The 144,179-nt window shown below is 35.4% G+C and overlaps 9 protein-coding genes and 1 long non-coding RNA gene across 11 annotated transcripts; 5 read left to right on the top strand and 5 right to left on the bottom strand.

The window, feature by feature from the left end:
- Positions 1–4,329: 4,329 nt before the first annotated feature.
- On the bottom strand, positions 4,330–5,543 carry LOC110857791. Its single transcript, XM_022106402.2, has 2 exons — positions 5,223–5,543; positions 4,330–5,152 (listed from the first exon to the last, which is right to left on the bottom strand). The coding sequence occupies exons 1-2, from the start codon at positions 5,349–5,351 to the stop codon at positions 4,742–4,744; spliced, it is 540 nt and encodes a 179-aa protein (XP_021962094.1). The 5' UTR covers positions 5,352–5,543; the 3' UTR covers positions 4,330–4,741.
- A 4,873-nt stretch (positions 5,544–10,416) lies between these two features.
- Positions 10,417–13,009, top strand: LOC110857723. Its single transcript, XM_022106335.2, has 4 exons — positions 10,417–10,563; positions 10,887–11,184; positions 11,622–11,961; positions 12,212–13,009. Exons 2-4 carry the CDS (start codon positions 10,893–10,895, stop codon positions 12,726–12,728), a joined length of 1,149 nt encoding a protein of 382 aa, XP_021962027.1. The 5' UTR covers positions 10,417–10,563; positions 10,887–10,892; the 3' UTR covers positions 12,729–13,009.
- A 4,106-nt stretch (positions 13,010–17,115) lies between these two features.
- On the bottom strand, positions 17,116–19,301 carry LOC118438239. The gene is made up of 3 exons (XM_035858145.1): positions 18,369–19,301; positions 17,724–18,117; positions 17,116–17,668 (listed from the first exon to the last, which is right to left on the bottom strand). Exons 1-3 carry the CDS (start codon positions 18,836–18,838, stop codon positions 17,600–17,602), a joined length of 933 nt encoding a protein of 310 aa, XP_035714038.1. The 5' UTR covers positions 18,839–19,301; the 3' UTR covers positions 17,116–17,599.
- Positions 19,302–28,589: 9,288 nt separating this feature from the next.
- LOC118438348 lies at positions 28,590–32,044 on the top strand. 2 transcript variants are annotated; one of them, XM_035858336.1, is made up of 5 exons: positions 28,590–28,838; positions 29,426–29,806; positions 30,272–30,451; positions 30,540–30,777; positions 31,177–32,044. In XM_035858336.1, exons 2-5 carry the CDS (start codon positions 29,689–29,691, stop codon positions 31,448–31,450), a joined length of 810 nt encoding a protein of 269 aa, XP_035714229.1. In that variant the 5' UTR covers positions 28,590–28,838; positions 29,426–29,688; the 3' UTR covers positions 31,451–32,044. The 2 variants fall into 2 exon arrangements, with proteins under 2 accessions (XP_035714229.1, XP_035714228.1); XM_035858335.1 differs by having other exon boundaries at positions 28,595–28,838; positions 30,537–30,777.
- Positions 32,045–39,106: 7,062 nt separating this feature from the next.
- LOC118438271 lies at positions 39,107–40,507 on the top strand. Its single transcript, XM_035858204.1, has 2 exons — positions 39,107–39,168; positions 39,245–40,507. Exons 1-2 carry the CDS (start codon positions 39,142–39,144, stop codon positions 39,581–39,583), a joined length of 366 nt encoding a protein of 121 aa, XP_035714097.1. The 5' UTR covers positions 39,107–39,141; the 3' UTR covers positions 39,584–40,507.
- Positions 40,508–44,266: 3,759 nt separating this feature from the next.
- Positions 44,267–45,332, bottom strand: LOC118438263. Its single transcript, XR_004836680.1, has 4 exons — positions 45,243–45,332; positions 45,106–45,162; positions 44,844–45,020; positions 44,267–44,773 (listed from the first exon to the last, which is right to left on the bottom strand). It is a non-coding gene; the product is annotated as an uncharacterized LOC118438263 (long non-coding RNA).
- A 2,602-nt stretch (positions 45,333–47,934) lies between these two features.
- Positions 47,935–58,112, top strand: LOC110857941. Its single transcript, XM_035858269.1, has 6 exons — positions 47,935–48,058; positions 48,187–48,245; positions 48,336–48,406; positions 48,484–49,281; positions 56,959–57,403; positions 57,476–58,112. The coding sequence occupies exons 2-6, from the start codon at positions 48,188–48,190 to the stop codon at positions 57,592–57,594; spliced, it is 1,491 nt and encodes a 496-aa protein (XP_035714162.1). The 5' UTR covers positions 47,935–48,058; position 48,187; the 3' UTR covers positions 57,595–58,112.
- Positions 58,113–58,788: 676 nt separating this feature from the next.
- Positions 58,789–61,576, top strand: LOC118438225 (tyrosine-protein kinase receptor Tie-2-like). The gene is made up of 9 exons (XM_035858124.1): positions 58,789–58,998; positions 59,073–59,181; positions 59,242–59,327; positions 59,397–59,886; positions 60,080–60,209; positions 60,281–60,386; positions 60,447–60,569; positions 60,748–60,962; positions 61,230–61,576. The coding sequence occupies exons 1-9, from the start codon at positions 58,930–58,932 to the stop codon at positions 61,312–61,314; spliced, it is 1,413 nt and encodes a 470-aa protein (XP_035714017.1). The 5' UTR covers positions 58,789–58,929; the 3' UTR covers positions 61,315–61,576.
- A 6,344-nt stretch (positions 61,577–67,920) lies between these two features.
- On the bottom strand, positions 67,921–70,795 carry LOC118438214. The gene is made up of 3 exons (XM_035858096.1): positions 70,607–70,795; positions 69,430–70,155; positions 67,921–68,609 (listed from the first exon to the last, which is right to left on the bottom strand). Exons 1-3 carry the CDS (start codon positions 70,695–70,697, stop codon positions 68,152–68,154), a joined length of 1,275 nt encoding a protein of 424 aa, XP_035713989.1. The 5' UTR covers positions 70,698–70,795; the 3' UTR covers positions 67,921–68,151.
- A 1,710-nt stretch (positions 70,796–72,505) lies between these two features.
- On the bottom strand, positions 72,506–74,911 carry LOC110857758. Its single transcript, XM_022106370.2, has 5 exons — positions 74,880–74,911; positions 74,622–74,676; positions 74,283–74,557; positions 73,759–73,979; positions 72,506–73,112 (listed from the first exon to the last, which is right to left on the bottom strand). Exons 2-5 carry the CDS (start codon positions 74,641–74,643, stop codon positions 72,947–72,949), a joined length of 684 nt encoding a protein of 227 aa, XP_021962062.1. The 5' UTR covers positions 74,644–74,676; positions 74,880–74,911; the 3' UTR covers positions 72,506–72,946.
- Positions 74,912–144,179: the final 69,268 nt, after the last annotated feature.

The following is a 144,179-nucleotide window of genomic DNA, read 5'->3' on the forward strand; positions in this document are numbered from 1 at the left end:
AGGTAAGTTTGTTTCAAAATTTGGGGGGATTTCTCTCATTAAATTTAATCATGTTATGTAAATATATAAGTATGTGGAATATTATAACATTTACACGGGAATCTTTCGAGGTGTGCATTAAAGTAAAGTGAAGGAATTTCCGGGTAACAATCTGTTTCCGTAAAATTGTGGTAAATATCCTGATATTTACATATGTGGCATAATTTAATGTAGGATGGACAGGTGTCAATGTACTATTTTATAAATATGTACATACTTATCAGGATCAACCTTTTGTTCCTTGGCTCCCACTCATTGACTCATCCACATCTCTCTCGGTGTTCTAAATACGCTTGTAAAAAAAATATCATCGAAATTTGATGAAAAGCTTCGAAGAAATGACGATTTTGAATTACGTAACTTATGGAAGGTCCCTTGCAAATTTGGACCAGAAATTCCTACTCCCTAACTTCCCTAAAACTTCCCTAAAAACGATTTTCTTACGTATGTATGCATGCTTCTGAACGAATATATAGGTGACAAACCTGAATTAATGTGGCACCTCGGGAGATTCCCTTGTATCAAGATCCTAGTATACAATTTATGTATCTAATTCTACAGGAAATACACTACATCACACTGGCTTCGGTTACCCGGCAATCTTCAAATCGCTTACCGATCTCTGGAGCTTCTCAACAAAAATATGAACGCGGTACTCGCCCCCGTATTGATTCCCGCACAAGCGATCGTGACCCAGTTTTCGCTCTCGTGTAACTACCTGCTAATTCGGGACTGGGCTTATCTTGATGCGACTTCCACGTCTCTTTTGGTTCTCTGGAGCGGAGGAGTACTTTTTCTTTGGACGGTTGTTCTCTCGTCTGGAGGGTATATTCAATCCCAAGGAAGGCGAACTATCGTGTCCTGGAAGTACTTCAACTGGCCGAGGGCCAAGAAAGCGGAGTTGTCCAGATTTAGGAGGAGCTGTAAACCTTTGGCGATTCGGGCGGGAGGGTATTTTTGCATAGGGAAATTAACACTGCTGAAATTCTTTAGGGGGATTGTGAGAGGCACGTTTCGAGCGTTGCTGGCATTAAAATAGTAGATATTTAAGGCGTTCAGAATTTTGGAAATTCTTGTATGATTTAAATAATGTTGGTGAATCTAAATTATATGACAATGCAATTTGTACATACATATGTATATATTCAAATGGTTTTAATCTGATCTTACGAGCACTCTGATTTTATTGTTAATTTTTATTTTTTATAACAGTTTGTGACTGAAGTAAAATTCGGGCGCAAATTACACGGTGAAACCTCCACGACTCATACAGTCGGGGTGTATGGTAATATCTCACCGAGATTATCTCACGGAGTCCCAGGGTGAGACCAGATGAAGCGAGATGAGACTTGATGAGGCGAGATAACTATATGAGGCGAGATGAGACTAGATGAGGCGAGATGAGACTAGATGAGGCGAGATGAGACTAGATAAGACGAGATGAAACTAGCTGAGGCGAGATGAGACTAGATGAGACGAGATGAAACTAGCTGAGGCGAGATGAGACTAGATGAGACGAGATGAAACTAGCTGAGGCGAGATGAGACTAGATGAGGCGAGATGAAACTAGATGAGGGGAGATGTGACTATATGGGACGAGTTGAAACTAGATGATGCGAGACGAGACTAGATGAGGCGAGATGAGGCTAGATGAGACTAGATGAGGCGAGATGAGGCTAGATGAGGCGAGATGAGACTAGATGAGGCGAGATGAGACTAGATGAGGCGAGATGAGACTAGATGAGACGGGATGAAACTAGATGAGGCGAGATGAGACTAGATGAGACGGGATGAAACTAGATGAGGCGAGATGAGACTAGATGAGACGGGATGAAACTAGATGAGGCGAGATGAGACTAGATAAGATTATATTAGACGAGATGAAACTAGCTGAGGCGAGATGAGATTAGCTGAGGCGAGATGAGACTAGATGAGACAAGATGAGACCGTACGAGATACGACGAGATGAAGGAACAAGATGACTTATCATCTCACGTTTCGTATCAGTTGTTACCATGACGGAATAAACGCCTCATCTTGCCACAAATCCTATGAATCTCATCTCGCCTCAAATCATTGCTCGTCTCATATGAGAGAGATGTGTGTATATTCAAATATATCATCGCATCTCGAGTTTCATAAGAAACCCGACTACAGATTCTGAAGAAACAAACAATCACTCAGTTTGAGAAAAATTGTCTTACAATGCGGCACGTGAATAAAGATAATAAAGACATTGATTAAATCGAACCAAATAAATCAATTTACAATTTATTTACATATGTATTTATGACAACATAATCGCGTTGTTTACAAATTCCAACAAAAATTCCCAAAGTATATATTTATATGCATGGGTTTTTTAAGCACATGGGCCGCACCGCTGATAAGTCTATGGTATTTATTTACATCATAAAATTGCCTACATACTCTTCACAATGTCAAAGGATGTATATAAATATGTACCTAAACAAACTTTATTGTTTTGGGCGGTCTGATCCGGTATGCAAATCTGGGGAGAAGTTTTACAATGCAGGGTTGTACAATTCATGATTCCAAATAACTATTAAGATGATGAATAGCTTGTCCGAAAGTAGATATCGATATAATCTTATATCTAGTACCTAAGATACTGATGGATTTTGAATTTTTGAGAATTTTGGGATTTTCGGTGGAAATTATTTTCAAAATTATTTACCAAAATCTACTTATTTAAAAAAGACATTGGCATCGCCCGATGAATGTGATGCTCAACCCTAAATATTTTTGAATTGAGTAAACGGAATGAATCATTTCGATAATACTTAATCAGTTTGCGCGCATTTCGCAGAAATTAGGATACAATTTAATCTTTCTAAATTGAGATTTAATGATACATTTAGCTGGATTAAAGTATTACAATAAATATTTATACAAATGGCAACGTACTTAAATCTTGAGTATAAAAACAGACCGAGAGCAGTGTAAAAATTAGAAGCATCTCTCAAACCGAAAGTTGAGAACCAATTAAAAGAAGAAAAAATTAAAATTTCTGATTCAGACATAAATTTCCTTCAGCTATACTGCCTATACTAAACATGAAGTACAATTTTATCGTTTCCATGGTCTTGTGCTATTTCGTCATGGCACACCCAAGTAAGTAAAATAGTCATTCTAAACAGAGTATGCAAAAAGGCGCCTTTTTGGGAAAAAATTCATGCCTTTTTGCCGTTTTGCCCGTTTCAATGCCGAATTGCCTTTTTGCGTGCCTTTTTGCCCGTTTGATGCCTTTTTGCCCTTTTCCGATGTTTACATTGGGCATTGCCTGGACCATTTTACAAACTTCACTATGCACGAGAAAGTACCAATAACAGTATAATTGGGTTTATATTTCGGTTTTCTGTATGTAAATCGTTACCAACCTTACACTTCTAAACAACTAGCCCACAACATTATTTCCGACGCATTCATGATAATTACGAGTATTTGTGAATATTTGTACACCTGTCCAAATCCTGCGAACTGTGAAAGATTACAACTAATGACTCACAAATCCTGGGAGCGTATTATCACAGTGCCCCGATTTTACCAAAAAGGCAAAAAGGCATTTCGGGCAATCGGGCATGGCCAAAATTCACGTGCCTAATAGGCAAAAAGGCATTTCAGGCACGGCATGCCTTTCTGCCCTTGCACACTCTGATTCTAAAAGGTAGGCGACGTCAATAAATTTTGTCACGGGTGATGTGGGAGGGTAAACGTTTTGTGATTTTTGCAATATGTCAAAAGGGGGTGCAACGCGTGATAAAAGGGAGAAGGAGGAAAGATCGACAGTTATGCGTGACATAATTTATGAATGTTCCCTTATTTATAAAAGTGAAGATTTTTCAAAAATCGAAATTATTATGAATATTTCCAGGTTCCCATGTTGCTGCTCAGGGGCTCCTCCCTTGCGACGTTCTTACCATTATGGGGCAAGACATCCTTTACGGGCATTGCAGCACCGCAGCAAACTGCGTTCTTCCAGGCGTTCCAGTTTTGCATACCGTTTGTCCTAACGCGAGGCCATATTGTTGCGCGACAATGTTGGGTATGTAATTACCTTCAAAATGAGACGATCAAAAGTCCTGGCCCAAAAGCCACCCTTAATGCACTTTTTCCTTCTGAAGATGTTACGACAATTTACATTTTATCAATTATTAATATGTGTTAGTAAAGCATTGCACAAAATTATTGCCAAACAGGCAATATGTACAAAATAATTGCGTAATAAAATCCTTGTTCAGCAGGTTGACCAGTAGTGGCGTACTTTTATTCTAAAATTCTACATCAGCAGGTCAAATTATCATTATATGTAATAACCTAGTGCAGAATTGCAGATTTCATTTAGCCCGATTAAAGGACAGAGTTCGCTGGTTAACTTTTATTCGATTCACCGTATTGCATTCCACTTGGTCGAATGTTTTATAAAAAAAAACGAAAAATTTCATTTACACCAAATATTTAGAATAAACTAATTTTATTAAAAGCTGTTCAAATATTCAATTTATCCAGAGGACTATATTCTTAAAAAAAGTATTACCAATTTATTGTAATGTAAAATTTACCAGAGTGCATCAAGTAAAAAAAAGACAAATTTATAATTCTTGATATATAAACAAGATGCCACGAATATGCGGAACACAAAATCATTTACCTACTTAATTACTTAACTATGTAACTTACTTCACCTCTTAGAACATTTCGCTTCAACATAATTAATCACGTCTTTGACGAATTTAAATTCATCGGAGTCTTCAATAGGGCCATCACATTCGAATTTTTCCCGAAGCGCAAACAAGATTTTATGCACGGCGAGAGAGTCCGCGCCCAAATCGTCGACAAGGGACGCATTGGCTCTAATAATCGCAAGGGGGGCTCCTAATATTTGACCAATGATAGTAGCAATAAGGTGAATTATCCGAGCAGCATTTTTGGGATGTGCTGTGATTTCGCGGGCGTGGGGCGCGATGTGAAACACTGTTAATTTGGTTTCCTCTTTCCTTATCGAATCCCCTAAATTTTTAAAGGTTCGTCCATTTCGGAACACAATTTTTCCAAGTCCAGAGATCTGTTGTTCAATGCGCCACTGAGGTATCTGAAAAATGTATCAATGTATTACGTGAAAACTTAAATTATTAAAAGTTTTGAAAAGGTAAATGATTTACCTTTTCTTTTCCAACGTGCTTCTTTCGTACCAGCTTTCCGCTACTCAGGGTGCCCACCAACAGTAAAATTGTGAGAAAATTTACCCTGTAATTTCTAAGCTGCATTGTGGCAAATATTTGTGGTGACATTTATGTAACCTATATAAATCTCCGGAACGGTTACAACAATTGGTCGTGCTAGTAGTGAAGCCACTAATGCAACATTGAGTATTTTACGGAATTATTAATGGGGCATATTCCCTTACAAAATCGTAACCTCGTGGTTGGGTTACTGTAGCATCCAGTTAAATGTTTCATGACGATGCCAAATTAAATTATTTTTACCACAGCTTAGATAGGCTTGTAAATGCTTCACATTAAGTTCAACAGCTTACGTTTGTATGCAAGACACATACATATGCGTGAACTTAAAAAAACGATGCGACTATTTAAAAATCAACACGTCGCATGCATTCCCTTTAACAGGAATGCTATGAGCACTTGGTCAGCTTATTTATTTATAACCGACTACCTGAAAAGATTAAATAAGTATTGAAGGGGAGCCAAGCATGGGTTAATAGGCAGAAAAATATTCGTGCATTTACATAATTACTTATACATCCACCTTTGTATATGTACATATGTATATTCATCGCTAAATATTCCTCTTTTAAATATGTGCCTCCTCAGTACGTATGTAAGTATATGTACATGTGTGCATTGGGCAGCAATATTGGAATTAAAATATGTATAAACACATATACATGCAGATTTAGGCATAGTAAATACATATATACACCTTAACAATCTTTCGCCAACTGGGATCATTTACATATAAAGGGTGTTAATAAAGTCCGATCCCATGAATTTTTTGGAGCGCGGTTGTTACAAATTCAGCTGGAACTTTTGAACCAGTGAAGTTATTTATTTCAAATTTTTACCATGGGAGGAACAACTAAACGTGTAAGTCATGAGCATCTTAGAGTTAAGATACAAACATTGCATCAGCAGGGGTTTAAACCTGCAGAAATTGTGCAAAAATTGGGCTGCAGCCGCAGAACTGTTTGGAAATGGAAGAACAAAAATTTTGTCCACGACAAAAAGCGACTCGGGCGACCCAGAAAGGTGTCACCTACCACAAAGAGAATGATTAAAAACAGACTTTACAAGAAAACCGGTAGTTCATTACGTAATTGTGCAAGGGAGTTAAATGACTCAAAACGCTATAAAGAGAAGAAGAAGCAAATTAACTATGTGACCGTGCAAAAATTTGTGAAATCTACGAGGTGGGGTCACACAGCTTACAAACTAACCAAAAAACCTCTCATGTCACAAAAAAATATCGATGACCGTCTGAAATTTGGAGAACTCCTTCAGAAAAGTGGCCATTTGAGTGAAAAAAGACTTGGTGAAGAATTGCGCAGTCACATCCTTTGGACTGACGAATCTATTATTGAGCTATATCCAAAATTGAACCAACAAAATGTTCGTTACAGGACAGAAAACAAATCGGATGTACCATCAAGAGTAGTCCCAAAATTCGGGCTTAAAGTTATGGTAGCGGGTGGATTTTGTGCACGTGGCGTGACTCCTCTACATATCATACCAAAAGGCCAAACAGTCAATGCAAAGTATTATATGGAAAAAATATTACCTATCTATTTCGATAGCATGGGGAACAAGGAAATATTTCCGAATGAAAGAAAAATAGTTTTCATGCAGGATGGTGCTACAGCCCATACAGCAAAAGCGAGTTTGAGTCTCATCAAGACGCAAGTTTCAACGGTCTGGAGCAAGGGGGTGTGGCCCGGAAACAGCCCAGATTTGAATCCCCTGGAGAACCTGTGGTCCATACTTAAGGAAAATGTATACAAAGAACCACAACCCCGGACGAGGGAAGAGCTAGTAAAAAAAGTTCAAGATGTATGGAATTCGATTCCCACAGACACATTGGAAAAATTAGCACAGAGCCTTAAACAAAGAGTTGAGGGCATGGTTAAAGTAAATGGTAACAAGACCAAATACTAAGGTAAATATGTCGAACATTTTTTGTAAGTATCACGGGTAGTTTTTTTTATACTAGCCTTCACTTTTTTATAGGAAAAATGGGATCGGACTTTATCAACACCCTTTATAATATGTATATTAAAATAATATTTTAGTTTGATCGCAAAATTGGCACCCAAATTGTGTTAAAAAATCAGTACGAAAGGGTTAACTTATTTCATGCTACTGATTTTTGCTACGTTACTAGTTTATTTATACAAATGATTAAACAAATTAATATATAATATTGTCTGTCCAGTATGAAAGAAATTACTCAAATACATATTTGGCAATTAGCACATCACTCAAATAATCAATCATTATTTCGATCGACGTAGACTTTTTAGGTAACTACAGTGTCGGACAGATGTCTACGTCCACATAGTCGCGTCAATTTCATTTTCAAATTGTCACTGAACTACTGAACCAATTTTCATCATTGATATATCAAATTCTCACAAATTTAACGTAATTTCATAAAACATATGAGTTATTTCTGAAAATTCTGGGAAAACTGAGAATCATAGTGCAGAGCGAGAGAGGATGAAATTTGAGCGGACAAAAGTCTACGTCCACTTCACTTTAATTGTTAACAACAAAAATCTCTCCAATTTATAAAATCAGGTAACTTAATAAATCTATCAATAACATATGCCGCATTAATTTTTAAATAATTTTCTTCCAGAAAAATATGATGGCGTCGACACGCAAGGAAATTCCTATCGCTATTCGAGATCTTGTCATTCAGGACTGGAAGGGTGGACAAAAAGGGGGCTGTCGCAGAGACAAATATGGACCAAGTATAAATTAGCAAGGACAACCATCCAGACAATCATTAAGAACTTTAAAGCTAATGGTTCAGTCCAAAACAAGGTCAGAAGTGGTCGAAAACCCATTTTGGCTCACCGAGAAGTACGCCACGTGCTCAACAAAGTCAACGTTACACCCTCACTTAGTGCTCCAAAGCTATCTACCGAGATCAAGGAGATGTTCGGCAAACAGGTTAGTCCTATGACCATCCAAAGAACACTGAATAAGGGAAATTTGAAATCCCACAGAGCAGTCCGGAAGCCTCTTATTGTACCGAGGAATGCAACCAAACGAGTGAAGTTTGCCAGAGACCACATTTCCAAGCCACAAACATTCTGGGAAATATTTTATGGACTGACGAGTCAAAGTTCAATGTCTTTGGGTCAGATGGGCGTCGTAGAGTGTGGAGATATCCAAAAGAAGCTTTGAATCCAAAAAATCTCAACCCCACAGTTAAGCACGGCGGCGGGTCGGTAATGGTGTGGGGATGCATGGCTTCAAGTGGGGCAGGAAAAATGGAATTTATTGACGGAATTATGGACCAATACAAGTACCAGGGAATACTTGACCGTAATATCCAGGAATCTGTTCGAAAACTTGGACTTGGACGACGATTTGCCTTCCAACAAGACAACGATCCGAAACACTCTGCCAAGTCCACCATGGAATACTTCAAGAAAAAAAAATTCCGAAGCTAGAATGGCCTCCCCAATCTCCAGACTTGAATCCCATTGAGCATCTGTGCGACCACATTGAAAGAGAAATAAGAAAACAATCTTTTTCAGGAATTCCGGGCCTTAAATCCAGAATTCGTGAAGTTTGGGAAACCATTTCTGAAGATGTGACCAAGAATTTGGTAAACTCAATGACTCGACGCCTTGAAGCCGTCCTTAAAGCGAACGGAGGCCCAACCAAATATTAAAAATTAATTGTTATAACATTCCTTATAAATTACAGTTTTTTTTGTATGTTTTCTCTGACTGGACGTTGACTTTTGTCCATCCAATTGTTTTCATTTTGAATTAAAATACATCTCTGGCCTAAAATAAATTTTTTAGCGGAAAACTAATAATGTGCTATGAAATTACGTTAAATTTGTGAGAATTTGATATATCAATGATGAAAATTGGTTCAGTAGTTCAGTGACAATTTGAAAATGAAATTGACGCGACTATGTGGACGTAGACATCTGTCCGACACTGTATGGGTGTATGCCCTTCCTATGCTTCTGATTTGTTCATATATAACTACTGTAAGTATTAAGTTAATATGTATTCATGACGAGATATTTAGGGAGGAGTCCATAAATTATGGCACGGATGAGGGTCAGGGGGGGAGGAGGGTAAAAGGTTTGTGTAACATACAGATTTGGGGCCATATGTGAAAATGGGGTGTAACACGTGAAAATGGGAGAGAAAGGCACATAATTTGACGTGACGTAATTACGCGACATAATTTCTGACCGTTCCTTAACTGACATTGTTATCGCAAGAAATATTTAAACAAAGTAGTACATAAACATATTTGCATTACTCCTCTTGAGAAAAATTTCTTTTAAATACTTGAAAATCTTGGTTATAAGAAGTAATACGAAGGGGATAGAAAATCTCATCAGCGAGGTTATGATTAAACTCATATCACACGAGATTTTCTGTGACTTCTGTGTGATTCATGGGCAAAATGGAAAGAATTTCGTTCATGCGTCTATGCGTTTTACATTTCAACTAAATATTTAGGTTGACCTTCGGATTCAGTATAAAATTCATCAACTGAACATTTTCATAAACTACTTGATCTATGTTTCCACCAACTTTCATATTTAACATGCAAATCAAATGCAAAATTGGACTTTGTCCTAATCGGCTATCCTAATATGTAGAAAAATGCTCAGAATTTCATGCAGAATGTCCCAATATCAAGTTGGTTTTGTCTTAAAATGTGTTTTTAAAAAGTTGTTTCACTTTCCCCAAGTACATACATACATACATCATCGTATTGATGAAAAAATCACAGGATGTGATTATCATTGCCCACCCCCTCGACCAAAATGTCAAAAGATAAATGCATCTCAAAAACAACACAGAACTTCATACTCCAGTAATTGTGCATGGCATGTATTTATATTCATGCATGATCCACAAAATAAAATTTCAGAATTCAATTGCATAAATAAAGCGAATAAACCAATTATGTATGACTATGTAGCATGATGACACTTCTTATAAATTTAGTATTATCATGTACATTACTTTATTAATTGATAAAATGTATATATTACTTTCCATTCATAAGTATAAATACATCAAAATTAATAACTCATCCGATCCGATCTCAAATTGGGAAAAGTGAAACGTGAGACGGATGGATGGCACTAAACCCACCACTCAAAAGAAAATAAATACAAATAACATGTGATTTCTTTCATCTTGCCAAGAAATTCGATTTTGACACAATTTCGACCACAATTTAAGTAACCAATTGGTACAATTTAATTTAGTATCCGGTGGTAAGTGAATTTTGCCTTACAATTTGTTATGCATTCGTGTATAATGCAATGCAACAATAATTAATTTAAAATTAATATCAAAGAAAAATATTTACTTATTCTTTTCATCAATATTAAACCTTTTAATTATCAGGCACTACTTTATAGTATATATTTTGACCAATCTGTTCTAAATTGTTGGAATAAACATTCCAAAATGTTTAATTACACTTCTTTTTTCGATTGCAAAATAATTAATTACAAATTACATTGGCACAACTGCAATTAAATTTGGTATGATATTCACGAATTGCATTTAAATATTTGTTCCTTATTTAACACAGAAAACCATGTCTGCTTGCGTCTTCTGCACCGAGGCGAGTGTCGCCACGACCGCGACGTCCACCACGATGGAGGCGTTTCCATTTCTCTGCGCCCAGGTCGGCGTGCCACCGACGGCGACGACGGGGCGGCAAGCTCCGGCCGCGCTGTGTTCGACCTGTCACAATTTGTGGGAGGAGGCGACCCTGCTCTACTCCAATATGCAAGGACTCCTCAACCTCATGGGAAGAAGGGTGACCTCAATTAAACAGCGGGTCAGGGATGCAAATATGAAGAATAATCATCAAACGCGACGTCAAGGTAAATATGTACACACATTAAAATCTGGATATTAGTGTGAAATTTATAATGGGCGTACTCACCACAACGTCTTATTCTGCATATGCAAAATAAGACGTTGTCGTTTGCTATGTAGCAAACTTATGAAGTTCAAAAAATTTGTGTCGTGAAGGAATTCGCAAAATAAATATGACTTTGTAAATCTCTCAAATCTACTTGTAAAATATCTTTTGACCCATATCTTGACGTTGTTTTCATGAATTTCTATAATTTCTCTCGCTCATGAAGGTGAAAATGAGTTTACGAAATAAAAACATGACCAGTTGTGGGATAAATTTGCGAAATAATTTATCCCGAGATGCTTAATTTTGTATTTGCGAGATAAATAAATATATGCAGATTGGCGTGAGTACTCTAAATATATGTTTAATTATTAAACTTTAATATTTTGCTTTTAGGAAAGCAAGATCGAACTAGGGCCGCTTCCCCATCTAGACCAGAGGCAATGATGAATTGGTGGTATCCACAGCAGCTCCCTGTTACTAATAATACACAAATTGACAACAGCACCATCGCCAACACAAACGTCGAGTCAAATACAGACATAAAAGTAGAATCTATCGACGATATTGAAGATTGTCTCGATCTCGGAGAGGACATGGATTTGGAGGACGTCGAAATTATGCCGGATCCAGGTCATGAGAATGAAGATAATGATGGTGATGACGATGGTGGTGACGATGACCTGAACGACCCAAATTATGACCCGAACGAGGATGAAGCCACGACATCGAAGAGGTACATAATTAAGATAAATGATGGAACGTTCATAAAATATGGAATGCAGGCGCCCTCAGATCGTAATTCTTATTTTAAAATGTTCGGCTTATTTTGTTTATAAAATCGAAATATTAACAAAAATTAAAATATGTAGCGAAAAAACGGTATCGAAACAATATGTCCCCTATTTTTGCGTGACACATTTTATGACCGTTCCTTAACTAAATTCCTGATGTCCAAATTTTTAATGCCTCAATTATTTTTTTAGCGACGGAGGAAAACCGAAACCGACCCCACGTCAAGCACAACCCGGGCAAGATTATCCCCCCGTCGGAACTCTCGTCTCGGCCAGGGGCAGACCTATGATTTCGGTGAATAACTTCCTCTACAACTTTCGAAGTACTTCGACCACGCTGGGAAAATCGCTGTGGACTTGCGACCAGGCCCACGGGAAAACGAACAGGGCGAGATGCATGGTCCGCGTCCATACCACGGATGACCCCATAAATCCAAAATATATTACCGAAATGAACACCCATAATCACCCTCCCTGTGCTGAGGGCGTCATTTTGATAAAGAAAGTGATGAATAAAATACGCACGGCCGCGCTAACAACGACCGACACGCCGCCGCAAATTACAAAAATGTTTAAACAAGAGTTGGAATTCGCGCATAGAAAAAATGGGAGGAAAGTATCATTGGAAAATATCAAAAGAAGTATTCGTGGCATGAGAAGTGACGCGGCCGCGGAGGCTACGATGTCAAGTGAAGAGGTGTATATTTAGTGGAGATAAATAAGTACTGGCAGTGGCCGCGGAAGCTGTGGGGACATTAATTTAATATTGTAGGGTAGGGGAGGGGTTTATATAACATCGGCAGATGATAGGGACGTCGAATAACTGTGGGGACATTGTCCTCATGCTTCCGCGGCCACTGGCGAACGAAATATTCCGTGGTGTAATTTATTGTAATAATTAATTAATAATAATTGTGGATATTTTTGGCTAATTACTTTGTAAGCAAAGTATATACTAAATAAATTGAATTATTTAAATTTTGCACCGAATTTTTGAAGTTTCGAACTAAATATTTATTTATGATTCATGATTTGATTATGGAAGTCCGGAGAAAGTTGGTGGAAAGGTTATAGCAGGGTCCTTTGATTGTATCCTTGGAGAATTTCTGAGTCATGTCAGTTAAAATTCCTGATATCTTTTATGGATTTTAAAGTATGAGAATATGGACGATTTATGCGAGAGTTTGGCTGTCAAGAAAAATAAAATACTTCATAAAACATCATAAAAACCATCTGACAAGTTGTCATTCAAACTTTCAAGTACGCGTGTGCATGTCATGAGTATCTAAATATGTGGGTTACAACTTTTAACCTAAAAACCTACCAAATATTACAAGTACATTTGTACACATGTTAAAATTGTGACCTTGGTCATAATCTAGAATAACCTATATTTTTCAGCTTACATAAATCTAATCAATCAACATTACCCTTTTCAATATGCATATGTACATACATACCTACATAAGTATATGCAAAGGTTATATCATCGCATTTAATAAATTCGTTGTAATTATTACCCTTATCAGGAGTCCTAATCAATTGATTATACTTCACCGTATCCACAAATGCATCTTGAAACAAGTTCGAAAAATTTAATCCATACAAACACATTCCTAAATCCATTACATATTCACGCCCAAGATGGTAAAGTTTCCGCTACTCTTAATTTGATCTGATACATATTTACATAACATTGATACTCTCTAGCCCAAGCTATTTTCGGTAACACTTACAGATAAATACTGCTCTCAGTCTCATATCTGGTCACAAAATCTATACTTATACGTATACATACATATCTTGCGAAATACACTTTCTCTGCATGCACAGTATGCAAACATATTACAAAACACTCCTGTGAATGTTTTTAGTCAGTTCAAAATTGCATTTCCCAATTCCTAGTCGAGTTCAAGGATCTCGCTAAATATTTGCAAACATTAAATGGAAGCTGATTTCAAAATCTTATCCTTACTTCGTTATTAATAATGTCGTCAAAGTGTGAAAATAATTCGCCATTCGGCACATTTTTACAACCCAATCTCCACAAAATCGCATCCTCATCAAACTGCGTGATCCACTTCCTATACCACAATTTGAACTTTGATTCTCACAATTTGCACAAGTTTTCTTTGCTTCCACCTCATCCATTCACGGTCACACAGATTCCACAAAAGTTAACTTGGCCCGACGACTACACGTCGCTCCTTCTCGCGACAAAAAGACCGCGCCGCTTCCAGAATTATAGCCGCCACGCTAAATTCTGCCATTTCATGATTTTCTATTCAAATCCGGTCCCATCTAGAGATACTCTCGGCCTCTGGCTGAGATTATTAGTACTCCAATATTTCGACAATGTCGAAAAAAGGGGAACACCAGGCTATCATAGACAGGGAATCTGCGAAGCCGACAATTTCTACGCGCTTCATATAACTCGATGGGGCGAAAATAAGGCTAAAAATGGGAGAATCTATACTGATTGCTGTCTGGGGGTTGACCATCGTTCTTATCTTGTCCCAAATTTCGGTCAACTAGTTCTTAACGATAATAGGGAAGGAAGCGTTACTTTGTGTCTTCACTCGCCTCGAATGATGTTACCAATCGCCCAAAATTGGAAATGCTATACAAATTTTGAAAATAATACATTTTCTAGTTTTTTGCTTATTCAGGCCCAAACTCATTTCCGGTTCGATATCAACCTTCCGGAAACAAGTATTCGTGAAATAGCTAACGGTATTGCAAGACTTAGCTTGATTTCGAACGTGGAGAAATACATCGTCCTGCACCTCTTGGCTCGGGCCGTTGGAGTGAATATAAGCACAACCTGTTTACAAAAAGATGATCTCGGATGCAACTTTTCGACCATTTCGTTTAACGAATTTCCCTCAAACTGGGCGATATATGTCTGGAAATCAACTCCGGTGGTCGTAGAGACTCGAAATCTGCACTTTTTGACGTGTTACTCCCACAGTAAAGTTTCTTTCTTAACGTACACGACGCCATTTGATGGATACGTCTGGATTGCTATGGCAGTATCGATTTTGTCCGTTTCTGTAACCGCGAAGTGTTTTGTTTCACTTGGGAAATATGTCAAAAGAGATGAAGGGAAGATGAAGAAGAGCAAAATGTGGACGACATTGGGAGATGTAACGTTTCGGGTTACGGGCATGCTGTTCGACCAAATCGACGCTTTTTCAGGGAAAATAGCGAATTATTCGGAACTAAGAATCCTACTCGCATGCTGGGCGATGGTGACGACAGTGCTGATATCTTCGTACAAGGGACTGGTCATTCTGGGTTTGAATGCACCGCCACCCGTGCAATATTTGGAGGAATTTAAGGTAATTAAGGTGGCATAAATCCAAAATAAATAGACTTTCAATCAGCCCGTATGCAATGTCTTTTAACGCAAATTTCTGAAATTTTAGAATTCAATTTGAGGAAATTAATTTCGAAAAATGAGAAATTATCCATTTTTTAATCCATAATTGTGTATTACCAAAAATTATGTTTATATTAAAGTATCCATAAGTTGCCTTATAGCTCATGAAACGGATGTCATTTCAGAAACTTTATATATTTAAAGCATTATGTAAGCCTATTGAATAGGGGTTGAGTCAGACTAAAGAACTATCCTATATTGAATCGTCATTCCATGTAATCTTAAGCATATTACAACAAAATTTCTTCAATTTTTCCAGGAAATTTCATGCAAAACTGGCAAAAATTCGATTGCATTCAACGATTCTAACTACATATATCAAGGACGTTTCTTTTATCCGATGAACTTTTACTTCACAATCGGGCTTGACCAATCCGCATATTTTAGTTCCCTTAGAGGTTAAGAGATTTCGCAGTCGTCCTGTTTCTCCATACTATCTGCTCCGATACAAAGACCATTCGCCGACTATTTAAACATCCAAAGCTACTCGTTCTACGAATCTCTTAATTTGGGAAGAATGATAGACTTTTATGGTCAAAGTACACTTCCGCTCGTGGCTGAACTGATTGACCCAAGCCAACGCCCCTTCCCGGCAAGGTTAAAGCCATATTTGGACAACAAAATTGGTACTTCTATCATCTCGATGAACGAAATTTACTCTGGGATTGAGGAGGAGTTGCTGTCCTGTGGAAAATCCGTGTTTGCCGGATCTAAAGAAGACGGAAAGCGTATCACGCCCACTTAAGGAAGGTCTATCCGTGGGCGCGACCTTTCCACGTGAGCAAGACCTTCATCCCCTTGGGAATGGTGGGATGGCGATTTGAAACGTTTCATACTCACAAAATTGTTAAAGCATTTAAGAATTTGATAGAATTCGGAATCTTTGCCGAACTAATGGAATTTGAACGATTGAGTGGTCACAGGTTGGGGGGTGGCGAGACGGAAAGTATTTCAGAGAGGGCGCTGAACGTGACATGGTGGGAAAATGAGGCGAAAATTATTGATCTGTATGGCAGTATTCAGACCCTGTTTTATTTATGGGGGATTGCCATAGTAGTTGCGGGGGTAGTTGCGCTCATAGAATTTGCCTTTGTCCAATTTTGTCGAAAATGCGTTTATAAGCAAATTTCGACAAATTTAACTAATGAAAAAGATCAAACAGCGATGGGATGGGACGTCCAGGCTCCTAAAATAACGATATTTACGAATAATTTCCTAGAATAGGCAACATCAATGCATAAATACAAAGTGGTCAAAAAAGGGCACTGATGTGTGGAAAATTAGAAGGAAGAATTGATGAAATTTCACAAGGTAACCATCTATTATAGGTTAGTTACGAGTTTCCTTTTAAACCTTTATGTCCAAATTAGAAATTATGTATAATTGCTCAAAACTCTGATTAATACATATGCATGGACATTCATGCCTGATCAGAATAAATGTTATATATGAACACATTTCTTGAATGGGAGTTTGTGCATAAACACATATTTATTTATTTCTAATATGAACTGTTTGTTACACCATCACCAGAATACATTACTACGTTTCGTGGATAAATACGGTGAAGTATAATCATGATTATGACAGTTGATAACGGTAATTGCAACCAATTTATTTAATATGATGATATACCTTTACATCTTTTTAATTATTACATAATATAAGTTTCTTGAAAAGGCAATGTTGATAGATTAGATTTATGTACATATGTATGTATATGCAAGTGTATATGGCGTTTTAAGCTAAGAAAATGTAGGTTACTGTAGATTCTGACCAAGATAACCATTTTATTCGGTCTGTTTAAAAGTTAAACGTTTTAACCTTATTTATATTATAAGTCTGGTATGCATGGTTAAAAGAGATATTCGTATATAGGTATACATACATATGTACTTGAAAGTTTGAATGACTACATGGCCATGCTTGTCAGAATACCATTATCAAATTCAAATTGATTTGACACAAGTTGGCCAAGTTGGTAATGGTACGCCACCTTTATATATATGTACATATGGGAAACCGTAGTCACGAAGTACATACATAAATAGAATTTATAAGACCATGAAAATTCGTAATCTACGAAAAGGAGAAAACGTCACATATATTTATGTAAATCCCAACATATCTAAATCGTTCTACTGGAACGCTACGTTCTTGATGTCGTGAGTTGTCATAAGCGTCTTGATTTCAGGCTTCATTTGAAACTACAAAAAACTTACATGTGAATCAGGTCTAAAATAATTATATATCGAAAATTACCTGGAAATTAAGAAACCTGAACAGAATGTGTTCATATGGCTGGACAAGTTTAAAAACTACCAAGGCAAAATGTTCATCTTCGTCCAAAGTTTCCTTGTTCAATTCCTCATCCGTACCACCAGCCTTGCCTGAGTAACGATCCGTGTCCCTTGATACTAATCTGACTTTGTTTGGCAAAACATTAGCCACGATCACGAATAAAGTCAAATTTGGGAATGTAGAACACATAGTGCAAATAGATTTTCTTAACGACTCAATCGATATTTTTTTCGTTTCAGAGAATGTTAATTGGAGGGTTGAAATGTGTAAAATTGTATTCATCTTTGGAATCCCTTCCGCACGAGTGGTTCCATCATTAGTTTTAAGGTTGATGTCAATGTCAAATCTATTTAAGCTAGAAATATTTGAAAGACAAATAAAAATAAAATAAAATAATTTAATAATAATAATAATAATACTCGAGTCAGGTAACGTATCCCTGACCACAGAACATTTTTACGGGGTTTCTCGTTAGTTCGCATAAGAGTTAGCAGTGAGGCGTTGGAGTCCAACGCCTCACTGTTAACCCTGGGATACGTTACCTGACTCGAGTAATAATAAAATAATAATCCTAAAATATCCTGTCCATATCAAATCTAAACTTACTTCGGAAACGACTTCCGCAATAGGTTCATATCCAATTTTTGAAAGACATCCCACTGGAACCAAATTGACTCGACTTTTGTCCATTCACCAGTTGCTGACGATGCAAGAATTCTTCTCCATAGTATTTGGAGTGATTCACTGTCGCCTCTAGTACCCAACCAGATTAACCCTTTGCATGCAGATATCATTTTTGAAAAAAAGTTAATACATATTCTACTAGAAGGGGCAAGATTTAACATCATTCTTTCAACTTTTGGCGTCTTGATTAATCCATGCGTTTTTGGGGGTTGAAAATACTTGAATTCTGCACATTGTTCGTGAAGCATCGGCTCTGCAGCGATAACTAACTCCAGGTTTGGACACCATTGAAGGAGAATTGGTAAAATTTCAGTTGCAGATTTTATCGATTGTGTAAATCGTGATTCATGCGGATTCACAGCCTCACAGATGCTTCTTAAAGTTGACATCATGTCATAATCCGCAGATTGGCCTTTTTCTTCCTTGCGGCCGATATCTTCCGACTTCTCTAAATATGGCAACGTTATTTGTATTGTCAAGTAACGGCTCCACCATATTTCGCTAGTAATTCTCGAAAGTCTGGAACAGTATCATCCATTAGGACGACTAAATTAATTGGGATAGATTTAAGGATATAATTTGCGGAAGTAATTTAATGTCTCTCCAAAACAATGGGAATTACCCTCCGAATATTTAAGAAGTTACCTAAATGGAAAGCAACCTCTTAATGCTCTAAATTTTCCCTCCCGTTAAATGGAAGTAGCCTCTAATTTTGCATATCATAAATCTGTTTAAATTTCTTATCAGTGATGGGTCTTACTACCAGAGTCCGATTAATCCTTTAAACTGTAACGACGACAATAGTCGTTTTATAAGAAATGGTTTAATTCGGGAGTACGACAAAAGTCGTCCTGAAAAATCGTGGTCATGGCGCGGAAGGACGACAATTGTCGTTTCTAGGAGGTCATTGATTTTCACCATTTTCTCTCCGCGACCTAAAATTTGTTGCAATTTTGAGGGATTTCTCCTATGCCAACACAATGCTAAATTTGAAGATTTTCTCCCCGAAAATTTGGATATTTCCCTATACAACTCAATGTTAAATTTTTGATTTTTCAGTTTTTCGAGTTTTATTAAAAACTTCAGAATTTCTCCTCCCGCGCCATGACCACAAAATACTTATAGTGTCCCCGATTTAATGCATTTTCTTGTCATTAATCATACACGTTAAAGGGTTAAATATGTTCTTAAAAACCCTAAATCTTTATGTAAAATGTTTAATCAGATCCCTAAAACATCTATGATCTATGATTTATGAAAAACTTTTTTTTTCGTTTCGTTTAATTCGTTTTAAATTGCTTAAGAATTAGTTTGATTGACTGAAAAAATGTCAAAAATAGCTTTAATATTTCACACTGACAAATAATAAGCTTTCCACATGCTTTGGTTTCATATTAGGTACATTAATGATCGGAATTATTTATGTATTGCGAAGTTCTGAGATTTTTCTAAAAGAATATAATTTTTTGGAAAAATCGCTGAAATATGTAAAAAGAAAAACTATTTAAGTGTATAAAAAACACATTTTTGATTAAATTCCAAAGCTGTATGTGCTATCCATGAGTGGTTTTTACCCTCCATGCTAAATTTAAGATGAAAATAATAACTTTTAAAAACGGTATAGGTCACCCTACAGGGTCACTGTTTGCACTTTGCTCACTTGTAACTTCATATTCTTTCATCGGAAGCGATTAAGTATTAATCGCTTTTTTCACTGCGCCGAATTTCACATTTTTAAGACAATTTCTGGAAATCGCAGCCCTATAGTTCGAGTTTACTGTGCTGATGAGAAAAATCGACATGTACGTGTACCAGTTTTTTTAAGAACTGGTACTGAATATTTGTATTTACAAAGATGAACTTCGTCTGGCAATTAAATAAAAAAGCATTTTTCGATTTTGTCCTGAACCCAAAACCTGTACCAAGCGGAAACGTGGAGGACCTGTTAAGTCCACAACAGCTTTGATTAACATGTGGTTTTTAAAAATACATGCTTTTATGGAAGCCTTAACTTTAATTGTATATAAATGATACACTTTTTATATAAAATGTTAAAATTATGGCTTGTAGATATGTACATTATGCCACCAAAATCCTAATTCAAAAATAACTTTAAGAGGCAGGTATCCATGAAGGGTACTTTTGAAATATTTGGAGGGTACCTCCCATTTAATTGGAGAGGCTTTAAATGCATGCCATAATTTGCCATCCATGGTGAAGTGGCGAATTCGAGTAAATCGAGAATTTTCCGAATTGTTGGAACGTCATCGTAACTCATGACAGTCTTAAACTTATTGTCGTTAGGACCGATTTGCTGTCGCTGTGTTAGATACTGGAGGACGACATCGTTCCAATGCTTGTTTACTTGGCGTAAAGATAAGAGAGACGTGATGTCAAGATATTTCAGTATAAATAACCCTATTTGGTCAAGGGGCTGAAATACAATGGCATGTTTGTAATGAGACATGTTCAATTCAGGAATAACCATACTAACGATGGAGGTCTCCCAACTTATGCTCGCAGATTTAGACCAAACTAGTGTCAATCGATCTCAAAATTAATTAGTATAAAATTTGCAAATGGCACTATCGAAGAAGAGAAAATGTGCAGTAAATTTGGAAAGAGTAAAATTTGTCAACCTTGGGACCTGTTTTATCCTCCTTTTTTGCAAATATCTCCGCATGAACATGAACATTGCAGATAATGCCATTTGAAAATTTCATCCTAATTAAATTTTTGATCGATTGACAATAATTTGTCCAAAATCTGAGAGCATACGCTGGGAGACCTCCATTCCAAGTTACTTGTATGCTGAAAACTTTGTAATTATACCGGAGAACTAGTTAAAAGTTCCATAATTTATGGCGTGTCTTTATCCCTGGCTAAGTTTCTGCAATATAAGTATTTTTTTAGCCATATGGACATTTTTGTTGAATTGGGACGCGATTCGATTATGTAGTAAAACTGCTTGTGATAACGGACACAATCGGTAGACACTCTCAGGACTCATGCATACGTATTTATCAGTACAGTTTATCATATTCAACAAATCAATTAATGATCGATTGAAATTTATACCATATGGACTGCAAGCAAGTATGCTACTTTACTCGGTATTAAGAATTTGCTTCAAATATTTACATATGCATATCCTCTAACAGAAAGAGGAATTATACACACAAAGTGATGACCCAATTCATAGATACAGTGTCGGACAGATGTCTACGTCCACATAGTCGCGTCAATTTCATTTTCAAATTGTCACTGAACTACTGAACCAATTTTCATCATTGATATATCAAATTCTCACAAATTTAACGTAATTTCATAGCACATTATTAGTTTTCCGCTAAAAAATTTATTTTAGGCCAGAGATGTATTTTAATTCAAAATGAAAACAATTGGATGGACAAAAGTCAACGTCCAGTCAGAGAAAACATACAAAAAAAACTGTAATTTATAAGGAATGTTATAACAATTAATTTTTAATATTTGGTTGGGCCTCCGTTCGCTTTAAGGACGGCTTGAAGGCGTCGAGTCATTGAGTTTACCAAATTCTTGGTCACATCTTCAGAAATGGTTTCCCAAACTTCACGAATTCTGGATTTAAGGCCCGGAATTCCTGAAAAAGATTGTTTTCTTATTTCTCTTTCAATGTGGTCGCACAGATGCTCAATGGGATTCAAGTCTGGAGATTGGGGAGGCCATTCTAGCTTCGGAATTTTTTTTTCTTGAAGTATTCCATGGTGGACTTGGCAGAGTGTTTCGGATCGTTGTCTTGTTGGAAGGCAAATCGTCGTCCAAGTCCAAGTTTTCGAACAGATTCCTGGATATTACGGTCAAGTATTCCCTGGTACTTGTATTGGTCCATAATTCCGTCAATAAATTCCATTTTTCCTGCCCCACTTGAAGCCATGCATCCCCACACCATTACCGACCCGCCGCCGTGCTTAACTGTGGGGTTGAGATTTTTTGGATTCAAAGCTTCTTTTGGATATCTCCACACTCTACGACGCCCATCTGACCCAAAGACATTGAACTTTGACTCGTCAGTCCATAAAATATTTCCCAGAATGTTTGTGGCTTGGAAATGTGGTCTCTGGCAAACTTCACTCGTTTGGTTGCATTCCTCGGTACAATAAGAGGCTTCCGGACTGCTCTGTGGGATTTCAAATTTCCCTTATTCAGTGTTCTTTGGATGGTCATAGGACTAACCTGTTTGCCGAACATCTCCTTGATCTCGGTAGATAGCTTTGGAGCACTAAGTGAGGGTGTAACGTTGACTTTGTTGAGCACGTGGCGTACTTCTCGGTGAGCCAAAATGGGTTTTCGACCACTTCTGACCTTGTTTTGGACTGAACCATTAGCTTTAAAGTTCTTAATGATTGTCTGGATGGTTGTCCTTGCTAATTTATACTTGGTCCATATTTGTCTCTGCGACAGCCCCCTTTTTGTCCACCCTTCCAGTCCTGAATGACAAGATCTCGAATAGCGATAGGAATTTCCTTGCGTGTCGACGCCATCATATTTTTCTGGAAGAAAATTATTTAAAAATTAATGCGGCATATGTTATTGATAGATTTATTAAGTTACCTGATTTTATAAATTGGAGAGATTTTTGTTGTTAACAATTAAAGTGAAGTGGACGTAGACTTTTGTCCGCTCAAATTTCATCCTCTCTCGCTCTGCACTATGATTCTCAGTTTTCCCAGAATTTTCAGAAATAACTCATATGTTTTATGAAATTACGTTAAATTTGTGAGAATTTGATATATCAATGATGAAAATTGGTTCAGTAGTTCAGTGACAATTTGAAAATGAAATTGACGCGACTATGTGGACGTAGACATCTGTCCGACACTGTACTTACTTACATTCAAATGCTATATTTCCGAACCTGTAAATAAATGTAACCGACAATTTCACAATGATTTTGGGCTATACCCCAGGAAGAACAGATTATGGGATATCTCAGTTTTATCTTGGGGTTATTTTCAGTAAAACATGCATGGTTTTGGCCGCCCAACCCCGAGTTTTGTCCCGTGCTTACCCCACTCGTTTCCCATAAGTTTTACAAAATTTATACCCAGTAGGGCATGTAATCTCGAGATTTCGAGATCTCGAAATATCGATATTTCGATATTCCAATATCGAATTTTCGGTATCGAAATATCGAAATTTCGATATTGTAATATCGAATTTTTACTTAGTAAATAAAATACACCCCAAAGTTCCAATAATTGAATTTTTACCTCGTAACACCCCACAAGTTCTCAAAATTTACTTTTGCCTTGGTTACACCCTACCCCCCAAGTTTCCAAAAAATAATTTTGAGTTGGTAACACCCCAAAATTTTCGAAAATTGAATTTTGACTTGATTCAACACCCCAAATTTTTGCAAAATTGAAATTTGTCATGGTTAAACCCCTTAAGTTTCTAACATTGAAATTTGAATTGGTTACACCCCCAAAGTTCCCAAAATTGAAATTTAGCTTGGTTCCACCCCCAAAGTTCCCAAAATTGAAATTTGACTTTGTTACACTCCCAAAGTTCCCAAAATTGAAATTTAGCTTGGTTACACCCCGTAAGTTCCCAAAATTGAAATTTGACTTGGTTATCCCCCCAAAGTTCCCAAATTGAATTTTGAATTGGTTACACCCCCAAAGTTTCGAAAATTGAATTTTGAATTGGTTACACCCCCAAAGTTTCGAAAATTGAATTTTGAATAGGTTACACCCCCAAAGTTCCCAAATTGAATTTTGAATTGGTTACACCCCCAAAGTTCCCAAATTGAATTTTGAATTGGTTACACCCCCAAAGTTCCTAAATTCCCAAATTGAATTCTTGGCACTCGCGAAAAGATAAAATTAATTAAAGTAATTCATAAATTGCAAGATTCGTATTTCGATATTTCGATAGCGAAATATCGATATTTCGATATTCAAATATCGAAATATCGAAATATCGAAATATCGATGTCGATATCGATATTACATGCCCTAATACCCAGATATTTCCCCACCATTTTATGACAATATTACCGAGGGGTTGTCCCTGTGCATTTACGGAGATTTCCCATGCTTTTCCCAGTACTTTTATTCCAATAAAATGTCTTTTTCCCAGTATCTTGTACTCCACATTTCAATTAACATTTTATTTATTTGCCAAAAAAGTTACAAAATTAGATGTTATTAATTATTAAAGCCTAGATTAATTAACAATAAATTGTAAATTAAGGGGTCCTGCTTAACATAGGGACACAGGAGAGATATATTAGACACATTTTGGAAGGGGTTTTTTCTTTTAAGTTTTTAGTTTTCCTTGGTTTACTTTTTTTTACTTCCCTCAGTATCTGTCGAATTTAGCACGAGTCGTCAACTGCACTTTGCTCCAATTTCCTCGGACGGAATATGTAATAAACAAAATTTCATGAAATATTATTATTTTATTCAGTAAATTAGTTAAAATTGGAAACACAAAAAATGAACAAGGAAATATACTTACCACGTGTTTGTGGACAAATTCTTTCCACTCCAAAAGTGCTAGCTTCCTCTCTTTAAATTGCTTATCTTTGTAGAAGACCCAGTTGGCCACTTGCAACTTTTTTTATTCGGGTTTATCCAACACAGAGAAGAAATTGCACACACTTTTCACCAGGAAATTTTATTACAGAAAACATTTAACACTGTGGACAGGACTGAATGTATGTCGAACGGCACCAAATATGATACTGACGATAGTGACGATGAATTGAGGCAAAAAGAATTTGCGCTGAAAAGTGTCCACCTCGGATTAAACTCCGGGATATGCAAGCGTTTCCCAGTAATAACCCCACATAAAAATATGAATGGACGCTTGGGCAAGCCCGGACTAAACCCACCGAATTTATAGCAAAGCAAACCAGGGAGTGGGTCTACCCAGAAGTATTATTGAGCTTTTCCTTTGTTCTGTAAAACTGAGTGATTTTCCCAAAAATAATAAGGGCGTAATATATGACGTAAAATGTTAGGGAAATCTTATTGGTTTATCTCAGTAAAATGTCATCTAAATCCCATCACGCGGTTCCCCAAAATTATATCGGGATTTTATCTTGTAGCTAACCCACTAAAATAAATTCCCAGCCTATTTACAGGCCTCCCATAGAAAACCCAGAGTTAATACGATATCTGTTCTTCCTGGGACACGACATATATATGTACGTAGCTGCAGGCCCGTACCGACGATGCTTCTAGGTGGAGCGCTGGCTCCAGGCCGTACGGCCCGACAGGCCGTACCGGCACGCCCTATACACTAGATATAATTGCCTATCACACGCCACAAGATAAATGCATATTAAGTGTGGAAAAGTGTATGGTAGACGTGCTTCATTTACGAGGCCGGATGTTCCTAGTCAACAATTTAACAATTTTAAACCCGAATCTGCACTTACTGGGATAGACCTTTAGCTAATGACAACCTTGTTATGCGTCATGCAAAATATAGGATTACAATTTCAGAAGTACCTCCACTAGTTCATAATCTTATGTAACATTTGATTTTAAGAAATGAGATAGAAGATTGAACTCCGTTAGTAGCAAATGAGTCTCGAGGGGTTTATAAGTAGGGCATCCAAAATTGGTTTTTCCAATTTCCTAGAAGATGTTAAACATCGGATTTCAATTTAATGGAAAACTAGTTTTATAATTTTCCAAAAGCCGGTTTTGGGAAAAATCGGTTTCAGAATTTCCCGAGAAACAGGTTTTAAAAAACCCCAATTTTCCAATTTTCGGTTTTTAGTAAAGTAAATTTTTTTAGAACTAATGATTTCTTTTTCGAATTGTTGAGATAAGAATTAGTTGTGCTGTAATCCCTTATGAAGGGCCTGGGGGAAGTTGCTTAGAAATCACGTCAACTTTGACGATAAAATTCAGCAATGCACAAGAGGACAGATTTTTTAAATTATATTTAATGTGTTAATCATATCTTTGAATTTTACCCAAGTTTTTTTGACGATCTGCCCTCTTGTGCAGTGGAGATATTTGGTCATAAAGTCAGCACAAATTGGCTTAGAATTGCAAAATTGATGGCATGAATTGTATTTTGAGTATCCATGGAACAAAAGGAAAAAACGTTTTTCAAAAACTTAAAGACAAAGTGACTAAACCAAAGTTTCTGAACGTGAACGTGCCAATTAATCGTGGTCGTAACCTTATGGAGTGATAAATAATCTTGGATCCCTGGAAATTATTGTTGCTAACATAAAATCAATTTTCAAAAAGCAAATCTTCCCCCGAGCCCTTAACTTTTCATTTAATTTTAATTTTAATTTTGCATTCTTTGATAATGGATCGTCCTGTGAAAGAAAGTGCTAAGGTTCCCCTTATTTTTGCAACCACTGAGAAAATAATTTTGGATATGTAAAAAGGCATCAAAAGTCGTAAATTTGATAAGCTTTCTAAAACTGAACACAGAATTTGATTATCTCGTTTTGTTAAAAAATGACAGCACAAAAATTAGAGGAAGTGGGAGAATTAGTTTGCTACTCGGTCAAAAAAGTGTTTTTCCCGAATCGGAAAAGGGCTCGTGACCACTTCATTTGTCCGGCTTGCCCCGGACAAAATTAGTCGTACACAAAGCATATCTTAGGATCGTAAAAATTCAAAATATAAAATTTCTCCTGGTCAACCTGCCCGCCGGAAGACCAATACACGACGAGACGACGTATACACGATGTATACACGACGAGACAGACGAGAAACGTGAAAAAATCTTTTATAAGCAACCCCAACATATCCGTTTAGGGCTGAACGTTAAACTATGGATCTCCCTCGGTACCGTTTTTAAGGTTCCAGTACTGATCCTAAGGGGCCCAGACAGCGGAATTATCACAACAAATTCTGACTTAATGAGCTGCGTTACAAAGTGTAATTACAATCATTGCTAAGGAAATTCAAATTTGCCAAAATTCAAATTTTCAAACATTTTTGTCATGTCAAATTTACTGCGCGGTTTGAAATATGGATATCTAAGGATGGCTAGATGGCACTTAATTTTACGACACACTTTGAAGCAAGACACATACAATGTCTTAATGACTAGATATTTTACACCATTTTTGAAAAGGCCGGACTCAATATGTGCTCCAGGCCGTCCCAATCCAAGGAACGCCTCTGTGTAGCTGTGTGACCAGTTTGAAGAGGAGAATCCGATATAAGTACAGTAAGGCTCCAAACTGTTAATTAAATATAACATTCCAAGTACATACTTGTACTCAAATACGGATTAACTTTAGAATGGACTTGTTAGTCCTAAGAGTAGAAAATATAAATATTTAAGTCAAGTTCTCAGGGTTTAAAAAGGGTTAAAAAAGGATAAAAAGGTTATTGGTAAAAATACACCTCTTAAAAGTCTACTGGACCCTTAATAAATATGCATACGTGATCCAAGACTGGACCTTGTTTCCAGGAATCAGAGTGGGGAGAAGTGTATGGGAACGTACATATTTACATACGTCGGATATGAATGAAAAATGACTTTTTCCATTTATTGACCTACAGTCGCCAAACTTTCTGAGAATGTTTATGGTCACTAGTAGGTCACGTAGGTCAAAGCATATTTTCTCATATTAGTCATATTTTCGGGTTTTGGGACATATTCATATTCCCGATCATATTTCGGGGTTTTTTCGTTCATTTTATCATCTTTGGCCAAATTCTAAGATTTGGCAACCAAATCGACAGAAAATAACAAAAAATTCAGTTTTCTCAAAATGAGTCATTGTGAGAAACTTCAGAAATTTACGTTCACTTTCGCATAAGGTGATTTAATTCATTGCGAATGAATTAAATCACCCCAGAACTTGTTTAATTGATCAAAATTGAGCATTACAAGAAAATATATCAACAAATTAAGCCAAAAATTTAAAAAATAAAGTCATTTTTATAGTCATATTTGGCGGATTTTTACGGTCATTTTTCATTCATATTTTGAGGTTTTATCGGTCATTCATATCCGACGTCTGCATATTTATATCGGGTTATCAAAAATAGCCGATTTTTAGACCATCTACCCATCCCTCACGTCGTGAGGCTCACGTACCCATCCACTCATGTTAAGCTCAACAGGAGTGAGATGGGCTACCAAAACCTAGCCACCCACCTTTTTGACACCGTAATATATGACATTCCCTACATAAAAATAGGTATCGTGTCACATTTTGTGTAAACCTTCAGCGTCAGTTTGTTGTCACGTGCATATCATCCAAGTCGCTCATGGGAAGTAGTCGCAGTGTAACCTGGGGAAACCTGTCTCAATTAAAGTCACGTATTTACTAAATTCCAAGTGCCTGGTTGGGAATTATTATTCGAAATAAATTTAGCATATTTTGTAACTTCACGACAAAACCGAAATCAGGTAAGTTTATCCTCAAAACTATTTAATTTATAACCTTATGTCGTCGTATCAAAATTGATGCGATAACCAAAATTATCAAACTGACAACACTAGCAAATATCTATGTACATATATGCTAAATATGTAAATACATGGATTGTATCGCCCTTAATAATTGAACAGGTGCACTGTTAGAAATCTGGTATGGGGGACCGTTCATAAATTTGCAAAAACCATCGCGATTTTCTAGGTCACTTACTCCGTTTAGCATGTGTATGTCACATAAATATCATTGGAGCCATGTGTAGACTTCCCTCTCTTACGTTGCATAATTTATGAACGACCCCTAGTCGTGTAGGTAAATATGTATTCATTTCTTGGTATTAAAGTTGCTGCCGCTTGCTAGTAAAATTATACCGGTCGATAAAAATATGCTACTGATATGGTAAAAATTTAATACCGACCTATTCCCAGTAGTAATTTACTACACTATATTACCAATGTTTACCACTTTGGTAGAGTCGTATATGCATGAGTACTGCTTGGTATTATTTTAATACTGGATTTATAAGAGTGTATTTAGGAATTTAACTTTAATTCCTTTGCAGCATGGCATCCCTTTATCCTGTCGTCCGACTCATCATTGACCCCAAAATTGAAGAATTGTTACCCATCTACTCTGAAAAACCCGTATTGAAAAACTGCTTTGTGTGCGAAACACCGAAAACCGAAAAATCCACAGAAAAAGCAAGAGTTACGAAAGGAGCAGGCCGAACTTCTAAAACTGTTGGTGGTCAACTCGGACAACAGTTTCACTTTGAATAAGTACAACGTCGAGAGTGACACGACTTGTGGCACGTGCAACGATGCGATGGACGAAGTCTGGCATCTGCATAAGGAAATGATATCGGTTATTCGACAGATTAATGAAATTGTTAAAAAAGTGACGGATTCCATGGGAGGAGGCGAAGATGGGACAAGTGATCGAGGTATTTACATATTTAATTAATTATACGATGTTTGATCCAACCAAATTTTAGTACTTTAATTAACTTGAAGTGGCATTACTCCATAACTTTTTAATCTCACTCTACCCCTGTTTAATGAATTTCTAAGCGTTTCATGTCTTTTGAGATAAACGCAAATTTTGATACAGTTATGCAAAGTAAAATTTAGGTACTAAAAAAGCTTAAATTTTAGAAAATTATTTTATTTAGTTGCCATTTTTCACGTTATTTCGAAAATTTCAAAAGTTCAAGGTTTTGCAGTACAAAAAATGAACTAGATATTAAATCATCAGAAGTTGCATGAAAGTTAGTGACTCATAAAATTGATATAATTCTAGAAATTTGCATTTAAAGAAATAGCTTAGGGGTAGATTGAGATTCAAAATCTATCCCTTAGATTTAACTTGTCATTCTAAATATGAGACCTTAACGTCACTTTTTTAAAAGGTCACCCATCATCCGTCCAAATGGCTTCAATAGTCGACGTATCCTCGTCACTGGAACACTTCAAGAAATTAAAAGTGCATCAGGTCGGCGACGATGGCTTGAACTCTGAAAAAAATGTCGCCTCAAGTGGTGATATTTCTGCAAGCTCGCTCAACACTGAGAAACACGAAGTACAAACTGGTAATAAACCAAAAATAAATCAGTAAAAATCCACTAATTCATAAGAAAAACATGCATATGAATTTTTACTCGACTCCTGATTTAGCAGGTAATACCGAGCCGGTACGCCAATCTAGAAGGTTACGCTCCGAAAATAAAACGCCTCAACGCTTCTCCCACGATGTGTACCAGCAAAGACCAAAATCCGCTAAAAGACCGCAAACCAAATCACCTCCGCTTGGCTGCCTTACCAACAAAAAGTTCAAAATTGTCGGACAAATTAAAAAACCTCCTCGTCCATGTACCCGTTGCAATGAAATGTTCAGGTCACAAGCGTTTCTTCAACGGTAAGGATTTTCCATACAAAAAATTACATGATCCTTTACGGCTGTTCATAAATTATAAATTATGTAATGCGAAACGGAGGGGAGGGGGTTCAGGGGCTATGTCATACATGTTAAAGGGGAGATGGGGGTCTAAATATCGCGATTTTCTAGGTATATAATTTTTGAACGGCCCCTTTTACAACAGTAACAGCAATCTGAACTCGATATTAAGTTAACTATACTAAATCCAGGGTAATTTGAGTAAAAATAAGGTTTGCGTTGGATTAAGTATAGTTTACTCCACATCAAATTCAGAATGCCTTTACTTTTCAAAAGGGTGGCATCATTTTTAAGAGTGTGATATGCGCCATTTCCAGTTACAATTTTTTAAATTTTACCAAATGTTTAATTCCCCCACAGTCATATTCGCTCAAATATCTGCGAGATTAGAAAGAAGTACCGGAAGAACACGTACAAACCCAAGAACCAGGACTCCACCGGCTTCACCATTACCGCCAAGGATTTTCCGCATAAATGTCCAAATTCGTTCTGTCAACAATCTTTCATGCAAGAAGAACATTTAGCGGAACATTATGTCCAGTGTGAGAAGCGGGTTTGTCTAATTTGTTATGAATCGGTAGCACGTGTGGAGTTCGAGGGACACGTGGCTTCCTGTAAAAAGTCTGCGAAGTAATGGTAAAGTATTTACATACGGGAGCGAATTTGCAAATATTAATTCTACAAAGTTTTCAGAAATATTTTAGACGTGTACAATTTTTTAAATGATGAACTGTTCAGATTTTGCATCTTTGCAGATTTGCATATGCATGTACTAAGGATTGATTTAATTAAATTACTGGAAAATGCGTCTCATTCAAGTTTTCTTGTCTCAGGATCAGATCATCAATACGTAGTGTTATAAATGTAACTAATTACGGTAGATACATTTGAATTTTGCACTATATTTACCATATTTACTATTAACAAATTATAGAGTATGGAATTCTTGGATCCTGTTATTAATAAAATAATCATGACTAATTAAACTTATAAAAATAAGATAAAATATTTAGCTTGATGTCGCATTAGTAACCATTTATGTAAAATGATAACAAAGCATTCTGTGAAGAAACTCTGTACTCCAACAAATTCGGGAGGTCCATATGTGCATGTAAGCACATATAAATATGCACAATTATACATATTCATATATCTAAATATGTATGTACATGTAACGGTAAATACACATTTACTCTCATTCTTCCCATAAATTATGTATGACTATGACTTAAAGTAAATTTAAATTAGAAATTAGATCTAAATTAAATTCTAATCCTAATTATGGCGCAAGTTAAGCATGGAAACCTTGAGTAAGGTACTTTACCAGAGAATACCCATATCTTTTGGGAACACTTCCGTAAAAGTTAAATTTACTCGCTAATAAATTTGTTACCATTGCTGTGGAATCACATCTAGTTTAACTTTGTGACGGGAGCACCCGCACCATCTTCGAGTAGATTATAGAGTTACGAGCAGAGCCCCGCATCCCATGGACACGGAGTGCTCGCCACATAAATTGTAATGTATTTGGCATATTCGAGTCAGTGTGTGAATAAACGCTCCTGGACAAACATATCTGGCTCTCCTCCTCCGGATTTACTTCAAATCCACTCCCTTGGTTTCATATTGGCATCCAGTCATCCATCACGGTCACCATCATCATCACGATCACCATCATCATCACGGTCATCATCATCTTCAGGGGAAAGTGGTTGTGAGTCGCGGAAGAGGACGGAGAACACGTCGACACAGGGGTCGTAAGTTGGGTAACAAGGGTCAGATAGTGTTTCAACTTGTTGCTCTCTACTCTTTAGCATAAATTTAAAAATGTTCCATGATTTTGCATGCGATGCTGTGGAAGTGAAATAACCCACAAACTGTGACGAATTAAGCCTTCCCGACCTTAATTACGACACAATTTGCATATCCAATGCAATTCCCAGGTTCTTACTGCTAAATTATGATGAGATAATCACCCACAACTCTTTACACTATAATAAATATGACACCACGACATAGATTTACAATTGACAAAAGCCCCACAATTTATTCCCACCAGACTTCAATAACTTGGAGGGAGAGAGAAAAATAACTAACTTGACCAAATACATACAATTGTCACTTCTCGTGACCAAATAAGAAACTTTGAGGTGCTGGAGAGATGCCTCTATCAGCACATTACCTGCAAAGATGCCTCTGCAGTGCCCTAAAACATACCCTTTGACCTTTTCTTCCTAATAATTTCTGCTGCTGTTGTCGCTGGAATCTCTTCTTCAGCACGGCAGCAGCTCGAATCCGCAGGTCCTCTCTCGACCGAATCCAACCACGAACTGGCTGATTTTTGCTCGAGCTCGCAGTTTTACGCTGCGAGCCAAGAGCATTCTCATGGCAACTCACTTTACCCCAAAAACAACTTTTCCATAAAATAAAATAATAATAATACTCTCTCCCTTACAAAACTTAAGTCTTAATTTTACCAAAGAGTTGATAATTGCCTGTCGATTAAAAAAAAGAATTGTGACAATTTGCACCAATTGCACCACAAACGTTAGGGCAAGCCTACCACAAAATATTATGATTTCTTTAGGCAAGTAAATGAATTTACATGTAATTCGATATTCACATTCATTCATTATTCATATACATATGCCCAGTGAGAACAATGGAGACCGGAGCGAAGTTTAAATAACGTGTGACCTGCGGATTTGCAATTTGTCTTCTTTTCGTTCCTTCCATATTTTTGATCTCCATTTGCAAATCTTTGACTTATCTACTTCGAACTAAAAAGGTAGGTAAATACTTTAAACGAAAAAATCGCTTATTTCTTTACTTTTTGAACTTAATTTAGAGTAGAAGAAGTCAATCAGCATAATGAGGTAAACATAATTAATAAGGGGTAGACCTACACCGAAAGGAAAAAACTCGACTGCGTCATGTGACTAACGATAAATAGTTAAACCGAGAATGTTCTCTTGCCGAGTACCGAATGAAACTCGGCCTCCGAGTAATTCATAATAATATGGCAAAATATCCTTGCAGGCTGGTTCCTTTGAGATTTTTAATTCAAAACTCGGGTAGTTGTCAATTTTTGTAAATGATGTGTTACAAAATACAATAAAAAAAATGAGAAAACATTCGACCGAAGAGTATTAATGAAAACACACGCCGAGTACTAGGTGTACCTTTAAAGAACAATTAAGTCTTTAAATAATTGGGCTGATTGGTGATGATCATTTCGTTATTACAGATGCTTGACCTTCCCGTCATGCCAAATGTGGTGACCCTCTTTGCCGCAGATATTTATCAAATTCAAAATTGCTTGGACGAAACCCACCTCCCAAACCTCAAACATCTCACGCTGGACAAATCCTTTCAAGTACCCGGGTTGTCACTCGTTCAACAAAATTCGTGGCGACGACACCAAGAATTCAGTCTGTAGCCGTGACAATACAGTTCCCTTGCGAATATGAAAAATTTTCAGAAACGTTGGTCCAAGTTTTCCCAAATGTGAAACGATTCGATTTTACTGCCTGGTATGTCGGCCTGGTTCAGATTGAGCAATTCACCAAGTTCATGGAACCCTTCAAAGGCTGGAATTTCGAGAAGGCGAACCTCTCATTCGTACGAGTAATCGACCCTCCGGGTCAGACCATTTTGGCGGCACTTAGGAGCATGGCGACCTGGAACGGTAGGAATTTTAGCAAATTCTGTAAATATGAGCGTACTCACTTCGCAATATCTCGCAAATTGAGCATAGCATAACTTGCGAAGTCTTACGAGATTTCGCAAACCTTTTGCTGGAAATCCGTGGGATTCTTATTTCCTAAAATTATTTCGCAAACTCATGCGCAACAGGCATGATAAATTGCAGAAATTCATTGAAACAACATCAAAATAGAATTTTTAGCAGACTTGCGAAGTTATAAAAAAAGTAAACTTTTATAAACATAAACATTGATAACTATGAAATACACTTAGTTGCGAAGTCATATTTTGCGAATCCTTCTGTCTTCACAATTTTCGTAAATGAGCTTCGATGCGAAATAAGCCGTTGTCGTGAGTACGCTGTAAACATGTATGTATGTCAACAGGTGTAAATAAGCTAGGTACATAAATTACAGGAAAAATCCATATTTTTATTACAGGCGTTAAAACAGCTAAATTTTGCTTCCATCCGAACAAGGCTGACTTTACTGCCCATGTCGATGATTTTATTCGGTACAGCGGCGGATTTCAGATGGTCAAAATGCGGCAAGACTCATTTTTGTGGGGGGCGGATCCCGAATTTATTCAAGAGATGCAAGCCATCTTTGAAGCCAGAAATGCTCCAATCAGCATCGAAGTAGCTCATGATTAATCTTGGGTATCGTAATTCGTGTCGTTCTCGCTATTTAAATTATATGCAATTAATTATACCTACATGTTTCAAAAACTCTCTTCATTTGCAAATGATTGTAATCATTCTTTGTTACGTATTTCCTACTCTGTTAGATTTATTAATTTCTTCAACAAACTCTACCAGTCACGACCGGCATAGAATAGATTTTGTATACGATACTAACATATTTGTATTTTTAACGTGATCATTAAATAATATGTATGTATACCTATATTTGTGGTATTTATATTTTAAAATGTTTTCAAATACATAATAGATAAGTGCTCATGAACATCTTCAGGTATCCGTTAACGTTTTTTTAATGTGTTCTAAAAAATGTCGATCAAATCGTTTTTGGGCTGCGTTACATGAAGGTTAGTCAACAAGCGTCGAGATGCGGGGATCGAAAAAATACGAGTTTTGCCTTACGTAATTTTTAAATGGCTACTTTCATAAATATGAATCATTCCACGTCTAAAGCTCACTGAGCTTTAGACTGAGCTTAGCTCAGTCTATGTGGTAAACCTTAAAGAACTTGCACAGTTAGAACTCTGGTAAAGTCACACAGGTATTAATTGAAATTTTTATTAATGGTGTCGAACGAGCGTCAGCACACGTACTGGTACTGATTTTCAGCCCTGGACACCAAGGGACAGTACTCGCATAGGCGCAGCCACGGATTTTTTCCAGGGTGGGCACTTTTTTGAAAAATATCATACATTTAAATAGGGCTTTTAACTTTACGAGGTGGACCTTTTCGGCGATGTGTACATATATCTAACGCGCTATTTACATATGCAGGCCTATAACTTAAATTATTGTCTCTCAACCTGGGCCTTTTCTGTGTATTCAAATGGTGATTTTGAAATCTGTCATCTCCGACTGTTTTTTAAAAACGAAGATTTATAGTATCTAAAAATCAATATACAGGGTGGCCCTCGGTAACTGTAAGTGAAATGAAGCGCTGTAGCTTCAGCAGTTTTTGTGTTACAGATTTCTAGTAAATTTTAATGGAAAGCCAGTTAATTTTTAAGTAGAAAACAATTTTTGGTTTCCGAAATTTCCTCCCCCAACATTGATGCAGAGCTGAAGACGCGGCCTACAGCCCTCGATTGCAGCACGCCCGGAATCGGTGGACAAATTGTTCCATTTCGTGGTCAAAGAGTTTTTTAAAGCTTTCAGACTTCTGTGAGGTTTAGAACACACCTTTGTCCCTAATTTTGACCGTTTTTCACAGTTCAGAGATTCAAATCCAACAAGGAGCATGACAATTCCCGAGCGGAGATAATGTTCGGAATTTGGTTTTTTAGCCACCCTTCACTCATTTTTTGCACTATTCACTGGTACTGAGTCCTGTAGCGAGGTCCAGTCGACTGCATTGGCTTGGATCTCATTTATGGGATGTACCCCGGACTCAAAAACGTATTTCAAAGATTTTTTTTCTTTCACGTTCCCCCCGTTTCGACAAAATGAGGAGAAATTACCCCTAATCATCTCTCATCTGCAAAAATCGTGACAAAACATGGATAATGGGAACGTTCGACCTTCTTTCTATATTGAGGGATATCTTTGACCTATTTTGCGTAGACGAAGTCATTTTGTTTGTTTAAAAAATCCTTCACATTTAAAATCTGCTCATCTGGAGCGAGAATTTTCTTTACTCTTTTTTAGCGTACCGCTTAAAGAGAGCCCTGCATTTCTTTAACCCTGTTTTCTTTTGAGGGATAATCAGCATGCGGTAAGTGCTACGTTTCAAAGCCTTAAGTCTAAGGTTCAGTTTGAGCTCGTTGGATAATGTGCGTCTACAATGTCAGCTGTAAGGCTATTTTCCGTTGGAATTTCGAGAATTTTTTCGGATTATAGCCTTCAGCCCTTAACGATGGGTGTGGTCCTTGGAGGTTTTCAAAAAATCGGTCTTCGACTGTTTTTAGTATATACTGTCCCCATGAACGTTTCTATTGTGCGTTAGACAAAATTGAAGTGCACGTTCGATTCCTATCACATTTTTCATATTCACTATTTTTCTTCGCATTTTTTTGTCAAAAATTATCGCCGGCCGTGTCCTTTCAAGATGTTCCCTGCTGATATGCTTTCCAAGTAATTAAAAACGGACATGTGGTATTTACGTAAAATCGTACGGGGAATCCAATGCACTTATCGGATCTTGATTATCTCCAGTGGTTTCGCCGTTAAGAGCTACTTACAGCTAGCATAAGTCTACTAGGTATTGAGGAACTAAATACAAACTACAGTTGGTATGACACTTGAGCACTTCTGTAGAATTCGAGAACTATACGGAGGTCACCTCTCCACGTTCCGTTTGCTCCTGGTCTTCTCTTCGCCAGGTCATCGGTTTTCACCATCTAGAAGTATTTAATTATCTATTTTCCAACCAAATTTTCATACGATTTTTATAGATTTTCCGAACGATTTTTCATCGTTGGATTTGAAAAAATTTTAGCACTTTTAAATAATGTTTAAAATATTTAGATTCAGATTCAATTAACTTCTTACCAGTGAAAAGCTCATAAAAACTGTTTGAGAATAGTGCATTCTATTTTTTTCTTCTTTCGCACAGCGTTTTTTCTAAGACTTTCATGACAAAAAAGTATGTCATTGTGTAATGTTCGTCCTTATCACACATACGAATATAATAATTAGGTTTAAGAATAATAACACGCAATGTGATAGAGACACAACAAAATCAACTATTCTGAACCAATTTGTAAAGGATTTTTCCTTTAAGAAGTTAAATGAATCTAAATATTTTAAATGTGCTAAAAAATATTTAAAATCTAACGATGAAAAATCGTTCGGAAAATCGTTGAAAAATCCGTTAAGAACTTGGTTAGGAAATGAATAAATGTAATTTTGCATGAAGTTGAAAACCGCTAACCTGGCGAAGAGAAGAACTTCAGGAGAAAATCGGGACGCGGAGAGGTGAACTCCGTATACTTAGGATTAGTTTCGCATGGTGAACATGCGAGTTTTTGCCAACTTAAAACCTTCTCCATTCCGTGAATTCGCAGAAGTGCCCAAGTGTCGTTGTTTTTTTCCAGTTCAATGATTTTTTAGTGCTGGTTTTAAGAAGATCCGTGAGAAGCATGTCTGACAAGTACTCGAATATAATTTTACAACATAATTACACTAACCTAACTAAATCTATGAAATTGATTTAAGTGTATCTGTATTTAAGTTTCTTGTAATTAAAATTATACCGGTCCATAAAAATGTGCTACCAAAATGGTGGAAGTTTAAAACCGAAGAATTAATAAATACACTGTATAGGACGTTAGGGCCCGTTCATATATTACGTCATCAAAAAAATCGGATTTTCAGACCTCCCCTACCCCCTTTAACATGGGCAAGATAGGCACGATATCATTGGTGGTCAGACCCCCTCCCCCCCTCTCTTGTTGACGTAATATATGAACGGGCCCTTACTTCATGACATAACTCATCCTCAGTGAGAAAAATGCAGAGGGAAGTTTAAATAACGTGCGCATTTGCAACTTGTCGTTTTTGGTTTTCGTTCCTCCCTGGTCATCTTGTCTTCCTTTCGCAAATCTTTCGCTTATAAATCTAATTCGAAAGGTAAGTAAATACTTAAAGGAAAACGTGGTTGATTACAAGTTGGTTATCGTTTTAATCTATGGTGCAGCCTGCACCGTACAGGGAAAAGTTATTTCAACTTTCTACCTTTTTAAAAAGGTAGAAAGTAATGAAACATTTCATTACTCTACAAATTTTAATCATAATTCATAATTTATACAGGATGGAGTCAAAACTGTCCTCGCCGCAGTCGCCCTGCTCATCAAAAGGTTTTGCAACGTTGGGTATTAAATCAATCTGATTTTATCTTTTGCCAATTTTAGAACTTAAACTGGACGACACCTATTATTCTAGTGATTAAAGCCGCTGACGACAAGGGGGATAAAAATATCGGCATGTCCAACCCTCTGCTGAATCCTGTGGTAAGAAGTTGATCTCCACTTTTTAATATAATTTAATACTTTTAAGATTTTTTCATTATAATCAAATTTTCCCCAGGTTCTCGACTTAGTTTTCGCCCGGCTCTCCATCCCCGAATTGAAGCAAGTTCGTTTCGTCTGCCGCGAATGGAGCGACGTCAGTGCGACCGTGTTAGGAAAGCGGACATTTCTTAAGGCCAACAAACTCTTCCGCTACGACGGGACCAATTTATCCCGACCGGCCGCCGTGGCTGAAAATTTGATCCGACGACTCCGTATCCACTCGGATTCTTCTCATTTCCACCCGTCCATCCCCACCAAGATGCGTGAACTAAAGTTATCACCAAGGTCATGCCCGAGGTTGCTCAACAATTCACGCAAGAACTGCAGGTTCGCCTCAACCGGAAGAAGCATATGACCGGATTTCTCAAAGGGTTCCGGAAGCTGGAATCCACAAACCTTCGCCACGTTTCTCTCCACATCAATATGGTCAAGTCGTGGGGCAAGGAATTTCCGGTTCTGAAAAAACTAGCCGTTCAATCAACCTTGACCTCTTTCCAGTTTCACTATGAGTATTCCACGCGTTGTAGTTCCCGCAGTCATCTTGCGATTCGACCCTTCCTCCAAATTTGGCTTGATTCCGCACCCAACTTGACCGTCTTGAAAATCCAGGCTAATTTCTACCCGGATCTGAAAGGGTGCAAAAGCATCAAGGTTTTTGAATTTAAATTTATTAAGATTTCATTATATAATGCACGGGGTGCCTTGAATTTGACCGAGGTGACCGGCATGCTGACCCAAATCAAGGATTCCGTCGTCGAGGTGAAGTTGGATGCAATCTGTGACAGTTATCGTCAGGTAAAAATAATTACGACGCAGAAGATGCGAAGAGATCCCTGGAACATTTAAACGGTTATCGGATCGCGGGTCGTGCTATGAGGGTTGCCTACTGGCAAAATAAGACCACAACAGCCTACCCCCTACGTTTCCCACCTCCCCATCGCAATTCTCGCCCCGCTTTGCTCCCGACTCCCTCCCAACTCCCTACTCGGCGACAGGAGGCGACTGTATGTACATCACCACCGCCTACTACCACGACGCGATGGGGATCATGCTCGTCTACGACATCACGAATGAAAAGAGCTTTGAAAACATCAAAAACTGGATCATCGAGGAGCATGCCGGAGGAAGTTATCCTCCATGTTCCCCGTAACCCCGCACAGCTTCAGATGGATCGAGATATGCTGATCGCGCATCAATTGGATTTAGTTTCCAAATATTTCAATCGTTGATGACGAAATAAAATAAAATCATATTTGAAATAAAAACACGATAAAAAATAGTTAGTATTTTAAATGTATTTATTTATTTAAAGAAGCAATAATCTCACCCTTTCCAATACAATTTTCAAAATTTTGAGTTTGTGAGAGAATAAAAAAATTATGAGGTAGCTTCTACTACTTTATGCCAAGACTTTGTCTGTCTGTCTGTCTGTCTGTTTGTTAGCAGGATAACGCGGGAGAGAATAGAGATAATCTAAATCGGTTTGCGGCATTATGCATACGATTTTATGGGCCAATCGGATAATCTCCCTCACACCCAGGGGGTGTGGTCGGGGCAAAATGAGATTTTTACTGAAATTGAATCAATGCATGAAATATAGTGAAATTGAGTGTTCCCGCGTTGTTATAGGCATGAATGGGATGAAATAAGACTAAAGATACTTTTTATGTGCGTTTACCATGGTTTATTTCATTATTGAATATTGAAAGCACGTTTGGAAGTTGACGGTTGCTGAGATTTTGCAACTTGTTGTTTCGAATCACATTTTCTTTTCCTTGGCATTCTTGGTGGCTGCGAATTGGTCTTCTTATCTGCCAATTCGTCAATCTTTTGTTTCCTGTACAAGGGCTGACGATAACCCATGTTCCGATCGATCCGTGAATCGACGAGTTCTGGCCCATAATCCTCCAAGAAAAATCGAGTCAACTTTAGGCGAATTTTGTCCCATCTCTTCTGAGTCTCGCCATCCCTGTAAATACGAATACGGATCAAATGTCCTTCTTTAGTGATGGGACAATCTTCGCCTGTCAGTTCATTTCTTGTCATCGGCCCTTGCGTCCATACGACCAGATCGCAAAATATCCGCCTTGTGATGTGGAGCTGCATGACTGCCTGGTCGTAGTAATGGGATGACTTCCGGAGACGGTAATGTTTCGTACCATTCTCCTCATATTCTTCCAGAAAGGCATTGGTTTTTCTTTTTGCGACTTCACCGGGCAGGCCATATCTTTCAGTGTAGGGACATTTAATTTCGACAATTCCTTCCTCCCCATGGTCATACACGATCCCATCAGGACTCGCCCCGAGAACTCCAAATTCCAAACATACGAATAGTCCTGCATCTGACACTTCCACTTCTCTATCGTTATCTTCCCATTTTAATCGCTGTTGGTACAAGCTTCGGGCTTTCGACTCGTTTGTGTGTCCCCAAACTATTGGTGGCTTATTTGAAATATCGTCAGGGTAGAGTAACCCATCCAATGTCCCCACGTTTGAAGTCGAATCTTTCAGCCCTAGAAGTTTGCCGGCAATGCTGGCTGTTAGCATTCCCTTACGACGATCTTTATAACGTGGGTTAGAATGTTGTCCAATGGTTTCAAGATGAATGTTCCATTGCTCTTCTCGGGACGATACGCTTTTTTGCAGTATAAAATCGTTCAGTTTTTCCTGTAACAAATCCGGGGACATATCGTCTCGCTCAGCATAGAGACCGTAGTCCTTGTCACCATTTATTTTCTGTTTCCGACTAAAAAACGGGGGAAGTGGGGCTGAAGTGCAGAAGGCCACGCGAAGTCGCTTCTTTCGAGGCTTTGACTTTCTGTTCTCGGTTTTTTTAAGTTCCTTTGACCTTTCTTGAATCCAAAGGTCTGATGGATTTTCATCGAAAACTGATCGATACAGCTCGACGTACCAGGTTGTCCCGTATAGGAACGAGAATCCTGCTTCCATCACTTTCTTATTGTAGGAGCCCCGCATGACCACATTTGTCCGTCTTCCTTGCAGAAATTTGTTTACATGAGCTTGAAATAATTCAGCAATGTTAGTATTCTTATTCTGCATTAGTGAGGGTGAGAGATCCGCAAACCGATTGACAATGTCCGAAATCGCTGTCCAGAATCGGTGTCCTTGAATTCCGTCGGGAACCTTCTTTAATTTCGGAGAATTTGAGGCAATGTTTGTAGGCTTGCGGTACTTCATGGGAACAATTATTTTGCCATCGTCACAGACATGTGTCGAACATTTCGAATGATCCTCAAATATATGATAATGAAGGGCTCGTAAATCCTTGGCCAAGGAGGTGGAGTTCGTGACGGGCGCTTTTTCCATATGATTTCCAATCATATATTTTGCAAATTTCCCGAACAAGTGAATTCTTTCTTTTAGCGCCTGTCGATATTGCACAGGATAGTTGTGCGCTGGAGCGCTTAGGGCAGCAAGTCCATACAAACTACGAGACATCGCTCTTGGTCCGTGAATGCTGCAGGTGATTTTTTCGACAGTGGTGAAGTACGATTCCGTGATATACACATCTTTGATAGCAACATGGACACTTGAATCTCCATCACCAATGTATTTCTTATAACGAAGTCCATGTTGCTCAATACTGTTTGCGAATCCCTCGCGAATGATACTAGTTTCCATTTCAGAAGCTGAGCCTTTGAAGTTTTTGAAACAACCGTCGTGAACTTTGTTCCCGTTCCTACTACAGATAATGCACGATTTATTTCTAACGCCAATGAATAAGGGCTTCCTAGAAAGACCACCTATAATAACTGCTGACCCGGAAAGTGCTAGTCCGACATGATTGTAGGACCGTTTACTCCACTGACCGTCTCCATAAACCCATGTCCAAGGAGTACCATCCGAATCAACCTGCCCTAGTTCTATGGCTAATCCTTTTTCTTCTTGGCCATTCTCAACCAGTGTCCAAGAGTTTTTAATTTGCTCCGCCAATTTCTTGTCATGTTCGATATAAGAATTGAAGGCAATGGTGGGTACGTCCATGGCGGTGAAAATGTGTTTGAGTATTGTATACCCTGCTCCAGTGGTATTCCCTGCCCATGCAGAAGCTGTATTTACAGCTAAGCATTTCGCGCCGTCGTCGTTGTCGAAGGCAATTGTAGATTTGCATCGAATACATAACGCGGATAGGGTTGTCAAAAAGCCTTTTCTGTTCTCACTAACAATTCTCCACTTAGGACGGTTACAAACTCGAGCGTGATCTGCAGCCATTTCCATCATATTCTCAAGAGATGTCATGGTGAAGAGTCTTCTTCCCTCTGGCAATTTTGCTACAGGTTCTGTCGCTAGATTTGGAATTTCAGGATCTTGTACAATTTCAGAGCTTCTTCCATATGTCCTCGCTTTTCCCAAGCAACTCCTATTCACTTCCAAAGTTTTTGGAGACACTTGTGACTCTGAATAGAAGGATGTCGAACTTCGAAAAAGTCTCTTACCACGTATGAATGGTAAGCAACGAGTTGGTGTCAATTGTTGAGACCTAGTACTTGCAGGGGGGGAGAGTTCAATATTATCACGTCGGCTCCATTTCCTGTGCATCGACAAATTCAAGTTGCAAGGCTGGGGGCTCTCTGGTAGCCTCTGAGGTATCCGGAATTGGCGTGGATTGCAGTGTCCTCAATAATGTCGCCCGTTTTATATTTTTCATACGTTGAATATTTGCTTTTGATATGCGGCCCATTGTGTGTTTGTGATATTGTTTCGGAATCCTTCTGTAAAATTGTCTGATTGTGTGTTTATTTAGGAATCCTTCTGTAAAATTGTGACTTACATTTTAATCCCTCTGTAAACTTTGTTTAATTTGAATCCTTCTGTAAATTGTATGATTGTGTTTATATAAAATTGTATGATTGTGTTTAGTTAGAAATCCTTCTGTAAAATTGTATGATTGTATTTAGTTTGAATGCATCTGTAAATGTTGTTTAATTTGAATCCTTGTATAAATTTATGTGATTGTGTGAGCTAATATTGGAATCCATCTGTAAAATATCGAGTTTATTTGCAAATAAGATTCCGCGATTTTTGTGACCTGATAAACGAATTATTGTGTAAAATTGTTTTTCGGGAAAATTCTGTAGTCAAAAGTAATTATCTTAATAAATTTCATGTCATTTAATTAGCTAGCAAAAGTTAACTTTAATTTCTGTACGTTACTATTTCCAAGCTAAAATTCTAACTAGACAAGCTTAAAAACTGAGATAAATTTCCATAATTCAAAAACTTATCCTATTCATAAATTTGTGACGTTGAATTTGGGCATCCAGCCAAGCCTTCTTTTGCATTTCTTGGTTTACAATTCGCTGCTTGTGGCTAAACCCAATGATTAGCAGAGAACCAATACAAATAAAAGCATCGTTGTTCAATTGATTACGTATTGAAAGAATCGGTTGTACTAAAACGGTAAGAATTCGCTGCTTCACTTTGACACACAAATGAGAATAGTCTAATTCCAACACATACGTCTTCTAAAAGTAGAAGTCTGCGTCTTAGAACTGTCGAATGTAGGAGGGCGAAGGTCTTAATTCTGAAAAATACAACCATAACATTACTCAAATTTTCAAAATGGGATAAAAATTAGAGACGACGAAACGTACCAGCTTGACCAACAAGGGGACCAGCTTCATCAACTCGGTGTCCGAATCGTCCAAAACCCAGCTCTCGATCGGAATCTCGATAACCAACTTATTCCGAGATGAAATTGACAATGCAATTATTCACACGTGTCAAATCTTATTTGTCCGTGTAACTATTGTCCGGAACTAATGCAGATCCTAGTGATAAGACCAAATGTAGTTGAACTTGTATTGTTTACATATAAACCAAATCAAGTAGTGTATTTATATTTCCAAAAAGTACCTTTGTAGTATCCAGGTAACGCAGAAAGATGGACTTTACGTGGACTTGCGTGTCTGTCTGTAAAATATTACAAATTGTCAGCCGGATTGAAAGTTATGCTATGAAATTATAATACATCAAGTCGTAAAAAATCTTACCTCCATACGAACTTGCAAGACTTGCATAAATTTATTCGAAATCACTCCAGATGAGATTTCTTGAGATTTCCAGATGAGCAAACTTTTGAAGCTGAACACATTATTATTATGTTCAGTTCCCCCGTGTCTCAATATTTGAGTGGGGCAAGATGGACACGATAATTCCCTATTTTTGTCAGTAAAACTTCTAATTTGCAGCTAATACAAAATGGATTTATTTCATTTTGGTGGCAATAAATTCCTGAATTTGTGCTTTGCAATTACCATGTTGCATAAATTCCATAATAAATCTCAGAGAAAAGTATTGAAATGAAACATGGACTCATATCATGTTTCAGTCCAATACTTTTCACCGAGATTTATTATGGAATTTATGCAACATGGCAATTGTAAAGCACAAACTTGGGAATTTATTGCCACCAAAACGAAATCAATCCATTTTGTATTAGCTGCAAATTAGAAGTCTTAGTGACAAAAATCATTTACATTACTGGTAAGTGGCGAGGAGAAAAAGTCAACTCGCTCACTAGGATGCCCAGACTGTTCCCTAACTCAAACTTTAAATAATTATTAATTTCTTCAACAAGAGCGAGAGTAATTAGAAAACTAAATAAGAAAAAGTCCAACTGTCCGAATTTAGTCCCTACTGAGCTTATAAAGTACGCTTCGAATTTCTTGGGCCCTTTAATAGCCATTATCCTCAATGAATCTTTTGCAACTTTTACTGTCCCTGATTGTTGGAAAATCGGTTTCGTCACCCCCTTACTCAAGAAAGTAACTTGTTCATCACTTGATGACGTCCGTGCGATAACTCAAACTGACGTATTTTCAAAAATTGCACAGAGTTTTATGTTTGACAGGATTTATTCTCAAATAATTGATAAAATCAACGTTAACCAATTTGGTGCTTTAAAAAAATCGTCTACTGCGCATTATTTAATTCAAATTAACCATTTTATTTTAAAATCAATCGAAATTCCTGGCGCTACAGTTTTAATTGCTGCTATTGATAGTCTCAAAGCATTCGATTTAGTTGACCACTCGTTGTTGGCCGCACTTCTTGTTGATCTTGGTGTACACGACATTGATATTTTATGGTTATTATCCTTCTTAAAATTTCGTAAGCAAATTGTTAAGTTTGAAAAGTCGTTTTCAAATCCCAAGAGAGTAACATGCGGTACACCAGCCGGTACCAAACTAGCTGCTCTTCTGTTTATTATCTTAATTAATTCGATTCTGAATGCATTAAAAATCAAATTACTTGATATTAACCCCAATTTTTGTATAGTTTTTGTATAGCTGGATACATTGATGATTTGGTTATTGCTGAAAGAGTTATTGGTAATGCACCCAAATTGCAATCTGCACTCAATATTTTGAGTGAAGAGTGTAAGGCAGTTAAAATAACGCCCAATCCTCGTAAATGTGAAATATTGGTAGTTAATTTTGGTGGATAAAGAGTTAATTTTCCTACTAAGTCCTTTTGTATTGATTCAGTTCCTATACCCGTTGTAAAGAGCTTAAAAATTTTAGGGGTGACTTTTTGCCCAAATTTTAGTTGGGATAGTCATATAAAAAACATTGTTGCGAAAGCAAACTCTAAATTATTTCAGTTAAGAAAATTATTCAATGCTGGCTTCTCCAGTAAAGAATTATTAATAGCTTACGGTGCATATATTCGGTGTAATCTTGAGTATTGTTCAGTTGTGTTTGGCTCTGGCTTGAACCAGAAATTAGTTTACAAAATTGAAAGTGTTCAGAAAAAAGCTTTAAGTATAATTTTCCGAAAACGAGTTGATCATTTAAATTATGTTGAATGCATGCAGGAAGCTGAGTTGATAACTTTAAATGAAAGGAGAGAATTGGCTCTTAATAAATTTGCTTACAAGTTATTTTTTGGTAGGTATAGGCACTTTTGCCGCAATTCCAGCGTGCTTCGTGCAGTGGTGTGTCATTGAGGTCAAACAAGGATTTACTATTTCAACCGGTAATTAAGTCGTCAAAATTTAAAAATTCCCCCATTAATATGATAATCAGCAAAATTAATGACGAACGGAAATCAAAATCCACGGTTTTTGGCTTGTCATTTGAAGCTCTAACAAATTTGATAGATTATAGCTAACTTTATACAAACTAAGAGTAGATAATATCTTACGTACATATATATTGTTAAGTTAAATATAGTAATTTAGCCCTTAGTTATTGTTATTTAATCATTTAAAGTAAGTTATTTCTGTTTGTAAGCTCACGAAAATAGGCTAGTGTGCTATGCTAAAATTTCATTTTGTGCATTCCCTAGTACTAGTAAATGAGGGTAATAAAGGCTATTATTATTATTATTATTAACAAAACCTGGAAGTCACGAGCAACCTAGATTTACATTAGCAATGTATTTTTATTTTGAAGATGAGTATTTAAGCAATATGTACGGGGTGTTATATATTTTAGAATTTTTCAATGCAAAATAAAATAAATTACTAATGAAAATTTTCAGGTACTCTTTAAAATCCTCTTTTCCATGTGTTCCAAAAAATGTCAGTTAGTTTTCAAATATTTTTTTACGTAACTTTGTACGAAGGAGGTCAATGGAAAATTGGAAATTTCGAATTATAGCATATTATGTAATTCATTACATATGCAATGAATTTAAGTAAGTAAATGAAACAGTGAGAAAAATGCAGATGAGAGGGAAGTTTAAATAACGTGTCATCTGCGGATTTACAACTTGTCGTTTGTGGTTTTCGTTCCTTCAATATTTTTCTGATTATCCCCTCTGGCTTATGCAAATCTTTGACTTATCTACTTTGAATAAAAGGGTATGTAAATACATTCAAGGAAAAAGTGGCTTATTACATTTTCGTTATTATTGTAATCTGGGGAGTAATTTCCATTTCCTGTTTAAGCACAAATACTTATCTACAAATTGTAATCATAATTTATACAGAATGGAGCCAAAGCTGTCCTCGCAGTCTCCCTGCTCATCAAAGGGTTTTGCAACGTTGGGTAAATCAATCTTTATCTTTATTATCTATTTTTTTATCTTGCGTACTTGTTTTTGAACTTAAACTTGCGACGATGGATAATGTATTCCAGCTATTAAACCCCGTGACGACGAGGCGAATAAAAATATCGACATGTTTGAACACCCTCTACTGAATCCTGTGGTAGAAAGTTGATCTTCACTTTTTAAGTTTATAATTTCTTTATAATCCAATAATTTAAATTCTGAATCTTGCGCTAGGTTCTCGATATCCTTCTCGCCCAGCTCTCCACCCCCGAATTGAAGAAGGCTCGATTCGTATGCCGCGCATGGGGCGACGTCGGCGCGACTGTGTTAGGAAAGCGGACATTTCTCCGGGCCAACAAACTTTTCCGCTTCGATGGGACCAAGTTGTCCGAACCGGTCGCCGTGGCTGACCAATTGGTCCGACGACTTCGAATCTCCTCGAATTTCTTCTTCGACTCGTCTGTGCCAACCCAGATGCGGGGTCAAGTAATCACCAAGGTCATCACTGATGTCGCTCATCAACGAACTCAAGAACTGAAGGTCCGCCTCGACCAGAAGAAGCATATGACCGCATTTCTCACAGGGATTCGGAAGCTGGAGTCTACAAACCTTCGACACGTTTCCCTCAAGATCGATATCGAGAAATCATGGGGCTCGAAATCTCCAGCTCTGGAAAAACTTAAGGATCAACCAAACTTGACTTCGTTCAAGTTCATACAAAAGTTTGGTGACGATTACTACTTTACTAGTCGCAGTAGTGGCTACAACCATCTCGTGATTCAACCCTTCTTCCAAATTTGGCTCGACGCCGCGCCCAATTTGACCGTTTTGAAAATCTCGGCCACGTCCTATCTGGACCTGGAGCGGTGCAAAAGCATCAAGGTGTTTGAATTCGAATTCATACATATTCCCGATATTCCACTGGGAGATTTGAACTTGACGTCGGTGGCCGGCATGCTTACGCAAATCAAGGATTCCGTCGTCGAGATGAAGTTAGCGTACTTCACGGAAGAAATCCATCAGCATTATCAGGTAAAAATTATTGGGTATGCATCTCGGGAGGTGAACAATTCGAATCGGCAGAGTACCGAGTACTTGTTTCTGCTCGTTGGCCGGGTACCGAATAAACCTCGGCCACCTAGTAATTCATAGAATTATCGCAAAATCTACCGACAGTGTGGAAGAAATTGAGAAAATACTTTGAGTACTCGGTGCCATACCTCGACACGGGTATACTCTTAACACGCCGGGGACCCTGCGGCGAAGCCGCGGGGTCGGACACCCTGCAAGACGAAAAAGACCCTGAGACGCTGCGAAGCAGCGTCTCAGGGTGTCAAGCAGAATCTCAAATTTGAGACGCTGTGAAAAATTTCGCAGGGTGTCAATCTGGTTCTTAAATTTGAGACGCAGTGAAAAATAACGCAGGGTGTCAAGCAGAATCTCAAATTTGAGACGCAGTGAAAAATTTCTCAGGGTGTCTACGTGGTTCTTAAATTTGAGACGCGGTGAAAAATAACGCAGGGTGTCTACGTGGTTCCGAAATTTGAGACGCAGTGAAAAATGTCCCAGGGTGTCTAGCATAATCTCAAATTTGAGACGCTGTGAAAAATGTCGCGGGGTGTCAGTCAATCTGGTTCTTAAATTTGAGACGCTGTGAAAAATTTCTCAGGGTGTCTACGTGGATCTTAAATTTGAGACGCAGTGAAAAATGTGGCAGGGTGTCAACCTGGTTCGTAAATTTCCGACGTTGTGAAAAATTTCTCAGGGGGTAAACCTGTTGTCTACATTTGAGACGCTGTGAAAAAATTTCTCATGGTGTTAACCTAGTTCTTAAATTTCACACGCTATGAAAAATTTCTACGGGAGTTAATTGTGAGATCATTTTTAAACATCAAACTGATTTTTATCGATTTCTTCCATGATAGTTATTGCATTTTGGATTAGTCCAAGATCGATCCAAAAAATTACATTTTATATTTTATGGTACGTGGGTATGAAAAGAATTAGACTGTCTATCATACATTTCTAAAAATAAACATGTGCGCCCACACAGTCCTTGCGAACTTAAGGGTCAGAAAAATGCCCAATTTGGCCCAACGCCGGCACAATCGAGAATTTCTTGAGAATAATACAACATTTTAATTTCTCGTCGGGTGTCACTCGTTTATATATTTGCCATGAAAAAATTACTTCCCTGAATTTCTCTCGCGTTATTAACGGCGTAGGAATCGTGGCAAATGTCCAACTTTGTTGGTGAAATTTTTCTGTAAAGCTTGGGAAGTCTTGCGTTTACCATTTTTTTTGGCCTTAGGTATATTTTGGTGCAAATTTTTTTTGCATACGTTTTGACGCTCAATCTATTGGCCTTAATATGATACACGTAGTTTGTATTAATCATTTACTTTTTGTCAGCATCAGGCACGAACATGGAGCGACACTTTCAAAAAATAAATTCAATCTTTTCTAACTTTTAATGGGTCATTATGATGGTTTTTACTCATGCTGCGTATTTTAGGGCGACATTTTAGGATTCGCCATACTTTTTATGCAAGTCTTAATTTTTGCACGGCCACGCCCTGCTCTGTTGAAATGTACAAAAGGTGTCCAGACTAAGGATGGAGCTTGTCCGTGTCAAGCGAATATATATCATATTTGTCATATTTGTCATAAATGTCATATTTGTCAATTTGTCCGTCCAATTTGTCACGATTTCAATATGTCCGACATTTATGACAAATATGACGGACAAATTGGACAAATTGGACAAATATGACATTTTGTGTCAATATTCCCCACTTATTTTAGAATTTGTAATTGAGTCTTTTGGAATGCCTCCTTATCAAGAAAATAAACGTTGGTATATACCAGTGTGTGCAGAGCAAAAAGGCAGGCAGTGCCTTTTTGCCCCACAAAAATCTGTGCCTTTTTGCCGTTTTGCCCTTTTGCTAATTTGGGGCGAGATGAGACGAGAGTCCCGTGATAAAATTAAAGTGGAACTTATTCATTGCGTTTTTAATACTTTTCGCAAATATAAGCTCTAGTGTCAAAATTTGATTAATTAAGCTGATGGCGATGTAGAAACAACGCTGAAGATATTTGGGGAAAAGTATTCAACTAATTTAAAGTATTGATGAAAGTCAGAACCCTCCAATACAATCTTAAAAACATATTGCAGATTCTGCAATTTCTTTAATACGTTATAGACGACAATAAATCGGGTTCAATCGCCAAAAATCGAGCAAAAAGGCATCAAACAGGCAAAAAGGCAAAAGGGCATTGAAAAAGGCAAAAAGGCATGCAGAAAAAGCAAAAAGGCTGCCTTTTTGCACACACTGGTATATACATTGATTTAATTCGATTAATTAAGCTACGGAAAATTTTAAAATCCTACGATGGACTTCGTAGAGGAAGATATTGCAGATTTTAAGGCAGGAGTGTTTAAATCTTCAAATAAGGGTACCACAGCAAAAGTAAACGAGACAAGTGCACTTAAGTAATTGATTTAATTAATTTACCTATGATACTACTTATCAATTGTTTCTAACTTTACCAATTACCATTTTATCAATGGTATTAATGCTGGATATACATAAGCCATTGTTTACAGACAAATGTTTGAATACAAAAATTCCTATGTGGACTCAATAGGAGCGACCCTCTACATGCCCCACTTTAGATCTTGATGCCCTTTGAATATTTGATACCTCTAATCTAATGTAAGACGGCCACATTTGCGTCCGCCACACCCCCTCAAAGTGATAAAAGCTGCAGAAGTTACAAACTTCAAATATCCACCAAAATCCAATTTTCTTCGAATATTGATAAAATTTACATTTTTGCGATCCCAGATATTTGTGTGACCATATCCAGTAGACTCAACTTTTTTGAGATTTTCGAAATTTTGGGACATTCCAGATTTATTTGAAAAAATTCAAAAAAGTTTAGTTTACTGCTTAAAATAAATGTCGATTACACTGACAACTGTTCATTTGTGAAATTCAATTTGTCATAAATGTCCAATTTGTCTGAGATTTAAATGTCGGACAAATTGGACATTTATGACATTTTGAATTTGTCATATGTGTCATATTTGTCATATTTGTCACAAATTTTAAATGTCTGACAAATTGGACATTTATGACATGTCAATATGTCAATTTGTCAATGACATGTCATGACGGCACATCCCTAGTCCAGACATAGTTTGCACAAATTCATAATTTAATTATGCGATGGTTTTAAGTTGTAGAGATTTCGAGGATCTGGGTAGGTAGTCAGATGCATTTATAATATTCCACACAAATTTGAGATTTCTGGAATCGTTTTTTGACTATTTCCTAATGTATCCCAAATTGCTAGTGATCAACTTCCCATGTTGCACTTTGTTTGGAAATTGTAAATTAGGCTAATCCTAAGTCTTGGGACTTTTCTAAACCCAGAAACATGTAAAAACAAAAAACCCTTTTGAAAGTGCACATCTGAAAAATTTAGCCTGCAAATTTCAATTTGACTTGAAAAATACAACTTCTTAATTTTTGAAGTTGCACCAACATTCGAAAATCCGAATGGTTTTGGTAGAGAAATGTTTTTAAAATTCTGTCACGCAACAAAATTCTCCCATTGTCACCAGGTAAAAAATATAGGGCTGCTTATTGTGGTCACTGAACAAATTAAAAATGATCCGTTCAATATTTGAGTAACGGCTTGATATTTCATATCGCAAAGTTAAATAAATATATTTGTTACAATTTTTGACTGAGAAATTCTCAGTGAGAATTAAGGGTAAAAATATCGGCTGCGGCGGATATTTCACCGACGTGGAGCTCTGATTCCAATTCATGTACCGGTACTGTACATGTACTTTAACAAGCGTCAAGAATAATAAATAAACAAGACAAATTACAAAATTGTGAATTGGACTGTTTCCCGAAAACTTCGTTGTTCGCGAAACTTGTCACCTAATAGGAATTCGCAAAAACTAGATGTGGCCAAGCTATTATGTAAAAGAAATTATAATTTTTGTATGCAAATTTTTAAGTAAGCTCGATGGCCCGGCCTTGCGGAAAGTACCCATCCCGCAGCTACTCACTTAGGCTCTGTTCCTATAGGACTCACTCTAGTCAAAAAACCATTTCAAAAATCTCAAATTTGTGTAGAGTGTTACAAATATATCCGACTACCTACATACGCGAACAAAAAAGACTTCTGTACATTGTCCATTTCATATTTGATATAATTCATCACGTCCGCCATTAATGCTTTTTCGGAAGACTTTGAAACTTCATTGCTAATTGTCTGCCACGGAAACCAAAATTTTCTTCAATTATCGACTGTTTCCCACAGCTGGGAGTAATTCTTCAACATAACCCACATTTTTTATTGAGCGAAGATGAGGGATGTACATATGTGAGGTTTCCATTTTTCGACGTCAAACTGAATTTTTATTCGATTTCTTCCTTGATAGCTGTTGCATTGTGGATTAGATAGTCCAAGATCGGCCAAAAAATTACATTCCTCCATGAAAGGAATCAGACGGTCTATCAAACATTTCTGAAAACAAACCTGTGTCCTCACAGCACAGCCTTTATGAACTGAGGGATCCGAAACATGCGCAAATTTATCCAACGCCAGCCAAACCTGAGAGTTATTGAGAATTTTCGAAAAACATTTTAGTTTCTCTTCAGTTTTCAGTTGAGAGATTTATTTCCCATCGAAAAATTGCCTTCCCGGAGTTTCTGTCACGTTATAGAACTCGTCGTGAATGACCAACTTTTTTGGTGGACTTTTGTTGTAAAGCTTCGGAGGTTGTGCGATTACCATTTTTTCATTAGTTCCTTTATGTTTTGATGGAAATTTCTTTGCATACGCTTTGACCCACAGTTTATGGGCCTTAATATGATACAAGTGGTTTGTATTTATTAATCTTTGACTTCATGGCCGCATCAGACACCTACGTGGGTGGATAGTTTTAAAAAAGATTCAATCGTTTTTAACTTTCGACGGGTCGATCTGATCGTTTTTACAAATGGTAGTTATTTGACGCGTACATCTTTGGATTCTCCATACTTTTTTCTGTATAACTTAATTTTTGCACGGCCACAACCTTGTCCGATGAAATGTAGTCAGACATTCTTCGAGTCTTTGTTAATCAAATACGAAAAACTTGTTTCTCGACTTCTTCACTTTGAAATCGTGTGCGAAATTGATTTTCCATTGTAGACTTATGAAATTTTTGTGGCATGTAGCATGTATTTATTTACAGGGTGTCCCATTTATTCGTGTGAAGGTTTGAGACATCCGTGCTCACTGGCGGGTAAATAAAATTCAAACCTGAAGCCAAAATCGTGTAGAGCAACTCGAAAAATAGCTGCCTGACTTTTTTTGTAAACTTATTTTAAAAAGTGCGACCACTGTGCTCCCCTGAAGCAGAGGTACTAGTGAAACACTTTTCCAGACGATTTTCCACGGGAACCGGTATAAAACAAAGCTTGAATTATATTGCCATGAAATGAATTTGCAAGTAAATTTTAAAATACTGCATGGTAGAAATATTCATGTCAAATCCAATAGTCTAACATCATTATCACCTTCGAAAAACTATCCACTGCTGAACGCTCGAAAAGTCTTAAAATTTGCTTGAGCGACTAAACCCACCAGATAAATCCTGCAGAATGGTCCAACGGTTAAATTGCAGTTAATCAACTATCTAGAGACTAATTGAAACTAATTTTGGAAATATTATAACAAAAATGACCTATGTAGGTCTGCACATTCAAATACCATTAACTTTTCTGCGCCTACTGCCGAGAAAACTCAGCAGTGCGCAAAAACGGACGACGGTGATTTTGGTCCTTCAGTCGTAAAAAATCAAGACAACCCTGGGTGGTAATCAGACATTGACCGATTGGTTTATTTCGGATTTTTCATCGTGGAATGGCAATTTTTACATCCTACGATTTACGAATTTTGACTCATTTTGAAACGCTTAAAGCAAATGAGTGAAAGAAAAACACCTAGAAAAGTCCCTGGAAGTGTTTTTATCTTGTAAAAAGCGATGCATACTTGAAGTTAAGAACAAGGGCCATCAAATAGAGCAAGTTTCGCCTTTAAAAAATATCCGCTTGTGGGGTGAAAAAATTGTGAAACTCTTCCACGAATAAATGGGACACCCTCTGTAGCATATTCCACAACAATTTCAAATTTCGAAGCTTCAAGTGATCAACTTGCAAGGGCGAGAGCCTTACGCAATGATACACTTTGGTACATAGAGTCATATTAATATGAATATGAATATCGCTAACTATGATTATTTTAACACTGGATTTCTAAGAGTGTAAATGTACTAAATATGTAGCTGTAAGTAATCTTACAAACTCAAATTAACAGCAAATGCATAATTTATACCGGGAGCGTAAGTAGCGCAAAATTAATCGTCACGATCTCACAATTCAAGATTTTACATACAGGGGTGGGACAGAAGAAGGAGCCACTTGAATTTTAGGGGTGGCGTGTGATGCACAGTCGCGGCATTTTCAAAATTTGCATATGTCATACCCAGATAGTTAACGAAAATTTAGCACTATTCAGATTTTCCCTACGGTTAAAAATGCCCCTGCAGCACCCCCCAGAGTGCGAGGCACGCATAAAAGTGTTTTCCAAAGACATACTGAGCCAGAGAGCCATTGTTAGAAAATTTGCTGCAAATGGATTTATCGTCGATCGAAAGTACGTTTCTAATGTACTTAAAAACGTTGGAATCAAGCGGAGGGAAAAAGCGGTTAGAGCTCCACCCCCACGGAAAGGATACCCAAGATCCGCTTGAACCAAAAAGTTTATCCGGAAAATCAATTTTTCGCCAAAACGGTAAATCCACCAACTAAAAGTTGCATGGCGAAAATGTTAAACGTTAGTAGGAGAACATTTCTAGAGTCATTCACAATGACCTACAGCAAGTGACTCGTAGGAAATCCCGAGATCATGCTCTCATCCCAACTTATTTCTCACAAAATATCAGCCTACACGAAGGATTTTAAAAAAAGTTTGGGTATAACAATTATTCCTACTATAGAAACTCTCGTTACTTCCTCTGATATCAATCCGATGTTTTTTTTGGATTCGAGTACTTAAAACAGAGCCTTCTTGAAAGGAAAACGCGTGCGTTCTGATGCACTTTGGAAAAGTGTTCAGGACGAGTGGTGCAGAATCACTCTGAAAATTGTGTCAAAGGTCATGACTGGTTGGAAAAAGCGACTGAGGCTCGTTAGATAAACTAAAGGGCTTCACACTGAACCAATTACCAAACTTCACAAACGAATAATAAGGCCGGAATAAATTTAGGCAAAGTGGCTCCTTCTTCTGTCCCACCCCTCTGTAATAAGCACTTAAATTTGAAGCAACTTTGAGTCACTCAATTGAAACCTTATTGAAAGGTTAAAAATAATGCGCAGAAGAGTGACACAGTCATGATTACTATGTATCATGCAGTAATATTCACATTATCTTATGCTAAGAAGATACATTTTGGAATTTTGGCCTTCGGCCAGAATTGCAAAAACATGACCGACACCCTGCGAAATTTTTGGGATTTAGACCCTGTGGCTGACCCTGCAGGTGTCGAGGTATGCTCGGTGCATTTCTAAAAATCATTGAGTATTTATTTAACTATTATCTTTGCTAATTGGTGATTCTCATTTCATTATTTTATTACAGAAGGAGATGCTTGACCTTCCCGTCATGCCAAAATTGGTCACCCTCGCTGTCGAGTGTATTTATCAAATTCAAAATTCCTTGGACGAAACCCGTCTCCCAAAGCTTAAAGACCTCACGCTCTTCAAATTCCATGAAGTGTCCGACTTAACGACCCGTCAAAAAAATCCATGGCGACGACACCGAGGAATTCAATCGGTCACAATGAGGATGCAGGGAACTTGCAAGTGGGAAACATTTTCGGAAACGATGGTCCAACTTTTCCCAAGCGTGAAAGAATTTCATTTTACCTGGTTCGCCAGCTATGTTCCGATTGATCATGTGACCAAGTTTTTGGAACCATTCCAAGGCTGGAATCTCGAAAGGGCGGACGTCGTATTGTTAAAGAAAGGGGAACCTGCCAGTCAGACCATATTGGCCGGGCTTAGGAGCATGGCGACCTGGAAGGGTACGCATTTTAACAAATTATCTAAATATGTAAGACTTAAATTACAGGGATGAATTTATATTTTTATTGTAGGCGAAATTAAAACGGCGACGTTTTACTTTAACGCGGACAGGGTCGACTTTACTGCGCATGTCGATGATTTTATTCGGTGCAGTGAAGGCTTCGCTAATGCTGGATATTTTGCGGGATAACGAATTTGCGGACGAGATGCAAGCCATCTTTGAAACCAAGAATGCTCCGATCAGATTCGAAAGACGTGGTTAAGAGTCTTGGGTATCGTAATGTGTGTCAACGTCTTTACTTAATGATACTCGCATTTATACAAATTATTATTTTAAGCTCAATCGCCATCTACTTCTACTTATGTTTATTTGCAAATGTTTGTAATCATTGGTTATTATTTTCTGTATACTTTTAAATTTATACATACATTTTTTCAGAAATCCTTACAAGTCACAGTCCATACCAATTTCTAATGTAATCATTTAAGGAATAGTGTTTGGTATTTTATAACCTTTTCAAATAAATAATAAAAAATGATTCACATCAGTTCTTTGTTGATGCTTTGTTGAAACTACGAAAATGTTTTCTCGTGTTTGTTTGGAAATACATTTTGTTTGTGGTGTATTTAAAATCCGTATTTGCACTTTAAATACCGCATGATGTGTCGTATTTTTATTATTCCGCATAAATGCAAAATTATTAAAATGTTCAAAAATTATTAAATGCAAAATTATTGTAAATTTAATTAAATTTTTAAATGAGTTTATGAGTTAGCAAGGATATGTAGATACATATGCAGATATGCAATACAAAAATATGTACATTAGTCGATAAACTATTAAACTAATAAGTTAGTAAGATATGGTCCACATGAATTATGCATAATTGGTGGATTTGAGTAATATTTAATTACATTGGAAATACCAAGGTGCATAATTTATGCACACAGGGATAAATGGCACCACCAAATGTCAACACGTGTCTGTATTTAGTAAACAATTAACTCGTTCATCGTCAACGAGTTGATTGACAGAGAATACTTTTCCATTCTTATCTAAGGAATGGTGCCATATGTAGATAGGCCATATATTTATTTGCATACCTGGCAGATATGTACATATCATTAAAATCATCCGATCCGCAAAAAAATCATTGACTCAATTTCCACAAACTGGCCAAACAGGAACTGATAGTATGAATTAGTGGAAATAGTGTGCAAATGCGCAAAAAGGTATTACTCATGCACATTTTTGCTTAATCTGACCATCAACAAATCCGTATATAAACAATGACGCCTCGTTTGTTTATGTATGTAAATATGTATTTGCGTACGACAAATGCGTCTGATTTTCAGCAATTATTCCGCTTTCATCACTCTTACAGAATTTGCATACATACAGGTGCACACATTTCGGATCGTCAAATTAATTCATAGAAATCCAGTATTAAAGTAATACCAAGCGGTATTGATACATAGATCTGTGTCATCATTTTACCAGATATGTAACAGTGTTATCGTCAAAATGAAACTTTTTACTACACTTGCGATTCTTTTTCAGTGGGGGATGAAAGAACTCTGTCTAGTTGAAGCGGTACATTATTTCAAGGATATGTACACCATTTAAATACAAGTAATTAAGTATGTAAATAGTTTTTAATTGGGTAGATCGTAGAAATTTGGCTCTTAGTCGTGGAGACGATGGCCCTCGTGGCAATCGCGTTCCAGCCCAAAGTTCTGCGAAATGATTATGCCGACGCCATGTGGAGATACTACGGTACGAAAAATTGTCAATATTCCCAAAAATAATTGACTTCAAAGTATTCGACTATTTCAGCTCGACTCTTGAGTTGGACTTTTTCCTACTTTTACTCCACTTTCTGTATTGTTAGTTCCTTGAAGCTTTATTCGTATGCGAATCAGGTAAATAAATATTTACATATTTTTTTATCAGCAATATGCAAAAGTTTACATTTTGACCATCTTTTTTAGAAAAATTTCCGCGCTTATCGTCACCTGCTCACGATTTCCTATATATTTTATGCCATCTGCTGCCTTGATTTAGTGCTGTACACGATATTCTTGGGGTGGATCAATCCCGCCACGAGCATAGCATTTTTCGGATTTCTCTTTTACAAGGTTTACTTCTTTTGGTTGGCGGAACGTTTTTTGAAGAAGTTTAAGAAAAAGGGAGGAGACTACCACCACGATCAAGGGACCATCATTACCAAACTTGACACCATTTCGGACCGGTCGCTTCATATTCCGAGGGAAAGCTTGACACCGGATTATTCCACCCTGCTCGGTGAAGGAGTGTTCGGACAAGTTTACAAAGCTTTTCTCCATGACGGAAACAGGTCGGAATTTGTCGCACTGAAAATTCCGCGGCATTCAACCGACTTTCTGCCAGAACTAAAAATCCTGGCACGCCTTCGTCGACATGAGAATATCGTACATTTTATTGGATCTTACACGCATTCCGGTACATACTTTTGAATTTCTACTGTCACCTCATTTGCATATTTTGACGCATTAGAGTTTATTCTACATGGTAAGCCGGTCTCGCAGAAAATGTTCATCGTGAAATTTATGCAAATGAGTTGACCCGCAACAATAATTCTAAATAATAAACAACTAGAAAAATATTAATCTGCTATTTTATTTCACCATTTTAGACGAATTGTCTCTAATATTTGAATTATGCGAGGAAGGAAATTTGCAAAATTTCTTGAGAAAGCATAGAAATGCTTTGTTATCTTACTTGGAGGTTCAAGCTTTTAACAAAACCCTGGGCGTTGACGCCGGGTAAATACATACATATTTATATATTGTAAGAGTCTGAGGTGCTGAATTTGTAAAATAAAAGCATTTTTTAGAGGATACATCTGCAACAAGGGCGTCGTGCTACGGTACCGTTTGCCGGAGTTGGTACGATGGTCGGCCGAAACGGCGAGTGGAATGGAATTTATTTCAAGGAGAAAGGTACCTACAATTTATTTAGTATGTAATAATTGGTTAAATAATTACACATTACAATTTCAGATCGTTCATCGCGACTTGTCCGCAAAGAATGTATTGCTGGACAAAAATTTAGTCGCAAAAATATCTGACTTTGGTCTTTCCAGGAATTTGTGGGATGAGAAAAACTACATAACAAGGACAATGGTAAATATCTATTAGCATATTTATGTATACAATGTTGACACATAGAGTAGATGCAAATAAGATGACCCGCAACAATAATTTTAGAGTATTTACTTGCTCCACTTGTAATTTCTTTATTTTTACCCGTCGTCTTCCCGTCTACTTCGTCTAATCCTTGCTTACCTATTTATGTATGTAGGGACCGCTCCCGTGGCGTTGGATGCCACCGGAGGCTTTAATCCGTATGGAATTTTCTACTCTGTCGGACATTTGGGCGTATGGTGTACTTCTCTGGGAAATATTTTCCTTAGGACGCACCCCATATGGAGATCGAATATGTAATGACAAGTTCCTTTCTGGACTTCAAACAGGACGTGTGAGGCTGGAGAAACCACACTTGGCGTCGGACAGCATGTGTGTAAAAAAAAGCAGAAATTATTTAGTCAATTCACGCAGGCATGGGTAACATTGTACAATCCGCAAATTCCGGAAACTTACCAATTTTTGCAAAATCTTTCGAATATTTTAAGGGACATTTTTGTAAACTTGCTCAGGTCAAGGGTGTCGTTCTAAAATTATTTTACAGAACTTTACAGAACAGAAGTATTTACACGTTACAAATAACTGCGTGAATTGCTTCATTATAAGTTTTAAAATTAACAATTACAATTGTTGCTCCAGATACGAATTAATGCTGGCGTGTTGGAATATCGACCAGAATAAGCGACCAAGTTTTGCAGATGTTGTGAAAATTGTGGGACATTAATTAGCTAAATAGACTTCGAAAGTAAGGGACAAAAGCAAAAGCCGAAGCATTTTGCTTGTAAATATCTAGCAAATCGTTTAATGAATGATTTGAGTGATGAAGAATTGCATGGAAATGGGATATCGAGTTTTATGGGGTGGTTGAAAATGATATGGTTTATTTTAATGCGCGAACTTTTACGAGTTAATTAATGTGCACACAGTTTGATTTGTGATGGAAATTTGTGCAGAATAAGTAAAATTCGGAAAGACATAAACTCATATCTACGGCAAATAAGTATGTTTAATGACATATTGTACTACACTAATTTATGTATACATAGCATGCCCAATGTAACTGGAAGTAGCTCTTTACCCCGAAACCGCCAAAGATAATGAAAATCTGATAAGTGCATTGGATTCCTCATGCGATTTTGCATAAATGCCGATAATCTATTTTTTTATTATTGCAAAGCATATCAACAGGGAAAATATTAAAGGGAGGTGGGCGGCGATAATTTTTCATCAAAAAAATGGGAAGAGAAATAGCGAATTTGAAAAGTGTGACATGAATTGAACGTGTACTTTAATTTAGTCAAACGAGCTAGAAAAACGTTCATGGGGACCAAATCGACGAAGGACAGTCGAAGAAGAATTTTTCCAAAACCTCCAAGGACCACACCCACCGTGAAGGCGCTGAAAGACAGAATCCGAAGAGATTCACGAAATTTCAGCGGAAAATATCATAACAGCTGACATTGTTGATGCAAATTATCTAACGAGTGCTCGAACTGAACCTTAGACTTCGGGCTTTGAAACGTAGTACTTGCCACCTCCTGACGATCCCCCATAGGAAAGCCAGATTAAAGAAATGAAGAGCTCTCCTCAAGCGGTACGCACCAAAAAAATGGAGATGATTTTTTTTAAAGACGAGAAGATTTTGACATCGAAAAAATCTTTTAACAAACGAGTTTAACTACACTGCGACCGGTAAAACAAGGACACCTAACATTTTTTCCAATTTCTTAAAGGCCCTTCGGAATGTATAGCTGTTTCTTTCGCCGTTAAGTACTACAGTTCCTAGTAGTCTTGTCGCAAAATTTCGTTAAAATTGGTGCAGAGGTGTTGAAATTATTTAAGAATATGTCAAAATCAGGTGGCCAGTAAAACAAGGACACCCCACAATAAATTATTTGTTTTTGACGGACTTAATTAGAATTTGATTCAACTTGTTAAGAAATTAAATTGTCAGTATATTTGGGATATTTTGGTCAATATATGACGTAAATTAACTCTTTTGTTCTGTCGATTTCACATAGTGAGGGGCAAATTCCCGTACTTGTTGCAGAGGGGCAGGGTAGAAGCTCAATGTGATTTACGGCGGAGTATTTCCAAAACGAACAATCACCTAAGTGTCCGCCGACCCACCGTAACAAGTTTTAAGGTCAAGGGGGACACTTTCGGTAGAACAAGGAAGCGAGGACGCACGCCTAACACGATACAAATGTAAAAATTCAACATTCTCCGTCGCTCTAGCAACCCCTGTGTAACGATTATCCAGATTTAAGCGGAGTTCCAGCTTCCTATTTCAACATCTGATACTAATCAAGTCATGTCTGCTTGCCCCAACCTCAGCAAGAGGAAAATCAAGACGAAACCGGTGCGTCCCCAGAAGCAAAAAGATGCTCAATTTCAATGGCCGAAAGAACGAATGACGTGGACTTCTAAGAGGGATCACACCGTTTTTAACGACGAGAAAAGGGTTATGTAAGTCTTTTCTCGTCGTTAAAAACGCACCGGTTTCGTCTTGATTTTCCTCTTGCTGAGGTTGGGGCAAGCAGACATGACTTGATTAGTATCAGATGTTGAAATAGGAAGCTGGAACTCCGCTTAAATCTGGATAATCGTTACACAGGGGTTGCTAGAGCGACGGAGAATGTTGAATTTTTACATTTGTATCGTGTTAGGCGTGCGTCCTCGCTTCCTTGTTCTACCGAAAGTGTCCCCCTTGACCTTAAAACTTGTTACGGTGGGTCGGCGGACACTTAGGTGATTGTTCGTTTTGGAAATACTCCGCCGTAAATCACATTGAGCTTCTACCCTGCCCCTCTGCAACAAGTACGGGAATTTGCCCCTCACTATGTGAAATCGACAGAACAAAAGAGTTAATTTACGTCATATATTGACCAAAATATCCCAAATATACTGACAATTTAATTTCTTAACAAGTTGAATCAAATTCTAATTAAGTCCGTCAAAAACAAATAATTTATTGTGGGGTGTCCTTGTTTTACTGGCCACCTGATTTTGACATATTCTTAAATAATTTCAACACCTCTGCACCAATTTTAACGAAATTTTGCGACAAGACTACTAGGAACTGTAGTACTTAACGGCGAAAGAAACAGCTATACATTCCGAAGGGCCTTTAAGAAATTGGAAAAAATGTTAGGTGTCCTTGTTTTACCGGTCGCAGTGTAATCTACGCAAAATCGGTCAAAGACACCTCCCAATATAGACAAAAGGTCAAAAAGGCATATTATCCAGGTTTTATGATGGTTTTAGAAGGTGGGAGCAAATTGGGGTAATTCCTCTACATTTCGTTGAAAATGACGGGAAGGTGGGGAGATCAAATTTCTTAAAATACGTTTTTGAGTTCGTAGTACATCCCCTAAATGAGATTCAGTTCAATGGAATCGGTTGGACCTCCCAGAAGGATTCAGCATCACCAAATAGTGGAAAAAATGATGCAAGCGTTGGTAAAAAACTAAATTCTGCACTTTATCTCCACTTCGGAATTACCATCATTCTGGCTGTGTTTAACTCCCCGGATTATGAAAAATGGTCCAAGTTAGAGCCAAAGGTGTGGTCTAAGCCTCACAGACGTGTAGAAGCTTTAAAAAAATCTTTGGCCACAGAATGATACAATCTGTCCATGGATTTCGTGCGTGCACCAGTCGAGAACTGGAGGCAGCGTCTTCAGGGCTGTATTAATGTGGGGGAAGGAGATTTCAAAAACTAAAAATTGTTTTCTACTCAGAAATTAACTGGCTTTCCATTAAAATTTACTAGAAGTTTGTAAAGCTAAAACTGTTGAAGCCACAGCGTTTCATTTCACTCCCAGTTAGCTTGGGCATGCTATGTATTATAAATACATAACGCCAAATATGACCTTATCACTCCAGGGCTGCACAGATGCTAGCAAACTTATTGGTAGATACTTTGAGATAATGTTTGGGGATAATATTTGGGGTCATTTTTTTGACCCCACTCGTTTTTTAGTTTGTGCATTACATCTTTCAGGCAAAGAACGCCTGACCAATGTCTAGCTAAACATTCACGGGAAATTACTTTCCCAACATTATAGTTAATAATTCTTTCCACTTCATAGTTATGAATCTAACTATGCAAACAATTAGTACCTTATCGTAGTAAGTAATTATCGGTTTGTAACTAAGCATATATACATACATATCTATAAAGTATCACTTTAAGTGTAATTAGGCAAGTTTTTTAGGTGATAAATAATTGGTTGCGACAATTAGGAATTATTATGCATAGTAGGGTCTAAAATCTATTTAGACTTTGGTATACGTGGAAATATTGTCTAAAGAACATAATTCGATAAACCACGTCTTCACTAATTTATGGGGAAAACCTCGTCTCCCAAAAAAACGGGACCAATTGCCTAATAAATAAGTATGTATATTATAATGCTCTACAAATCGACTTAACGTCGCTCCTAATTAATCCAGAAATTTCAATATAAAAAGGGAATAACCATTGCTATGACAATCATTCCAGTTTAAACCATTGTTAAAATAAGATCAGCATCTCCCATATTTTCTAGGGCATGCAATACCGGGGTTGTTTTCCAAAACTGGTATTCGGTATTTTCGGTATTGGGACCTTCGGTAATACCGGTATTACCGACACCATATGTTAAATTTGTATTAAGTTATGGAAAATGATCATACGAAGCAATACATAGTAAAAACTATGCAAGGCATTAAATGCTGATGTGTAACAACATATCACTAAAATGAACATAACTTCAAATCGTTAAGAAAAAAGGTTGGTCGTATACCTCTTAACAAATTAAATTATCTATAAGGTTCAAAGTTCCAGTGTTTGGCAGAGGGAAACAATTTCAAGTGGGTTCAAATCAAATCAGCTACTGGTTCAAATTTTTAACTATGAATTATCTGATATGCACACTATGTTCTATTGGCTCCTAATGTCGAAACTTTTACAAATTCATCAAGTTTTCTACATACCTAAACAAGTACATGAGCCAAAATTTCCAAAAACTCCAAAATTCTAACATTATCTGAAAATGCATTTCGTGTGTACATTACTAATGTAACATTACTAAAAAAGCAAAAGATATTTTCCGTGAATTTAAAAATTTCTGCTTGAGTCGTAAAATGGTTGTTAGTTGACTGAGTCGATTTACTGTATCAGATTACGGTATCCGTGAAGAATTCCTGGGGTTTATATCGTCTTAACAATAATAATTCGGCTATTTAAAATTTAGTATTTTTTCGTATGATTTCTGCAGATACACAGTCTTTTAATGAGTCTCGTACATGTAAAACGGTTTACCCGGATTGTGAGCTTTTTAGAAATTTTTATACACTACAATTTACCTGAATAAACATCTTATTTAATATTATAAGTTATCGAGGCGCCAATTTCTCAAGTATTTTTTGAAAATTTTCGGAAACTTTAAAAATAAAGGTTCTAGAATATTCACAAATAAAGTTAAGTGTATGTTGGGTGTGAGTGATAAATTTCCCATACTTTTTATCTGCCAAAAATTTGGTTTTTTTGTTTGAACCAGTAGAATTTGATTGACTGAAGGACGATATCAATATGTCAAATTTTTAACTTGAATACCGGTATTGAGCTCGTCAATACCGGTATTCGGTATTCGGTAATACCGGTGAATACCGGTACTCGAATACCGGTATTGCATGCCCTAATATTTTCCTTAAATCATAATATTTTCAGAAAAATCTTATAAAATGAAAGCCATTCTTCTCGCCTTGTCTTGATTGTCGCCATCGTCTACGTTGCTGGTGCTGGACTTATGGCTGAAGAACTTTCTGCTACGAACGACCAAGGAGTAGATTTTTCTGCACATCCTAGAGTAAGTTTTACGTTATATTTTTGTTAGGGGGTATCTTGCGCCAATTTAATTAATTTTTATTTCAGACATTTGATCCCAATTTATTAATTATGCTTATTAGGTGCATCGATTTGCGGGTCAGGAGGCTGCTCCTTCACTTGGAAATGCGTTGAACCAATTTAGCGCAGGGGAATTCGATGACGACGAGGGTTGCGAACCATACCAAGAATGTTGGTGAATTTGTAATTCCCGGTTATGAGTGTATGTGCTATGGCGGCAAATAATGAGTTCGGCATTTTCTGGTAGCATTTTCTGAAAATTAGACTTTCCGAATTCTGAATTTTAAAATCATTTATTGAGTATTTGGTGCCCATTTTTCCTCTGATCTGATTTTTTCTGTACAATTACCTACGTACACATCGAGTAATTAATAAAATTTTATAGTATGCAAACATATTTATTTATACCCCGCAAGTGTATGATTATCCATAATTTGGTTGAGTTATCTAATGTTTCTTGTTACATAAGCGGTCAACTATCTAAAAATAATTCGTTTGCGCACCAATCAATTACGCCGGTAATGTGGCCAAGAACTTTATAAGTGCACTAAATTTTCGGTTATCGAATTAAATAGATTCTTGGTTCGAATATTTTGAACTCTTTTTTACATGATGTTACTTACTGTCGACTGTATAATTAAGTATAGTAAATTGGTAAATAAATTAAAAAACCTAAACAATTTAATATTATAGAAACTATACAAGAAATGCATCAATACTTCGAATATTTCTTTGGGTACAGTAATTGGACAATAATTATTAATTGTTTATATATTTAATAGTTAAGATACAAACATACCTAAGTAGATACATATATACAATGAAATAGCGTTTTTTCGCGCTCCAACGATTTTCGAGTTTGATTATCGACACGCACATTTATCTGTCGATAAATCGACAGATAAATTAGATACGATATTTGTCGACATGGCCTGTCGACATGATCAAAAGTGTTTGCATATGTATTTTGGAGGAGAGGGGAGTATTAGTGTTAAATTTCAGCTCTCTAGCTCCATGTCGAAATTTCGACACGTCGATCTGATTCCCTTTCGACATGGGTCAATTTCACCTGCGACCGATTCTTTAGACCTCGCGGAGGCTAGATATTGATTGTTACTGCGATACGACATGTGAAATTTCACCCTTTTTGGACAATTTCGCCATGAATGTTCCCAATGTTCCCGGGGTTATAACCTTGAAAGGTCAGAATCCAGATCTCCGTTTGTCTGGAATACTTTGATACTGTTGGGGGCTGTTCAGCAGTATGCAAAAATTCTGAAAGTATTTGGACGAATTTGTGAAAAAGAATTTTTCCGAAATCTCACAAATTTTGCAAATTAGGCATGTTGTTTAAGTAAATAGCTCCATACAACGCTCAACGAAATGAAAACAAATTACTTACAAATTATTTATTTATTTTGACATTCAGCATGTTTAAAATATGGACAATTTTCTGAATTTCACATTTCTCTCGCATCCGTTGTATCTAATGCATAAATTTATTATGACTTATTTCTATTTCATTGGCATAAAGTTTACAGCATATTTACGACAAGAATTAGTGATTTTGTATCCAAGAGATAAAGTTCCACAAAGAGATAAAGTTCCACAAAAAATTACACTTCCCAAGCATGGCAAACTAAATAAGTGTAAAGTTTTGCCACTGTATTTAAACATCATTCTCATGTTTACCAGATGTAGTTGTTCCGAATTTCGTTTTCATTTTCCCCTTGCCCTTCTTTCCTCCGACACTTTTCCCCCTCGCCTTGTGGGGCAGGAAGGGGCAGTGACACCCACAATAGCCAAACGGTCCATACTCCATGCACCACACCGGGGTCGCTGGTATGAAGCAGCCGTGATCCTTCCCCCATTCGGCACAGGCTTCGATGCACTCGCTGGGAAGGCAAGGCTCCAGCGGGACTTTGCAGGCACACTCGTCCTGATTGTCGCATTCCTCCTCCATGGAAAGTGCCTTGCAGTACAGGTCACACGAAGGGACCATGTCGTGACATCCAGGTCCAGTGAAACATCGGCACTCGTCATTAAGACAATACCCGGTCATATGGAGCTTGTAGCACGCCCCGCTACAACAGTCCGAGTCACAATTGCTGTTATTGGCAACTGGCACTGAAATGAAAAAAGTGCATAAAATTAGTATCTTCTACATAATTTTGATTATTATTTGTTTCATAAAATTCTGAACCCATTCTAAATACTTTGGAGACAAATCGTCACCCGCGGAGGTACTTTTTCAATTTTTGGGTAGTGATTACCGTAAAACCTCTATTTATAGCCCTATTCTAATTATAGCCGGTCTCCAAATATAGCCGGGTCTAGAGACCAAGATTTCCAAATTTTAGCCGGGTCTCTAATTATAGCCGGGTCCCTAATTATGACCGGGTCTCTAATGTTTTATCAGCTCTGTCCCTATTCACAACCCGTCCAAAAATGCTGTACATTCGATGAATTCCACGAATGAGGTCTGAATTTATAAAAAGTTTTAATTTAATTTGACCAATAATACATCTAAGCATGACAAAAATTGATTTCATAACATTCAAAATTGGCGCGGAATAAAATTTGGCCGGGTCTCTAATTATAGCCGGTCTCTAATTGTAGCCGGGTCTGCGACACTCAGTTTTGGATTTTAGCCCCGGCTATAAATAGAGTATTTACGGTAAGTCAAATTATGAATAAGTCAAAAACTCGTGTAACAAAAAAGCCAATTTAGAAAAATCAATACTTCCGTGTAAAAAAACTTTATTTTCTATAAAAGACTAATTAAAAACATTAATATAAAGACGCCACGCCTGATTGATACATTAGTATTTGATCAATTTTCTATTGGTGACACAAAACGTCTCCTTAATCATGACCGAGGAATATCTAGCGAAAGTATCTCCGAGGGTGACGATTTAACTCCAAATTATTTAGAGTGTGTACTTACCAGTCGGTTTTTTCATCAAATTGGAAGTATTTGGTTCCACCACAACCTTCTTCTTCTTAAGAACCCCACCAGTTCCTCTAACATAGCTAAGATCGACATGACCCTTAATCCCTGGCATACTTCCGGTCTCAGTGAACTGCCAAAACGTCCAAAATTCATCCTTCGCCCAAGGCTTAGGAAGAATCGGCTTCGTTGCGGTATCAGAATAATACGAAATCCACAACGGTCTTAACATCCAATCGTAGTACCACGTCGTATTGACACAAGAATCCCAATAATTTGCACGTGTGTATATAAAAACACGGAATGCGTACATTTCTTCGAGTTGATGTATTACGGAAAGCAGATTTTGCGACATTGTGGTCACATCAGCCGAGCAAGAATCGCCTTCGACATCGATCGCCATTATGTCGTAGGGACCCGTTAGGCCTGGATTAAAGCTGACCTTTTTTAGGGTGGACGCGATATTAGCGACTTGAGATTCAGGGCTGTCCGTAACTGAAAAGAAGTGATACACGCCCCGCCACAGCTCCTGTTTGCCGGCCTCATTCCAATTCCGGATGAACATAGGATCCACATATTTCGCTCCTTGGGTAGCCTTGATAAAGGAGTATTGAACCTTATCCTTTGGAATGAGACTCCAATCTATGACGCCATGATAGTGGGAGACGTCAATGGCGAGATAATCGTCCAATCCGTCAGTATTGGGGGAGGATATTTCGAAATCTGGAAATGAATAGGAAAATTTCGGTAAAGAAAATTGGCAGAAATTTAAGTATCTGTACTCTTAGAAATCTAGTATTAAAATATTTAATACCAAGCGGTATTCATATATGCATGACACTACCATAGCGATATTGATATGTAATCTCGTATATTTAGTATTAAAGTTTTGCCATACATATCTGTGTGTATTCATATTAAAAAAATAGCAAGTGTGTATGTTATAATTTTAATACCAAAGGGTAGTAACTTTAATACCAAGAAATCAATGCCTGCCTGACTATGCATACCAGCTTTCTAACCGAGTATGTGCAGTGATAAATGAAGTTTGTGGACTAATTTTGAACGAAAATTAATTATAATTTCTCCAAATTCGGAAACATAATTAAATTATATTTGAGCCCCACACTAAATAATTTTTCATAAATTATATTTTACTTATAATATTACATACCATTGTAGAATTGCACTTTTTGAACAGCTTGAGTTGCTTGGATGAAGTAAATAAGTGCACAATAGCGAAAAAATTGGTCACCAGTGGTCATCGTTGTTGTAACCGTGTGTTGCAAAAATTTGTATATTTGATATGTTATACTTCAACTTAAATTTACATTCGCTCGAGTAATTTACGAGTTATTGAAGAAACGACCGGTTTGTTATTCTTTATATATACGGAGAAAAGTGTAATAAATGAGGCTGGATATCATACTATGTAAATAAATATTTAGTGCACATGGACAAGTTGACTGTGGATTGGTATTTTTATAAATATATGAAAGAAAGAATGTACATGTGTATATATGTAGTATTGAGACAAATTCCATGAAATCGTGAGAAATGGGGTCATAGTTGAAATTAAAGTGTAAATATTACGGTATTTACTTTACCAAGATGAACAATCAGACTAAATGAGCTGCAAAATTAAGTGAATTTTAATAAACCTTTGACTTGCATCTATCTATATTATAAGCTGGAAATGTCTTTTGGCAACGGAAGTGAAAGTTATTTTCCGTGACGGAAGTGAAAGTGGAGAAAGTTAAGTTTCAAATGGCGCGAAAATTCAAAATTCAAAATTTAATTTAAAAAATTAAATTAAATTATGTCTGATGGTGGTTATCTGGAAGTGGTTGTGTGGTACTTATGTGGGAGTGGTTATCTGATGGTTATCTGGGAATGGTTGTTTGATGGTTATCTGGGAGTGGTTGTCTGATGGTTATCTGGGGGGGTTATCCGATGGTGGTTATCTGGGGGAGTTATCCGATGGTGGTTATCTGCGGGGTTATCCGATGGTGGTTATCTGGGAGCGTTATCCGATGGTGGTTATCTGGGGGGGTCATCCGATGGTGGTTATCTGGGGGGTTATCCGATGGTGGTTATCTGGGAGCGTTATCCGATGGTGGTTATCTGGGAGCGTTATCCGATGGTGGTTATCTGGGAGCGTTATCCGATGGTGGTTATCTGGGGGGGTTATCCGATGGTGGTTATCTGGGGGGTTATCCGATGGTGGTTATAGTAAAACTAAAGTGAAGTGGAGGTCAGTTACGGTATGCAGGATTGGCCACTTTGGTTGAAAGTAAAGTAAAACTAAAGTAAAGTGGAAGTCAGTGGGATTGGTCATGTGTCATGTTACTTTAAGTACAGTAAAGTAGAAGGCAGTCACTGATTAACCACTGTACTTCGCAACGAAGTGACCAGTTATGTATACCCGTAACGGCCGTGACTGACTTCCACTTCACTTCAATGGCATTTCGCAGTGATGAAGATGACCACTACTAGACAACCACTTTCAGATAACTGCCATTAGACAACCACGCAGATATATAGCCAAGACAACCACGGTTAGACAACCAGCTCAAGATAACCACCATGTGACATTAAATTTATTTTGAATTTTCGCGCTATTCGAAACTTAACTTTCTCCACTCTCACTTCCGTTGCGGAACATTTAGTTTTACTTCGTTGCCGACATACATTTACAGCTTATAATTCTCGCTCGCCCGGCGGGAGACGGGCTTATACGCTAGTAATTATATAAAGCAAGGCAATAAAGTTTCCTCATTATACTTTCATATGAAAAATGAGATTAGCTTTTACAATTTTTTGACAGCATTCATAGATATGTACATACTTGGTCATTGATACGTACCAGTACCAATTAAGCATATGTATGCTCGTATCTTTAGTTAAAAAGTTAACTCGATCGACCACGTTGTGCAAATACATTTCAATTATTTAATTATTGACACATCTTCAAGTCAAGATTTACACATTTACTTAAGTAGCTGTTGAAGTATGGTAAACTGCTCACCATGGAAAGTCAGTTCGCATTCATAATAAGTAATTAACAGCACTCTTCATCATCAAGTTGTTTATTATTATATAATTTTTGTACAAGACCGTTTTCGAGGAATTTATTTATTACGAGCCAATGCCTTGTTACATATGTAAGCAGCCTGATTTTTCTTGGATATCATTAAGCAGATGTATGTGCATCTACTTAATACATAGTCTGACAAGTAAAAATGTATTTAATGTACATTTATGAAAGGTTTGTAATTACTTGTCATCACGCTAATTTTTGCTTCCCCACATTCTACAAGTTGTAATTTATATATACGAAAAGGCTGACATAAATTTTTACTTTAAATAGATACATAAATGTTAAAAGTACTTATTTAAATAATAATTTACAATTTATACAAGTTTCCCAATAAACGGAATCCATAATATTTTTTCCATCAGGTCAGAATTTAATTCCCGTTTAAGACAAAATAAACCCGATGAGTTAAGATCTTTAGTCAGCCTCCATCGTGTTTCCAATCTGTCTTGGATTTTTAATTTGTCCCCTCGCACCATTTATTTGAACGCGATGCCCAATGAATTCGAACGGCATTCCGGTCACTTTTTCAACCTGACAGGACACATTGTCCCCCACGATAGGAATGGTTCCAAGAACGTTGCTGAAATACATATATATATACAAATACAAATACCATGTGTAAAATATGAGCATAAATTATGTTAAATATTTATATCTTTAAAAATTACAATATGTTTTAAACCGTTTAATCATGGGCGTACTCACGTCAACTATCGTATGTACATGCATCTCAAAAATTGGAAATATCAGCATAACTTACGAAGTTTGCGAAATTTACGAGATTTCACCCAATTTAGACGTATGATTTTTTTCGCAAATTTACCGAGCATGTTTTTAAGTATTTCGCAAATATAAAAGAATTGTTTGTATCGATTAACAAAGTTTGGGTAATCATATTTCGCGAATTCCCTCACGACAAAAATTTTGCGAGCTTAACAAGCTGTCTGAATGAGTTGCGATGCGACATATTTTAGACGTTGTCGTGAGTACACACTCTAAACAAAATTGAGTAAAAAAGAGGATGACACAACAGTCGAGGTAAAATTTGTCCAAAATTGAGTAAAATTTGCCCAACGTTGTGCGAACAAGGTGCATCATCATCATAATTTTACTCAATGTTGGACAAATTTTACCTCGACTGTTGTGTCATCCTCTTTTTTACTCAAGGTTGGGCAAATTTAGTACAACTTTTTTTTAGAGTGCACCCAAAATTAAAAAAAACTAACATGGTATCGAAATATATGTCCGAGTTGATAATCCCGGACGAGTTTGCGATCATGTGGGTGACCCAGCCGTCCCGTCGCCCTTGCGACGTGCCCTCTCCAACGAACGCCCTCCCCACCATTTCCGGAAGTGGGGGATATCCCACGGATTTGGTTATCTTCTCCTTTCCCATTCTTTTATGCGCGTAGGCAGTCGTGCTTAAAATTGGGGGTGGTGGCAATTCCTATTAATTCAAAGTTTCAAACGACGAATACATACATACATATTGGCTTAAATTTTGACCAGAACAAGTCATTTAAAATTTAGTAATGCAGCAGGTCAACTAAGCAAATAAATTGCTATATTAAATCGGATATTTCTTAGAAATTCGCAAATTCGTATCGCATTGACATAATTTTGAAGAAAAGATCCGTACTAATACTATCCTTGGAGATAAACAAGTTTACAAATGAATTTACAAGCCAAAATTTTTTTGCAAACTTTGCTAATTCGTAATACGTATGTAAATACTTCTAATTTACCATACCTGTGGTAACGAAGGCGTGCTAAAATCGGCGGCATTAGTAAAGGTTGTAGGTACTAAGGGTACATGGTTCGGGTAAGGACCGCTCACAAGGTGACCATCGTCTCGTACTGATTGTGGTGGTGGAGGAGGATAAGACGCCTCTACAACAAAGGACTGTCGGGGATTCCCTACATATCCAATTCCGGGATGATATATGTAATCTTCTCGTCCCGATCCGGGGGCTGGTGGTAGCAATGGAGGTCCAGGACCAGATGTGGGCTGGCCAAGTTGAAAATCTAATAAAATTACGAAAAGGATCTGTATAAGATAAACGACAATTACTGAATTTTACCTGCTTACCATAATTAAAGTTATTTGACATGATCCCGCAATTTGGAGTTTTTTCTCCCTGTTTCTGTAATTTCCAGTAAGATTGTTAGTAGTTGTGAATAATGGCAAAAAATAATCTGTCCAATAATTTATTTATTTAAATAGCAATCTAAAAAATTATTATGCTTTATGAAATTGACTTGTTCTTGGATTAAAGGGTTTAGTATATTTATAGTATTAATTAGTTTGACAGTTATGTAGATTTTCTTAACCTAGAAAAATACGTACGTAAAAGGATGTGTAATAATGTACATACCAGAAACAGCAGGTTTTAAGGATTTTTGTAATGAATGTATTGCACAATATTGTATGTAAAAAGGGTAAAAAGGGATTCTCCGACTATTTCCCGAATCAACTTCTCCCCAGTGAAGTGCATTACGGTGAAACCGAGTTCCATGTGGGACAAAAAGTTGAATGTCACTCAAATGTGGTTGAAAGTTGAAGCTGAAAGTATGTATGTACATAGGGTAGACAATAATGGTACTATGGAAGACAAAGGATACAATTCATATGAAACGCATTGTTGCATTACAAATGTACATAGGTATACATATGTACATATCCTGTTAAGATTTCGGTAGAATTTATATATTTATACTCCAGACTAGTACTGATTTGATAATAATTTCCCAATGGACTGGTACACTTGCAGTAATAATTTCATACAATTGTTACCGGTGGAGGGGCTAAGCAATTCTACCGCATGGTAACACCGCGTGGTAATATTTTGTCTTCTGAGAATGGCAAATTTCATCCATCGGAATATTTGTATTACCAAATCGTTCGTTGGCATTGTAGGCTGAGTAGGATTTATCCTCTGTATATGTACATGTTACCCTTCGGTAAGTAAATTATTACCGAAGCGGTAGAACTGAATAGCACTTCCGCCGGTAACAATCATATCATAAAATTATGGAGTGGTTAGTGGGTAATAAATCTTTCATAACCGTAACGCTCGTTATTAGCTCACCCTGCGTAGCATGAGAGCTATTGAATTCCTCTTGTCCGTCTGTCCGTCCGTCTGTCTGTCTGTTCACGAGTTTTTTTGCATCAATTGATGCTAATTAATAAGTCCCACGACCATTTTAACCCTAATTTGTAGCACAATTGGTATCAAACAATTGGTGCGAAATAATTAGAGGAATCGATGTATTCCGCACCAATGGTTAGGATGAACTGAAAGTTCTAGTTAGCCTTGGCTGACATATCTTAACCTCGAAATCGTGTCAAAATTTAGTCCCAATTTTAACCATTTCGGCTGCACAATTGGTGCAACATTAGATCAAATTTCTGTTATCCCCCGTTTATTCTCTACCATTGGTGCAGAATTATATGAAAAGTATGTATCCATTTTGTCCGTTTATTTTGCACCTTTGGTGCAAAAGTATATCCTAATCATTATTCCAGGGTGAGCTACTTCTAACGTTTCTACGGTTTATTCAATATCAATACCAGTTGCCTATAAGCTGATATGTAAATACCTACATAACTTCACTATGATAAATTCCTACTTGTTATGCTGGTGATAAAACAGTTGACCAGTAGTTGCTTTAATATCTTATAGCTTACAAAAGGTTGACGCTCATGGCTTTTCCATGTCGACTAAACTTTATGTCTTTAAAGGTAATGCGTCAAAATATGAAAATGAGGTTATGCGTCATAATACGCATCAATATACACCTCGGATCGGAATATGTACATATGTAGACCAAAGTGAGAATAATGCTTTCATCTCCCATTTTTCAGTAACCTTTATGTCTCGTGTTTTTTTATAGTTTGGCTTATGGGTTTTTCATGTTGAATAAACTTGATGCCTCTTACGTAAAACTATAAAAGTGAGGTGACACGCCATAATAATTTGATTATGTACACATACCCAGTCACCGGAATAAACCAAAGTTAGACAAATTCGTTCATTTTCAATTGTGCAGGACAGTGTCGAACCTTTTGACGGTTTGGTTTGGTTCATTGTCCAGGTCATGTGCATTGTTAGTAACCTGATAGCAGTGTGGCCCCCCTGCTGATGTTGAAACTTTCCACGGCAAGAGCAAGAGTGACAGTACTCATTTAAAAAATTAACTCCAGTTTGCCAGGTAGTCCTACTTTTTAAAGATTGTCCGAAATCATTTAAATTTGAAAATTTTTTACTTTCCCACGCAATTTCAGATATACCGTTATTGTTAATTAATCATGCTTCAAAGTTGAATGTAAAACAGAAACATTAATAATTTTGTTCTTAAAAAGATCCAAAATTTCCTGAAGAAACATGAACGACGTTGGACTGATAAAATTTCACATTAAATAAACTAACTCGTGAAAATTTAAAATTCTGAAAGTTTCCTACGACATGTGAGTTTCCCTTGTGCAGAAAATTCGTTGAACAAAATAAAACTGGTGTTTTAATTCAAACTGGTTCATGAGTTAGTCAGATTGGTTAAAATTTCCGAATTAAAATTGATTTCTTCAACTTTTAGTTGTTCTAATCATTTTAAGCCACAATGTATGACAATCGCGTGATAACTTCAAAAGTTATAGGGGTTTGAAATCAGTCAAAATTCGAGATATTTTAGTTTTATTTCCCGTGAAATGTGTGAAACTCCAACCGCAGGGAGAGAATTACTCGTAGTATAAATATTTCTATGAAATAAAACTATTTCTATGGTATAGGGAACTTTGGGAAAATCGGAAAAATCTCGAAATTTTCGAAACTTATAATGCGTAGAATTTTCCAAGATATGCATATAATGTGTGCTCGGATTCAAATTAGTTTTAAAATTTGAAAAATGATAAAAAAATTGAGCTGAACTACATACTATCCCCGGACAGACGACATATCTATGCGCTCACAATATGTGACAATTTGTTTAAAAAATTGTCATTTGACGTTGAAATTTTACACTTTAAAAATACAATTTCGATTATTTTGTAGTTTATCAATGATATAATTAACTAAAAAATTAGTTTGATAAGCTTAAACTTTAGTGTAAAATTTAATAGGAAAATTTAAATACAAATTTTTAAAATGCCATCCTTATATCAAGTAAAGTTTCATTACTTTTATTAATTATCTAGCTGGAAGAACTAGGGCAAATCTTTCTGCTAATTTGGTTAAAAATGTCACTACACAATTCTCGTTTGACGTTGAAATCCAGCAATTTTAAAACTAAATAGAAGCACATTAATATACGCTGTACACGATATCATCCATACCTGCAATCCGTCCGGTGATGATTTGTTACCATTTTGCTAATAGTATTGACTAAATCAAATGATTGCAATTTGTCAGAATATAAAATAATTGACAGTTTTATGTGAAATGGTTTCAAATTATATGGGCAATATTAATGGTTATTTGTTAGTTACTTAAAATTGGGGAAAAGAATGACAGAATGTTTGTTATAAGATGGCTGGTTGACGTATATTATATCGATAAAAAACTATATTGCATAAAGTGGAAATCAACGTAAGTGTTGGTGCCCAAATAGGATTTGCATAAATGAGTAATTTCGTAAAAAAATTTAGCTTAATAAATATTTCAAAAATTGCAATTTATTCAATTTTCATTTGGTTAACGTTTCAGTCGGCAGGAATCTGAAGATTCAGTCAAAAATGATGTGACTTTTGAACATTGTCTTTCCAACCTAAGGTAGATCTTATTACGCTCAGTTACGCACAAATATCGGAATTTTTCGTAAAATTATAAGTTTTTGAAAAATATTTCCATGTTTGACAAAATTGACCAAACCACCCACGATTAAAATTATGTTAGACCCCATTCCTCATCTATAACATCAGTAATTTTTCAAAATGTGGCAAATTTTAAATTTGTAATAATTTCAGAAAATTTAAAAGTAGTTGACACATTGTTGAAGGGATTTAAATTTATGGAGGAGGAATTTTACCCGAAAATAATGGCTACTTTATACCTCGTGTCTATCACGGATCTCTGCAAATTTTAAGATCCGCAGCTGTACTTCTGATTAATTGTTATACGACAAGGCATGATTACCAAGTACGCATTGTAGATTAAAATTTTTGACCATGTGGAAGACAGTGTCTCCTATTTATGTACGCGATAAATTTCATACTTCGCTAAATATTTTCTTAGTAGGTTTATAACACCAAAAACCTTGGCGTGACCCATCTGATTATTTTTTTAAGAATAGAATTTGTCTAATTTTTTTTATTGGCACACAAATTTCTCAATTTATAATCAAATATTTTATTTTATTAAATATTTATCGCATTTTTTACAATAGCAGAAATCACTCCGTAAGTTTTTCAATGATAAAGAAGGAAAATACGGATTATGGATTAAATATGGATTAAATATGGATAAAGAAGGAAAATGATTTTAAAATACAATCATCGCAACTTTACTTGCGGTAATACGTTAAAATTAAAATCTTGCCAAAATCAAGGTATAAATTGCAACTGTCGTACTCTTCCCGAAAATAGGAATTCACAAATCATTTCATAGTTAATTCGTGAAAAAGATGAAATTTCAGTCAAGGTCGATCAGATTTACGAAATAAAAGTCTGTCCAGCTTATTTTCGGATTTAATAGTTCTCTGTTCGAAATTAGTTAACCTTGACTACCCCTAATATTTGACCTTATTGCATTCCAGTTAAATTGTTTTTGTGCATTTTTGTGCACTTTTCTGGATTTTTGGTGGGTGTTATTAAACGCATAACAACATTTTTATGCACTAATTTTGTGCAGGTGTTTTTAAACATAAGAAACACTGATTTTAAACTATTTATATTTATTAAAAATTCGCACATAATTTAAGCCACATCTATATTTTCTCAACTGTAGATTTCACGCCAAAATCGCATTTTTTTAGGGTCGTAAGGAAAAAGATTGATGCGAAAGATAATATGTAAGATAATGATTGCAAGTTGAAAGAATTTGTGGCAAAACTGGTAAGCAAATGTTACTAAAACCAGTTTCACGTACTTTTTCCACTACTTGCGCAAACCCTATAAAAATTAGTCTAAACTTTCTAATTGGAAAGATAACGAAAATTTTATAACAAATGTGTTTGCTTGATGCCAAAAATTAATTTCTTGTAATTTGAAGCGAAGCGAATAATTTATAAGAAGATGGATCAACAAATTTGTTGGGATGTACAGTTTCCCTGAAAACTTCTGGCGAAATGAATTCCTAGGAGAATTGAGAAGCTGTCGTGAGTATGCCCATTATAAAAATTTGGGAATAATTTGCTCTGCACATTATTCGCCCGCTTGTATTTTCTACACAGCAAAATAAAGAAAATTTGTAATTTGATAAAAAATTGCATTCTTTGAAATGGATTGGTGAGTCAGATTCTGATTTTCTGTAATTTACAAGTTGGCCAATTGTAAAATCTGAATTTTGTAGAAAGTTGGTGAGAGAAACCACAAGAAGGCGAATTTCTGAATGCAAAATTCGGTCTACATGCAATTCCAATTAGCTTTAATTCGAGATCAAGAAATTTGCACTCGAACATATTATAACTTTCATTAACAAATCGCCAGGGCCTGATGGAATTAGCAATGAGTTGCTTAAAAATCTGCCTGATGCCGGAATTGACATAATATTGACTCTCTTAAATAAGATCTTGCAAACGGAAGAGGTACCAATGGAATGGGCTGAGTCAATTACGTGCATGATATTCAAAAAAGGAGATGAAACTAACCCAGCCAACTATCGTCCTATTGCTTTATTAAATACCATGCTTAAACTTTTCACGCAAGTACTGTACGAGAGATTAGTTGTGTGGGCTGAGAATAATAAGTTACTACCGGAAGCTCAGCAGGGTTTTAGAAGTGGGCGGAGCTGCGAAGATCAAATTTTTTGCCTACAAACAGCAATCCACTCACAACTTAAAAAAAAGAAAGGTAAACTTTATGCACTGTTTGTAGATTTTCAGCGTTGCTTTAACACTCTGCCTCACTCTAAGATGTGGAAGAAACTGTTCTCGCTCGGTATGTCCGGGAAACTAATTCGCATATTGAAAAGCTTGTATGAAAATGCGACAACTAAAGTCAGAATGGAACATGGCCTTACCCAACCAATTGACATCACAGAGGGGGTCCTCCAGGGAGAAATTCTTTCTCCTTTTCTCTATAATTTGTACGTCTCCGAAATTGAAAAATTGCTTATTAACTCGAATATTCCTGGGGTAAAAATAACGCGTGACTTTTTCCTGCATTTATTATGCTATGCCGATGACACCGTGGTGCTTGCATATACCCCTGTACATTTACAACAAAAAATAAACATCCTGAGATCATATTTTGATGAACTTGGTCTTAAAGTCAATCTCAGCAAGACGAAAGTAATGGTCTTCAGACGGGGTGGAAGGTTACAACATGGTTTAGATTTCAGATATGGGGAGGATAAGGTAGAAATTGTATCAGAATATACATATCTAGGCGTACCATTTTCTTCCTCTGGAGTATTCGTCAAGGCTGCTAAACATTTCAAGCAGAAAGGGATGGCTGCTTTGGGTTCAGTATGGAAAGTGATTATGGGAGGAAAGACCAACTCATGGTTTGCAAAGTACACTTTATTTCGCTCAATCTGCTGCAGCTCCACTCTATATGCTAGCCATTTGTGGGGACTTCGGTATTTAGAACTAGTGGAGGATGTGCAACAACATTTTTATAAGAAGTTGATGGGTGTAAGTAGACTGGTCCCTAGATATTTAGTACGGTTAGAGTGCGGAGTTCCTCCTATGAAGTTGCATATAATTAAACAATGTCTCATGTACATGGTGAAGGTAAATAACATGGAAGAGCATCGCTACACAAAGAAATGTTTTATTGCCCTATATAATGAGTATATGAGTGGAGAGTATGGCCCGTTAAACTGGATTGGGCAAGTAAGTAAGTTGCTGGAAGAAATAGGAGACCGAAGCTTTGTCCTCTCACTGAATGCATCTCTCATCCCAGCTTTGCGTTGGGCAGTTGGTCTGCAGCTGACAAAAATACACTCTCCCGAAATATTTAGTTTTTCATAAAAATTTAATTATCCGGCAATGCTACCATAGCATATTTTACACCATTTTAAAGCTCTATTCCTGCTCTACATGATAGTGTCAAAATTCAGCACAAAACACAAACTTATTAATTTATAAATTAACATATTACCGTCCTCCTGGGAAAACGGCCCGACATATACCTACATCTGTGGTCCGAATGGTGCCCTGCTTCTCAAGGCAGGCTAAGTGTTTTTTCCCACCGGGTTTTCCTTAGCCACCACACCCACAATTATCAGACGGAAGGATTGGCAGATTAATCCAACAAATTCGGATTTTGAGATAAGAGGAAGGCCGAGTGTACTGTACAACCCCTTTTCGCCTCGATGTCACCGAATTTCGCATAAAAAATTGGAACCTTATATTTTGGTGAAAGGATCAATATAACGTAGCTATTATTAATTTATATGCAACCACACCCCCTTCAAAAATTGCGGAAGAAAATTGGGAAAAGTGAGAAAATAAATGTACACTCGGTACAAAAAGATTTAGACCCCAAGTTGCATTTGACATTTGACTTCCCCCTTGAATACGAACATTTTGATGCATCAAGAGTTTCAAAATTCGAAAATTGGCGGTTTTTTCACATACACATAAATCGTTAAAAAAATCATGGTAGCGGCCATTTTTAGTCTGACAACCTGATGCCAGATTTTTCTTCATGAGAAGAGCTACATTTTCAGCCTTGGTTGTCCGACTAAAAATGGCCGCTACCATGAGTTTTTTGGGGTCAAAGTTTCTGGGGGAGGCGCTTCATAAGGCAAGAGCCGTAGCAAGGCAGCTTATGCAATAATGACATGTATATAATAAATAGCCAAAAAATTTAAAACTTAAGCTTTTCTGAATATATAATGATAATGTGCACTCAAATTTTTACGCTACAGTGCTTATCAGTGCACTTATCAATTTCTAAGATAAGCAAATTTAGTCTGTCCAAACCGCCCCAAATTTAAAACTTAAGCGTTTCTGAATTTATAATGATACTATGCACTCGAGAATTAACGCTACAGTGCTTATCAGTGTACTTATCAATTTTTAAGATAAGCAAATTTAGTCTGTCCAAACCGCCCCAAATTTAAAACTTACGCGTTTCGGAATTTATAATGATACTATGCGCTCGAAAATTAACGCTACAGTGCTTATCAGTGTACTTATCAATTTTTCAGATAAGCACATTAAGCACATTAAGCACATGAATGCATTACATATTACATTAAATGAGATGCTCGTTGGTAAGAAAATGTTCACCATAAAATGTTTGTCAGAGAGAGACAAAGACTGGTGAGTTTCATACGCCCCTTCTGCGAGCGGGTAGTGACACCTGCGAGAATCAGCCTGAATCTCTGTCTCTCTCTGAAAAATGGAATCAGGGAAAGTTGTACACATCCAGTGGAATGCCTCATAAGTCAAATAACACAGTATATGTCCTCCGAGGACCTGTCATCGAATCTTAAGGTCAAAGATACTGTCACAATTCTCTGTCTGCTCAAGGAACAAGCCTACCCCATTGGAACAACCGTGACAACAAGCCCGATGATGTGGATCCCCTTCGACATCCCCTCCGAGAGAATCTAAGCAGCAAATCGCACACAGATTTTGAGATAAGTCAAATAAGCATAGCATATGTCCTCCGAGGACCTCATCCTCAAGTTCAAGGGTCAAAGATACTGTCACTCCTCTCTGTTTGTTGAAGGAATGCCGGCCAACAACGGAACGAGCGACGACGAGCAAATGATGACCCCTTTCGCCACCCCTGCCAAAACCAACATCGAACCGCCAAGGAAACGCAAGAAGGATGAAAATCCCCACACTCCAACGCCGAGTGATACATCCGAAAGTGTTCCTGACCTTCTCCACCAAGTATTACAAAAAATGGATCTGCTTAAAAAGGAACTATCCACACAAATCCAAAATTCAACCAACGAATGGAGAAAGTCAATGCTTACACTTCAATTAAGAGTCACGGAGCAGGAGAAAGTCATCGAGACGCAAAGCAACGAATTAAACAAACAGAACGATAAGATCATGGCGCTCGAAAAGGTGGTTGAAGATATGTACTGCTCCAACAATGAGAACAACATTGTGATTAGTGGAATCAAATTTCGTGACATAGGAGATGCCCGCTCCGAAATGAATGGACTATTTCGTTATCTTGAAGCCGCCCGCCCCCCTTCAATTTCTTCTATTCGCCGACTCGGCCAAACAAAGAAGCTCCTCGTCAAATTTGCAAATTACGGTGACAAATCCTTTCTATACAAACACGCGTCCCGCCTTAGATCTGAAGGAGTTGTATTTGAAGACGACCTTCCACCTAAATTACTCAAGGACAAGGAAATGTTACTCAGACGACGTCGAGAGCTTCTTGAAAACGGAGTTGCAAAGAGTGTAAAAGTGCTCCGCAGAGGTATACTTGTTGACGACCACGACTTTTACTCCTACGATCGCGCCAAGGGGATAATGGAGAAAAAGGTCTCTAATATGCGCCCAGCACACCCAATTACCAATCGCTCTTCCTCCATACAACAACAATGACTTCTCGGCCGGCCCCAAAATCGCAAAACCGTCTATTGGAACATTGAAGGAATTGTAAATAAGGACTTTGAATTTTATAAATATATTAAATCACTTGACGCGGATGTGATAATCTTATCCGAGACGTGGTGCATTGACATTCCAACGCACTTCAGTAACTATCTACCCAACTTACAACTAGTGTGTATCCCAGCAATAAAAATCCCAAACCAAAGAGGAAGACCAAAAGGCGGACTAATCCTTGCTCATAAAGGAAACATCTCAATATGTAAAACAACTAGTAATGCAATTTTCTACCGCTTTAACGACCAACGTGACTCCCCGGTATTCATTGCGGTCTATGCCCCACCCGACCAATACGGAGATAACCTTCTGAGCCCAATATATTCTGAAATAGCAAATGATGATAGCATAAATGGTCACATCATCATTGGTGATCTCAACGCTAGAATTGCAAACTTCTCACCAGCCCCAACAGAGCATTACACACAAGTCGAAGCGAGAAACGCGCAGTTTAACTCAAGAGGACTGGAACTGGTCAACTTTATAAGCGAGAATGGATGGATTATCCTCAACGGGGCCTCGAAAAGTGACCCCAATGGCGAATTCACCTTCAGCAACCACAATGGCTCAAGTGTTATTGATATCTGCATTTCATCTCCATCCAGCTCAAACTACATTCTCGATTTTGACGTCCTCCTCTCCCCTATTTCCTGCCACTCTCCGATTCGACTTACCACGCTCGGAAACGGAACAGAAACCACGCAAACCCACCACTCCTCTCTCGCCGAAGAAACTCTCCACAGAATAAAATGGGACTCACAAAAACAAGAAAACTTTGCCACAAATTTCAACAATGAAATGGACCTATTACATAATACTTGGGACTGGGATACCCTTTCCAAAGCTATTGCGCAATCTGCAAAAACAGTCAACATCATGAAATCCGTCCCACTCGTACCTGATTCAAAAATTCATAATGCTAAATGGTTTGACTCGGAATGCAGCGATGCCAAGGAGGAAGTATGGAGGCTAGCAAAAGCCTCGCGACGACACTACCAAACTAAACATCGTCACGAAATTATACAACAGTTTCTGGAGCGTCGCCGCCTTTACCAACAACTGAAGATGGAAAAGAAGAAAAAACACAACGATCAGCTACTGTCTCGCATCATAAATGCAAAGGATTCCTTTGAATTTTGGAGTGCGCTGAAAAACTTCCGACCGCACAACACAAACGTAAACAACATTACAAAAGACAAATGGCACGAACACTTCTCCTCTCTATTCTCCAATAAACACCAAGACGATGTCGATGAAACCGCTACCCCAACCAACCTCGACCCAAACTCTGACCTAGACGCACCAATAACTGACGCCGAACTCTCCCAAGCTATTAAAAAACTAAAACCGAGAAAAGCACCCGGATTTGATGGAATTCCTAACGAAGTCTACAAAACCATTGCAATTCGACACAAATCTGGTCTGCTACACCTCCTCAACAACATCCTGGAAAATGGACGTGTCCCAGAAGATTGGTGCAAAATCATAATCAGTCCCATTTTCAAAAAAGGAGACAAATGCGACCCAAGCAATTACAGGCCAATCTCTCTAATTTCAACTGGCCTAAAGCTACTTACCTCTATAATATCCAAAAGGTTACAAAACTGGAGCCGACGAGAAGGGAAAGTGTCTGAGTTCCAGACTGGGTTCAAGGAAGGGGTAGGCACTCAGGAACAAATATTTGCGCTCACAACCCTCATTCAATCTAGTATCAAAGATAAAGGAGGTAAACTATTCGTTGCGTATCTGGACCTGAAATCCGCCTTTGACAGCCCCCCTCACTCCAAACTATGGAAGAGCCTTGCAAACAAAGGAGTGGGGCCAAAAATACTGAAACTTTTCCAGAACCTGTACTCCTCAGCAAACGCACAAGTCAAGTCTGCTAACGGTCTCTCCCAACCCTTTCAAATCGGTCAAGGAGTTCTCCAGGGCGACTCTGCATCGTGTTTTTTGTTCAATATCTTCTTTGACACCATAATCGACAATATGCACAACAGCGAAATCCCTGGAGTATCCGTTGGGTCCTGTCTGGTCCATCTCCTCGCCTACGCTGATGACGCTGCCCTCGTAGCAACAACTCCCCAACAACTCCAAAACAAGCTCGATTTGGCTGCGTCAACCTTCAAAAAACTTGGCCTCACTCTCAACATCAAGAAAACCAAAGTATCAATATACTCGAAAAGGTTACCAAAATCTGAATATGCATTCACTTGGGAGGGCGAACCCATTGAAATTGTCAGTGACTTCACATACCTGGGAGTGACTTTCCACAGGAATGGAAACTTCTCCAAAGCTACGAATCACTCCATAGCCAAGTCTACAGCCGCATGTGAACAAATTCTGCAGATAACACGAAGAGCTAAGATTCCCACTATCGATACTCACAAAAAACTCTTCTCCTCCCTCGCTAAGTCGGTCCTGCTATATGCTGCCAATATTTGGGCCCTTAACCACCTCGACGCTGTTGAAAAGGTCCACTGCTACTTCTGGAAAAAACTTCTCCGCTTACCCAAATGCACACCAGGGTACGTAGTTAGACTGGAAACAGGAACCACGCACACCACGTACTCGAAAATTAAGTGTACACTTAAATTTTTACAACGCCTAGTGAGAGAAGAATCCTCATTTCTCAGTCAATGTCTAAGATGGCAGCTTCGATGGGCCCCACGTATAACAACATGTGCCAAAAGCTGGGGAAAATCCCTGAAATCTGTCCTCGCTGACCTCGCTGGCGACCACACGCTAGACCTCCCCTTCTCTGAAATCGCAATTCAACTTCCCAAGAAATCCTCTGAAATCCTAGCCAGAGTCAAAGCGGCACTTGTAAACCGTGACACAAGTCGCATGCTAAACTCTTCTTGGACCCCTACCTACTCTAAGATGAAGACCCACGCCACTACCGAATTCTACCTTAACGCGAACCTCGCACTCCAAACAGTTCAAATAACATCCCAACTCCGGGCGAATCTATTCTCTTTGAAAATCTTTGACAAACGCATCCCGCTACAAAATAAATCTAACTGTCCGTGGTGCCTGAACGACGCGGGAAATGCAGACCACTATCTCTTTGAGTGTGAACCTCTACGACCCCAGCGTTCGTATGTATTCGTTAAGTATTTATCCCAGTTCATAACCAACAAACCTTCAAATGACTGGAGATTCACCGACCTATATAACTCAAATGCATCGTCCACTATGCTATTCAAAAATATTTTTTATTTCTTCCTAGAATCCTCAAGAATACTACCTGACTAATGTATTTTATGCATCTTTTATACTGCTACTTTTTATGTACTCTGATGTTGCTAATATAATTGTGTTCCAATTGAAATGTAGCGATGAGGGGCTGCGGCCTTTTCGCAAAATAAAGAAACAAACAACAACATCCCAGCTTTGCTGAATAAAGTCATTGACATTAATAGGCAGGAAGATATATGTAGAGTGAATGACTCGACACGCCATAATTACTACAAAGAACTTATTAACGAAACACCCGACCCAGCTCCTTATCTTCAATTTAACTTGCCGTATAAAAAGCTGACCCTGATTGCTCAAGCCAGACTAAATGTAACATCATTCTATCATGACAAATACATACATAAACTAAATGTCGACAACATCTGCAATTTATGTAGTTGTAGGGAGGAAGAGTCAATTTACCACATACTATGGAATTGCCGTATATACGGTGGTAGTAGAATTTGGATTAGGGAATTAGAGGGTAGATCAAATATCTTAAATTGCAATAATATTAGCCAGGCTGAATCGGTGTACAAATATATGAATGAGGCACTAAAAATGCGTAAGATGATTATAGATGAAGATAATGGAACCATTAACTCGACTAACATACATATTAACTAGCACTTACTATTTACATATACACGGACTCAAAGTTTAAAATTTGAAGTTGATGTAATAACTTGTAATTCTATGGGCCATGAGCCTTGTAAGAATTTTTTGGAATAAATTTATTATTATTATTATTATATTATTATTATAACTTTCATTCCATTTTCGGGAGAAAGTTGACGCGTGTTTTGTCTTAGTGGGGGTGCCATAACTTGTAGAAAAATGTTGGATGTCAAAAATGCTGATTTCAATTTTTTTACTATCTCAGGTGACGGAAAATTAGGCGGTTAGACGGTTTTAGTTTTGTGAATTATATGTTCAAACTATAATTATGATTATATGTCAGAAGATGGCGAAGAGGCGACTTATTATAAATTATAGTATAGTTTATAGTTTATAATTATAGTTTGTAATTCGTAGTCACAGATAACTCCTTAACACCTTTAAGCTTATTTTATATTCAAATATTCGACAAAATCAGTTCTGGCTTTACGCTTATTCAAATTTTGGAGCAAAAAGAACTTTCAAAAAATTTGGAAGCTCTTGTTTTTTTTACTGCTACATAATGCTAAAAAGTTTGTTTAAAAATAATTTTGTCAGATTGATTTAAAAATAATAGAAGAAATTACAAGGAGTAACTGATTTAATCCTGGTATCAGTCCCAGATTCAATTAAAATTTTCACGATGGGTTAACTCACTCGGGCCAATATTTTCAAACTGTATGTAAAAGTTTTGAAATAGTTTGTAAGTTTTTCAGAAAAACAATCGCTAAAAACTTGGGTTTAATGTTGATTTTTTAATTTTGAATTTTACGTGTCAAATTTCTTGCAGAAAAAGTGAGTACAATTTTAATAAAATGTTTAGATGTAACGCCAAAGTTTTATTTTAAATAAAATTATTCAATAATTTAAGTAACTACAGTTGGGTGCAACTGAATAGCATTATGCGTTTTTTTGTCATAATTTTTGAAAACTTGGTGCGATATGGCCCATTTTTTAATATATTATTTGTCTCGTGATTGCTTTCAATTTAGCAAAGTGCTGGCGAGCGGTAATTAAAGTTAAATTTTATAGACAAGAAAATCGAAAAAAGTGGTGGTGCAGCTGAATAGCACTTTGTACTTTTCTCTAAGATTTTCAGCTATTTTGTGGAGGAAAAAAAATAATTTTTGTAAGTAGCTGTTTTATATGTTACAACACACCTACCTGTACAATTTGAATTAAACATCCAATTAAATGATCTTAAATATGGTCATGGGGCGAGGAAAACGTATAAGTCCTTTCGAGAAATGTAAAATCGCCCGATTGAGGGGGTGTGGTATGTCAATTCCGAAAATATCAAATAATCTTCGTCGTAGCCCTAAGGTAGTGAAGAATTTCATCGACCTTGAGGAAAACTATGGACGAAACAACCATGGAAATAGAAAATATAAACTTTCCCCACGATATCGGAGCCGTATTGTCAAGGAGGCGAGCAACAAAATTTATCCAGTGAACAAATTGCTTCGAAACTACAATTCCCTGTGACACGATGGACTATCTGGAGGCTTTAAAAAAGAAAGCCAACATGAAATTCATGAAAATGAATACGACACCTTAACTACCTGACGCTCATAAATCCAAACGCTTGACGTGGGCACGAGAACACATGATCTGATCCACATAATGGAATGCTGTTGTGTCCAGTGGTAAAAAAAGTGGAATCTCGATGGACCGGATGGATTCCAATCATATTGGCATGACCTGCGTAAAGATGACAAGTATTTCTCCAAGCGACAAAGCAGTGGCGTATTTGTCATGATTTGGGCCGCGTTTGTCTTAAGGGGTAGGGGTAAGATGGCCTTTATATAAGGTCCAATGGACTCCAAACGATATATGGAACTGCTTCAAGACATCTTGTGAAGACTGGAGGCAAAATGGAAGGGAAAAGTTGTATTTTTCAAGTGGAAAACGCAAGTATCCATGCGTCTCGACTACTTTCTCCCGTGAAAATTTCCTGTTCCTGACAGGCCAAGCAAGAGCCCAGGCTTGAATACGATAGAGAACCTTATGGGAATCTTGGTACGTGAAGTATGCAAAAATGGAAAGCAATTCGATAATGTTAGGCAGCTCAAAGCAGCTATAATGAGGGCGTGGGAGAAAGTGGAGAAAGCAACACTTCAAGAGCTAACTGACTCCATGCCAAATCGATTTTTTGAGCATATATCGAAACAATGGTGTGTCACAAATTATTGACAGTCACTAATCCTTGTGTAAAAATTTCCTATCCATAATAAATGAGAAATGTTTCAAAAGTTTCTATTCAGCTGCACCAAGCGTTTTTAGGTTTTTGTTTAATATAAAATGCAAAAATGAAGTATTTTGAATCCACACTTTTCCATAATAATCGGCATCATGAGACATATAATATTTACAAAAATGGGCAAGTTTGGACTTCGTTGGTGTAAATGACGACCAAAAAACGCAAAATGCTATTAAGCTGCACCCAACTGTAGGTCCGTACTCCTTTTCTGCATTATGTTGGTGGAAATTTTTTTTTTACGCAAAGGAAGTAATGCTTGAATTTAATATCAAGTAAAATTTATTTTCATAAAAAATAAAGTGCTTAATTGAAATTGGTAGAAAACTAGTTTTTTAATCCATAATTACAAAAACTATTAGGTGCACTCATAACATATTTTGTATGACTCGCAAATTGAATTTGCGGAAAAACGCTACCAAGCATTCGCCACCTAGTACATTTCGCTACACATCATTCGCTACCCATGACCTCGTACTCACCACGTATTTTTTATGTGTTGGCAAATATTTATATGTACATACAGAGTTCTATGCAGGGTTGTTTCCCTATGAATGCCGCCTTGGAAGTATTTATTTTGAATTTATTTTCTATCAAAAATTAAGGGATGGACTACGCTGTGTATAAATCTTTTACGTCAAATCTTTCGAAAAATAAAATTTTGGCGCGAAACCTAAACATTTCTTACTTATCGATTTTTTTACTGTGTAGAAATTGATAGCAATTTCCTCTCGTGGGATGAAATTATCAAAAATAATTTTTGCTGTAACCTATTAAAATTTCAAAGCATTGAAATAAAAATTTGCTACAAGAGTTCAAACTTAGGAACTCGCTAATCGAGCTAAACATAAGTACCAAAATGCGCTCCACATGAATTCGAAAAAACACCTGGCTTCACTTGAAAAAAGAAGTATATGCACGTACGAAAATCATAACATCCATGAAAAAGTGAGGAGAATTTCGAAGATATAAATATGAAAAAGCTACCATGACCACCACCCATGATTTCACCCCCTCGAAAGTTGAAATCGATAAAAAACTTTCTTCAAGAACAGTCATGTACAACTTTATCTGCTGCGACCAGGAAATTGAAAATACATCCAAGGTATTTCCAAGGTATAATCCAAGGTATAAGTGTAGGGCCTATGAAACAAAATTTGCATCAAAACATGCTAGCGCCCAAGAAAAATCCCCCAACGCAAGATTACTTAAGCTCTTAACCAAAATCTTGCCAAAAATTATGATGATTGGCGATGGGCCATACGTGGTTGAGAATTCCAAGAAAACCCCACGAAACGAATTTTTTCATGCAAAATATCCTTCTAAAGTGGAAACCGGACACAAAGTGAAATGCACATCAAAATTTCCTAAGAAATTCATGATTTGGTGTTCGTGTGTTTACGTTGTGTGCTAATGAGCGTTTGGTAGTCAGGGGAGAAAGTCCCCCAAATTTCCCTCATCTTTGTCCAATCGAAAGATTTTGGGTTAAATGCAACGACAGGTATCGAGAACTACCAGACATCTTTAAGAAAATTTCGGTTTCAATGGAAAAACATCAGCGATGAAGTTGCCAGGTCTTCCGAAAAATCACTTATGGCGGACGATAAGAAGAACATTAAATACGAAATGAACAATGGACTGAACTCGAATTTGTTTATGAAAACATAACATTAGGTCCCTTTGCTACATTCTAGCAAAGATTCACATTTTTAACAGAATTTTTACCTTATTTTCAGGTCGAAAGTATCTCAGTTATATTCGTCAGGCTCCTATTTGCAAAATTTCATATTTTTCCAACGAGAAGGTTCACACCATATTAAAAAGTATAAGTTAGATAGTACAAGAAATTGGGATTGGGACTATTTTTGATCAGTTTTGTAATAATTTACGGCTCTTCTAACAGCCAACTAACAGTTTAATCAAGTTGCAACTTGCAACCACTGGCATTTCAAACTCCAAGGTGAAATAGTACCACAACAACAAACAACGAAATTACTTGGGGTTATTATCAACAACAAATTAACGTGGGATGATCAAGTTGTGAGCATGGTGTCCAATGCATCGAAACGTTTTTGGGCACTAAAAGCCATGAAAAAGCTGGGATTCCAGCCAAATGAGCTCGTGGCCTTCTTCAAGTCCTCTATCATCCCAGTCCTCGAATATGCATCGCCAGTATGGGGACATGCACTCACGACCCAACAAATCGCGGATCTAGAAAACATCCAGTGCCGTGCTTTAAAAATCATATTTGGGAGAAGAGTCAAAATTCTCTCTGCAGAATATATTGAGCTTCTTGACAAGTATGGACTTCAACTCCTAGTAAAGCGTAGGGAGAATCAATTATTTAAATTTGGTTTAAGTTTACTAGATAATCCGAAATATAGAAACTGGCTGCCTGACTTTAATTTTAATAACTCTCGACTTAGAAAGAAAAATTTTATTGTACCATTCAAATGTAATAGGGTACGTTACCAAAATTCCACTTTACCAGCTATTGTTGAATTATTTAATTCTAAATTTAGAGAAAATGAACGACCTTTTTCAAAATATATTGCAGCAATGAATGATGAAAATGACTAAAATGTGATTTACTGTTATTATTTGGTATATATTCCTACTTTTCCCTTTTTAATCTATCTATTACGTCTATTTATTTAATTGTTGACTATGCGAGCCCGTCGATGAATCTTTATGATGTATTGTTGCTCTTTGCTGATGAATAAATCTAAATCTAAATCTAAAAGAAGAAGAAAACCATGAAAACATGTCAATAAAAGTTGGTATACAATTTTCAAAAATTTAAATTTTGGCATAAAATCTATACATTTTTCGATATTTGAATTACAATTTTCTTTTTACCAGAAGGTTCACACTGATTTCCTTACGTTACGTAATTGCCATTTTAATAATCAATACCGCCTGAAGGAAATAAACCTTGTTTAATTTACAGCTCATTAAGCAATTGTTTCCTAACGTATCTTTTTTGTTCTTTCGAATTTTTTTACATTTACAAAATTAAAATTCGGCATCAAACTGAACCATTTGTGATAAAAATTTCATTGTTTTTTTGCAAAACAAAATTCGACCAGTTCAAATTGTAAGAAACTGATTTTTAGAATATTTTATTAATATTATTTTGCAAATTAATGTGGTCACTTGTGGAAGAGCATAGTTTTAGAACTGTGAACTTGTTAGACCCGAGAAATAAAGCATCATCAAATCAAATCAAATAATCACCAATTTTTGGTAATGAATTATTACCGGTTAAGAATTAATTCTTAGTTACAAAATCTCTATCGTATTTCTCCGACCAATCTGTTTCATTCGATTTTAGTCTCTAAAAATTTCCCAAATAAAAATATGGCATCAAATTAAAGCACTTGTTAAAAAATTCCTCCATATTTCCGAGGAAAGGTTAGCTCAAGTTTTATCAGTGATAAAACATGAGCTAACGAAAGAACACCTAAGTGTAAATTCAGTGCGGAAATTGGTAAAACTGGAACGAAAGTTTTAACAGCCACCAAAACATTGTTACCCGTGCAAGCAAATCTTCCTAAATTGATTAACTTAACTTAAATTAATTCAACGATGGCCGCAGCCTAAATCTCTCAAGGAACAGATTTATGATTACGTGTTGCTGACCATTGAAATCTTTGTAACCAAAGTATATGTTAATTTTCATAATTTAAAAATACGACTTAGTAACATCACAAATATTTTTGATACACTTTTTCTCAATAATTTGCACAATTGCATCTATCAATAAATTAAAGAGGCAATTTTACAATTTCAATTTAATTGCACACATTAATTAATTTTTGAAAAATCCAATATTTTCTGATTAAAAAACCACGACTATTTCGTAGTTTTGCAATTCGTAATTAATAATTTCCACATTAAAATAATATTTTAATTTGGTTGGGTTTACCTGGCGTGGCGTTAATACTTTTTGGTGTGATAAGGCATTTAATTAAAATCAACAGATCTGTTCTTCATTTTCATATCAGATATTTAAAGATTGAGAGATTTGTTATTGCCGGGAGCAACTGAAATTATCTTCACAAAATTAGTAACTTAAATTATGAAAACCTCTAAATTCCATCAGTCTTTACAAATTTAGCAATTATTTTACAAGTAACAGAAATTCTTCACAAAATTTAAGATTTCGTTATTCTCAATTTGTACAAAAGATCACCCAAATCTTGAATTATAAATTATGTACTAAAATATACACAATTTTTTATCCTGATGTCAGAATAGTTCAAGTCTTATTCATGTTGAACTGAGTTTCATGATTACATAAATCTGGTATAATCTTTTGCTCATTCAGAAAAAATAATTTAGATATCTAACAAGTTACGATTAATAATAGAAATTATCAAAACTAATTGTGATGATTCATATTTTAAAATGCAGCATTATTAACCTAACAAAGATTTGTAATTCGTTCGTCTCCTGGCTCATCTAATTAAATAATTTTTTTTAATTACTTTTATTTTGTTCCTCGAATCAACGTCGTATTAAGAATTTGATTTGATTTGATTTGAATAAGTTTTTATTAGAGGAGGAGTCAGTACAGGTACTGATTTTCAGCTCTGGACTTCTGTAGACATTTCTCGAATATACATATTTGAAAAAGTTAAAATTTAAAAATAGTATTATTAAAACATAGTAGTACCCAAAAACCTTTCCAAAAAACAAGTATAAAGTTCAAATAACAATTTCGTGTTGCAACAAAGTATCCATCGGCAGATAGTCATTCATCCTATTCCATAAATATCAAACATACTATTCAAAATCTCATATCTACGCATAAATAAATCGATTGTTGACATAATTTCATAATATTGCATACATACCGGATTAAGGAGTTTTACTAGTTTCTTAAGTAACTTATCATAATTGAAGACATGTTCTACTTTCACTTTAGTATCATCATAATTGTTGCATACAAAAATTGGTACACAGTTTGGACATGACCAGTTTTTGGTAAATAAAATGTTAAAGTACGATTCATCAGATATTGTAATATTACATCGGTTTTTGTGATAATAATTGAAACAATACGTACACTGAAGGATTCCGTTTTTCCAACTAGAGTTGATTGATTGATCATGATACGGCGGATCAGTTGCAGAGTTTTTTGCTAGCTCATCTTTAAAAACGAAAGAGTAGACCGTCCCGTCATACGTGAGTGGACTAGCTATATCCCAAATTTCTTGTTCACAGAGGCAACATTTAGGTCCAAGTAGGAAATGGTTTTGCTCTAGTTCATCTTCATCGTCGAGTTCATTCGTGTAGTCCCAAAAATGGTGCTCAAGCTCATTGTAGACTGCTTCATATTTCGCAATGCCAGCATTTCCATGACGACGTTAGTATTCGGGTGGGCCAGGACTAGGAAATCTTCTAAATTTGGACGATCCGATAGCATCACAGAGTTCATGGTTGCTGAATTGTGCTAGATCACAAAATTTCAAAGCTTAGGGAGAAATTAATTGTAATTCGAAGATCGGAACTTATGACCTTTCAGAGTGCCCATGAGTAGATCACTCTATGGCGGTGGGCACATCCACACTCGTACAGCGACATAATTTTCTGGGGGTGGCTATGTCAGACCATGGACCTCAAAACATCAGGAAGAGAAGGAATGTGGAATTAGACGAGTCCACTTGCACGGGGTGAGGTAGCCTGTCACAGCAGGAGAGCAGCGACTTATAGGTTGAGGTCAAAATTTGTCAAAATTTATCGAATCGCGACACAATTAACACTTAAAAATATGATGTTGTTGTAGCGGATAACACGAGCAACAAATTGATATCACTTTCAGATATGTAGCTCTGTTTTAAAATTAGAATTTTATGATTCAGAAATAATAATGATGAGAGAAGTAAAAACTGCTGCTCTCTCGCTCTGCGACGACCTAGTTGTCTTATCCAAGAATTTGGATAAGATTAGCATATATTACGTACTTTTAGGTCGTTGATACTTGAGTTGAGTTGACTTAAGTCATTCCAACGTCATTACTAAATTCGCCTTGTCGTAAATAATGTAGGAAATAGCTTGCAAAATTCGAAATAGCTTCTCCATAATCTGCTGGATAAATTTTGAGAATAAAGATCTCTGCCTTTTCTAGTAAATTTGTTTGGAAGTTGAATTTGAAAAATTTAATTTTATTATAAAATATTTATTATTTATTATTTATTTATTTTAAAATATTTTCAACCATTTCGCAAAATTTGGTGCGATAAGACTTGAAAATAAATTGGCTACGATTTTCCGATCGCTACGCTAAAATTACAGTAACGATATGCGAATAATTGAAAATTATTAAAAATTTGTATGTCGAAAATAAAGTATTGTGTGCATTTTATTTTAAAACTTTCAAATTTTTCCGGTTGGAAACTTTGCTTGATTAAAAAATTCAACATATTCCGAATTCACGGCAAAAAATCACTAATCGTAGGAACGAAAAGTGGTAATTAATTAATTCAATTTCGAAATTGTGAAATTTTCACGAGGATTATATTATTTCTCAAATATAAACCAAGATAAGAACTATTATAGCTATTGCTACATTTTTTCATTTTTGTTTTCAAAATTTTTGAATTTTTGATTCTTGCAGGTTAAGAACTAGATTTTTATCAACTAAAATTTTAATTTCAATTAAAAGTTGGGAAAATGCAAAACTTAAACATTAGTTGCAAAATTGTATTTATATTTCCAAAGAGAGAGTGGACAATTCTTATTTTTATCCACGCGTCGTATATTAATACGAGAACTTTGATATACACTTCACCTGTAAAATTTACCATTTTTACACATGAATTAAAATAAATAATAATTTGGCGTAAAACTGACACAGGTTTTTCACGTTCGCTATTTTCTTGAATAGAAAGTTGACAAAGAATAAAAAAAGTATGAGAAATTAAGTTAACCATACTTTGTTAAAATCGTAGAAGATTTATATTCTTAACAAAATGGGAACAGACGGTAATAATTTATTACTGGCAATCATTTAACTCATCATTATGGAATGGAATGTATATGTGATTACTGGTGTGGATACCATCCTGGCTGTACACTCCGTATACTCTCTGGGAATTTTGGGAATTTCAAATTTCTTAATAATCTGCAACTACATATATATATTTCATATTTAAACTTTTCCCAAACTTGGATGGGTCGATCTTTTCATTACTAAGTCATAATTTATCTTAGAAAAATATATTTTGGCGTGAAACTAAACAATTTTTTAAATTGTAATTAAAATTAAATTTGTATTTCGGCCAGAAAGTTGTTGAAAGTATACAAAATTAACCACGTCAATATATTTGTTTTTCACCATACTGGTAGTAAAAATCGTGGTAAAAGGTTATTTGGTGTTAAGAATTCACAAATTACTGAACTTCTAATCCCGAACTTATATTTTTGGTGCATTTTGCAACTTCAAGAATCAGCACGAAAATTAGTGTTTGACATCCGTGTATGAATGAAGTATAAGAAATTCAAATTTATAGCAATATTTTGATGACCAGTTGTTACCATGAAAATATATTTGTCTTTAGAAGACGAGACTTTCAAATCTGTAGAGTAATCTTAGATATCGAATCCTTCAAATAAAATTTTGACGAATAGCCGACACATTTTTTTCCTAATTTTTTCCTACTTAACCTATTTCTATGGTTAGCAACGGATAGTTGAGCACATTTATGGATCCGTTCTGATCTGCGGAAATTTTTTCCCATTTACAATTTTGACAGTTTTTTACAACTTTTGATGCACAACACAAGACAACCTGTGTATTTTAACCATCAAATCATTAAAAAAAATAAAATCCTGACGTAAAACCGAAACATTTTAAATCAGTTTCGTGCCTATCTTAATCCTACATGAGACGAACCATGTAACAATCCAGGAGAAGAAAAATTTCGAAAACTCCCTCTATTTTTCCCACAAGAACCATCACACTAATTACATCAACTGGGAGGACGAAAGTACTCAAAATCAACTAATTTATTCTAATTTTTATATTAGTTTATTACCGTTTTGGTAATAGGGTGTAACCGTAAGAATTATGTATTTGTGGTTCTATGTTTGAAGTAAATGTTTTGTAATGTTTTGAAGGAAAAAAATCACCACTTATTTCCTTACGCTACGAAACTGTAATCAGTCTTACGATATTTTATCCCATTTCGTGTACAATTTCTTATATTTCCTTTAAAGAAATTATCTATAATACTGAATAATATATTTTGTGTTTTATTTACTCGAGTATAGAATAATATTCGCAGAGATTCGTTGAATTTTACATTATAATTCTGGAAAAGCTAAGCGACCATAGCTGTACAAATACATCCCTATCAGAAATTTAAAAAAAATAACCTAAATTATCCCAATATACCGTCATCATCAGTCGAACATATTAAAATAAATAAATCTCATCCAACTCTTTTCCTGCTGGAAGAGATCCCAAAATCGCTGCAACATTTCCCCGTTGCACAGTAATACTCATTCGTTGGAGAAGGAACGCAGTCACTCTTTTCTCCTCAGTAAGGGTCGTAATTCTTGACCCAATATCCTTGATAAGGGACAGGCCTTCCTTGCCCCACACTCCTGTCGTTTCAACGGCTACGGGAACAAAGAGGAACCTGTCGTGCAGAAATTCATATTTCTTCGCTTTTCGATCTTCGGCCTTGTCGGCTGCTGCACCCTGACGAATGCTTGTTTGTGGGAGATAGGATTTTGCAAAAGTGTCGGTACACGTAAAGTCCCACACCAAGGGCCTTCCTCTCCCCCATGGAACCAAAGTCAGTCCATCAGGACGTTTCCCATCTGGACGTGAGCAACCTGCGGGTTCTTTGATAGCGGGTGCTCCGGCGGAACGTAGGGCCCTCAAAATCACGTCATTTGCTGCGGCGTGTCGGGAATGACGAGCCGCACTACTCTTGCAACTGAGTCCATATAGCCTCGTGAAGAAACTTGTGCCCCGCAAGGACATTCGTGGGGATGGCAAATATAAGACCCCAACCTAAGCGCACACGCAATACGAAACGCTTCGTTCGGGAGTAGAGTCCCCAATTGCGGGGAAGGAACGGCGTTTAACCAAGCTCCCACGTTCGGCTGACCCATGGCCAAGAAGCCGGCCTTGTCCTCAAGCGATTCGGCTCCGTTTTTGAGATGGTTGACCACCGCCTTCTGTAATGGTGCTTCCCATGTGGCTTGAAAGCCACGGATTTCGGGCGGGGGAAGTTCAGCTGGTCCAAGAGGATTCCACCTCTCCTCTCCATCTTGCATGGCGGTATCGGTGCCATGGAGGTAAGGCGGGAGCAGGCGCTCAACAGGGGGCAAGGCACTGTAGACAGACGCTAGAAAACACGGAATCGCCATGTCTACAGCGTGCTTGACCCCATGTCTACAGCGTGCTTGATCTATAATTGAGCTTAAAGAAAATTTGTAACCCGCGTGGTAGAATATGGATACAAATAAAATAAGATTGTTTTAAAATTTAACAATAATCTTTTATATTTCTCTATTATTAACTTCTTCATTAATGTTTCTTATATTTTAGATTTAAACCTATAAATAATGTTTCTTTAGGACGAGGAAAAGTTGAGTACACTCTTAGAAATTTTATCACCGTTCTATCACCGGCCGGTGAGTATATTTGACTCTACCGCAATGGTGGTAGCCGACCACCAGCCGGTGATAAAATCCACGACTACCAGCTGTTATACAATGATCAATGATTTTTACTACCGTTCGGTGACAGGCCATCACCATATTTTATTGGATTTTGTTACCCGTCTGGTGATGCTTAAAAATAATATTTTTGTCGTTTTACACAAAAAATATAAATTGCTGACATCAAAATTTATGTTTTATTACACATTGGAAATGAATAATTCACTTTTTTTACAAAAATATACGAGTATAGTACATACGTACTCTAGAATTTCGTAGCGGCCGTTGTTCTGACTTCATCAGGCTCCTCCTGCTGGCTCGGTGATATGAAGTGCGGAGTGTAAGCCACCACCACCGCTCATAAATAAAATTAATTCTTCACTTGCATTTTGGCGTTAAAGTTTTACAAAATATATTAAATATGCGAGACTTTAACGCCAAAATGCAAGTGAAGAATTAATTTTATTTATGAGCGGTGGTGGTGGCTTACACTCCGCACTTCATATCACCGAGCCAGCAGGAGGAGCCTGATGACGTCAGAACAACGGCCGCTACGAAATTCTGGAGTATTTACAAGTGATGTCGCGTAACTAAATAAAATCCTTCTCAAATCATTGCCTTACGGAAGGCAATAATCGGCCTAGTCCTTCGTAATTAATTAAAAACTATTTATTTCCAAACTTAATTAAAGACTAATCGAGAATGAGGAACAATCTTTTATTTAAGCTAACATACTCAATTTCACATCGATATTCATATCGGGTTGTAAAATATATAAGAAATAAACTCAAAAAATCATGGAAAAAACAATCCGAAGCCTTAGCTTTTTTACAATTTTTGGTAGCGAATCCTTCAAAATTGCACTGATTCCTTTGAAGTATCAAAATGCTGGGCCATTTCTGTTCAAGGCCGGAATGTGTCTGCTAGTTATTGAGTAGCAGAAGGCAACAAGCCATAAATAGGTTAGTTAACAAGTAATTTTTCTCCTACATTTATAAATCTTTAGAATTATGGGCATAAATTATTGTGCAATTTTATTGCGAAGGTATTGGGGTAATTGCGAAGGTATTGGGGTAAAACCTAGAATAGTTTTTAAAATTTTATTACGATTTTGTTTTTTTCCAGCATAAAACTAGACACTGTTTTCACTGCAAGTTTACGAATTTTATCATATTTGGCCATTTTAGTAATTGATCTCTACCGAATTACAACTGTATTACGTATGCTGCGTGGCATCATGAAAAAATGCAACTTTTACGCTTACAAATAACGGAAATATTTTCTGAGGAGAAATAATTTGGGTTGTGTTTATTGGAAAAATTGGTTATTTCAATGAGCTTGCATAATAATTAGGACAATATTCACATCCTCTCTCCTTCAGTAGAGAATGTAATGAGTTAGCACATTCCGGGTAACTCAGATCTTTTTGCAATCTAACTAGGTTAAGCAACCAACTATGATTCTAAATTGTTGTTAATGCAACATCCTGTAAAACATTTTATAAGACCATGCATTTGATCTAATTAAACATTCGTCTTTTTAATCTTGTAATTGAACAATCAACTCGATCGTGTAATTACGCAGTTATTCTCATCCAGCACAAATCATCCTATTTCATCTTACAGTGTTGTCCCCTGTGTGGGAAGAACTTACAAGATATTACATTTTCGGTGAATAATTTCTTATCAATTCTTGAAAGATTTCGATTTTTAATCAACGGAGAACAACAAAGCGAAAAGAAGCGATCTAATAATTTTGTAAGTCATTAAGTTCATCTTGGAAATAATTATTTGGCGTAAGAGTGAAACATTTTTCAAAACGTTTATAATTTATTTGCCTGCTAAATTTCAGGTTTCCATAATTATTTTACAATTTTTCTGCAGAACACCTTAACCAACCACGACTAATTTGACCAAGTAGAAATTACACGAAATTTGTCAAGTGATTCCCAATTCTACACTAGTTTGTCATCGTTTTATTTTCCGAGTAAGAATTAAACCTTTATAAGTTTACAACTCTTCGGTGGCCACGTAATAAAATTAGAGCCGATTTTGTATGTATTGTTATTTATGGGTATTTTGCTCTTTTTTAAATACAGACAGATAAAGGAATTTGAATTCCGAATCTGGTTGATTAAAGAATTACTAAGTTGAAAATTTGCCACGAAATTGAACAACTTTTAGGGATTATCAATATGTCATAAATGTCATAAGTTTATGATATTTATAATTTTTTTCAAAATATTTTTTCTAGTAAGATATTCGTCTTTTACAATTAAAACATTACACTCACACTGCGAGGGCAAACCTTGTTCAACCCAGATTTTTTTATGACCACCATAGTTTGATAGATGAACTCGTCAGAAACAACGTTTGGTTCGGCACTTGGGCGGATATGCAAAATTCGGCGAGTTATGGGTGCCTCAAGTTTGCGGATTACTTGTTAAAGTCTTTGAGTATAATCAATTCCGTTAATGCTTGAATAAAATTTGTTAGACAAATATAAATTGGCATCAAATCTAAGCATTTTTCAAAAATTGGAATTGCAATTATATTTACTTTTCAACGTGAAAGTTGATGGGTTAATATAATTGTAACCAAGACGGTTAAGTTACATAGTGACACCGCTCGGTATTGATTTGTAACCCGTTTGCTTAGAGTGCTATTTATTCTTATATTAATTTCGATTTGGTGTTGAATCCAATTCAATAATTTGCATCCTGTGGGATTGCTAGCGATCTTTTCATTGATTTCCAATTAAAAGCAAATAAAAATTGGCATTAGAACGACGCATTTGCGTGTAGAGTTTTATTCACATTATTTCTTAGTTTCGAGGATGAAAATTATCTTTTTTATAAAAACGAATTAACAAATCAGCAAAAATTAGTTTGGCATGAAAGTCCAACATTTATTTTTCCCCAAACCGGACCGAGTTTATTTATTTAATTCCAGTGTTAATAATTTATCATTTTGAATTGATGCAACAGAAAATTTATACCTGTAGATTTCGTACTTTTTTATTAGATTAATATTCTTCATCGTGAGCGACGTCAAAATGAGATATATTTTAAGACAAGATTTATTACGATAAATCTAATTTTTACTTAATATTTAATCGTTTGATAAATTTTAAACAAAATGAAGTACAAAGCAGTTTGACTGATTTAAGGTGATAGAAGATATAAAACATAATCAAAAATCAAGAAAATGTACCAACGACGAGCACGTGTTATGGAAAAAAAGGTGAAGTATAAATTTTGAAATTCAGATTGAGCAATTTTGAAAATAAATTCAAGAAAATATCCACGAATTGAGGTTTAATTTTTCCATATGTGATGTCAATTTGTAGAGAAAAAGTCGCCTTTCCTTACAAACCCTCACCGTGACTACATAAAGGACAGTATCCTTTCTTTTAGTTTATTTTAAGAAAATTTGAATATATTTAGAGAACTCTTAAAATTTTTTAAATGTGAATTTTTTTGACAGATCGACCTGAAAAAAATCACAAAATAATCGTTCATTTTGCAAAACAAGCATAAAAGAAATTCAAATCTAATTTGCATTTGCTCAATTTACGGAATTAATTAGGAACAATCTAAATATTTAAAGTGTTTGGGTAAAAAAAATACAAATGTAGAGATGTTTTAATTAAACAATTTCACAAAAAAACGTGCTCAAACTATTGAATCTGATGAACTACAGAATGTTCCAATTTTACAAATTTATTTTTCTGGAGTGCAAAGTATTCCATAAACCAAAAAAAATATTGACATAATTAATTGATACCTGCAATTTGCATCGTGCGAAAGAGTTCACTCCGAGATTTCGTAAATTTGGAAATGTTGCAAGTTACAAAAGTTTCTTAAGATTGTGAAAATTTGGTTACAATTAAAAAACTTATTAAACACGAATTAAAAACGTATTAAAAACTGGGTCCAAGTTGAACTTTGAAAAAAGTAAAACTTTCCCTGAAGCCGAACATGTAAACTTTTAAAATTTATTAGAGTTCATACGAATGTTTGTAAAATGTGCAATTTTTTTAAGCCTCTGTAGTGTAATAATAAGATATAATTAATTATGAGAAATAATAGTAAAATCGACTTTGATAGTAAAACCCCGAGATAAGACTTGTTTCGGGGGTTTTAAATTTTACAGGTTAGGTTTAATATACATGAAAATATATAAAGCTGCATTTGCATTTGCATGGTAAACATTTCTCCAAAATGTCAAATTAATCGATTTAACAGGATTGTTTCCCTGAATTTTATTCCATCACGGACAGACAGACACGACAGTTACATAAGGACTAATTCGGTCCAAAAACTGGTGATTCTAAAGGGTATAGAATAAAAAAAAGTCCAGGAAATTTTCGTTTTGAGCAGTAATTTTTATTTTAAGTGTTGAAAAAAAAGAAAGTGTGTTCCGTAAGCAGACAAGCTTTTTTAAATTTTCAAAAATGGTTTTGAATTTTTAGAAATTTTGATGTAAATCAGTAAAATGAGAAGAAATGATCTTTACAATAATTAAGTAACTGAGAATTTAAAAATTTATAAAATCATGAAAATCAATTACCGAACACATAAAATTATATTCTTAACGTAATATTAACTTCAATAAATTATATATTAGTTACTTAGCTTGTGAAAATTTCAAAAAGTGTCACGTTTTTTACGTCATTTTAGTTACAAATTTCGTTAAAAATTCGTTAAAAATTTGTACCTTTGGTGAAATCAGTCGGGTGAATATTTAATATGCAAAAGGTGTACGTACTCTCTGTATCACAACATGTGAAATCCCAGACTAATGAACGCCCTTGTTTATATGGAATCAAAGTTAAGCCGTCTGGTTTTTTGCCGTCTGCCCTACAACAACCTAATGGTTCCCTGATATATGGAATATCTGCAGAAATTAAAGCTCTCTTTATGATGTCATTTGCATGTGTATGTCGAGAAAGCCTGCTAGCACTTTTCTTACATGAAAGACCGTGCAACGCTAGTTCATATATATCTGCACCACAGACACATTTATGAGGAAGACATAATTTTAAACCTAATCTTAAACCAATTGCAATCCTGAAAGCGTTATCATCTAAAAGTGTACCTAAATTTCTGGATGGTAGAGCTTGCAGCCATGCCTCTGACTGCTTAGATCGGGATGCCAAAATCCTAGCACTATTAATTAAAGTGAAAGATGACTCTAAAATATGCGAAGACACGTGGTTAAAAATTGGGACTTCCCAGGATAATTGAAACGAGCCGATTGTTTCGCAAGGAAATTCAGCAAAACTGAGTGATTTCCACAAATCCCGCGCCTCGGTCACAAGTGAATCAGACAAAGCAGTGACATATGAGAGCAAAATTGTAGAAACCAGATCAGTTGTTGCGAATGATGTTGCAATAAGACATGGTGTTGCCAAAGTTTTTGATTGTCTTATTCCTAAACCACCTAATTTGATTGGCAATGCAATCTCTTCTAAAGATAGGCTACCGATTTGACAATTTGTAATTTGTAACAACCTCTCTACTAAGGTAACTTGGAGATAGTAAAACCTAACTCTTGATTTCTTAATTCGTAGTTTTTCAGGCAATCAGAACCGAGATGTGACGTCACAGCGTAATTTTATTAACAGATTGTGAGTGCCCAAAATAACGTCCTTACGCACCTCGCTATTCGAGTACCCACAATATTGGTTATGGTGCATCATATTAGGATTAACTTCGAATTTGAAACTGGTTCAGTCTCGTTTCCTCCACAACAATCTAAATTTCGTTTGACCAATTGAAATTTGTCTTCAGCAGATCTTAGACAAAAATTCAGAAAATTAAATTTTATTTAGTCATTTATCAATGACGTAACTAAACTATACCTTGTGTTAAACCTTAAATAAATCTTAATTTGGCGACGTCAAGCAAATCTTTTTGGGAACTGAATTCGTGGAAGAGTTTGCAGACATTTTCTATCCGGCGTCGTTGTTCAGATTGTCAATGCATGTTTTGTAACATTTTTATGATTTTTAAGTTCAACATTTCTTATCCTAATTCAATTAGTCCAATGACGCACAACCATTCAAGTTTAAGTTAATTTAACATTTAAGTAACCTTTTTTTGTCATTATGTGTGTAGCATTTTTCCCAGAAGTCCATTTCTGTACTCGAATTTCAACTTACCTTTTTCCTCATTCCTTTGGGTATAAATAAGAGTGCAGAACTCATTCTCTTCGCTGTCATTTTAGAGCCGTCAGGCTGTTATGCTGTCCAAGTCCATTTTAATTTTACTTTGTCATTTCTTAGTCAATCAGTAATTTTGTAACTTGTCTAAATTAGTAATCTAAATACATTTGACATTAAGAAACAAGTAGAGTGCTTCGTCCCAATACACATTATTGAGCGACCTTCACATCAGCCATATCCACCCACTTTTAACATCCCAACGCCAAAAAGCACAAAACACTAATCACCCACACAAACATAATAGCGGTGGGCTCCATCCCCCATCAGTCGTAGTTTGGGTAATATAAATCTGGAATACTAAAGCACAGAAAAATTGCATGTAGAGCTTCGCAAAGTTTCTGCGAGCTTACTAAATTTTCGGCAAATTGTTTACCATTAGAAATTAAAAAACAACGATTTACAAATAATTTGTCTTATAATATTTTAGCTATCGGTGATAGTGCTTATCATCATAAAATATAATTTTCAAATCGAAATTTTTGCTATAATTTAAATTTGCCGCAATGGGGGTGTTTTGATACAATCCGCATAGAGCAATAAAAAAATATATTAGAATAAAAACATACTTTATTAATATTATTGATACGGCGTCAAGCTCTTATAAAATAAATAAAATATTACAGAAGATTTTTACAGAAGATATTTTAAAGGGATAAAATTACAAGATCGTTATGTCCATCCGTCTGTGCGTCCGTCCGTCTGTTGGCGCCATAACTTTCGAAAGTGTAATCAAATTCCTAGCTAAAAATTTGAGAAAAATAATTAGTTTTTAAGATTTTGGATTTCTTGTGAATTTAAATATGAAGACTCTGTAAAGTATAGATAGCCATCTACCAGAGCCCTACATTTTTTAGAAATTTTAGAATTTTAAGGAAATTTTTGTAGCCGCAACACGATGGTTGATTTTCGCGTATTCTGGGGCCAAAAGAAGGTTACAATTTGTCCTGATAAAAAAATCAAGCGGAAGAAGGACAGACATGAACATGAAGCATGAAGTGAAAGGACATAGCTGTGTTCTGTGTGTGGAACGAGTGTACCTGTTCGTGACACGAATGTGAAGTCATTTTATTAACCACGAAAGAGGAAATGGCACCTTTAAAAGTACAGGACTTCAATTTTATAAAATTTCCAGGGGATACATTTTATGGATAAACAATATCTCGATAAATATAGGAAAATAGTAAAATCCTATTTTGCAATTTCCGGTAACAAATTAATAAAATAACTGCACTCTTTTTTCATGAAAAACATGATGTAGTTAAATGTATAAGGAATTCTAAGAGCAGTCCAAGAATTGAGTTGAATGCAAAACAAAAATAGTCATTTTTTAATGATTTTAATTAAATCATGAAAAAATTAAATTTTAACAATGGATTTTGGTAATTAATTATATTAATTAAATTCCAAACGTTAAATTTAATTTAATTGACCAAGATGTATAGAGAAATTTTGAATGTCTCATCCAGTTGAAAATCAACAAAACATCTATTTGTTATCAGACACAAATCTGTAGATTTGATTATCTATTGTCAAACAACAACAAATAAAACTAAAGGTTTTAAATGCATATTTTTGCTTCCGGTGCGAGCATAGTTAATAACCAAGTGTTCATTTTTGAGCGAGTTTTTGTCTACAAATGTTTCAGTTTGATGCCAAATTTCGGTTTTGAAAATTTTTAAACAGTAAAAATGAGTTATGTAGATTTCTTCCTGGTGCACCTAGATTAATATTTGTGAATTGGGTAAAAAATTCCTTTAAATTTTACTATACTTCAAAATTCTATTATTTAAAAGGATTTGAGACGTTAAATAGATGGCGAGAAAGAGTTCATCAAGCATAAAAATTGCCGAAGTGCCGCACCAAATGTTGTCTCTGACGAGTTGATCTATGACACTATGGTGGTCATAAAAAGATCTGGGTTGAACATGGTTTGCTCTCGCATTGTGAGTTACAAATTTTCGGAGGGAATCCAGTCATACAATTGTCATTTAGTCAATAATTATTAGTTGGAGATCCAAGCAATATCTCTAATTAATAAAATAAGTGAGAATAATTTTTTCGGAGTAAACGATTACGAAATTTGGCGGATTTTAAGGCACAATTTTAGTGTCCTTGAAACGATAAACTTAAAATAGCGTATTAATAATTTCCGGTTTTCGATTAACTTTTATGAGGAAATTGTGAAATTGGATAATATGCAGAATTTCCGAAGACTTGGAACAATCGGATGTTTCTAATCCCATGGTTTTTGTCAGTTTCTAAATAACCAAATTTACAGAAAATATGTGATTTATTTGGTAACTACAAAATTTCTTAAAATTACTTTCTATTTTGCAAAGATTGTCCACCAGAGTGTTCATATTCTTAAAAAGCAAAATATTGATATTTTACTCAATTTCACAATATTTTTAATAGCTAGTGTGACTTAATGTTGGACACGACTTGAACTCGTGTTATACTTTTTTGTCACTCGAATAAGACATTCAATCAATCAATCAACCTGCTGAGGCCTAACAAGCAATCGACTTAACAATAAACTAATTGCAGAAATTGACATCGTTTTTAATAATTTTTAACTGGTTTCAAACTCCACAATATTTTTGGTAGGCTTATTGAATCCTGTATGAATTTAGCAGGTACTATTACAGTATTGCGAAATATGTGCAAAAATTGTGGATATGATGTGACCTAATGCACGTGTCGATTAGTGAGCTTCGCAAATATGTTTGTATATGTTTACATTAATATGCATTTTGTGAGAGAAATTTTTTAAATTTTGGAAATTTTAATTTAATTTTATGTAGTTTCTTGCTTGTGCAACAACTTTGACACCGATTATAATTTTTTACGTTAAAGTAAATTATGTAGCAATCTACAGATCGATACTGTAATTTTACGTTATTTTAAATAGTTAGTGTGACTAAATGTTGGAAACAACGTGAACCCATGTTATACTTTTTTATCACTCGAATAAAACATTCAATCAATCAAAGTTCTTAGAAATTTAAATTTATGAAATTAATCTCAGGTTGAAAATTGGCAAAAATGGCTAGCATTCATATATTTCAATTCCATGTACACTCTGGACTTCATAACCCTACCCATTTTACAACTATTCTTGTTTCACGGGATTATTTAAAATGAAGAGAAATTCAAGTAATCGATTTACTTTCTCCACTCACAACTCGTTTTTTATAATTATTACTATCTTTTAAGTGGAGAGAAATAAATATTACAATTACACACGAGCCCATCGGCACACAGTAATGATGGTGGTGAAAAGGAGAGAAATCAATTTTTCATCGTGGTTTTATACCTTTATCATTTCGTGGAGAATAAGAGGATTACCCAGAAAGGTCTTGAGGCGACCTTCTCTAAACGGAAATTATGACGGAATTTAGTCCAACGAGGTGATATATTTCCTTGTTTGGGGGATAAAGTTGGTAAGAAATGGGAGGGAATCTGGAATACTTTTAGATCAAAACGGGAATGTTTTTTATCAAAATTATGCCACATTATGTCGTAAAATTGTATACTTTTCGATAGATTTACAAAAAATTATTTCGTGGTAAATTGCACCTCCATATTCCGTATATTTACAAAGTTTGCAAAAATTTGGAATTGAGTAGGTTTTATAAATATGGATAAATTCGAAGCACCCAGTTTTCACGATTCTTGCAAATATTTTGATCACTAATTATCCAAATTTTAAGTGAAGACTAATAGTTAAAAGTTAAAGTTAAAGTTAAAGTTATAGTTAAAGTCCTGTCTCTATACTATTTAAAAGAGCTAAGAATTTCTAAAAATGCGCAAATACGGGGTTGGGAGGCTCTTTCGTTTCAGCTTTCCTTGTCATTTTGGCTCGGTCAGGTTAGGGTCTAGGATGACAAGCCTTCCTCCGGAGGAGTCCCAACTCCATTAAACTCCGGGGTGAGGTACACCGACTCCTGATATCTTTTCAGGGGAAAGTTGCCTCGTGGGCTTGTCATGTCTATGAAATTAAATAATTTCTTAAAAATTATTTAATGTGACATTTTCTGTGATAATCACTTTCTTTTTTTTTTTCGTCAATAAATCAGTAATAGCTTTAAACGCATCCCATAATTAATTAAGTGCGTGGTACGATTCTAAATGTTTTTAGTTTAATTTTAGTTAGTGAATCGTCTCATGTACAAACATTTTTATTTTGGTGAAATAAAGGGTTGGAATACCCGAAATATCATATATGTAAAAAAAAAAATAATAGTTAAAAAATGCTATATTTTTTACGTCGGGGTTGAAAACTCATCCGAAGCTGGAAGACACTTGTATAATAATTTCTTGGTACTGATTTCCGGGGAATTTTTTCGTATCAATTTATAAAAATCTTTCAGTATCTACGAGTAAGTAAAGTTTACCTTGTTTGCGAAATACAGCGATAATTTAAAATGTTGAAAATTTATATACAAAGGAAATAAAGATTAGATCTGTGGCTGGGAGTGCTAAGTTGGTTTATAACACACTCACTGGAACTATCATAATTTAACAAATAATCTTCCAAAATTCGAATAGATTAAATTGTAATTTACATACGTTCGGTTGAATGACTCGATGTAAAATGTGAAACGTTTTAATAAACATTTCATGGGATTTAAAAATATTTTGAAATTAATTTTGGAAACATCCACTTGGAGTTAAGAATATTAATTTGTACGCAAATTCGTTAGTCGAGTAACGAAAACGAAAATCGGACCGAGGGCGTCGTCAAGAAATTTATTCATTTTATAATCATCTGAAAATTAATTATTACTGTATTTGACGGTGGACGTCTATAGAAATTACGTCGTTCCTACAATTCAGATCGCATATGGAGTGTTCCTCATGAAGATAATTACACATATATTTGTAAACTGGGTAATTTTTGACACTAATTTTGGTACAAACTTAATAAATAAAGATTCATGAAAAATAATGAAACTCGATATCCCAAATTTCCTCGGGAGTTTGTAAATTGTGGTAATATTATAGAATTACTGTATTTAATAATGCCTGTGATTTATAGGCGAATTTACCGGTACGGTCTGAATTTCAGCCTGAACCGTGAAACATGAATTTCAGCCTGAACCGTGAAACATGAATTTCAGCCTGAATCTTTGCAAAATTGTGCTAACTTTATAAGTTACAAATTTCAGAGTTAATTGGGAGGTTGAGCAATAGTCAAATTTTGTGATTGTGACTGTAATTTTGATTGTACAGATAGGAAATCCTGTACTTCTATAATTAAATTTACAGTACAATCCCAATATTTGCTCAACCTAAACCTATCTGAATTATTACTACAACGATATTTTCGAATTTTACCCAACATGTCCAGCGGCGTTAAACTATGGCAATATTAAATCAATAAATCTCTACATATATAATAAAAAAGTATTGATAAGAATTTGACTTGTTATGTTTTGTCTATAAGTTTAAAATTTGACTAATTGAATTACATGACATTTTGATAATTTTTATCAAATATTTTTTGAAATTATTTACCAGAACTTAACAACGCTTAAAAGGAATAAATCATAAATGGTAAATTAAAAGTTAATGAATAATTATTTAGACAACTCCCAGTGTTGGGCAATACAATTATTCGTATACGGAGTAATGTGAAAATAGTGGTTGGACCAAGCAATGGAAAGGATTCTGTGTGAAATATGCTGAACTAAGGATTTCATGCAAATGGGGGAATTTCATGAAAATAATTTCGACGAAGATTGTATAAAGTCCAAATATCGAACACTTGGTTCCACGTTCTAATCTTGGACGCAGTACTTACTGGGTCGTCAAGTCATTCGTTGACTAGTTGAGATTGGCGGAAAGTTGGTTTTTCTACAAACTGTTTGTCATCCACTCGTCTGGAACTTAAATAACCGAGTAGAATTTTGGAAAATAATTTTGGGAAATAAAATTGACCCGTGCTTTTAGATAAAAGTAGAAGAATTTCTACTGATTGAATTAAGTAAATAAATTGCTTCATTCAAAATGTCAACTACTACAAAATTCATACAAGCAGCATAAGTTATTTTGTAGAATCTGTTTTGCAATTACTTCCCTGCACTCATGAATTTTGTAACACTGGAGCCACATTTTGACAATTTTCCAACGTAAATCTGTACAAAACATGCAGGAAACCTGGGACAAATAGCTACATTAAGTATATTGAGTTTTGTGGCGAATTTCATCATCTACAGATGATGAAATTCGCCACAAAAATTTATTTTTCAAAAACTTATTTTTTAAATTACTACTAGTTTTTTCGTATTTCAGGTGGGATTAAAAACATCGGTTTTGGGAGGGAAGGTTCTATCGGTAACCACGGTCTGGATGAGTACACCTCATCCAGCGGTTGAATATTTACTGACAATTAATTACACGAACATAAATAAATTGTTGGCCTAATTAAAAAGTTAAAACGGTATGTAATAGATTATTTAGGCTGGAATTTAAATTGGAATTCGACGCCATTTAATAAAATCAGGAATTATTTTTCAGATTTTTCGACAAAAATCCAAACTTTAAACTTCAAATGTCACAAGAAGCCGATAATTAATTGATTGATTGCTCAATTATAATTTTTTCACTGGTAATTAATTAAAATCATTGCAGTTTTAGTCAAACCATGACGCCATATTTATCAAAATAGTAATTTATATATTACGAGTTAAGTTAAAGATGATCTAGTTGGGAAATGCAAAATTCAAAATTTCAAGAACCTTAAGTTCAATAATGTGTGAACTATTCCCGATTTTACTATATTTTTTTAACTTACAAATAAATTTTTAACCCAAACAGTCTGCATATGTTTAAAAATATTGCTCTCAAAACCACAAAATCAATAAAAATTTGACATATTTGTCATAAAAATTGTTTTCATTGCACTGCAACAAAAGGTTGAATTTCCCAGGTTTTCCGCGTGTCATACAACAGCAGATGAAGAATTTGAGACTAATTTCTTATCGTATTAACAAATAAAGAAAGTAAAAGAAATTTAATGTGAAAATAATTTGTTATCAAGATCATTTGTAGTAATCGACGCTTGCATTTTAAAATTTTACGAAAATTTAAATTCGGCATCAAATTGAAAGATTTATGATAAACAGTCTTTTATTTTCCTAATGAAAAATTTTAAAGTTTTGCGTGTAATACTAAGAAAAATTACATATTACAATAATTTTTTACTCGTTGGATTCGTTTACTTTATAAAAAAACTTAATAGAACAAAAACGCAAATCTACCTGTTTCTTTAATTGTGTAAATAAGCTTTTAAAAGAATCAGATTTGGACGTCGAATTTGCCCATTTATTTTATTTTTGTTCACATTTTGGGTATTCTTGGGAGAAAGATGAAATTCATTTTTTTTCCCCTTGGAATGAACAAAGTGTGGGAAATTGAATTTTAAGAAGGTTTATTACCATATTACCATATCAAATCATTTCAAAAGTAAAATTTTTGACGTAAAAACAAAAGATTTGTTAGATTGCCTTATTTTTTAGTTGAAAGTTGACACTTATTTCTCACCGCGAAGTAAAAAAATTACAAGAAATTAAGAACTAATGCAAGTTTTATGAAGAATTACCACCATTCTGACCATCAAAACTATGGGAAGTAATTATTCTACACATAGATCGGATATTTTGCGTACTCCGTACTCCGAGTACTACGAGTACTCCGTACTCCGGCAAATCTCGCGTACTCCGGCCTCCGGAGTACGGAGTACATACTCCAAGCCCGGAGTACTCCGACCTACAGTGTGACACGAAACTTCGACCCGATAAATTCGACCCCAAATTGCAATTCAGATTACTCACAAACGGCTTGAGCAATTTTAACGAATTTTTTTTTGTGAAATGGCTTAGTATGTGGTGTGTCCACCATGGACTTCTCTCATTAGTCGGATTCAATTTAGGAACGAACGGCTTAATTGTTTAAGCAGGTTGATGTCAATCTCACCATACACTTTTTAAGTCTTCGGACTAATTCATCTCTTCTGGTGGGAACTGGATCCACGTAATTTTTTTCCTTTGCCCATGACCATAGGTTATTTATTGGATATAAGTCCGGACTGTTCCCAGGCCAAACTCCCTGTCCCCATATGGTCGGAATTTTCTCCTCCAAGATCTTCATATTCTGTTATGAACGGTGGGCTGGAGCACTATCCTGCATGAAAATAATTTTTCTTTCCGATGGATACAATAAAGGATCATCCACAGCTTGTAAGTATATAGGCATTATTTTTTATCGGTAATATTTGGCGTTGACAGTCGCCTTTTGCTCTGCCGCATGAATTTCTGATACCGCTCTTGAAATAACCCGGTTGCGAACATGACTTTCACGCGGAATTTCGGTGACACTGTGTGGAACTTTTTTCTTGCTATCTGAGTAGAATCTTGTGGTTCTTTAATTGGGTTCGTGATGCAGTTCGATGATGATTTCATCTGTTCAGGGGGCGTGGTCAATGGTTTCCTGTGCCACCCTTTCTGACCCAAAAATGCCACTTTTTTCGACCATTTCGCCTAATTTCATTCGATCTGCAACATTTTTTTGAGACAGTAATGTCCTCTTAGTCGTTGCGAAGTTTTTCTTTCCCCATTTGGTGGTCTTGAGGTGGCGACGGATGCTTTCTCTAGAGATTTGTTTCCTTCTTATTTTGTAACTTTCACTCATATTTAAAATACGTGTTGTTTTTCGGATTGATGCCCCCAACTTTTCCTTCATTTGTCTTCTAATCACTTGTTTGGACCTCGGAGAACATTTTCGTGGCCGACCTGAGCGCTTCTTGTCGGCGTGACCTTTCCTATGGGACCATTTCCAAACCGTCTTTGGATTGACTCGCAAAATTCTTGCTATATGACTCGTCGTAAACCCTTGCTTGAGAAGAGTTTTAATCTCAATTCGTTTTTTCACATTTGTGGACATGCCTTTAGGCTTCATTAAAAAAAAATAAAATTTGAAATCGGTTTAGAAATACCCAAATGCGAACGATTTTACTGACTCTAGTTTCGCGTGCAGTCTCATCGGGTCGAAGTTTCGTGTCACACTGTATGATTCTACAACCCACAAAAACCAACATCTATATTGAAAGGCTTAATAACGGATTATTTTAAATATTCAATTTTCTTAATAATCAGAAAACAAACATTTTTACATAATTATTTTGAAATATATTTTTGCAAATTTATTACTACAATTTAAACGCATTAAAACGCACTGACCATTTTTGCTAATAATTTTTATGCTTGATGAACTCATTCTTTGTCCGTGGAAAGGATCGCCATTTAACTATTTAACGTCTCAAGTACTTTCAAACAATAAAATTTTGAAGTATAGTCGAATTTAAAAATATTTTTTAACCAGTTAACTGGTTAAAAAACTGGCTATTTGTGAACTGCAGTTCACAAATATTAATCTACTTGAAGTGTATCTCATAATTTAAAGATTTACTCTAGAATTTCGTAGCGTGTGGACCTCTGACGTCATTAGGCTCCTCCTGCTGGCTCCGTAATATGCAGTGCGGAGTGTAAGCCACCACCACCGCTCATAAATAAAATAAATTCTTCACCTGCATTTTGGCGTTAAAGTCTCGCATATTTAATATATTTTGTAAAACTTTAACGCCAAAATGCAGGTGAAGAATTTATTTTATTTATGAGCGGTGGTGGTGGCTTACACTCCGCACTGCATATTACGGAGCCAGCAGGAGGAGCCTAATGACGTCAGAGGTCCACACGCTACGAAATTCTAGAGTAGATATATTAATTTAGAAGATATCTTCGTAATTTAGTTTTAATCCTTAAAAATTCTAAAAACCGAAATTTGGCGTCCAACTGTTACGTTTGTAGAAAAAACTCGCTCAAAAATGAACACTTGGTTAATAAATATTCTCGTACCAGGAAGCAAAAAGTTGTTTGATAATACATAGACAAGCAAATCTATGGATTTGTGCCTGGTAACAAGTAGACTTTCTATTGGTTTTCAAGTGGGTAGAGAAATTCAAAATTTCTCTATCCATCTTGGTCAATTAAATTAAGTTTATCTGTTTTCTGTTGATCGTCAAATAGGTTTACGGAGTATTTGTAAAGTATACACTTTGCTAAATAATTTTCACCTGTGTAAGTTTACAACACAATTTCAGACTTGATTTACAAACCTTGGGGAGATTTCTGCGTAAATTTCAGTCATGTAGAATTTGACTGCCCTAATGACTAATTGTAGATTGGTAGACTGTGTTGAAATAGTTGATTATACTTCCAAAATTTTCATGCTCCCGCCAAATTGATTATCCGTCCACATTACGTAGTGTCACAATTTTTAAACTACTTTTAATTGGTAAACTGTCGAAGAACTGGTGAATAGTATTGAAATTATTACATGTATTGTTGGTGACAGTTGTGGCTTCAAGGTTCTCTGCATGGGTGTGCCCCCCCTCCTCCACTCGAGGTGTGCAGCTGGCACAAAATTCATACATGGAGGCCTCCTTTCCCCTCCAGGCGAAGGTCGGGAAGTGAAACTGTCTTCTTTTCCTAGAAATTTGCACAAAAAGTGTACATAATTGGATGGGAAATCTTGGCCGGAAATTCGGCACAGGAAATATTCACATTAATGTCTAATTAATGTCATTAAAGTTTCACATCATCACCTAACTTTGCAAATGAATACTTTGCAAAACAATTCCCTGGTATAAATATGTGCCGATTTGTTGGGTAAGTCTTCAGGGTTCTTCTGTTGGGTAAGTCTTTGTTGGGAACTTTGGAAAATAATGCAGATTTTATGCCAGATTTCGTAGAACTCGATACTGGAAAATGCTGGAATTTTTATTTGCCAATTTACTCAAAAAATCTGCAAATTTTTATCACATCGCAAACAACAAACATATTTATTTAGTTACAAAATGAGGCACTGTTCGAAATAAGGCTTGTCACGAGTTCACAAGAAAATTGCCGGTTTTGTTTGTATATAACGACGAAACCATTTGTTTGAAGTTTTGAAGAAAGGAACCAGTAATTTAGATGCTTACCTCGTTTGTAAGTAGAGTCAGAGGTCGACGCCGATCTCACGCCGCCGCAGCGCCGTACGCCGGTAGCATTTTAGGGGCCGCCGCCGCCGCCGCCGCCGCCGCCGCCGCCGCCGCCGATAAATCCGATTTCCTATACCTTTAACATTGGGACGCCGCGCCGCCGAAAAATTACCAAAAATTGGCGCCGCCGCTGCCGAAAAATTACCAAAAATTGGCGCCGCCGCCGCCGAAAATTGGTCGGCGTCGACCTCTGAGTAGAGTAATACGTTGTACGTATTAAATTAATTTCCTTAAGCAATAAAATTCTTACCACTTTATTCCCATCGCTGATTCTACTGTAGACCTTGAACTTGACCAGTTTTCCATTAGGATTTGCCGGAGGTAGCTACGAGATGAGGACGGACCGACGATACGACCCATTTCAAATCCGATGGCGGAGATGTTATTGGAAAATATAAGTTGTTATCTAATTTTGTATTTTTCCTTCGAAAATTATGAATATTATAAAAGTATACGTTGTCAAAATAAAAGTAACTGAACATTAATACCTAGTTATTTCATAATGGGTGTGAGTAGCGCGTAGTTCAAAAACCTGATAAGCAATAATTAAACGATAAGTTGTAAACAATTCCTTAACTCAATACCTTGAAAACGTATATCTTCATTTTTATCAATTCGGTCAACTTTACGAGATATAGGACTTGGAAAGGGAGCGGGCGGCAATAATTTTTCACTTTCACCAAAGCAAAAAAAATTCCGAAATTGCAAAGGCTATGAAAACCTCAAAAGTCAATTTTATATTGGTTGCTCGAAAAATTACAAGATTCCTATAGACAGGGTCTACCAAAGTACGTCCAAGTTCCCGTCGTCCGAGGTCAAAGAGGACACCGAGCATGTTGAAAGCGCGGAAGGCGAGAATAAGAAGAAATCCACGCCGCCGCCAAGGAAAGTTGGCTCTACAAATGAAGGTTTCGAAATCGACGATGACCAGACCCCTAAAGTTGGACCTTGGTATGAAGGCTCTGAAACGTGGCAAATGCCACATGTTAACAATTCCCCAAAAGGAAGCTAGGGTCAAAAAATGCAAAGCGCTCCTCAAGCGGTACGGAGAAAAAAAGACGTCTTCCATCCTCTTTACAGATGAGGATATCTTCAACACGGATGAGTATTTTAATAAACAAAATGGCCCAATCTATGCCAGATGAAAAGGTCACAAGATGAAAAGGTCACAAGGTGAAAAGGTCACACCATCCTGGCTCAGTGATGGTTTGGGCGGGAGTGAGCGAAACAGGGAAAACGCCGTTGCATTTCGTCGAGAAAGGGGTCAAGGTCACCGAAAAAAATTCAAAAAATTGAAAAAATTCGTCCTGCAACCCGTGGTGAAGCCCCTCAACGAAACCATGTTCAACGGAAAGCCTTGGACCTTCATACAAGACTCAGCACCAGCGCATAAGGCAAAAATCGTGAAATCCTGGCTCAAAAACAATGTTCCAGACTTCATTTCTACTGCGGATTACCCTCAGCATCGCCGGATCTTAACCCACCGGACTATGCCCTGTGGACTAAACTTGAGGCATAGGTGTGTAGTAAGCCTCACAAAAGTGTGGAGGAGCTGAAAAAATCCCTACTCGTGGAGTGGGACCTTTTGCCCATGGAAGAGGTGCGTAATTTGGTGGGCGCTTGGCGTTCGCGTTTACAGCAGTGCATCGATGCTGGAGGAGGAAATTTTGAAGTTTAAGATATGTATCCTCATTGAAATTTAACTGGCTTTTCAAAGAAATAAAAATTGAAAATTGATTTTTAAAATCCAGTGAGATATAGCTGCTTTCCTAACTCACACCCATTATGAAATAACTAGGTATGAAATAGCGAGACAACCTTGTAAATTGAATAGATTTTACTTTAGGGATATAAATATGTAACATGTGGTAAATGTCATTAACTGCAAATACATGACATTTGTGACATTTATGACATATTCAACACCCTGTTGTTAATCAGTTATGTGGGTACTCAAATTCCATGTGACAGGTTATCTGATTAGTTGGTTTTATACTAACAATTTTTTACTATTGACTAAAATCCTCAAAACTCTACAATTTAAAAAAATACGATTTCATTTCATCATTTATAAAATTTATTTTAATTATTATTCACTCAGATGTTTGGAGATTGTGTGGTCTTTTTTGAACTAAGAAAACAAATTATCCCATATATCCTAGATCTGAGCAAATCGTTAGGAAGTATTTGTGACGCTATTTCGATTTTATATTAGTATTTTGTAAGATTGCGAATTTTAGTGGGTTCCAATATTATTTCCAATTTTCTAGATCTAACGCCGAAATTGAAATTTGCTTAAGGTTTTGCAATCTTTATATAACCAAGTCAGATTTAACCTAAGTCTGACAATAAAGTTTTTCGTGAAGAATTGACTCGACGCCTGTAAATATTAATAAAATATTCTAATGTCAACTTGAATTAGTATGTTTTTCAAATCATTATCATCATTAGAATACTACATGTATACAAATATTTGCGAAAATGTAGTCAACGAAAGCCCTGTACGATTTGCAAGGAAAAATAAAAAACAAAATTTCAAAATATAAATGACATTTTGCTATTTAATATTTGTAAGAAAATATACAAAAACTGTGTGAATCTATTAATTAAGAAAATAATGGGATGTTACAAAAATGTTTTGGTTTTACGCCGAATTATACTTTTTAAAAACATGTCGACTAATTGTTTTCATAGATTCCTTGCTGCTTTTATTTTTCGATTTGTTGTAACCCGCACAGTTTTACTTGAGCACGGCTAGGCTTCAAAATAAGGATGGATTCCTGTAATGTCTTTTAAGTATGTCTCTTTAAGTTGATCTTATCGGGTTGAAAATTTTAAGCATTCATGGTATGTGTGAAATAAACAATAAAAGATATTTTATAGGGTACAAAAATTGATAATTTTTTATTAAACTTGGTGAAATCAGTTTTAACTTTCTATTCAGAAAAATAAATTCAGAAATATTTTTTCGTTAGGTTTAACGTCAAAATTGTTTTTTATAAAAGGATTTTATATGCCAATTGGTGAACTAGATTCATAAATCCTCAAACCTGTAAAAAGAACAAGTTTTCAAATTGCCAAAATAAGTGCAAATTATTATAATGCTATTTTCTAGCAGTTTCTTGCCGCACGCGAATAATGATAGCACAAATAGTAAAAATATTTCTGCGCAGAAAAATAGTAATTTTTATGACAAAATATTGTTGTGATTTGTGTTGCATATAAATATTCACCAAGATGACCTACTTTTTCCTTCATTAAAAATCGAATGTCTATTTAAACGGTAAGAATAATTAACGACAAAATTGGTATATGTACAATTAGAGCTGCAATCCATTGCTGAAATGGAAAAATATTATTAAAACTAAAAAGAAATTTACGGTTTAATTTCTATCTAAAACTTGTTCATTTCAAGTTGTACATTTCACATGATTTTATTTCGGATAATTTGTTCCCACATGGGAAATCTAGCTCCTTGACAGAAAAGTAGAGAAATTTGAGAAAAAATGCTTAGTTTCACGCCAGAATTTTAACTTTCGAAATGATTAGCCCAATAAATTGATTTGGTTGCAATCTCTATTTTTCGGACTCTTAACGAAATCAGTTTTTCAAAGGTGACTAAATTACTTACCTTTTTTCCGAGAAGTTCTTCCAAATCGTGAAATTAGTGTCAGCTTTTACACCCTAAAGTAGAGAAAGTTGGAAAAGATTATTACATTTCGTACTAAAACACACACATCTACATCCCGAATACATGTATTACTGTAAATTGCATAAAGTCTTTCGAATGTACTGACAAAGTCCTACAAATATTTATTTATCTTGCATTTATTTTAATTCGGTTACCGAGACTAAAACAGAGGGAAAAAGCTAATTAATTTCTTTCGTGGTGGTGAGCAAACATGCATCACGAGACTCCAAACGTCATTTTACGATCCCTCTCTCGTTCAGGGGTTTGACCCCGCAATATGAGGTCACAGAGTGAAAATATCGACAATTTTACAGGAACAATGTGTTTATATTAATTTTTTCTAAATTATGACAAAGTTTGATTTTCTCTTTGGATGGTTAGCCCCTCCCCTTTTGCATGTTCCGTAGCCAGTTTCCCACTACACAGTCTTTGTCATTCACAGTAATTAGCAAAATTTGGAGAGGTTTGATAATGTTTGTGTATTACAGCAAAATTACATTTTACTAATATTAAATTTTATTAGAGATTCAAGGGAGTTTTTTCTGTTGGAAATTGTTATCTAATTTTAAGAATATTTAAAAACTTTATTTCTTTTACAGGTGAAATTAGTGTCGACTTTCTCGTTAGATATTGTAATTTAAATGTGGAAAAAAATTAGGTCTGACACCAGAATTAGATTCGTTAAAATGTACATAATTTGATGTATTTACACAATTCACGTAATGATTGGTAGCTTGTAAAATCCGTAAATTTTGTAACATAATCTTACAAACTTTTACAAAATTAAAAGACGCCCTTGATCTACATAACCTTACAAATGTTTGAAGGTCAATTTTCTTTAGAAATATCTGTAAAATTTTGTAAAGGTTCGTAAAAGTTAGTAACGAATAACGAATTTTCACAGTCAAATTTTTCTTATACATGGACAGAAGACAAATACGTCAACTTTCATGACAAAATTTACCAACAAATGTTGCAGTTTTATTTTTTATTATTTACATACTGAAATTATTTGAAATTTGAATTTATAATATAATTTAATAATTTCTTGGAATAAAGGGTTAACAGATTAACCCTTTATAAATTAACGTAAGGGTTCATAATAAATTGTATTTTTATAGACAGAAATTTTGAATGTTGAAAACCAATAAAAAACCTACTGATTGCCAGGCACGAATCTAGATTTGATTATGTATTATCGAACGACAACAAACAAAACTGAACGTGTTGAAAACTAAATCACGCTGCTGCTTCCGACAAGAGAATTGTTAATAACCAAATGTTTATTTTAAGGGAGTTTTTCTTTTTTCTTTCTTCTTACAAGTTATCAAGGACTGCGTGAATTATCCCTTTCACTTAAAATAAGACTATTGGAGTAGAGAACCTAATTAATTTTATGTACTTGATTTGATGAAATGTCGTAAAAATTAATTAACGTTAGGTTAACTTTACAAATTTTTATCAATTTTGAAGTTATTATTACGGAGAACCTTAACCTGTTAATATTAATATCTATTTTTTATTTCAGCTTTGTAAAAATGCCGGATTAAAGATCACTAAAAAAACTACAAATTTGAAATTTAAAATTCATCAAAACAAAAATTTATTAACTAGGAAACCTCGAATCTAAATTTATAAAAGTTATACAATTTTTTCACAAAAGTTATTTCGGCCTTGAAATCGCGCATTTGGAGCAAAATTATTTATTGAAACAAATTTCTTGAATAAATTAATTACGAAATTGTGTACTAGATCAAACACTTTGATACTTTGTTACTTTATTTAAGTATTTATTTTGTAATTGATTTCCAAATTTTGAAACAGATAAATCATTTACCATAAATAATATTACTTGCAAAATACATCAATATTTTTGTGAATTTTTGAAACCGGAATTATTAATTTACAATATTTTAAATGCTTAACATATTACAATCCAGATGATTGTGTTTGCTTGCTAACTTTTTATGAACCAAGTTCCAATTTTATTTGTCCAAAAATTAGTATTAGAAATTAGAAATAAGCTTAAAATGTCGAGATAAACGAACATGAAGAATGAAACGTTAATTCTTCACAGTAAGTATATCTATTATTTAATTGATTAATTTTAATTTGAGATTTTATAAACAATTTATTAGAGAGTATGTATTAATTTTCTATAAAATTAACTTATCCAAATATTTATCGAAACCTTGATACCCTACTGCTAATTTTGTAACTATTTTTTTAGAATAAGTGGATCAAATTATTAATTAAGTCCATAAATTGAAAAGCTCAAAACATGTCAAAAATTTTTTGTGTGGGATGAAGGTCATTTCATTCTTGACAAGATATATTACTAGGCTAAAATTACCATGAAATCTATCCCATCCTGCATGCACGACCCTACCGTGTACAAAGTTACATGATTTTGTATTTAAAAAATATAAACACACCTCGACTTTCCCGACCGGTATGCTTTGTAAATTTTTTTTAAAAAGTTAGATCTGAGGACCTTTTGTTGCTTGTATTTTTGCCAAGTTAATGCGAAAATTTTTTGAAAAACTTTCTCATTTCAGAACATTATATTAAGCATCCGGTATTTACTTAACTCCAATGTATATATGTGTGTATGATTTTATGTAATATATAATAAAATGCTAAATCACTAAAATAAAACTATATTTAAATAACAATAACTTGCATTTATCTGCTTCTGGAATAACTCACAATAAGTTGTTCGTTGTATCTGTCGTTTTCCATGAATATATAAAATTTCAGAAATTAATTCCTCCGGCGTGAAAAACATGTATGAAATTAAAACATTATATATTTTCTTAGGTAAAACTATCACTTAAATCTCAAATATACGAAAAATCGTAAAAAGTTTTACAAAACAAATGTTTCTGACATTTGTAAATATTACATTTTTTACTAATGTCCGTGCTGAATTAACATCGTAGTGAATAGGAAAAAATCACACGGTCTTAGAAAATGGTAATAATTCGCTAAAAACATCATTACCGGTTGGAATGTACATATGTATTACTTTTTCTCTATATACTTACAACTGTGTTTGCAAACTGTTACAAAATAAACATGATAGGGAGGTTGAACAAGAGTCAAATTTTGTGATTGTACTGTAAATTTGACTGTAGAAGTACAGGACTTCCTATCTCTACAATCAAAATTACATTCACAATCACAAAATTTGACGCTTGCTCAACCTCCCTAATCTGTGCAGTTGCGTTGTTTCGCGAAATAATTATTGAAAAATATTTACAGTTTTCGATACAAAAATCCACCAACGCAAGCATACCCACGATCTTCAGCAAACCGACTAAAACCCCGAAATAAAATATGTGTAATAATTTATTATTCAATTCGTATTTTTAGGTTGGACGAGTCTCCCTTCCAAAATGAGGCAACGATTTGCAAAACAAGCCCTATTAAGTTCGATTCATTAAAATTAGAAACTTTTTTTGAACGATTTTTTCTGAAATTGAAAATTTGTAGGGGGTGTGGTCGTATTTTAAAAATCCCTAAAATTAAAAATTTGCTCCATCGCTCAAGATTTTCAGAACCGTTTAAATTTTGGAATGCTTCAAAAACTGATTGAGCACCAGGAATTTGAATTTCAATTCGTTCAAAAAAAGGGTCTAATTTTAATGAATCGACCATAGTAGAAATGCGATGGGTGATTTTAATATTTCCGCTACTAAATAAAGTACATCATGAAGATTCTGAGCAAGATCTGTATGTCCTTTTAGCATTTATAACCATACGTGTTCAAAAACAAAAATTTCATTCAAACTCATATCATTCTGATTTCTGAATGTCGATTTTCATTCATTTTCATTCAATTTCTATCATGTTCATTTCATTTCATATCATTCCGCATCATTCTCAATATTCCCCATGCATTAAGTATATGGTGAAAGGAAATGAAAAAAATGATAATTTTCATTCACGATCATAGTTGAAAAATGAAAGAGTTCTTCATTCAAAATCATTCACATCAAACCAATATCATTTTCATTCACGATCATTCCGCATCATAATCGCTCTTTTGAATGAAAGTGAACAGGTATGTTTATAACTGAATAAGGTGAAAATGAGTGCAATGGAAAATATATAATTGGGGTTCTCAAATAGTGAGGTGCATAGAGGGAGGTGCAATCAACTAAATTATTTTGCGAAATCGGGTAATCTGTTTATAAAATTACGCGGTGATGTCACACCACTCGCTCCTGATTGGCTCAAAAAACTACGAATTAAAAAATTAAGCATGACATTTTTACCATCTTCGACACCATGTTTAATTTACTAACTTGCTCATCAGGAGAGAAAAAGTTGCGCTCAATTAACGAGAGCGTAATTTGTTACGAAATTACTCGTTTACCCAAATCCTATTTGAGTACACCAGTATAATGTTACAAAAATGTTTGGGTTTCACGCCAAATTATACTTTTTAAAAAAGATTGCGAAGAATTTTTTTCATAGATTCCATGCTTTCTTTTGGAGTCTTTTGGAGTTTTGAATAGTGAAAATTGATCTCCAAAATTATTCTTGAGATTAATTATACTTATTCTTACACGTGGACAGAGACAAAACATGCTTGTCAGTAATTTTTTTTTAATTTTGGGTTTTAAGTCAAATTTATAATTTATTTTTTTAATGATTTATTCATCAAAATATTAGGGCAGAGGGGTATCTTACCGTTAGTGTAACATGCATTTTTCATTCGGCAATAACTTGTTACCAGGTAGTACAATTTCGGTCCTTCCGCGCCACGAATGCAGAAGTTAACTTACTTGAGAGAAAATATTTCTTAATGCGTCAGTTAAGGGCAAAATTGTATGTATTATAATGATTTGAAGAGTTAAACTTAAAATAGATTCGTGTTATTACTGCTACACTATAACCTGATCCCATGGACCCGACAAATTGCGGATTGGTTTCTCGAGAACCCGTAAGGTTCAACATGGTGAGGCCTCCCATGGGATCAGGTTATGATGAACCGGTAATAAGATGTGAGGAAATCCAGAATTGTTTAATGATAAAATTCCACTATGAAAATGATAAAGTATCATCGAACTCTGAAAAAAAAAACAGAAAAAAATATTCAAAAGTGCAATTTTTTCCCATACATGAACATACCGTAAATTCTCTATTACTGGCCGGGGTTCTAATAGAGGCCCATAGCAAATATTGGCCGGGTCTGAGGCTCGAAATTTCAATTATAGGGCCCGGGCCTCTAATAGAAAATTTACAGTAGATAAAATAAGAGTCAAATTCAAATTCCTGCGAGGAATAATTCAACAAATGTTTAGATTTTATAACTAACTTTTTTTGTTAGTAATTTTAAGTTACTAATTTAAATAGATGCGATACATACGTGAAGCAAGTTTTACTCGGTAATAAGATATGATAAAATTTGTAGTAGTTTGCGAACTTTCAGTGAGAAATATTGCTCATATTTACAAACATCCTTTACGATACAACTTAATTAGCACACAATGCACCTTTATATCCAGGAATTCTCTTTGTTCAAAATTTTTTATAATCGCCAAATTTCGAAAAAAAATTCAAGTATGGTCAAATTTGTGACTTTTGTTAAAATTGTTTTTCCAACAAATGCGCTCAATGATAAATGATGCAAGTGAGGGCAGATAGATACCATAAATTTGCACAAATTATCTACCTTTTCATATTTGTAAAGTTATGAAATTTATGTCCATTCGTCGGAAGAGAGAATCATCTGATCGATTAACTAACTTGTAACTTTTGCGCATAATTTCTTTTTAACGTTAAAGTTTACCAAAAACGAAAAAATCATGTTCCATAACTCTTCGATTCAAAATTTTCCAAAATGTGTAACAGATTAACCTGCACATCAGTATTTATACCTCATCATGATATATTTTTATTTCCGTTAATCAGCAACTCATATTTATTGGGATGATTTAATGAACTCAAAAATTACACAAAATATTCTAATCTCATTTTAAATTGGTTTGGAGTCTGGCTTGTTAAATGATTTCTGTCGCATATTTGACCATTGTCACGTCGAACTTGCTCATATTGGAATGTTTATGTAACACTCGACGCTCTTTTCACAAGTTTTGATCGTTACTAGTTTTCACCAATTTAACTATTTATGTACAAATCAAATATTTGATGGACTAGCTTTTGCTAGCTTAACAAATCTACGTAATTTATTATGCAATTCATTTTACGATATAAAACAAGTTTGGCGTAGAACGGGTACATTTTAAACATTTACTTTCCGCAATCATATTTTTGCATTAATGTGTTACCATTATGGCTGTACATACACCCCGTACTCTCTGGGAATTTTGGGAATTTCAAATTTCTTATTAATCTGCTACTATAACTACACTTATATATTTCATGTTTAAACTTTTCCCAGTTATAGACTTATCAATCTTTTGACTAATATGTCATAATTTATCTTAGAAAAATATATCTTGGCGTAGAACCTAATTTTTTAAATTGTAATTACCGAGGGTGTCCTACGCTATTTTAGTAAAGCTAAAAACTGACCTTAAAAATGTAGTCGACGTCGATGATTTGTTTCGTATGTTCAACGTTTTCCCCAGACTCCTAGCTAACTTGCCTACATCGCAGTTTCCGCAGATTCTTCATTTTTTGCATATTTTTATAGGTGAATAGATCATACTCGCTTTAAAAAAGTTTCCAAAACCCACCAAAATTTGTACTTGATTACGTAGATTTGTAAACCTTGGTTTTTGCTAGTCCCAACCCCTTATAAACCTTTGGGAAAGATATATTGACTTCTCACATGTATCTGGATATTAGAAATGATCGAAATTACCAACTCATTTTTAGCACGCTGCATACGGGGTCGTTTTCCGGGAAATTTTGAGGGTTAAGTCTGTTTTCACGTGAATTTCTGTGATTTTCCGGACCATTATGTAATGTGACGAATAATTTCTCCTCCAGAGAATAATTGACACATTCACGTATCCAACGTGCACCCGGGTTCTTACTGCTAAATTACGTACGACTACGAATAAATCTGACTCAACGACAAGACGACAATTCACTATTACTCATCGCCTATTTATTTACTCATAAACATAATGACGTGCCTTGGAGGGAGGAGAGACTAAATAACTAACTTGACCAAAATCACACAAAATTATCAAGAAAACCTCGGTGCTGTCAGGTTGACCTCGGCAGCACATTACCCGCCAGGTTGACCTTAGCGGTGCCCTAACAATTTTCTCCAACGGCGCTGCAGAAATCTTCCTCCAGCACTGTCACGGTCGCTGCAGAAATCGTCTTCCAGCGCGGTCACGGTCCCTGCAGAAATTTTCTCCACACGAGCATTGCAGAAATCTTCACACGATTGCAGCAGCAGAGCTCGTCCTCACTTCCGCTCCCGGCTGCTTCTCACGACGAACTGAATTGTTTTTGTCTAGACGGCGAGTTTTGTAGTTGGAGCGAAGAGCCGTTGTCACAACAACTCAACTTGCCCCAAAATAACTTTCTTCGACAAATAAATACTTTCTCCTGGCATCCTAGCTAACTACATACATATATCACAGTAACACTTGTTCATAATGATATTATTTGCATATTGCTACGAGATTTTGACAACTTTCCTACTTTTTAGTTTGGAATCAGGATTGTCCCACTTCCCAGGGCGTCGATTCTTCCAAAAACGGTACGCAACACATTTTTTGGGGCCTGAAACTCTTTTCGCGCTGGGAGTCCTCCTAATGAAGATTTTTTTCTAATTCCAACGGAATTAAGTACATTAGACACTGTTCTTCGAGAAACACTATATCCGGATAATGTCAACTAGTCAACAATTTTTTTCTGTGACGATCTTCCTTCGGAAACGTGCTTATTGGGATGGTCGACTTCGGGGCGCCATATCTTCGTTATTTTTCGACCAATTTTTTTTAACCAATTTTTGTATAGACCTCTGACAACTCCAGTTTTAGAAAAAAAATATACAAATACGCAAAACTACTTTTGCGTGGAATTAGGTCAGTTTTTAGCTTTACTAAAAAAGGATAGGACACCCTGTAAGCACTAAAGAATTTGACAAAAAATACGAATTTCTAAACCAAATCTATATTTTCAGTAACAAACATTTTAACTCATTTGTGTCAAAATTAAATAACCCACTGCACATAAGAATCTTTAAGTTTTCTATAGTTAGCATAATTTCAAGAAAAAATAAATTCGACGTCAAACGTTCACGAAATTAAAGCATACTAATATCTAATAGATATTTGCCAGAAATGTCTTCAAATGAAATTAATATAAAACATAAAATTAATATAAAATACAGTAGCTACAATAAGTTAGGCTATGGTATGAACGTGGTTTGTTCAGGTCCCTTTATTTTGTTCAAGTTAAGCTACCAAATACATATATTACATGTATTTTGAAGGAAATTTATCAAGGAATCCGAATATGATAACGATTTTCCAAAATCTCAAAAACTGACTGCACAATTTTGGGAGGGAGCGGGAAATCTGTGAATCGGATGCCAAAAAAGTTAGCATATGGTTGTGGTTTTTGATCTGCTATTTTGTAAAATCATAACCTAATAACGTGTTGGTCCTCCCATAGCTTCAATCACTGCTTGTATACGTCGTGGCATGGAGTCCACTAATTTCTTGGTAAAATCTTGGTCAAGATATTCCCATGCTTCTGCCAGGATCCGTTTTAAGTGTTACTTGTTGCTAGGATTCCGATTAGCAATTTTTCTCTATAATTCTGCCCACAAATGTTGTGTGTGATTAAGACCTGATGACTGGGCAGCCCATGGAAGAACTTTTATTTCATTTTTGGCGAACCATTCCTTGGTGGTTTTGGCGGTACGTTTGGGATCGTTGTCCTATTGAAAGAAACAGTCCCTCTAATTCTTAATTTCCGGACTGATGGAAGTAAATTCTTCTGTAGGATGGATTGGTAGACATCCTTGTTCATAATGCCGTCAATGAAATGCAATTTTCCTACACCATTTGTACTCATTGACCCCCATGCCATAATAGAACCACCTCCGTGTTTGATGGTTTTTCTTAGGCAGTTGGGCTTAAGACTTTCGCCGACCTTACATGAGACTGTGGTCACACCGTCGGTCACGAACATGTTGAACTTGCTTTCATCAGTCCATAGAACAGTTTTCAATCATCAGTGGTACACGCTGGGTGATCTTTGGCCCACTGAAGCCGCTTAAGTTATTGCGCTTGGAGATGAAAGGTTTCTTCCGCGCGACTGCACCCTTATAACCTTTTTCTTTGATGAGATTTCGGACTGTTTGGTTAGAAATGGAGACCCCGTGTTGGCTTTGAATTTCTGCAATTTGTCGATCAATCCGCGGAGTCGTCTTCCTCTTACGTCCGGTTCGCCGTTTATTTGCCACAGATCCTGTTGATATCCATTTGTGGATTATTCTTTGAGTAGCTGGCACCATGAATTTTGAATTCTGAAAGATTTTTATGTATCCGAGACCCTTCTGATGCAAGGAAATAATTTTCCCCCGTTGCTCCAGCGATAACTCGTTTCCTCGCATTTTCACCTTGATTTTAGTTTCACAAAATGAATTATTCGTTTAGCTGGTAGTTGTATTACAGCATATATAGTTGGAAATTAACTTACCAAGAAAATATAATGGAGGAAAATCTAAGAATTCAACTCCACATTCAAAAATCCTTAACCATATGCTAACTTTTTTTGCCTCGGATTCACAGATTTCCCGCTCCCTCCGAAAATTGTGCAGCCAGTTTTAGAGATTTTGGAAAATGGCCAACATATTTCGATTCCTTGATAAATTTCCTTCAAAATACATGTAACATATGTATTTGGTAGCTTAACTTGAACAAAATAAAGGGACCTGAACAAACCACGTTCATACCATAGCCTAACTTATTGTAGCTACTGTATCTAAAATCGTTGATGTTTAGAGATCGGTAAAATGTTGTGCTGCTTGCGACATATTGAGACACAAGTTTATACAATCCTGCATCAAAGGTAACTTTTGATATGCTTTGATGATTGTAACTGCGTATACATTTATGAATTTTTACATTAATTTTCAATTATCATACAATATGAAAGTCTGAAGATTTCCATATTTTCATCTGCAATGATTTTATGCCAACATTATCTCGAGTTGACATAATGGCTTGAAGATTTGTTAATTTTTTGTCAATTATTATTCTGTCATGAAAAACTCCTTAAATTCTTTGCTACGGAGAAAGGTTGGAAAGAAATTGTGTTCACTGTGATAGGGGTTCGTTGTAATGTGGAATACTTATACAAAAATTGCTAGTTTTCACTTAATAAATAACAAAGTTGAGTGCGTGACAAAAAAGCCGAAGTATAATATTTGCTAAGATTTTATTACTTCAAATCGATTTCAGCTAATCTTTGGTCTAAATGCAATTTTGTTTAAAATTAAGAATTACGATTTTAGACCAATTAATTGAAAATGTTTTATTATTGGCTCTAAAATACCAATTTAATTACATACTCAACAGCTGCATTGACATTTCTGAAATATCTCATTTGCTACATTAAATTGCAAAGTTCGACTGCTTTGATTTTTTTTCGTAATTTCGAATTGTTCAGGTGTGCCATGCATGGTTTCATATTACTTCTCAGGCAAAATGTCTTTAAGAACTACGTTAATTATATTATAAAACTAATTTCAGTGTTGAAATTATTAAATATCTCATTTCAAAAAATATTCACAATTTATTATAATTCAAGCGAAAAAAATGTTCTGGAAAAAATGGTTTCGTTTTTCAATCCTCCAATTACACATCAATTTGGTCGATTATCTATAAATAACAATTTCATTAAAAGTATGTATGTCATTAATTTGTTTACCTCGTGCACCACGGACAATTTTTACGTTCATATTATTTACACTTTTTATGAAAATTTTTAGTAAGATTTACTGTTCTTTTATGGAAAAAATATTGTTTCCAAATTTTCTACATTATAAGTAATTCGATTTTCTTAAATAAATAATAAAATGTTTGAATGTTCAATTTTGTATTGGAAAATGTGTTAACTTTACGTCGTTAACAAAAGTGTGTTAACTTCAATCAACTAATTACGCGGAACGCATTTTTCAAGAGAAGTTGGATTTCTAAAATGCATTGCTTGCACCGATACTTCCCAGTCTCTAAGTTTTCTCCACTTTCAGATGTGCGTGGTATTTAATTTTTATAAAAATTTTATTGCACTTTCAAAATTTATACCCTGAGAAAAATTGATGTTTACAAATACATTTCGTTTTTTTTTAATTTCAAACTATTTCGATAATCCTTAATTTTTATAAGGTCGAGCTTAACCAAATTATGAGTAATTATATAGTTTATCAGAAATTAACCAAAATAAATTTTGTAGACATATAAACAATTTATCAAGGAAAATCTAATAAAAATATGATTTTTTAGCTAAACATTTATCAATATCGTTGTCTATTTTGCCATGTATCACGTCGACTTGGTTAATTGTAGCATATCGCAATCCTGAAGCATATGTATTTAAGATCGCGTCGTCGTAACCCGGTTATGTTCGTAGGCTCGTTTGGCTATAGAATAAAATTAAAGAGTTAAATTAAATAAATGAATTAAAAATATTATAAAATTAAATTAAAAAGTTGAGTTGGTTCCATAATTCTCAATATGATGAAATTGGGTTCAAAATTTGAAAATTTTTGAATAAATTAGCACAATTTACTAAAATCCGTGCATCGTGAAACAGGAATGATTAAAAACTTTTCAATATTTGTAAGAAATCCGTTTATATTTGAAGGATGGCTTTATAAATTTCCGGACTTCAAGACGCTATATTTTTTTACAAAAATATGTTGCATAGTTTAAACGCCAGAAAGTTACTTAATGGATAATTTGGCACGTTAATAAAAAATTAGATGATAAGAGCAATTCTGTAATCAGGACACGGACCAAACTTAACAAGATATTTAAATAAACAAAATATGTATGGATGTAATAAAATAAATGGCATTATTCCCCGATTAATTAACAAATTCCTTCATTTGCTAGAAACTTGGTCACCAAAATCAAATCTGGTAACAGTTTGGGTGAAAAATTATGAAGTAAAATGTGCAATAGTGAGTAAATAAATGTTGGAAAATTTGGAAAGGAGACTCACTTTGTAGAACTTTCGAATTGTAGGCCGGGTTTGAAGGTGAGGGAGGTGTGGGAGGGTGAATTGTCCATCGTTTCGAACGACTGTTTTTCTTCAGGGACGGACGGGAAGAATTTTTCGATGTGTTGACATCACGTGCCGAATTGTGAGTGTGATTGTGAGTGGAAGGAAGGGGGAAAGAAAGAAAGAAGAGACCGTTGCAAGCGCGTAACGGTGGGTGAAAAATTAAAACCAATTAGGCCAACAAAAATCATTTCAAATTTTTCGAATTGGCCTAAATGTCCTTATCTGAAATAATTTGCGAAAATTCTGCACATCAATGTACAATTTTTTCACGAATGTCACGTATTGCAATTCGTGACATTTACGACAGATTGTGACATATTCATAACCCTAATCTGTAAAATATTACTAGAAGCTGAACTTTTTAATAATTTATTATCCCTTTGATAATAAATTTTTACCAGTAGGGTAACATACTGATGCAGCCTTTGTATTAATTTGTTACAATGACAATAAACTTGCCCCAATAAGAACATATTTATTTATTTACATATTTAACTATCTATAATTTGTTGGTTCACAAAGATTAAATCTATAAAATATTTTGTGATGGATATTTTAAAAGAAATAAATATTTGGCGTAATAGCGAAACATTTAAAAAGTTGCCCGTTGACACATACTTGGTACTAAAGCCCAAGAAATTACCAAACTATTACCAATATTATCGCGCTTGTGCGATTGGGAAAATTACATGAATTGTGCAACCAACACATTAATTAAATACACGTATGAAATGTAAAAATTTCTGCAAAAAAATCATAAAATAAGAGAAACGAGATTGTGGGCAAAATTAGGGTACTCTTTGAAGTACACACTCCAACCACACCGATCTGATAAGACTCGATAGTACCATGTTGGAGTTTTTACTAATCGCAGTTCGAACTCGTATTTTAGCGAAATTTTGTATAAATATTTCTACCAGCATCGCCCTGTCGGATATATTACCTGGTAGATCATTTGTTTTAAGGTCAAGTAATTTCTGGTCACGTAAAAATTTTAAATTATCGGAAAAGATTTAATTAACAAGACAAAGATTTGCAAAGTTTCGTGCAACGGAGACAATGATTGATCACTAGCATTATTTTTGGATTTTATAAAGAGAATTTTAAGGATCACATGAAACGTGTGTTTACGTCGAAATTATGGGATTGGAAAATTTTAGAAGGAGATAGTAGTTCTTTTATTTTGCAGTACAAATTTTACTATAAAAAATTTGCTAAATGTTTCCGTTATAAATACGTCACAATTTTATTTTAATGGATTTCACATATAAGTTTATACCACGATTCACTATCTGTCATCAGTGTTAAATAGTGATAAATTCTTGAAAATTGGACATCGAAATGGTAAAAATTCCTTTGACTTTCTCCATAAAACATTGAAACGTAAAGGAAATTGTATTCCAATTTAATAACAAACTTTAATTTTTATAATTCTTGTAAGTGTATAATTCTTGTAAGGTGTTGGTTCCAGAAGTGCAATATTTTAAGCTAATAATTGTATAATTCTTAACCAGTAACAGTATTTTACCATCATTTTACCACCAACATTGTGATAAACTGATATACCGGCGTGATTAATTTTGTGTACTTTCGTTGACTTTCTTTTTAAAATGTAAATATAATTTTAATTACAATTTTAAAAAATGTTTAGGTTTTACGCCAAAATATCTTTATTTCTAACAAATTTTTACGTAGTAATGAGACAGATCGTCAAGAAACTCTTTCCAAAACAAAACGTTTAAACGTGAAATTTTTATTTTTAGTATTAAAATAGTAGCAGATTATTAACAAATCTGCTGTAAAATATTGCCAAACCTGTTGAAGGAATTTTTGAACGTTCTGAAAGAAAATTTGAAGAATGTTCCAGTAGTATAACAAACCAATCTTCCTGGTAAAACAAGTCAACAAGTGTCAAACTTTCTGGTTGGAAACTTGATAAATTCTTAACTAAAAAATGTTTAGATTTCATGCCAAATTTTTAACAAATGAAGTCTAATTATTAAGTTTTTGAAAGTAATTGTAAAATTCTAATATTAAAGTAGTAACAGATTAATATGAAATTTTTATTAAAATATTAGCAAACCCATTAAACATTATTTTGAAGCTTAATTTTCGTGTACTTGCAGACTTGACAATGAAAATGAAAATGAAAATTTGAAAATGAGGGAAATTATTCACGAAATGTGATCATTTGTAAATTTACCCCCTGACGTTGGGAAATAAATTCTAAGTTAAAAACTTACGGCTTAGTTTATTTGCCAGTGAAAATTTTAGTATAAAAAATTTCCCAAATTTTTAGGTTACGTCATAATTTTATTTTAACGGGTTTGACATATATAATTAGCTTTCAGATTCTTGGTTCATATGTAAATAGTCTGATTTGATTTGATTCGATTTGAAAACGTGTTTTCAAATATTTTAGACCTTACCAAAGTAGTTTTGATGAAAAGAATTCTTGGAACGTGATAAAACATAGGAAGAAAAAGTTTCTCGGGTGAGGAATACTTTCCTCCTACCCGCGAGCAGAGGTAAGGAATGTATCGACTTGTTCCTGGGAAAAGTAGAATATGCAATTTTACAAGAATTGTTTCAACTTGATGCCAAACTTTTAGTTTTCAAATTTTGAACGTATCATACAAGATAAAAAGCTCGCTTGCGAGTTTGACCAAAAATATCAGGGTGACGTTTGAATAGCTGAAAAAATCACACCAGAAATGAACGTCTCGAAATTCTGAACATTTTTACATATTTAACCTGAAATTTGAAAATATTTGGAAATTTATTAACCAGCGTAATTTTTTGCGTCTTACGAGGAAAGCCTTTTTGGTGCCCGGGGCTCCCAGCATAACCACTATATACATTCGACGTATTTTTTAATACTAGTCCGGCGATGTGCAAAAATTTACGTGTTAAAATGACATTTGGTCACGTGGTGACGACTTTTCTGACGCGCGGAACGGTCACTTTCGCCCTTGTTATTAACACCAGCAGGCATACTTTTCACCACGCCCCTCGCCCATCTCGTTTCTGAAATCCCAACCTATTTACTCATAATCTGAAACTTCGACAAATTTCTGAAATTTCGCAAAAAAAATTAGAACACAATCCTGAAATTTGGAAAATAGTACAATTTTTTTTTAATTACAAGTTTTTTCAGAATTTCAAAAATTTTCAGAATTTCAAAAAATTTCAAAATTTCAAAAAAAAATTCAAAATTCAAAATAATTTCTTCCAAAATTAAAAAATTTAACCTTTCAAACTATGAATTACATCTGCGGAAGAATTTTTTTGAATTTTGAAATTTTTTTTTGAAATTGTGAAAATGTTTAAAATTCTGAAAAAACAATTTTTTCAAAAATTGTACAATTTTCCAAATTTCAGGATTGTGTTCAAATTTTTTTTTCGAAATTTCATAAATTTTTTCAAAGTTTCGGATTGTGAGTAAACAGGTTGAGATTTCAGAAGCGAGATGAGCGAGGGGCGTTAATAACAAGGGCAAAAGTGACCGTTCCGCGCGTCATAAAAGTCGTCACCACGTTACCAAATGTGATTTTAACACGTAAATTTTGTCACATCATCGGACTAGTATTAAAAAATACGTCGTCGTATATAGTGGTTATGCTGGGAGCTCATGGCACCAAAAAGGTTTCCCTCGTTAGTTTACATGCAGTGTATGCAGACAAGCTGCAGAATTCTGCTCCTTCATCTGCAGAAAAATGTGTTGGATTGTTACTGAATTATTTCGCATTATCTATTATTTCTAAACTTGATTCGAATCTGCAATCTAAACAATTGTTTACATTTATATTTTGCGATTTACATATATTCGGCGGCAAATAATAACAGAAATTAATGTTTTTGAAAAACGTAGAAAACCATGTTTACAATAAAATGTGAGCCGTTTTATTAATAAATGTACAATTTACATACTTCATACAAAATTCGCTAAATTCATTAACCGAATTACCTATATAAAAAACATTGCTATAAAACTTATATTTAAACGTTGTTGGATTTTATATCTCTTAATTACGATACCCAAGTTAAACCTGAATGATGAAAAAATTATTCATTTACTATTATTATCACAGTTGTGCAAAACTAAAATATGGCGATTGGCATTAAAATTCCTACACGAGTAAAATTGATCAAGACCAAGAATAAAGGTTTCTTTTTTTAACGGTGATCTGGTAAGTTGTTGGAGTAAAATAATCAATTCCATAAACTACTTTGGCCTACAATAACTTTTAATCAGCTCCGCTTTTTAAAACTAAATTGTAAGATTAATCTGCCCAAATGAGAAAAAATAAGAATGCGTTATAATTATTTTAATAACTAAGATCTGTGGGTACTTGTCGCTAAAGATGTTTCTATAAAATAAAAAAACGCCATTTTGTACATCACGGTGACAAGCACAAAGTTTGCCTGCTCCACTAGAGAGTAATGGACTCGATGGACGTCCATTTTGTCCATAGTCCATGTCCATGTCCATGTCCATGGACAATGGACGGAGTGACTCATAATTTTTATATTGTCTATGGACTAATAATAACTAATAATTTCAATAATCTTGGCGAAATCAAGAATTCACATTTGTTAGAAACCAATACAAAACTCAATGTAAAAATGGTAATACATCTTTGTGGAGCCCTACCCAAGCGGGTTGTTTTACAACTTCATGGTATGTGCATACTTATCTGTTGAATTAATTTTAATTACCCCCATTAGAATCAAAAGGTTTAATTTCAACTCGATTGAATGCTTTAAAAAATCGGTATGGATCACATCTTATGGTCCATTTCGATAATTTTCTTTCCAATTAGACTTTATATTCTTCCCATAGGACTTAAGTGCATACAAAATTTCTATTCTAGTATTAGGCTTACGCAAGCTCTTGGAAAACCGACAGACGGACAACGCGAGTACATAAGCCCTGAGTCGGTTTATGGATTAATAGTCCTTGGACATGTCCAGAGTCCAGGAATATGGACTTGTCCATGGACGGATGGACATTTTTTATAAAATCGATGTTGGACAATGGACGGACGGACATAAAAAAATTTTCAAAGTTGGACACTGGACGGACTGGACAAAAATTTGAATAAAAAAATATGGACTGGACTGGATGGACTTTTAAAAACCCAGTGTCCATTACTCTCTACTGCTCCACCCAACCAAAAATAGATTTGAGCCTTCCTACAGCTTAGTTTCTAATATTGCAAAAATTTTGAAATACACTATACAAGATTTGTGCTAATACTAAATTTTAATTCATACTAAGTTAGTATGAGATATTGTTAGTATTACTAACAATATCTTTGACTTTGATCGAAATAAATAAATATGACAAAAATTATTTGATCGGTTGCTTTAAAATTTTGTGTTCACAAACTTAAAAAAAGAATATCCGAGTCCGTTTTTGCAGTTTTTTTTTACGAAATGATATTAAATACATATAAATGCAAGGATGGGAAATAATGGTAAATCGAGTGTCAAAACGCCGAAAAATTGAATTATTACAAAATCTTTGGTTAATGTTAATTTAATTCGGTTAATGTTAAATTTACGATGTAATGAAATTCGAAATTAAATTTTTTTGTATTTATTCTACAATTAATTGAACGTATGACACAAATTACAGATTAATTTTTTTGTCTCACGTACGAAGAATGGAGAGTGCTAAAACTTGAAATCTTTAATTTACTCGGGTATTTGTAAACTGTGTAAATTTTGTAAAATTATTCTACAAAAAGTAGCGATTTGTGTAAATTTACGATACAGCTAGAATATTTTCCGTAATCTTTACAACTTTAACGAGTTACAAAAAAATTCCATCTAAATATGTTTAGATACACAATAGTTATTTTTTTGGCGAAACGACGTCAAAATGCGACAGAAAAAATTCAAACTTACATGAAACAACCTTAGTGCAGATCGACGTTCACTTTATGACTGGGTTTCAGGCAAATAAAAAGACTAAAGTGTAAAATTTCAACTAATTTCAAAGTCAAATGCTACAATTAGTACTTAAATTAATGCCAAATTATATGGCAAATTATTACTTGGAGAATATTATGCTTAAGACTGTAGTTTAGTTTGGAAAACGCGTGTAATTGAATACCTATCAATTTTGTGAGATGATTTTAGACCAAAATAACTTATTAAATAAATACAATTCCAGCATGTGTTATGTCATCAGTATATGTATTCCTAACAGACCTTGGACAAATAAATTTTAATCGATAAATACATGACAAATTTTTAATCTAACTAGAAAAGGGTTTCAAAAAAGGCAAAATCTTTCGTTAATTTGTAAATTTTTATTTAATTACTTAATTAAATTATTTTTGCGGTTTTGGCACGTCGTTTCAAAAATTTTGAAATATAATGCGACCAAATTAACACAACTGATTTGCGAGACGGGTCAGTTAATTGGTGCTATTTTTGCGAAAAATATGTTTGCCATCTAATGGAATTTTAGAATTTTCTGCATTGTAACTTGTAACCATAATTTAGTACTTTCCGTGAAATCAAATCGTTGCACGCTTAAAAAATTCGTACCAAAACTGTGCAAAAGTTATACAAATACATTTTACAAAATATGCTTCCTTCAAACGAAATAAGATTTTACAAATATTGAAACTATATTTTTTATTTCGCAGTCGTACTACGACGTTTATATAAGGATATATTTGAATTTTTGCAGAATCTAATAAAAACCTTGAAAATCCTGTAAATTGCAGTGTTGCGAAAATTCCACTCAATATAATTTCCCAACGTGAAATTATTCCTTTTCTGGAAATTAATGGTGTATGCACTTTCAAGAAACTTTAGTTGAGTTAAATTTACACTAATCCGAGTAAAATCATTAAAAATTTGTCTGATTTTTAATTTCACACTTATTAAAATTATATCTTTCGGACATACAATATCTGATAATCCATCTGGTTTTTAATATTCTTCAAATAATGTTTTGTGTCACGTAACTCTTACAATTTTAGTTCCACCAACTTTTTTTGGCTAATCAAGTTATTCTCATTAATTCAGAACAATATGCATCATAAATTTTACAAACTAAATACAATTCAAGCTTCAAATTATGAATAATTTGAACTAATATATTAAATGAAAATGAAATTCTGTTTATTTATGAATTTTAAAATTTATTCTTTATACACAAACTATGCAACGATTGATTTATTACGTATTAAATTGTTATCCAAAATTATCTTACAGAAAGGCTAAAGAGGATGAATCTAACTATCGCATTTTAACTAATATTTTTCATTATAGGGGCATAATTTTACATTTCTTACAAACTTTTTTTTACATCATTGGGAAGCTACAAAAAAATAAGCTGCATACAAATGGCTGTCAACACTTTAATTTGCAAAGTTCAATTTCGCAAAAGGAATTGATTAACAGAAAATAATTATCTACGTTGATTTTCATTAATTAAACATTTCCTTCAACCCCCGTCTCATCTGCAATTGTGCTGATATGTTAATTAGTTATGTGTCTCATTACTTTTGGCTTTGTCACTAATGAAATTTTTATGTTTTTATTACTTGGTTTTGTTTCCATTAATTTACAAAAATCTTACTTCGGAAGCAAGCTTTGCAAATAGTCCAAAAGGGTTTGCAAAAAGTCTTTGTTGGTTTTTGGCACGAGTTGGCGATAAATTTTCTCCTCTCTCCCTCCTCGAACTCACGTCTATTTTAGTTTGATGAATAAATTATCAGGCAATTGTAAAAGGTCCTCGTACATCTAGTTGTCGTTGCGTCGTTATTATTAAGATAGTCGCAATTATCGATGTTTTACTCATGCAAAAAATCTTATTAGTTTTTTTTTATTCACAAAAAAACTGTGCAAAACAATGTAAAATCCCAAGTTTCGCAACTATTCTCTCATGACAAGACCTTGATTTTGACATTAAACCTATCCGTTACTGAAAATATATATCAGAAAAACAAAGTGTGCTGAATGAAATTTAGAAATATTGTAGAACGAACACTTTCGATGTAATTATTTACTATTCGATGTAATTCGATGTAATTATTCGCAGAATTTCAATCGCTGGATTGAGGTGGGAAGGAGGTTTTAAAATTTTTCCAGGTTGCTAACATGAGAGTGAATTGAATTATTAATTAATTCATAAGTCAAATAGTCAAATTAAGTACATGAGAATCGCAACATGTTCACATAAGTTTCAGAAATCTTTAAGCATTGCGCAGTTCTCAAAAATCTTGAGAATTTCTTTTAAATAAAATGAAATTATACTTTGCAAAATTAAGTTTGTAAAAAATTACCAATTTATATCATATAAATGTATCTGAAGTTTATTTGAGTAATTAATTTATTAATAAAACTTATTTTCGATGGTAAATTTACCCATTTTGTGATAAATTATATAATTAGATATTTTGTGCACCCTAGGTTCCACTTTTATGTATTGTAGAATTTCGTAGCAAGTGTAGTTCTGACGTCATCAGGCTCCTCCTGCTGGCTCCGTAATATGCAGTACGGAGTGTAAGCCACCACCACCGCTCATGAAAATAAAATTAATTCTTCACTTGCATTTTGGCGTTAAAGTTTTACAAAATATATTAAATATGCGAGACTTTAACGCCAAAATGCAGGTGAAGAATTTATTTCTATTCATGAGCGGTGGTGGTGGCTTACACTCCGCACTGCATATTACGGAGCCAGCAGGAGGAGCCTGATGACGTCAGAACTACACTTGCTACGAAATTCTACAATACATTGTTGGTTCTCATCAATTTTATATCTAATCTTAAATCTATAATTCAATTTGAAATTAAATGTATTTCATTTCCGCTCAGGAATTCTTTATCTTAAAACAATAATTACAAGTTGCATAGCATGAAATTTTATTTTCGTCTGCAAACTTATACAATTCAATTCAAATGACAAAAATATTTGCAAAGCTGTGCCAAACTAATTAATTACACAATAATTTATCAATTTTACAATTTAAGTCTAACGGTATAATTTTGAATTTTAAAAACTACAATTTCAAACCAATATTCAATTCATATCGAGTTTAAATAAATCAAAGCATACTAATACATTTTCTCTTAAAACTTTGTATTTTCCCTGTTCAAAAATCGCAGATGTCCATGCCTAAAAGCATGGACATGGATGTGGACATTTTTTGGCATGGCTCTATTTACCCTATGTTCAAATGTGTGCCCCCGTAGGGTTAACATCATGAGCGTCCAGGACATTTTTCCTAAATAACACAATTTTACCCCCTCTTCATTTCACAACTCAACTCATCACAATTAACTTTCCTGTGAAATACATACATAAAACCAATGGACAATTTGGAGCCGGACACTGGACACCATACAAAAAAACAAGCGAATGTGGATCACATCGCAGTAAATCGTCTCCAGGAAGAAAATATATCTCAATACTGCAACCAACTAATAAGCAAACGGATGGCTATTCAGGAAGAAGTCAGACTTTTTTCCATGTTTCTCGCTTGATACATATTCCGTGGGGAAAAAAGGTTTGAATTCTTTGTGCAATAAATTTATCGTCTCCGAGATCCACTCGTATCTCGAACCGTTGGCAGTTTTAATGGGTAAAAAGTTGCGAAAGAATCTTATCCTTCGCTCGAATAGCACACCAGAAGTGGTCAGACTTTATTCTTGCGAGATTTTTTCCAGCAACCAGAGCCCCAATTGGTTGGATTTCGAAAGGGTAAACAATTTTTTATATTTAACTGCACAAAATGAAATGAAGTTGAGGAAATGTACTTCCTATGCTTGAAAATAAGGCTGTTGTGCGTGCTAACTGCTAGTTGATACAGATTCATGGAAGGTTGAAGACATGTTCAAATTATGACAGACGAATGGAATGGATTACATCCCATTATGTAATAATGGTAAATTTCATATTAAATGTTTGGATTAGTTTGCATAAGACGCTTAAAAAAGTTCAAGCCTAAAATCATATTCGCGCAACCTTCAATAAATATACGTTACAAAATTTACATTAGACCTTTAGCCACCATGATAAGCTGCCGTGTAGGTGCGACATGTGAGAAAGACTGCTCAACAAATAATCCACCCTTTCTCCAATACATTAAATCCTACGACATGATGCGCTTTAGGTGATCAGGGCGACATAGTTTACGTACAGTCTTTAAAAATGATGACATGACCACACATAATTGTTTACAAGGTTTCGAAATTTGACACGGATGACTGCTCAACCTTCGACCCTTGAATAACTCCAGGATATTTTGTGTATTGATCTTAACCTGAAAGCCATGCATGAAGAATGACATCAACTTTGTAAACCCTGTCTTTATCCCGTTATCTATTATAAATTTATTACCGCTGAAGAAGTTTCAGAAGAAAGATATCTTATTTTCCCGATTTTATAGGAATTTATTGTTTCCCATTCCGATTCCGATAACAAAATTCAATTTCGCCAGTAAATAATTATTTCCACAAGTGGGCACAATCCTGTACCACGCCGGTATCAAACCGCTATCAAAGTTTTACTACATTATTTGCAGTGTAAAATTTGTAACGCTGCATGCATTAACTCCCTGTATCTTTTGCAATTACCACCTTTTACTGAAGTGTATAACCTTTACAGGTGTACAATGTTTATGGCACGAGAATAATTGGCAGCTATTTTGGGGATGAGTTTTGCGGTAATTTATGATAATATTATCCCTAAATGTGCAAAAATTTAATTGCCGGACAAATTTGATATGTAGCGATTTCCATAAATTCCTACATATACTGGGAATAAGTATAAGACAACTCTAATCACA

The sequence above is a fragment of the Folsomia candida genome, unplaced genomic scaffold (assembly GCF_002217175.1).
Source record: "Folsomia candida strain VU population unplaced genomic scaffold, ASM221717v1 Fcan01_Sc019, whole genome shotgun sequence".
In the NCBI taxonomy this organism is placed as follows: domain Eukaryota; kingdom Metazoa; phylum Arthropoda; class Collembola; order Entomobryomorpha; family Isotomidae; genus Folsomia; species Folsomia candida.

Bases quoted from the DNA above. Each gene is read 5' to 3' on its own strand.
- LOC118438239 (XM_035858145.1), bottom strand. From the start codon at position 18,838: ATGATGTCAACTTTAAGAAGCATCTGTGAGGCTGTGAATCCGCATGAA. The intron at 18,118-18,368 runs GTAAGTTTAGAT...AAATATTTCTAG, and splicing joins TTGCGGAAGTCGTTTCCGAA to CTTAAATAGATTTGACATTG. The intron at 17,669-17,723 runs GTAATTTTCGAT...AGTTTTTTGTAG, and splicing joins TCAGGTTTCTTAATTTCCAG to TTTCAAATGAAGCCTGAAAT.
- LOC110857723 (XM_022106335.2), top strand. From the start codon at position 10,893: ATGTCTGCTTGCGTCTTCTGCACCGAGGCGAGTGTCGCCACGACCGCG. The intron at 11,185-11,621 runs GTAAATATGTAC...TTTTGCTTTTAG, and splicing joins TCATCAAACGCGACGTCAAG to GAAAGCAAGATCGAACTAGG. The intron at 11,962-12,211 runs GTACATAATTAA...TTATTTTTTTAG, and splicing joins GAAGCCACGACATCGAAGAG to CGACGGAGGAAAACCGAAAC.
- LOC118438271 (XM_035858204.1), top strand. From the start codon at position 39,142: ATGTCCAACCCTCTGCTGAATCCTGTG. The intron at 39,169-39,244 runs GTAAGAAGTTGA...AATTTTCCCCAG, and splicing joins ACCCTCTGCTGAATCCTGTG to GTTCTCGACTTAGTTTTCGC.
- LOC110857791 (XM_022106402.2), bottom strand. From the start codon at position 5,351: ATGTCACCACAAATATTTGCCACAATGCAGCTTAGAAATTACAGGGTA. The intron at 5,153-5,222 runs GTAAATCATTTA...TACATTTTTCAG, and splicing joins AGCACGTTGGAAAAGAAAAG to ATACCTCAGTGGCGCATTGA.
- LOC118438214 (XM_035858096.1), bottom strand. From the start codon at position 70,697: ATGACCACTGGTGACCAATTTTTTCGCTATTGTGCACTTATTTACTTC. The intron at 70,156-70,606 runs GTATGTAATATT...ATTCATTTCCAG, and splicing joins AAAAGTGCAATTCTACAATG to ATTTCGAAATATCCTCCCCC. The intron at 68,610-69,429 runs GTAAGTACACAC...TTTTCATTTCAG, and splicing joins TTTGATGAAAAAACCGACTG to TGCCAGTTGCCAATAACAGC.
- LOC110857941 (XM_035858269.1), top strand. From the start codon at position 48,188: ATGGAGCCAAAGCTGTCCTCGCAGTCTCCCTGCTCATCAAAGGGTTTT. The intron at 48,246-48,335 runs GTAAATCAATCT...AATGTATTCCAG, and splicing joins AAAGGGTTTTGCAACGTTGG to CTATTAAACCCCGTGACGAC. The intron at 48,407-48,483 runs GTAGAAAGTTGA...ATCTTGCGCTAG, and splicing joins ACCCTCTACTGAATCCTGTG to GTTCTCGATATCCTTCTCGC.
- LOC118438348 (XM_035858335.1), top strand. From the start codon at position 29,689: ATGGACGAAGTCTGGCATCTGCATAAGGAAATGATATCGGTTATTCGA. The intron at 29,807-30,271 runs GTATTTACATAT...CTTTTTTAAAAG, and splicing joins AGATGGGACAAGTGATCGAG to GTCACCCATCATCCGTCCAA. The intron at 30,452-30,536 runs GTAATAAACCAA...CTCCTGATTTAG, and splicing joins GAAACACGAAGTACAAACTG to CAGGTAATACCGAGCCGGTA.
- LOC118438225 (XM_035858124.1), top strand. From the start codon at position 58,930: ATGAAACTTTTTACTACACTTGCGATTCTTTTTCAGTGGGGGATGAAA. The intron at 60,210-60,280 runs GTAAATACATAC...AGCATTTTTTAG, and splicing joins ACCCTGGGCGTTGACGCCGG to AGGATACATCTGCAACAAGG. The intron at 60,963-61,229 runs GTGTGTAAAAAA...TTGTTGCTCCAG, and splicing joins CACTTGGCGTCGGACAGCAT to ATACGAATTAATGCTGGCGT.
- LOC110857758 (XM_022106370.2), bottom strand. From the start codon at position 74,643: ATGTCAAATAACTTTAATTATG. The intron at 73,980-74,282 runs GTATGGTAAATT...TTGAATTAATAG, and splicing joins GCACGCCTTCGTTACCACAG to GAATTGCCACCACCCCCAAT. The intron at 73,113-73,758 runs GTTAGTTTTTTT...TATGTATTTCAG, and splicing joins GACATATATTTCGATACCAT to CAACGTTCTTGGAACCATTC.